This window comes from Nicotiana tabacum, chromosome 22 (assembly GCF_000715075.1).
Source record: "Nicotiana tabacum cultivar K326 chromosome 22, ASM71507v2, whole genome shotgun sequence".
NCBI classification, from domain to species: Eukaryota; Viridiplantae; Streptophyta; class Magnoliopsida; order Solanales; family Solanaceae; genus Nicotiana; species Nicotiana tabacum.
In genome coordinates this window covers 86185224-86329402 of record NC_134101.1, presented here as the reverse complement: position 1 = coordinate 86329402, position 144179 = coordinate 86185224, and the positions used below count along the sequence as shown (strand labels likewise).

The 144179-nt window shown below is 38.3% G+C and overlaps 7 protein-coding genes and 2 non-coding genes across 13 annotated transcripts; 3 read left to right on the top strand and 6 right to left on the bottom strand.

Annotated features, from left to right (window-relative positions):
- Positions 1-47308: 47308 nt before the first annotated feature.
- Positions 47309-47415, bottom strand: LOC142176875 (small nucleolar RNA R71). The gene has a single exon (XR_012705680.1). It is a non-coding gene; the product is annotated as a small nucleolar RNA R71 (small nucleolar RNA).
- A 9588-nt stretch (positions 47416-57003) lies between these two features.
- Positions 57004-57075, bottom strand: TRNAQ-UUG (transfer RNA glutamine (anticodon UUG)). Its single transcript has one exon. It is a non-coding gene; the product is annotated as a tRNA-Gln (tRNA).
- A 2646-nt stretch (positions 57076-59721) lies between these two features.
- On the bottom strand, positions 59722-65510 carry LOC107798487 (phosphatidylinositol 3,4,5-trisphosphate 3-phosphatase and protein-tyrosine-phosphatase PTEN1-like). The gene is made up of 8 exons (XM_075244458.1): positions 65245-65510; positions 63358-63679; positions 62471-62647; positions 62140-62253; positions 61476-61667; positions 60873-61109; positions 60537-60638; positions 59722-60195 (listed from the first exon to the last, which is right to left on the bottom strand). Exons 2-8 carry the CDS (start codon positions 63643-63645, stop codon positions 60049-60051), a joined length of 1257 nt encoding a protein of 418 aa, XP_075100559.1. The 5' UTR covers positions 63646-63679; positions 65245-65510; the 3' UTR covers positions 59722-60048.
- A 552-nt stretch (positions 65511-66062) lies between these two features.
- Positions 66063-75281, top strand: LOC107809781 (uncharacterized). Of its 2 annotated transcripts, none has more exons than XM_075245003.1 (6): positions 66063-66539; positions 67855-68004; positions 73430-73688; positions 73777-73995; positions 74185-74327; positions 74850-75281. In XM_075245003.1, exons 1-6 carry the CDS (start codon positions 66240-66242, stop codon positions 75147-75149), a joined length of 1371 nt encoding a protein of 456 aa, XP_075101104.1. In that variant the 5' UTR covers positions 66063-66239; the 3' UTR covers positions 75150-75281. The 2 variants fall into 2 exon arrangements, with proteins under 2 accessions (XP_075101104.1, XP_075101105.1); XM_075245004.1 differs by having other exon boundaries at positions 66218-66426; positions 67847-68004.
- On the bottom strand, positions 75228-79191 carry LOC107809783 (uncharacterized). 3 transcript variants are annotated; one of them, XM_016634474.2, is made up of 6 exons: positions 78990-79191; positions 78793-78918; positions 77506-77579; positions 77286-77365; positions 76513-76664; positions 75228-75670 (listed from the first exon to the last, which is right to left on the bottom strand). In XM_016634474.2, the coding sequence occupies exons 1-6, from the start codon at positions 79156-79158 to the stop codon at positions 75588-75590; spliced, it is 684 nt and encodes a 227-aa protein (XP_016489960.1). In that variant the 5' UTR covers positions 79159-79191; the 3' UTR covers positions 75228-75587. The 3 variants fall into 3 exon arrangements, with proteins under 3 accessions (XP_016489960.1, XP_075101106.1, XP_016489961.1); XM_075245005.1 differs by having other exon boundaries at positions 76576-76664; XM_016634475.2 differs by having other exon boundaries at positions 79011-79191.
- Positions 79192-85441: 6250 nt separating this feature from the next.
- LOC107809782 (putative galacturonosyltransferase 13) lies at positions 85442-91304 on the bottom strand. Of its 2 annotated transcripts, none has more exons than XM_016634473.2 (6): positions 90424-91304; positions 89107-89162; positions 88813-88968; positions 87827-88417; positions 86858-87160; positions 85442-86264 (listed from the first exon to the last, which is right to left on the bottom strand). In XM_016634473.2, the coding sequence occupies exons 1-6, from the start codon at positions 90641-90643 to the stop codon at positions 85983-85985; spliced, it is 1608 nt and encodes a 535-aa protein (XP_016489959.2). In that variant the 5' UTR covers positions 90644-91304; the 3' UTR covers positions 85442-85982. The 2 variants fall into 2 exon arrangements, with proteins under 2 accessions (XP_016489959.2, XP_016489958.2); XM_016634472.2 differs by having other exon boundaries at positions 88813-88971; positions 90424-91289.
- An 8290-nt stretch (positions 91305-99594) lies between these two features.
- Positions 99595-100173, bottom strand: LOC142175971 (uncharacterized). Its single transcript, XM_075242982.1, has one exon. The coding sequence runs from the start codon at positions 100171-100173 to the stop codon at positions 99595-99597; it is 579 nt and encodes a 192-aa protein (XP_075099083.1).
- A 38-nt stretch (positions 100174-100211) lies between these two features.
- Positions 100212-105280, top strand: LOC142175970 (uncharacterized). Its single transcript, XM_075242981.1, has 5 exons — positions 100212-100284; positions 102462-103291; positions 103717-104295; positions 104416-104509; positions 104571-105280. Exons 1-5 carry the CDS (start codon positions 100212-100214, stop codon positions 105278-105280), a joined length of 2286 nt encoding a protein of 761 aa, XP_075099082.1.
- A 3927-nt stretch (positions 105281-109207) lies between these two features.
- Positions 109208-110694, top strand: LOC107809780 (lichenase-like). Its single transcript, XM_075243309.1, is given in 4 exon segments — positions 109208-109496; position 109706; positions 109744-109972; positions 109975-110694. Coding segments are annotated over 4 exon segments (996 nt in total). The 5' UTR covers positions 109208-109254; the 3' UTR covers positions 110499-110694.
- The last annotated feature ends 33485 nt before the right edge of the window (positions 110695-144179 follow it).

The window sequence follows — 144179 nt, the reverse complement described above, 5'->3', positions numbered from 1 at the left end:
CTATTGCGAAGGTCAAACTGCCTCCAGCTCCAGCAATGCTTCGCAAACGCAAAGCCTTCTATGCAAACTTGCAGGTCCATCCTGCCCAGGCCTATGAAAATGCGATGTTGCCTGCACGAACACGGTGGCCAAAACCTTGCCTAACAATAAAGCTCCACGAACGCGACCACTTCATCTTGAACACGATAAATAAATCAACAAGGAGCTAAAAACACACTTTGTGATTGCAAATCTCCTACTGTTGTCACGATGCTCATCAGAATAGCACCAGAAATCAATAATGCAATGCAACCAAAATGGTCTGAAACCACCACAAATTACACCTGAGCCCCACGGGACCCTATCCAATCATTTCAACAAGTTCAAATACATTATACAAACTTATCCAAATGCTCAAAACTCCACAAATAATATCAAAACCAATAATCAAAGATCAAAATCGTTCGCTTTACTTCAATAACTTCCAACTTGTAACCAAGCGTCTGATTCCCGCCTAACCACATGGATTCTAACCAATCTTTGCACACAAGTTTAACCAACCTAATGAACCTATCCGAAGTCTCGAAATACCAATCAAGTCCCGATAATACCAAATTCAACTTCCGGCCAAACCTATAAACTCTCTAGTTCTTCAAATTGCCAACTTCCGACAAATAGAGCCCAAATTATCTAGGAACATCCAAATTCAAATCCGAACACACGCCCCAAATCCAAAATTATTATACAAACCTATTGAAACCATCAAATCTCGTTTCTCGGGTTGTTTACTCAAAAGTCAAACCTTGGTATTACAAATTAAAGCTTCCAAATTGAAAATTATTCTTCCAAATCAACTCCGAACCTCTCTGAAATTCAAATCAACCGTAAACGTAAATTTTAATGCATAATATGAAGCTACTCAAAGTATCAAACCCCAAATGAAGTGCTAGAGCTCAAAACGACCGTTCGATCATTACACTAGACCACTGCTAATGAGGATAAATTTTCCCCTTCCGGTGTGGGGGCATGATATTTTGCATGCAGTAGCACTTGTGCTCATAAGGCCAACTAGTTATCATGATTTCTCCCCATTGCAATTATGTTTTGGCCAGGAGTCCAATATTCCCATCTTAGAATTTTTGGATATGCGGTGTATGTTTCAATTGCTCCATCATAATGCACAAAGACGGACCCCCAAAAAAGTTAAGAATATATGTTGGTTTTGAGTCTCCTTCTGTTTTTAAAATATGGAGCCTATGATAGGAGATTTGTTTATAGCCAAATTTGCTGATTGTCATTTTGATTAATCTGTTTTTCCAACATTAGGGGTCGAAAATAAAAGGTTGGAAAAAGAGATAGAATGGAAACCATTATCTCCATCTCACTTATATCCTCATACAAATCAATGTAAACAATAGGTTCAAAAGATTTTACTTAAAAAATATTACAAATCAACTACCAGATGCATTTGCTAACCTCCCAAGGGTTACCAAATCGCATATTCTCATTGAAAATTCTCCAATTCGAGTTGATGTCCCAATTGGACAATATGATAATGCAAAATGAGTCTGAGCCACATGGTAGACAAATTGGTTCTATGTCACGACCCAATTTTCCCTCCGTTGGGTTACGTAATGGCACCTAGTCTTAGGGACTAGGTAAGCCTAACAGCTTCAACATAGAAATCTTTATGAAATATACATCTTCCCAAAATCGGTGGTACAAGTCATAAGCTCTACAGAGTTTTGCTACAACCTCTAAACACAACTGTATGGAAATAAGTACAACAGTGTGAGTACAAAATAGGAAGGTGACTCTGAAGCCTGCGAATGCAGCAGCAGGTTTACCTCTAGTCTCCTCGGCAAGAATCCACTCAGCTACTAATGATCAATACCTGGATCTGCACAAAATATGCAGAAGTGAAGTATGAGCACACCACAGTGGTGCCTAGTAAGTATGAATACTAACCTCGGTGGAGTAGTGACGAGGAACAGTAAAGACACCCACTGGTCTAATAAGCAGAACAAGTATAAATATAGAAACAACCGAACATGATATCTATATAAAGACTAAGCTATATTGCTAACAATACAGTAACTACAATAAGGAAAGAAAACAGCGGAACACCATAATAAAGCACATAAAATTGAACGGAAATACAACCCAAATTCGAAATCACAAATACAGTAAGGACACATCATAACTCAGCAATTATGGCAATTTTCATATTAGGTCATAGCCAACAAACTTCAATCAATTAGTTGAATTCTTCAATTGATAAAAATATTTCGTAATATACTTCCTTCAAGTAAATATTTTTCCAACATAGTTCTCTAAAAATGAATACCTTTCGAATATAACCCTTTCAAATAAATATCCTTCGAATATAAGTCACCCTTTGACACCTCATCTCATAATCATAAAATACGGGTCTCAATACCTGAACCCTAACACTTGGTATCCTGTGCCCTCATCACACCTCATAATGATACTGACAACTCACGTGCCCAAAAGAGTCATTCTCACATGGAAGGCAAATAAACAAGGGTGTGCATATATACTCAGCAATATCAAGGAGCCTCCTATCCGATAAGGGTTCTTAGCCACGTGTATGCTTGTGCAATTTTCCTAACGTAGTTTATACTAGCCAGTAAGCATAAGGATAAGAACGGACATCACATATAATGTTTACACAGGGATAAGATCAATGAAAACAACAGCTCAGAACACAGTGATAATAACAGGGGATCTCCCAAGATACCGTCTCGTAGTCCCAAATATAAATGTGCAGGGGGATCTCCTGGAATATCATTCCGTAGTCCCAAAGTAAATATGCAAAACAGGGGATCTCCCGGGATACCGTCTCGTAGTCCCAAACATAAATGTGCAGACGGATCTCTCGAAATACCGTTTCGTAGTCCCAAAGTAAATATGTAGCGCAATCAAAGAGATAACAATTACAACACGGCAGAAAACTCGTACATCACCACAACACGTACAACAACAACAATGATAATAATACAAGGTACGACAGGTTAATCAACTCAAGAACTGTAAATCATGGTAGAACCAGATCACAAGGAATAACCACAGAAAAGAATGTTGGCATAAAGGGAACAATTCAACAAAGGGAAAACTAACATGTAGCAACGATCCCATAATATACAAGTCAATAACAAGGAAAATCAACACGAGCCAAGCAGTCCTAAATAAAGGCAAGTCAACAAAGATATAGGTTTTGTAACTCTTTTTAAGGTTGGATAATTACGAGTATATTCGATAATTCAATTAAGGAAACATGATCTTAGTATCACTTAAGACTAAACAACTTCAGGAGGGATAATGATAAATTCTCAATAAGGCAAGCAGTTATAAAAAGATAGCATGACAATAGGAGAGGCGAAATTCTTCAGTTAAATCAAATAGGAGTCAATTAGGCAATAAGAGGGAATCATGAAGCAATTAAATTCCAATTAAGCATGTAGAGGTGAAACTAGTAAATAGGAAACTCAGTCATATCAAGAATAACTTCATACATAGTGAATATAAGGACCTAAGAACCCTAAAGGCCAATTTCCCACAAATAAATCCGAGTACGCACTCGTCACCTCACGTACACGAACTACAATCAACATAGAAGACTCGAACCCTAAGGGGAAGTCCCCCACACAAGGTCAGGCAAGATACTTACCTCAAAGACGACAAACTGATACTCTACAATGCACTTCTCGGGTGAAAAGACATCCGAACGGCTCAAATCTAACCAAATTAACTTCAAAGCACAAATAAAAAATACATAAGAAACTATTCCGAATCATAGAGTCACAATCTTTAACAAAATCTAAAAATCGGTCCAAAAGTCGACTTTCGGGCCCGCACCTCGGAACCCGACAAATTTTACAAAATCCGAATACCCATTCCCATATGAGTTCAACCATAAAAAAATATAAAATTCCGATACTATTTCGTCCCTCAAATCATGAATTTTCATTTTGAAAATTTTCTTCAAAAACCAACATTTTCCTCAACTCAAAACACAAATTAAATAATGAAAATGAAGCTAAAATCATGGAATATGTTAGATTCTAGGTGAAGAACACTTACCCAATCGATTTTCTTGAGAAACCCCAAAAGAAGCTCCCAAATCCGAAGTTTAAAACTCAAAATATGAAGAAATGGCCAAACCCTCGACTTATATGATTCTGCCAGGACATCTGCATCTGCGGTCAAACAACCGCATCTGTGGGACCGCATTTGCTAGAGAGAGTCCGCATCTGCGAACTTAGTTGACCAGGCCAGGGACCGCATCTACGGATGTACAGCTGCATCAGCGACACCGCAGAAGTGAAAGGGAAATTGCAGAGGCGAGATTTCATTGTAGGTGCGATAGCTGGACCGCAGAAGCGGCCAGGCTCATGCAGAAGCGGAGTTGAACCTGTGCTCCAAGGTTGCAGGTGCGAAAATACCAGAAATCAGACATGCTCAAAACTATGCAAAACATCTGAAACTCGTCCGAATCACACCCGAGGCCCCAAGGACCCCATCTAATAACACAAACAAGTTCTATAACCTAACACGGACTCGCTCGAGGTCTCAAATCATATCAAACAACACCGGAAATGCCAATCGCGCCATGAATCGAACTATGAACTTCCCAATCTTCCAACTTCAAAAACTCGTAATGAAACCAATAAAACCAATCTGGAATGATGCCAAATTTTGCAGACATGTCGAAAATCACCATACAAAGTTGTTGAGATTATCCAAAACCCATTCTGAGTCCATTTGCACAAAAGTCCAATTCCTGTCAAATTCTTACCGCTTAAACTTCCAAAACTAGAATCCTTCTTCCAATTCGATTCTGAATCATCTAGTAACTGAATTCAACCATGCATGCAAGTCGATACACATAATATGAAGTTGTTCAAGACCTTATGCCATTGTATGGAGCTTAAATTCTTAAAATGACCGACCGGGTTGTTACATTCTCCCCCTCTTAAAACAAACGTTCGTCCTCGAACGTGCCAAGATTCGCATCGAAGTCCTCAAATCATTGAATGCAGACTTCCAACATACACTCGCGGGTGATCCCACGTCACCCCAATCTACATAAGCCTGATGACACCTTCTCGACTGTAATTTTGCCTTTCTACTAATATCGATAAGCCTTATAGCCAAAATTATCATCTTCTATTCACTTCCAAAACACCCGATTTGAAAATCATATACGGTATCAGTCTCAACCAACTGTATCAACCCATGCCTACACCCAATAGAGTACAACCACACAATATGACACATCACACATAGGTCTACACTAACATTTTTTATCACAATATTCGCCCGAAATCAAATTCCAACACCTACCATAAGCCTTATATTCAATAGGAACCCGTTCCAAACCTTCACAATACTGAGGATGATTCAAGAACCACAAAAACCTCATAACTAACACCCAAATCAACAAGCCACAACTAACATCATTGGGCACACACCCCGTAAAGCTAAAATTTAAGAAGAACAAAATGAAAATGATTGGATATGTAAAGAGAATCACACAAGAGAACTACCAAACAAGCCCGACATGCACAACTCTCTATCAGTAAAAATTCTACAAATTAACACAAGGAATAAAAATTAAAATATATGAACAAATTGCAAGGATCTCATCCCGAGATAACTCTCTACTACGGCATGCAGCCTGGCTCAACACATCAAATCACATGAAATCACGAGGGTCTCGCCCTCAACTCTGAATCACAAGTAGGGTACACATCAAACCAGCTGAAAACTCTTACTAGATCAATTTCGTCACAATTTACAACAAGTGCTGGCTCCCACACTGGTGGAGCATAAAAAAAGTCACAGCTCGTAGCCAAAAATACTCATAAATCACATCAAGCCTACCGAAATGGACAACAGAAATGTACTACTAGTCTCATAACTCTCAACAATGACTAAAAACAGACGATAGACACAACTATCACTCATAGAACCTCCCAACATGGTAACACATAAATAGAGTGCAAATCATGAAATGCACCCATAAGTGGAGCAACAAATAGGGGAACTTACCCCGATAAGCAAAACTGTAATGAACTATGGATGGTGCTCCTATATAACCAACCAAAATCATTCCTGAATGGCATCATCTGGCGTAGCAGCCTTAAACCTACTATATGAAACACATCAACGGGTCGGGCCGCCCCCTCTTGGGCGCCCTCTACTCACCTAAATGCCTCGCTATGACGTATCTATCCGAAGTATGGGGCAATATCTCACCACGTGGCTAGTATCTCCACAATCAAAGCAACCTTGTTGCTGACGTGGCTGTAGGAACTGTGCGGTACGGGTACTCTGAGACCCATGAACACCTGAATCACTGTGTGAAGCCTGAAGCGCAAACTGAACTAGCTGACCCACGAAACCTCTACTAGGCCGCACCCTACCTCCAAAATAAGGACCAACAGATCCCTCCAATCTACGACGCCTCCTCACCTCCCCGTACTCTCTCTCCTGATCTCACTTGTCCTCTCGGTCCCGATCCCACATGCTCTCTAACCGGCGAGCAATCCCTACCACCTACTAAAATGAATCACCTGACTCCAACTCCCGAGTCATGCTAAGCTGAATATCATGCCTAAGCCCCCCAATGAATCTACAGACTCGCTCTCTAATTGTAGCGACCAAGGCAGGTGCATGTCTGGCCAAATCACTGAATCTGGCGGCATACTCTAACACTTACATAGTGCTCTAGAGCAGCTACTCAAACTCCATGCGCCATGAATCTCGAAGGTACCAAGGTGCAAACTCTCTCAAGAACATCTCTGAAAACTGATCCCATATAAGTGAAGTTGCATCAGTCGGGCTACCCAACTCATATGCCCGCCACCACTGATAAGTTGCTCCCTGAAGTTGGAACGTAGTAAAAGTAACTCCACTCGCCTCAATAATACCCATAGCGCAGAGAATGCGATGGTACTCCTCTATGAAACCCTGTGCACCCTCTGAATCCAAACCACTGAATGTAGGAGGGTCCTAGTCCTTAAACCTTGCAAATCTAAATTGCCCTTCCTCAAATGTTGCTAACCTGACTATGGGCTGAACTGGAACCACAGGTTGTGTTGCCATGACACCTAGAACCTGACCAACATGAACTCGCTGCTCTAGAGTGTGGGTGATAGGAGTCTGAGTCCCTCCCCCGCTCTGTGAAGTAGTTGGTGCAACCGAAATCAACCACGCCTAAGCCAATATACCAAACATGCTCAGGAACTGTGCTAAAGTCTCCTGAAGTCCTGGGGTAACAATAGGTGCCTCCGGTACCTATCCCCCTACTGGATCTACTGGCGGCTCCTCAACTGCTACTCTGGTAGGTGTTCTAACTGCGACACGTACTCCTCGTCGGCCTCTGCCTCTAGCGACACCTGCTCTTGTGAGCAGCGTCGTCGATAACTGCAGCTTGTGTCCTCACTGTCGGTGAGAGAATGGAATGATAAAAGTTCAAACTCCAAGATCAATAAGCTCGCACGGTAGGAACGAAAGAAGTGAGGTCGTCCTAATAGTTCTGTAGCCTCTCGAAGATAAGTACAGACGTCTCCGTACCGATCTGCAAGACTCTACTAACCTCGCTTATGACTCGTAGCACCTATGAACCTAGAGCTCTGATATCAACTTGTCACAACCAAATTTCCCCTCTGTTGGGTTTCATGATGGCACCTAGTCTCAGGGACTAGGTAAGCCTAACATTTACTGAATATCAACCATAATAAAGAAAGTCTAACAGCTTCAACATATAAATCTTTATGAAATATACATCTTTCCAAAACCGATGGTACAAGTCATAAGCTCTACAGAGTTTCGCTATAACCTCTAAACACAACTGTTTGGAAATAGGTAAAATAATGTGAATACAAAATAGGAAGGTGACTCCGAAGCCTGCGAACACAGCAACAGGTTTACCTTGAGTCTCTTCGGCAAGAATCCGCTCGGCTAGTAACGATCAATACCTGGATCTGCACAAAATATGTAGAAGAGTAGTATGAACACACCACAGTGGTGCTCAGTAAGTATCAAGACTAACCTCGGTGGAGTAGTGACGAGGAACAGTCAAGATACTCACTGGTCTAATAAGCAGAACAAGTATAAGTACAGAAACAACCGAACATGATATCTATATAAAGACTAAGCGATATTGCTAACAATACAGTAACTATAACAAGGAAAGAAAACAACAAGTAACAGTAGAACACCATAATAAGGCACATAAAAGTGAACGGAAATACAACCCAAATTCAAAATCACAAATACAGTAAGGACAAATCATAACTCAACAACTACGACAGTTTTCACATTAGGTCATAGCCAACAAACTTCAATCAATTAATCGAATCCTTCAGTTGATAAAAACATTTCAAAATATATCTCCTTCAAGTAAATATTTTTCCAAAATAGTTCTCTAAAAAAGAATACTTTTCGAATATAACCTTTTCAAATAAATATCCTTCGAATATAAGTCACCCTGTGACAACTCAACTCATAATCATACAATACGGGTCTCAATACCTGAACCCTAACACTAGGCATCTTGTGCCCTCATCACACCTCATAATCATACTGACAACTCACGTGCCCAAAAGAGTCATTCTCACATGGAAGGTAAATAAATAAGGGCGTGCATCTATACTCAGCAATATCAAAGAGCCTCATATCCGATAAGGGTGCTTAGCCACGTGTATGCTTGTGCAAGTATCCTAACATAGCTCATACCAGCTAGTAAGCATAAGGACAAGAACGGACAACACATATAATGTTTACACAGGGATAGGATCAATGAAAACAACAGCTCAGAACACAATGATAATAACAGGGGATCTCCTAGGATACCGTCCCGTAATCCCAAACGTAAATGTGTAGGGGGGTCTCCCGGAATACCGTTCAGTAGTCCCAAAGTAAATATGCAGAACAGGGAATCTCCCGGGAATACCGTCCCGTAGTCCCAAATGTAAATATGTAGGGGGATCTCCTGAAATACCATTTCATAGTCCCAAAGTAAATATGCAGCGCAACCAAAGAGATAACAATTACAGCACGACAGAAAACTCGTACATCACCACAACACGTACAACAACAATAATGACAATAATACAAGGTACGACAAGTAAATCAACTCAAGAACTGTAAATCACAAAGAAATGGTAGAACCAGCTCACAAGGAATAACCACAGAAAAGAATGCTGGCATAAAGGGAACAGTTCAACAAAGGGAAAACTAACATGTAGCAACGATCCCACAATATACAAGTCAATAACAAGGAAAATCTGTTACACCCCGTAAGCTTAACAATCTTGATATCATTATATATGTACATTTGATATGGCATTTTGAGTGGAACATTTTTGTAAATAAATAAATAAATGAATAAATAGTTTGAAAAATATGATTTTTATATAGTTATTAATATTACTACTTTCGAATATGTTTTAAATTATACACATAATATGAGAAAGTTTATAAAGGAGATTTACTTTATTATAAAGATAGAAATTATTTACTCACGGGAAAATAAGGTTATTTTTTTACCATTTTAAGAATTGAGCGTACGAAAAATTTGTACTCTTTATATGAGATTAGGAAAATTATAAGTTGAAAATATATATGTATTTTTATATGGGTGTTTTAATAATAGTGTACATATTTATTTTATATGGTACCACACTACCATGATAGTAGGGTATAAGGTGTATTAAAAGTTAATGGTATTTTAAGTAAATTGAGATAATTCTTAATTTTGCGGGTAATTGATTAATTACCGGATAACATAACATTACCTAGTTAACTAATAAATTATCAGATAAGACAAAAAAAAAACTCCCAAAACGTGGCAACCCCTCCTATAACTTAAGATGACTCTTACACCATTAAATAGGTGGCAACATTTAAAGAGATAAGAACCTTATCTCATTTGGTAAAAAAAAAGGTGTTATCAAGAAAGCAAAAATAACATGTCTATAACTCTCGTAGAAATACCTCACATATTCATATATTCATACATATACAAGCGTGTGTATGATCTTTTGGAGAGGAGATGAGTGATGCGAATGCTGAAACTACTTCACTTACGGATATACGAGGATTGATCATGGCAGCAGCATGAATAACCAAGCAAATATGTAATGTTTTAATACTTACTTATTGTGGAACCGCTTTACATTAATTTGGTAATGTTTGAGTTGTCATACATGATTTTGTACTACGTACTTTAGCTTGATATGTGTTTGAATCTGTGATATACATGTTTTTATGGAATTTGATTATGTTATGAGTTATTCAGTAAACCAAAAGTATTGTGGCGAAACAAATCGCACTAATTTAGTTTTTAGAATAAGATTATATTGTGGAGGTTATCAACTCCCACAAGTAATTTCCTTTTTAAAGCTTGACATTCATATTGTTGGGGTTACAAACTCCTACCAATTGTTTTTGGAACCGTCACATATTACAAATTTATTTTGTGGCATTCGTTACAAAGGTTTTGAAAAACTCCAGCAAAAATGCTCGTGGCGAATGTAACTATTGCATTTTCTAAAACCGTCACAATTTATTTTGTCAGGGTCTAGAACTGTCACAATTGAAAAAATAACTGTCACAAAAAGAGCATTTTCTTGTAGTGTAAGAAAATAAATTTAGTGCAATTGGTAGTGAATATGAATTTTCCCGATAAAATCTGAGGAAAGGTTCACGCTTTGCAGTCATTTACTAGTCAACATGTATTGAAAACAGTTTCACAGTGCTTCCGATATGGGTTAAAGATTCAAATATTTGAGTTTGGCTTAATTGTGTTTTTAATTTGTAAAACAGGGAGGTGAATCTTGTTTTTGCTTCTTTTGTTAGTTTCTTTTTTTCTTATAGTCAATCTTAAGTATGTTAAGGCTAATTCTTCCTTCTTTTTGGCATGACCTAAGTAACGATACGTAAATGTAATACTACTCCATAAGTAGTTCTACTCTTAGAAGTTAAGGATATCTACATTATTCATTCTTATAAAGTAATATTTAAGCATGTCTAAGTATGTCTTGATTCCCTATATGTCCTACAACCATATTGTCTATTCATGAGTCTCATAATATTCCAAGAGATCATATTGTCTTACTTCATTATGCATTGCATTCATTTATACATGTGCATTCAGACGACGTTATATACGCGTATATATGTATATTTATGTATATGGGATATGGGAAAAGGTTACGGCGTTATATACGCATCACCACCTGATCAGCTGGTATACGATGATGATTTTGCCCATAGTGGCCGAGATGATATGATGGGATGCCCTCAGAGGCTGATGATATTATGAAATATGTACCTATGCACGAAATGACATTCATACGCATATTATTATATACGCGTATATTATATGTATATGGGATATGGGAAAAGGTTATGGCGTTATATACGCACCACCACCTGATTAGCTGGTATACGTTGATGATTTGCCCACAGTGGCCGATATGATATGATGGGATGCCCTCAGAGGCTTGATGATGTTATGTACGTACAAACCTATACATTACATGACATTTATACGTATATGCATGACCTTATAAATATTTCATGATTTACAGAACTATCTAGAATTACAGGTATATATAATCAGTTGAGGAACCCTCATAGTAGACGAGATTGGCATTCAGCGAAGGATCGGCAAGACTCCACCTCATTCGGAGTGCAGCCGAGTCTATGAGTCATCGTGTCAGAGTTTTGCGACAGACTTATGGGTAGGCCGGTACCCTGTCCCATTTTATGTCAAATAATCTTAGAGGCTTTGTAGGCAAAGGTTCATTTTGTACAGTATGTCAGAGGCCTTTCTGGAACATATGTATTAATGTTTTAAGAAAAATTGTTCAGTAATATAGTATTGCCCACTTACAGTTGTACATTATTAGTTGTGGGCAGGTTGACCCATGATAGTTAGAGAAACAAAATGAGTTACAGAGTAGTTCACTCGGGCCAGTTAGGCACCAGGTGCCAGCCATGCCTCCCAAGGTTTTGGGGCATGACAAAATTAACACGAGTAAAGTTGTCTCAAATAAAGGCAAGTCAACAAAGATATAGATTATCTAACTCCTTTTAAGGTTGGACAATTACGAGGATATTCGACAATTCAATTAAGGAAACATGATCTTAGATTCACTTAAGACTAAACAATTTCAGGAGGGATAATGATAAATTCTCAATAAGGCAAGCAGCTATGAAAAGATAGCATGACAATAGGAGAGGCGAAATTCTTCAGTTAAATCAAATAGGAGTTAATTATGCAATAAGAGGGAATCATGAAGCAATTAAATTCCAATTAAGCATGTAGAGGTAAAACTAGTAAATAGGAAACTTAGTCATATCAAGAATAACTTCATACATAGTGAATATAAGGACCTAAGAACCCTAAGGGCCAATTTCCCACAAATAAGTCCGAGTACGCACTCGTCACCTCGCGTACACGAACTACAATCACCATTGAAAACTTGAATCCTAAGAGGAAGTCCCCCACACAAGGTTAGGCAAGATACTTACCTTAAAGACGATAAACTGATAATCTACAATGCATTTCTCGGGTGAAAAGACCTCCGGGCGGCTCAAATCTAACCAAATTAACTTCGAAGCACAAATAAAACACATAAGAAACTATTCCGGATCAAAGAGTCTCAGTCTTTAACAAAATCTAAAAATCGGTCCAAAAGTCGACCTTCGGGCCCGCACCTAGGAACCCGACAAATTTTACAAAATCCGAATACCCATTCCCATATGAGTTCAACCATATAAAAATTAACAAACTCCGATACTATTTCGTCCCTTAAATCATTAATTTTCATTTTGAAAATTTTCTTCAAAAACCAACATTTTCCTCAACTCAAAATACAAATTAAATGATGCAAATGAAGATAAAATCATGGAATATCTAGGTGAAGAATACTTACCCAACCAATTTGGTTGAAAACCTCCAAAAGAAGCTCCCAAAACCGAGTTTAAAACTCAAAATATGAAGAAATGGCCAAACCCTCGACTTATATGATTCTGCGAGGACTTCTGCATCTACAGCCAAGAAACTGTATCTGCGGGACCGCATTTAAGAGAGAGAGAGTCTGCATCTGCGGACTCAGATGACTAGGACAGGGCCTGCATCTGCATATATACAGCCGCATCAGCGACACCACAGAAGCGAAAGGGAAATCGCATAAGCGATATTTCACCACAGGTGCTATAGCTGGACCGCAGAAGCAGCCTTCGCACCTGCGTGCCAGCCTCCACAAAAGCGAGCAAGCTCCCAAGCCTTCATGACCGTAGAAGCGGCCAGGCTCACACAGAAGTGGAGCCGCACCTGCGCTCCAAGGTCGTAGGTGCGAAAACACCAGAAATTAGACATGCTCAAAACCATGCAAAACATCTGAAACTCGTCCGAATCATACCCGAGGCCCCCGGGACCATGTCTAAGCCCATAAACAAGTTCTATAATCTAACAAAGACTCGTTTGAGGTCTCAAATCACATCAAACAACGTCATAAATGCAAATCGCGCCATGAGTCAAACTATGAACTTCCAAATTTTCCAACTTCGAAAACTCATGCCGAAACCAATCAATACAACCTGTAATGACGCCAAATTTTGCAGACATGTCCAAAATGACATAACGGAGCTTCTCCAACTCTCAAAATTCAATTCCGACCCCGGTATCACAAAAGTCAACTATGGATCAAACTTCTACATTTTCCAAACTTCAATTTTTCCTACTTTTGTCGAAATACCTCAAATTACTCTACGGACCTCCGAATTCGAAAGTGCGCCTAAGTACAAAATCACCATACAAAGCTGTTGAGATCATCCAAAACCCATTCCAGGGTCGTTTGCACAAAAGACCAATTCCGGTCAAATTCTCACCGCTTAAGCTTCCAAAACTAGAATCCTTCTTCCAATTCAATACTGAATCATCCGGTAATTGAATTCAACCATGCACACAAGTTTATACACATAATATGAAGTCGTTCAAGACCTTATGCCATTACACGGAGTTTAAATTCTCAAAACGATTGACTGGATCGTTACATTCCAAGGATAAGAATCCTCGAAAAAGGAAATGAGCAAAGATTAAATTGATCATAATGTGGTGCCAATTTCTCAAGAAGAGCATCAATATATAACAATTTATAAGATCTAAAGGGAGGTCCAGGTACCTAAAAATGATATAAATGAAGAGATCTCAATAATGTATGTCTCAACGGAAAAAAAGTGGAACCAAAATAATATTGTTGTTGACAACAACTTTGTATATAACGTGGTAGTTAAAGTAACACAACAAGATGAGGATACCGATCCAAATTCTTTTTATGAATGTAGATAGAGAAATGATTCGCCAAAATGGAACACCGCAATTCAAGCGAAATTGGCTTTACTTAGAAAATATGAAGTTTTTGGTCCAGTAGTTCGAACACCTGAAGGTGTCAAGCTAGTGGGGTACAAATGGGTTTATGTGCGAAAACAAATTGAGAAAAATAAAATCATAAGATATAAAGCATGACTTGTAGCACAAGGGTTTTCGCAAAGGCCTGGCATTGATGATATGGAGACATATTCTCCTATGGTGGATGCATTTGCCTTCAGGTATCTAATAAATCTGGCAATTTATGAAAAACTTGCTATGCGGCTGATGGACATTGTCGCTGCCTATTTATATGGCTCATTGAACAACAAAATTTTTGTGAAAATCCCTGAAGGATTCAAAGTGCCAAAAACATGAAAAAGTTCCAAGAAAACTTGTTTAATAAATCTTTAGAAATCCTCATACGACTTGAAACAATTAGGGAGGATGTGGTACAATCACCTTAGCGAGTATTTGCTAAATGAAGGGTACAAAAATAATCCTATTTGCCCTTGTATATTTATATAGAGGCGCGGATATGAATTTGTCATTATAGATGTGTATGTTCATGTATTTGATGAAAGTGTGTTCTAGTCTTATTTGGATTTCTTTGTTATTGTGTTCATTAATGATATATTGGTATATTCCCATAGTAGGGAGGAGCACGAGCAATATTTGAGGATTGTGCTTCAGATTCTGAGGGAGAAGAAGTTATATGCTAAGTTCTCCAAGTGTATGTTTTGTTTGGACTGAGTGGAATTCTTAGGCTACATAGTGTCTAGTAATGGGATCAAGGTGGATCCGAAGAAGATTGAGGTAGTTCAGAATTGGGCCAGAACTTCGACCGCTACAAAGATCAGGAGTTTCTTAGATTTGGTTGGTTACTATCATTGCTCTGTAGAAGGGTTTTCATCTATAGTAGCTTCATTGATTAACTCAGAAGGGTACTTTATTTAGATGGTCAGACGAGTGTGGGGGAGAGATTTTAGAAGCTCAAGACTGCTTTGACTATGGTTCAAGTTTTGGTATTGCCCTCAGGATCGAGGTTGTATACTATTTATGACAATGTTCTGCGTGTTGGTCTTGGTTTGTATTGTTGCAAGATGGTAGGGTGATTGTCTATGCATTGCGCCAGTTGAATCCTATTGAGAAGAATTATTCGGTGCATGATTTGGAGTTAGTAGCTATTGTGTATGCGCTCATGACTTGGAGGCATTACTTGTATGGTGTGTCTCATGAGGTATATACTAATCATTGAAGTCTTCAGTAATCGTTTAAACAAAAGGATTTGAACTTGAGGCAGCGGAGATGGTTGGAGTTGTTGAAGGACTATGATATCTCTATTTTGTATCATACGGGAAAGGCTAATATGGTAGTGGATGCCTTGAGTAGAAAGGCAGAGAGTATGAGGAGTTTGGCATTCATTCCAACTGTGGAGAGGCCTTTAGCCATGGATGTGTGGGTGTTTGCTAACAACTTCATGAGATTAGATATTTTTGAGTGCAACAGAGTTCTTGCTTGTGTTGTTGCGCAGTCATCTTTGTTTGAGCGTATCAAGGCTCGTCAATATGATGATACCCATTTTCTTGTCCTTAAGACACAGTGCAGCAAGGTGGTGCTAAGGAGATGGCTATTGGTGTTGATGGGGTGTTGCAAGGGTCGGGTTTGATTTCCTAATGTGGATAGTTTGAGGAAGTTGATTCTTAAGGAGGCTCATAGTTCATGGTATTTTATTCAGCAGGTGCTATGAATATGTATCGTGATGTGAAGCAACATTATTAGTGGAAATGGATGAAGAAGTATATCGTTGGGCATTTTTACGGCATTTGAACTGTCAACAGGTCAAGTATGAAAATCAAAAATCGTGTGGTTTGCTTCAGAAGATTAATAAATTGGAACGAAAGTGGGAGCAAATTATTATAGACTTTGTGGTAGGTTTGCCACGTACTTTGAGGAAGTTTGATGCCATTTAGGTCATTGTTGATCGGTCAATTAAGTTAGCGCATTTCATTCCGGTTATGACTTTCAATACTTTAGAGAAGTTTGCTCACATCTACATAGAGATTGTTTGCTTGTATATGTACTTGTTTCTATCATCTTGGATCACAACACTTAGTCTACTTCACACTTTTGGAGATCTGTTCAGCATTAGTTGGGCATACAAGTAGAGTTGAGTACTGCATTTACCCTTAGACGGATTAGCAATCTGAGCGGACCATTCGGATCTTGGAGGATATGTTGAGGGCCTTCGTTATTAATTTCTAAGGTCAGTGGGATCAGTTTTTAACTTTAGCATGGTTTTCGTACAACAACTATCATTCTAGTGTTCAGATAGACTCTTATGAGGCCTTATATGGGAGGCAATGTTGTTCTTTGTTGGTTGGGACTGGCGAGGCTAGGTTGTTGGGCACAGATTTGGTTCGTGATGCATTGGAGAAAGTGAAGTTGATTTAGGAGCGACTCCGTACAATGTAGGCTAGGCAAAAGAGTTATGTTGATACAAAATGTTCGTGATATGGCTTTCGTGGAGTTGAGAAGGTTCTTCTTAGAGTTTCACCTATGAAGGGCGTAGTGAGGATCGTAAAGAAGGGCAAGTTGAGCCCAAGGTTTATTGGTTCATTTGAAGTGTTGGAGAGAGTTGGCGAGGTTGCTTATAGACTTACTTCACCTCCTAGTCATTGGGGAGTTCATCCAGTGTTTCATGCATTTATGCTTTGGACGTATCATGAAGATATGTCGCATTTTTGGACTTCAACACAGTGCAACTAGATGAGAATATGGCTTATGAGGAAAAACCAATGGTCATTTTGGATAGGCAGGTTCGGAAACTCAGGTCTAGGAATCCTTTAGTGAAGGTTCAGTAGAGAGGTCAATCAGTCTAAGAAGCAACTTGGGAACCATATATCCTCACCTTTTTAGCATTCCAGGTATGATTAACATTTGTTTAAGAGGGGGATAATGTAACAATCCGACTGGTACTTTTGTGTATTTAAGCTTTGTACCCCTATTTGATGCTTCCCGTATGTTTTTCATTGTTTTGTGACATGCGAGGGTGGTTGGTTTGTCTTCGGGAAGGTTCAAGGATGAATTGAGATACTTAGTCTCATTTTGGAAGCTTAAGTTGTAAGAGTTGACCAAGGTTTGAATTCTATATAAACAACCTTGGATTGGTAATTTGATGGTTCCAATAGGTTTGTATGGTAATTTTGGATATAGGCGTATGTTCGGATTTGAATTTAGAGTTTGCTATGATGTTTTGGCTTATTTACCGAAAGTTGGCAATTTAAAGGTCCGGAGAGTTCCTAAGTCTGATCGGGAGTTGACTTTGATGATATCGGATTTTAATATTATTTTGAAACTTGGAATATGTTCGTTTTGCTATTTGTAACTTGTGTGCAAAGTTTGGATGTAATTCGGACTGGTTGGCTAGAATCGGATACTTAGTTGGAAGCTTGGAAGTTCTTGAACTTAATAGAAGTTAAACTTGTGCTTTGATCTTTGATATGTTGATGTGATGTTATTTTATGTGCTTGGAGGATTTGGATAGGTTCGAGTAGTATTTATAGACTTGTTGGTGTGAGTGAATGTGGTCTCGGTTGGCTCGGGTAAGTTTCAGAACACCCAGGCATTCTTGGTGTTGCAGATTTTTGCTGGTGGCAGGTCCTTCATCACGATCTTGAAGGAAGTATCGCGAGCACGGAATGCATTTTAGAGCTGGGGGAGATTGTTCTTCGCATTTGCAATTGGTGGGTCACATCCGTAATGGTAGGGGGAGTTGCTCTTCGCGTTCGCGCCAGGATGGTCACTTTTGCATATGAGAGCTGGGAGTTGAAGGTTAGGCCTTCACATTTGCGAAGGCTTGATCGCATTTGCGTATAGGGGGAAGACTTGGTCATTGAGTTCACGAGGGTTTATGAACTTATTGGTGTGATTGAATGAGGTCTCGAGTGGCTCGGGTGAGTTTTGGAACACCCGAGCATTTTTGGTGTTGCAGATTTTTACAGGTGGTAGGTCCTTCATCACGATCGCGAATGAAACATCGCGAGTGCGGAATGCATTTTAGAGCTGGGGGAGATTGTTCTTCGCATTTGCAACAAGGGGTTCACGTTCGCAATGGTAGGGGGACTTGCTCTTCGCGTTTGCACCAAGATGGTCACGTTCGCATATGAGAGCTGGGAGTTGGAGGTTAGGTCTTCGCATTCGCGAAGGCTTGATCACGTTTGCGTAAAGGGGGGAAGACTTGGTCATTATGTTCGCGAGGGTTATTCTGCAAACAAATAGTGTTATTTTCTAGGCAGAAGTTTTTGTGTTTCGCGAACATGCCCTGGGCAGAACATTTAAGTGTTGTATTTCGGGATTTTGGCTCATTCTCTCATATTTTGATCCCTAGACTTTGAGAGGAGCGATTTTGCTTGGATAATTTCATACAATACTTTGGAGTAAGTGACTTCTATCCATTTTTGGTATTATTTCAAGAATCCACATAGATTTCTACACCTAAAACATGGAATTTTGAGGAAACTTTAAGGATTTTTTCCTACAACTTAATAGAGTAAAAATTGAGGATTTTAGGATCGATTTGGACTTGATTGGAATCTAATCACATATTTGAACTTGTGGGGTTATGGATAATCGGGATCTGCCCATTGACTCGAGTTTTGAACATGTGGGCCCCGGCTGATTTTTGTTGACCTTTTGGAAATTGAATAAGGATTGAAGTTTTATAGTTTGGAATTGATTCCTAGAGCTTTATTTGAATTTATTGAGTTATGTTTTGCTATATTCGAGCTAGTGGGAGGCTTTTTTGAGGTAAGTATCTTGCTTAATATGGTTGTGAAAAAAATACCCCTTAGGATGTGATTTATTTGGCTAATTGGAATATGTGAAAAGCGACGATATGTGAAGTGATGAGAATATAAGTATTATGTGTGATTGACCGGAATAGACTGAGGCTTCTATTATGCATTGATTTGATATCTCGGTTGATCATGATACTTGTTGTGAGCACGTGATTTTTGCCCTATGAGAACTACTCCCAAAAATTCAAAATAAAATGGTTTTGTGTTGTTTGTGATTTATTTATATTTTGTCTTTGCATGTTTATTTCTACTTTAATTAAGAAAAATACAAAAATATGCGTTGCATGTGCATTTAGGATTTAATTTTACAATTTAGGAATTAATTAAACAATCAAGTTTGTTTTACAAAATGGAAAAATCACAAAAAATGTACTTTGCATTTTAACATTTAATGTCCAAATTGTGTGATTGTCTTTGTATTTAATTTTGGGTGATAATTATTATCAAGGGTTAATTAGTATTCTTTAAAGTTAATTTTGAGTTTTGGTAATTAAATATCAAAAAGAAAATAAAAGAAAAAGAAGGAACAAGAGAAGAAGGGTTAAAATCGGATTGGGCTGGTTTTTAAAAGGAAGTTTCAGGCCCAATGTCACCCCAAATCAGCCCAATACACGCCCCAATCCAGTCCGGCTCCAGCCTCAGCCAAAACGAGGCCGTTTCAGGCATTTCAATCTGGACCGTTGAAGTTAACTTGATCTAACAGTCCCAGGCTTCCCTCACAACCTGACCAACTTGCCCCCGGATCAAACCGCCCCAGTACTACTCCAAACGACGCCGTGCCTATTAAGTGAATTGATCCAGGCTGTTGATCGTGCTTGATCCAACGGCCAGGATTAAAACACCCCCTCCATATATAACCCTAATCCCTTACCCCACGCCCCAAAGCCATACCCCCCCCTCACCTCTTCGTCTCTGAGCTTCAGAGACCAAACAGATCCCCCGCCTCTTGCCACCGTGCACCGCCCACCGGAAATCGCCTCACGGCGGTTCCGGTGGTCCAAACGACCCCATCGTTTCACCACTGATTCCCCTCGACCTCCCCATTCCGAATCCCTAACTCTTATCCCTCGAATCTCAGCCATGTGCTTCGAATATTAGATCGAAAATTAGGCCGGAACCCTATCTCGTCCAATAGCCTCCAATTTCACACCACAGCTTCCCCAAGTGTTCCTCGTTCCAGTCCCACGCCCAGTTTTCTTCGAATCACCCCCGAGATCCTCGAATCTTAGATCTAAGGAATCAACCCAAACCCTAATCCGTTCAAATGCCACCAAACTCACACCCTGTGATCTCCTGGACCCCCTCACCATGAATCCCTGATCGACTCTTTTCAAATCATCGTGGGGTAGCTCGGATTCCAGATCGAAGTTAGGCAGGCCAGGTTCCATGAATTTTGAGCCAGAAATTGTGTCTGTTTAGTTTGTTCAAGTTCAGGTTACCAATTATGTTGTCATGGTGATCCCTTAATCAGCAATGTTAGCCTGTACAATAGACCTAATGCTTAGGAAATGGTTCGTGATTGTCTGAGCCTAGACTCGTTTTATTAATCAGGTTTCATTTCATGACACTCGCTTTGCCTCATCTCTAATTGCAGTCACATGTTGATAGTAGTTGGGTTTAGCCAAATTGTTGTGAATTAAAACTTATTCTATAGTGTGTGATTCCCTTTGCTTGCAATTCATGTTGTTGATTGCTTGTCTAGATGGTTATCAGGGAGTCTATTGGTTTTTCAAATCTGAAGTTTTGTAATCTGTCCAGTTGAGTTAGGAGTCAGTTGTTAGGAATTTGATAGTTTGGATTGGCTATAGCTGTTTGGGGTTGTTACCAATTGAAGGGATTGGGTAGGACAGCAATTTCAGGGGCTTTAGGAGGGTAATTTGGGCATTGAAAAGTTTAAAAATGGCTAGTTTAAGTGGGTTGTCAGTAAAACACTTAATAAACATTAAACTAATACTTTGTCTAGTAGTAGTGGCTTGGGAAACATAATATCATGGAGGATTAATTGAATATTATAAGCTGCCCATGCCTTTGGACACAAGACACTTGATAATGGGCTGTCAGGGAATATCATGGGCAGAAATACTTTCCTAAGTGCTCCTTAGAGCTGAAAAATGGGCTTTGGGTTTAAATATAGAGATTAGTAGAGACATTGGGGAGGTTTTTTGGATAGGAGAGAGGGGGCTGGTTTTAAGAGAGAAGATCAGTTTTCTTTAGTTTTTTTGAGTCTGGTCTGCCTGTTTCTTTTGGGCAGACTTTAAGAGGAGAACATTCTGAAATCTTGAGGGTATTTGAGGATTCTGAAAAATTAGAGGAGAGACCAGGAGGGAGGAAAAGTCAATCTGAGAGAACATTTTTGAATCTTGAATCAGTTCTAAGAGAGAGTTTAAGAGAAAGGATACTGTTCCATTGAGTTCTAGGCAGAATTTAGATTCCAAGCACTGGTTCTTGCCCCTTTTGATTGTTGAATCTATTTGGTAGTCTATTGATTCTGTTTCTGAACTTATCCGAGCTCAGTTTGTTCTGTTTTTGGGTGTCTGTATTGCTGTTGGTTGACAAACTCATTCTGGGTTGTGGTTGAGTGTTATTCTGGTTTTAAAACTGGTTTTTGGAGCTGTTCTGAATCCCATTGCTGCTGTATTGTCTGCTGCTTACCTGCTGCTGACTTCTCCTTCTTCTTGTCCTGTTTTCCAATCCAGGTACATGTTGAATCTCCACATCATGTAGAGTTTGGCTGAAATAAAATGAAATGGAAACCTAACTTCATTGGAAAACTTCAGTAGCTACTATATCTTCCTTATAATTGAATGTAATGGTTTGAATTGTAATTAGGACTGTTTGCTTAAGTAATTTGGAATGGCTGAATCTACAGCTTGTAATAAACTACCTTTGAACTGCTTCGAACCAATTCAAATTTGTGACCATCTAACTACAATTCAGTACAATGGGTGTATGTGTAGTTTAGTGTTCATTTATGTTTAAAAAGAAAAGTCGGAAACAGTTGGATTTGAAATCGAGTGTGATGTCCAATTGAGTATGTATTGTATTGAAGTAACTCATATCATGCAGATTAGTTCTTAATATATATGTGTTAACTAGTGTTGGTAGAAGTGTATGACCAATAGTCTAACCTTGAAGGCTTGATATGCAATCTTGTTGTCGAACTCAAAGCTACCTCTTAATTTGCTCCTTCACCTTTAGTAAAAATGGACCAGTAGTTAAAATAATCTAATCTTCAAACCATGTTCTGTTCATTTGAGTAAAAGGACACAGTAATTTCGATGGGTACTTGATTTGATTCAACTGAAGCTGCGTCAGTCTAGTGGTCAGCCTAATTCCAGGGCATCTGAGCTTTAGCACTTTAACGAATGGCTCGGGTTTTACCTTATTTGTATACTCGCATGGGCCTGGGCCAAAGACTATGTTGGGCCGGCTTTTGGTAGTGCCAATTCACATTTTTCGGGCATATCCTTGAGCCCTGAGACATATTTGGTTTACAATTATTGTTTTAGGCCCTTGACAAATCGTTTAGGATTTTTCCTTATTTTTAGAGACAAATTAATTAGAAAATCTTAGTTCATTTAGGATGGTCCTATAAATGAAATGATACGAGCCTCGCTAAATAGGACACATAAGTCGCGGGGCCCTCATTAAATGTATATTTGAAATACTTAGATTCCGAGGCGAGCCGTTTAGCAAATTTCACGGTCTTCCCCAAATAACCACGCGTTAGTCTCTTTAGGCGCGTACTTTAATAACATTACCTTCTTAAACGCGGGTGCACATTTATGTGACCCAAATCCAAATCTCAACAAAGTCGAAATGTGTCTCTAATCACGGGTACATTGATTGTGACGTGGTTCGCGATGCATTTCCACGACGTTGTAAATTCTTTTAAAAATAATGAGTGAGACGAGCCTCGACAAACAAAAGTATACAAGCTGTGGGGCCCTCTATACGTGTTGGTATAATTACTTAGACTTCGGGATGGGCCATATAGCAAAATTTCACGGCCTTACCCAAAATAATGATACGCTAGTCGCTTTATGCGCGCCTTTAATAATTTACTTTCTTAAACTCGGGTGCACACTTATGTGACCCAAATCCAAATCTCAATGGAGTCGAGATGTATCAACAACCACGGGTGCATTGATGTGACGTGGTTCGAGATGCGTTTTCACGACGTTGCAATTCTCGTTGAAAAATAATAATAATAATAATAATAATAATAATAATAATAATAATAATAATAATAATAATAATAATAATAATAATAATAATAATAATAATAATAAAAGCGGTAAACAGTTAAAATTTGCACATAGGTTCAATATGAATTAAAATCAGATAAATAAGCCGAATATGACAGTTGAGCGACCGTGCTAGAACCACGGAACTCGGGAATGCCTAACACCTTCTCCCGGGTTAACAGAATTCCTTACTCGGATTTCTGGTTCGCGGACTGTAATATAGAGTTAATCCTTTCCTCGATTCGGGATTCAAACGGTGACTTGGGACACCATAAATCTCCCAAGTGGCGACTCTGAATTAATTAATAAATCCCGTTTCGATTGTTCTTTAATTGGAAAAAACTCCCTTTTACGCACCTTTGCGGGGCGCAGGTGAAAAAGGAGGTGTAAAAGGAGGTGTGACAGCTCTGGCGACTCTGCTGGGGACAAGGAGCCCCGAACTTCTGGTTCAGGGTTCGAGAATTTGAGCTTGGAATAATTGCTATAATTGGCTTTGTTTATTATCTGATTTGTACATGTTTGGGCCTAATGTGCTAAATGCTGCTTTTACCGCTTTGATATTATCTGAACTGTATATAAACTGTGCCGAAACCCTTCTCTTCTTACCTCCGGGGATGTGCTTGCTGGTCAAGACTCCCTATTCTGTTAGTGTCATACCTTGGAATAAGAAAGAGGCCGGACAAGTTACAAAGCCGGACGATCCCGCGGGTCCCCGGTACGTAGCCCCCTCCTCGACTCGAGTTGTTCGCTCGGGTACACAGTCTAGAACAAATACCCAGGTTACGAACCTAGAATAACTCAGCTTCATGTCGGATCCCTAGTAGGAACGTTTGTTTGCATCATGTGCATTTGACTTTGGAGGCTCAACACAGGGGTTGGGTTTGTCTAGGACAGGTGTACCAAAATGACAAAAGACCATCCTGATGCATCCAACTTGCTACCCGTGCATTTGTTTGCTTAGGACTTGCATGCTGACCGGCTTTTGAATCGTTTGAGGAAAGAGAGATAGAGGTAGTTAATCGCCTGTTTTGAAAATATCAATGTCCAAATAGCGTCGAAACTCTGTCGAATTTTTGAGAAAATGAAAAACAAAAGAGGGTTTTGTTTATGAAAAATGATTTTATTTGCCATTGGAAAGAGTCTTGTTTTCAAAAGAAGTTTGTTTTATCTACCCGAACTGCGCCGGTTTGATTCTCACAGGGTGCGGGATACGTAGGCAATCCTCATCGGGTCCAACCTCCCCTTTTAAAAAATAGCCAAAAAATGTCAAATTTTAATTGTCAACATAAATAAGTCGGGTGATGCCGTTTTTGGCAGGAATAGCCGAATGTTCCCGAAAGGGGCGCCGGAAGGCTGACTTTGCATAATGGCCACTTTTAGTCATTTTTGGATTTTTTTTTTTGACCAGTTGACTCACCCAACTTTAAAATCTTCGTTCCCGAAGTGCTGAAAAGTTGTGTGCAGAACCGGATCTTCCTTTTAATCTGTGGAAAATTAAAAAAAATAGTCAATTTGTTGAGTCAAATAAATTTTATTTCTTAATCACCTTAATAAATGTGCAGGATGAGCACGATGCAAAATGAACCTTTTTCAATAATGACTAAAATCCCTTTCAAGTTGCGGCTATGGTGGGATGATTTAGGTGGTGAAGGGCAAGAAGAGGTCAAGAAATATCTAAAAGGTCTTACGGGTTTATTGGAAATCCAGCCTCGGGGGGATATAATAAGAGCTTTGGTCACCTGCTGGGACCCGGCACACAATGTCTTCCACTTCTCCGATTTTGAACTCACTCCGACTTTGGAGGAAATAACCGGGTACATCGGAAATGCTGAAGTTCCGTTGAGGCAAAAATACCTGGTTGCTCCGAGAGTTGTCACTGTGCATCGGTTTTTAGATTCATTAAAGATATCCAGGACGGTCCATAACCCAGATCTGGCCGCAGGTTTTTGTAATCCGCGCTTCATATACGACAGATACGGTCATGTCAGAGGATTCAACAACCCATGTAACAAGTTATGCAGCAAAAGTAACCGTCAGAAATGGGGCGAGCATAGACGAGTGGCTTTTATGATAACCTTTTTGGGCCTTTTGGTATTTCCAAGGAAAGACGGAAACATTGATCTGAAAATAGCCGGGGTCGTCAGTACCTTGCTCATTCAAGATAAAAGCACTCTTGCGCCTATGATAGTATCTGATATCTTCTGAGCTCTCACAGCCTGCAAAGCCAGAGGGAACTTTTTCGAGGGGTGTAACTTGTTACTACAAATATGGATGACTGAGCATCTCTGCCACCGTTCCCAGCTCTTGAGTTATGGCTCCTCGAAGAAAACTTGCATAGAAGAGTTCTACACAAGAATCAAGGGGTCAGTCTACCCGAGGGAGTTACGGCATGGACATCATTCTTTCGGACCCTCACCGCCAGCCAAATACAGTGGACACTAGGATGGTTGCCCGTTGACGAGGTCATCCATATGCCAGCAGCTAGGACCCACTTTCTATTGATGGGGCTCAAGAGCATTCAGCCTTACGCGCCATATCGGGTTTTGAGACAACTCGGGAGACGCCAAACAGTGCCACAGGAGGAAGATCTTAATGCTCAAGTAATTGAGATTAGCCCTGACGGACAGTTCCCTGAAGCAAGAGTCCGTCAGATCTGGAGTGAATGCCAATGTTTAAAAGCAAATACTTGTGTGCAGGATCAGGCCAAAGGCGAAGTGGTGCCAGGATATCTTGCTTGGTACATGAGAGAACTTGAGCACGAATGGCCGGCTAAAAGACCCCATCTTCAGGAGTTCGTCGAGACGTCACAAGAACAGTGGGATTGGTTGGCTAAAGAAGATAGTTACAGGGCAGAAATAGGCAAGCTGAGGCAACAGATTAGAGACCTGGAATTTGAAAATAGTCTGCAAGTTGATGCCGACCGGGGAGAAAATAGCAAATTGGCCCAAGAAAATGAGGTGTTGAAAGCCCAAATCCGACAAATGAGGAGAGATGTTGACAAACAACAAAGGATTCGGTCGGATGAGCGGTTAATAAAAGGATTGGAAAAGGAAATCGGTGAGTGCCGGGTTGATTTGAAGAAATCTGAGAATACCTTAGCACAACTCCAGGCACAATGGGCAAAGAGAACAAAAGAGCGCGCACAGTACTTACAGCAAGCAAGGAAAGATTATGAAAAGACCATTGTCAGTCTAAGAAGGAATGTGACCACCCTAGAGAGCAAGGCAGCTAAACAATCCAAGGCTTTTGAAACCGAGAGAAAACATTGTTATAATCTGATGGCTTCGATGGAAGATGAAATACAACAGTTACGGAAACAACATCTGCATGATTCTCGGGTTTTGAAGGCTAGAGGAGATCAGATAGAACGCCTACTCCTAGAGAAAGACTGAACCAGGAACAAGATTCTAACTATTGCTCATACTATTACCAGGAAATGTCGGGAGTGTGAAAACATGACCCGCACTACCTTCTTCTCGGCGGTGATGATATTTGTGAAGCAAATCATGTATGAATTGGAAAAGCTGGAAAGGAACCTTGCACCTAAACCCGCGACGAGGCCGAACGAAGCCCCGCGGGCGCCAAAATTCAAAACTCTGAAACATTCATAGTTTGAGTCTGTATTTACCTTTTCTTCAGAGTCTGTTGTCCGTCGGAGTTTGTATTTCCCTTTTGGCATAAAGTCTGTAGTCTGTATCGAGGCTGTGAATTTCCTTTCAAAAAATGTTTTGCCTTGTAATAAAATATCTTGCTAATAAAGGTTGAAAAATCCAAAAAATGGTGTCTTTATTTTCCGCACTTGTGGCAGAACTACGCCCGGTCTGATTCATGCGGGGACATGATACGTAGGCAATTCACATAGGATTCGACCACCACTAAAAAGAGAAAGAAAAAAAGGCAAAGTGAACAAAAGAAAGGAAAAGAAAGAAATAAAAAGAGAGATAAAGAAAGTTTTGGAAACACTTAAACAAGGCACAAACAAAGTAAGTTGGAATGATGCATGCGGTCGAAGCAAAGACATGTTAGAAATGGTTAAACTGCCTAGGAACATTGCATCCCCCAACGTGAAATTGCAATATGTGTTAAACTCTAACGCTAACAAGTTTGTTGTTTATTCAGAGATTTCGAACCAGTTAGTTTGTTAGAACATTCTGGCATATTACCATTACCAAACAAGATCCAAAGGGCCCATACTAAAAAGCATGACTAGTTCAGACCAAAGTGTCGAGGATGAAAGGATAGAGAATCAAATGCTGAAAGAGGAAATGGATAAGATGAGACAGGAGATGAAAGAAATGCAGCTGGCCTTAGCTAGGGTACAAAAGGTGCCTAACCATCTCGTTACTCCCTCTCTCCCACCAGGACACCCGCCGGAATACCCTCCCTCCGGCCCTTCGACAAGCTTCCCCAGTCACCAATACTATCAGGGAAGAAACGCCTATGACCCCCAAGCTTCACAACCCAATCAGAACTCTCCTCCACCAAATGTTCTTGTTTTTGTGGCACCCCCACCAGCCACGCTGCAAAGATCATCCAGCGAGCCATTGTTTCAGGATCACTATAACTAATATTACCCCCCTGAACCAACCTTCAAAGCACCCGAGCCTCATACTTATAATACTCACTTCGAGATCCCGGTAGAGACTGAAAAGTCGGCTAAAATCCCAGAGCAAGACGAAGTGCTTCGAAAGTTTAAAAGCCTGGAGCAGTCCTTCAGGAATATCCATGGGTTAGGCAACCAAGTCAGTGTGGCCTACAAAGATCTGTGCCCATTCCCCGACATTCAATTGTCGGCAGGGTTCAAGATGCCAAAGTTTGATCTGTACGAGGGGCACGGTGATCCAATGGCCCATCTGCGAGGTTTTTGTAGTAAGATGAGCGGGGCCGGGGGAAAAGACGAGATGCTGATAGCTTACTTTGGTCAGAGTCTGAGCGGTTCTGCACTGGAATGGTACACAAGACAGGATCCGAGCAGGTGGTACACCTGGGACGATTTAGCACAAGCATTTGCAGGTCACTTTTAGTACAACCTTGAGATCGTCCCTGACCGTCTCACATTGCTGAAACTTGAGAAGAAGCCTGGGGAAAGCTTCCGAGAATTTGGGTTCCGCTGGAGAGAGCAGGCAGCAAGAGTTGATCCTCCGATGATAGAGGGGGAAATGGTGGACTACTTTCTATAGACTCTAGAGCCAACTTACTTTGGTCACTTGGTGATGTCAGTTGGCAAATCTTTCAATGAAGTAGTAAAAATGGGCGGTATGATTGAATAGGGACTCAAGTCCAACAAAATCTTGAGCTATTCAGTGATTAAAGCAACCACTCAGGCCATCCAGAGTGGCACGGGAGGTGCGGTCGGAAAGAAGAAAAGGGAAGATGTCGCAACAGTCGAGGCAGGTACTTGGTCCAGATCCACAGGTCCCCTCCCTCACTACCAACCTAGACCCCATCACCCAAATTACCCACACACTCCAAATTACCCTCCACAGCCCTACTACCCACCACAAGAACCACATTTCTCCATCCATCAAGCCCAGACATATACCCAGCCTCCGGCTCGCCCGTAATGGCGTGCGCTGGCTCCCTAGAATACATATCCACCTCCACAAAACACGTATCCACCTACACAAAACACATATCCACCACCAAGGGCCTACAGGAATCCTTCGGGACCAGGTTTCCGCGGGAATCAGACTTTCAGGAATGAAAGGGTGCAGAGGCAAAGAACATTCACTCCGCTGGGAGAAACCTATACTACTATATTCCACAAATTGAGGCAGTTAGGCCTATTGAGTCCTGTGGAGCCCAAATTGCCAAATCCCCTTCCCAAAAATCTGGACCACTCGGTAAGTTGTGAATATTGTTCGGGGGCTCCCGGGCATGATACTGAGAAGTGTTGGAAGTTGAAGACTGTCGTACAAGATCTTATTGACACAAATAGGATCGAGGTCCAGGAGCCAGAGGCACCTAACATCAATCAGAACCCGTTGCCGGCACACCATGAAGCCCACATGATCGAACTAGTGCACGAAGGAGGGAAGCTCAAGAAGCCCTCGCAAGCGGTAATGATGATCTGTGCCAGTCCGAAAGAAAAGTCAATCAGTGGAGAGGCGGTAGTACAGTCGGAAAGGGAAGAAGTCAAGCCAGTGGTGGTGATGGGGAAGAGTTCGTCTGATGTTGCCAAGAATCCAGAGCCGGTCAAAGTAACGGTGCAAGGGATATTAAGTAAGCCAATAGCCGTGAAGGGGGCATGCATAGGACCAGTTGTTATCAAGCCAGTAATGCAGTTGCCGATAATCAACGAGAAAGCTGTGTCGTGGAGCTACAGTCAAGTAATGGTAATACATAAGGGGAAGGAGGTTGTGGAAGAAATATGTAAGGCACAGGAGTTAACTCGTTACGGAAGGTGTTTTGCTCCTGCAGAGTTAAGAAGGGCCAATCCAGTAGCGACAAAGAATCCAGTTACCGAGGAAGAGGCGGAAGAATTTTTAAAGAAAATGAAGGCGCAAGATTACTCCATTGTGGAGCAGTTGAGGAAGACCCCGGCACAGATCTCATTGTTATCGTTATTGATTCATTCAGATGAGCATCGCTAGGTATTGATGAAAATTCTGAACGAAGCCCATGTTCCGGATAAGATCTCTGTGAACCATCTGGAGAAAATAGCAAACAAGATTTTCGAGGTCAACATGGTCACTTTTTCCGACGACGAGTTGCCCGTGGAGGGTACAGAACATAACAGAGCCCTTTATCTGACCGTGATGTGCGAAGACTCAGTAGTTACTCGAGTACTGATTGATAATGGGTCCAGTGTCAATATCTATCCTTTGGCCACATTGAACAAACTGAATCGATGGTGATAGGATTCACAAGAATAGCATATATGTTCGAGGGTTTGACGGTGGTGGTACAGACACGGTGGGTGATATCATACTGGGATTGACCATTGGTCCAATCGAGTTCACCATGGAGTTTCAAGTGTTAGACGTGGCAGTGTCATATAATCTTCTGTTGGGGCGACCCTGGATCCACGCCGCCAAAGCAGTGCCTTCTACACTACATCAGATGGTCAAATTTCGAGTGGGATAGGCAAGAGATCGTAGTACATGGGGAAGACAATGCAAGCGCCGTAAGTAATGCCATCGTACCCTTCATAGAGACTGATGATGATAAGGGGTCGTGGGTTTACCAGGTTTTCGATACGGTTTCAGTGGACAAAGTTCCCGAAGGTGAAAGCATCCCACTTCCCAGAATAGCAGCTGCAACTGTCATGGTAGCCTCGGAGATGTTGAAGAACGGGTTTGTGCCAGGCAAAGGTTTAGGGGCTGATCTTCAGGGTATTGTTCAGCCGGTTTCTTTGCCCAAAAATCTGGATACTTTTGGGTTGGGGTTCAAGCCTACATCGGCGGATGTGAGGCGGGCCCGCAAGTTGAGGAAAAGAGTCTGGGTCCTTCCCAAGCCAATCTCGCGCCTATCCATATCATTTGTCAGAGCAGGTATCAGAAAGTTGTCGGTCCCAAAAGTTCTCGGACCACTGATTGGGCCAGATGGAGATTTGAATAAGGGCTTTGAAAGGTTGTTCGCCGATGTCAACATGATAGAAGCTGGAGAAGGGTCCAGTAGGTTAGATGTACAATTTGTGGGGCCTAGGGCAAATATCAACAATTGGATGGCTACTCCCCTTCCTACCCGGAGGGAGTTTTGGTAGTGGGCTCTGATTTTTCTTTCTTGTCTTTTGGATTATTCCAGGGTTGTAATCCAGTTTTGTTTTTTTTTTGGCAAAGTGTGAAACTCTGTTATCCCGTATTTTAATAAAGTGAAAGCTTTTTCTTCTTATTTTGTTTTAACTTTGTTTTCTTCTTTTCTCTTTCTGAATAGTTCTCTTTATATTGGTTCTAATGATATGGCATGCACAACGGATCTTCAACCCAGTCTAAAAAATCAATCTGATTCCGAACTAATCGTACAAGAGGTCGATTATGATGATGAATCAGAATACGATGAGGATGAAGCCTTCGAAGAGATAAACAGAGAGTTAAGCCAGTTTGAAGAGAAATCCAAGCCCAACTTAAATGACACAGAAGCCATCAATTTAGGGGATGCAGATGATATCAGGGAAACTAAAATAAGCATCCACATTGCACCGAATATCAGGGAAGAACTAATCAAAGCACTTATTGAGTTCAAAGACATTTTTGCATAGTCGTATGATGACATGCCGGGGTTAAGCACGGATTTAGTGGTTCACAAATTGCCCATTAACCCGGCATGCCCTCCTGTCAAGCAGTAATTGAGGAAGTTCAAAACAGACATGAGTGTGAAGATTAAAGAGGAAGTAACCAAGTAGCTACAAGCAAAGGTTATTCGGGTCACTCGATATCCTGATTGGTTGGCTAATATGGTGCCAGTGCCGAAGAAAGATGGGAAGATCAGGGTGTGTGTCGATTACCGCAATCTGAACAGGGCAAGCCCAAAGGATAACTTTCCATTACCCAACATCCATATCTTGATCGATAACTGTGCCAGACATGAGATCGGGTCTTTTGTAGATTGCTATGCTGGGTATCATCAGATTCTGATGGATGAAGAAGATGCGGAAAAGACGCTATTCATTACGTCGTGGGGGACTTATTGCTACCGGGTAATGCCTTTTGGCTTGAAGAACATTGGGGCAACGTATATGAGAGCAATGACTACTGTGTTTCATGACATGATACACAAAGAGATTGAGGTATACGTGGACGATGCGATCATAAAATCCAAGCATCAGGAGGACCACGTTGCAGACCTAAGGAAGTTTTTCCAAAGACTTCGAAGGTACGATATTAAGCTCAACCCGGCCAAATGTGCATTTGGTGTTCCATCAGGAAAGCTGTTGGGATTCATCGTCAGTCGGCGAGGCATTGAGTTGGACCCGTCAAAGATCAAATCCATCCAAGATTTTCCACCGCCGAAGAACAAGACAGAAGTGATGAGTCTATTGGGAAGGTTGAATTATATCAGCAGGTTTATTGCTCAACTCACGGCAACTTGTGAGCCCATTTTTCGTCTATTGAAGAAAGATGCTGCGGTAGAATGGACGGCAAAATGTCAGGAAGCATTTGACCAAATCAAGGGATACTTATCAAATCCACATGTGTTGGTTCCACCTGAGCCTGGAAGACCGTTAATTCTTTATCTAACGGTCCTAGAGAATTCGTTTGGCTGCGTACTGGGGCAACACGACATTACAAGAAGGAAGGAGCAAACCATCTATTATCTCAGCAAGAAGTTTACAGGCTATGAGGTTAAGTACACTCAACTCGAGAAGACATGTTGTGCCCTAACTTGGGTGGCCCAGAAATTGAAGCATTATCTGTCATCATATACTACTTATCTCATTTCACGCTTGGATACACTGAAGTATATTTTTCAGAAGCCTATGCCCACAGGGAGATTGGCGAAATGGCAGATATTACTCACAGAATTCGACATCGTCTATGTGACGAGGATGGCCATGAAGGCCCAAGTATTGGTTGATCACTTGGCCGAGAATCATGTTGATGAAGATATGAGCCCTTGAGGACGTATTTTTCGGATGAAGAAGTGATGCATGTAGATGAGTTGGAATTATCTGAGGGACCAGGTTGGAAGCTCTTCTTTGATGGAGCCGCAAATGCGAAAGGAGTTGGAGTAGGAGTAGTACTTATTTCTAAAATAGGACATCATTATCCTGTTACGGCACAGCTACGTTTCTATTGTACCAATAACATGGCTGAATATGAGGCATGCATTTTGGGCTTACGGTTAGCTGCAGACATGGATGTCCAGGACGCCTTGGTCTTGGGAGACTCGGACCTCCTGGTGCATCAGATTCAGGGTGAACGGGAAACAAGGGATTTGAAGCTCATACCATATCGACAATGCTTGCTTGATTTCAGTAAACGATTTCGATCAGTGGAGTTCAGACACATCCCAAGAGTTCATAATGAGGTTGTCGATGCTTTGGCCACTTTAGCATCGATGTTGCACCACCCAGACAAAATTCATGTTGACCCATTGCATATCCAAGTTCGTGATCAGCATGCTTATTGCAACATGATAGAGGAAGAAATGAATGGCGAACCGTTGTTTTATGATGTCAAGGAATACCTCAGGATGGGGATATACAAAGAGCAGGCCACCGGAGATCAAAAGAGAGTCATTCGGCGATTGGCAAATGGATTTTTCCTTAGTGGAGGAGTGTTATACAAAAGAACACCAGATTTGGGATTGCTGAGATGTATAGATGTTGGTCAAGCCACGACAGTGATGACAGAAGTACATGCGGGAGTTTGTGGGCCACAAATGAGCGGATATGTATTGGCGAAGAAGATTCTTCAAGTAGGGTATTATTGGCTCACTATGGAGCGTGATTGTATCAATTTCGTGCGAAAATGCCATCAGTGTCAGATACACGGAGATTTGATTCATTCTCCGCCAATAGAATTGCATACAATGTCAGCACCATGGCCATTTGTTGCATGGGGCATGGATGTCATTGGACCGATTGAGCCGGCAGCTTCCAACGGTCATAGGTTCATTCTGGTCACCATCGATTATTTCACCAAGTGGGTTGAGGCTAAAACTTTCAAGTCGGTAACCAAGAAGGCGGTGGTGGATTTCGTTCATTCCCATATCATCTGTAGATTAGGGATCCTCAAAGTGATCATCACGGACAATGGCGCTAATCTTAACAGCAGTTTGATGAAAGAAGTATGTCAATAGTTCAAGATTACACACCGTAATTCCACCCCATATCGTCCCAAGGCGAATGGAGCAGTTGAGGCAGCCAACAAAAACATAAAGAAGATACTTCGGAAGATGGTAGAAGGTTCGAGGCAATGGCATGAAAAATTACCATTTGCATTGTTGGGTTATCGCACTACTGTCCGTACTTCAGTAGGTGCAACTCCTTATTTGTTGGTATACGGAACTGAAGCAGTGATACCAGTAGAAGTTGAAATTCCATCCCTTCGGATTATCGCTGAGGCTGGGATTGATGACGATGAATGGGTCAAAGCCCAATTGGAGCAGTTGAACTTGATTGATGAAAAGAGATTGGCAGCAGTATGCCATGGCCAGTTGTATCAAAAAAGGATGGCAAGAGCATATAATAAGAAGGTGCATCCCAGAAAATTTGAAGTAGGACAACAGGTGCTGAAACGAATCTTGCCACATCAGGCCGAGGCAAAGGGCAAGTTCGCCCCGAATTGGCAAGGGCCATTCATTGTAACCAGAGTGTTGTCCAATGGCGTTTTATGTTTAACAGATATTGGGGGAAGGTGCATCGACATGGCTATCAATGATGACGTGGTCAAGAGATATTATGTGTAATTCCTTTGATTGCAATTGATGTTTTTCTGTTTGTACTTGGCATTTATCGGAGAATGAAATGACGGAGGCAATTCTTTCTTCTATCCAAACACTTTAACCTTTGCTTCATCCTTTGAGCCTTATTTATTATTTCATACCCCTCTCTTGGAATCATTAATGAAAATGAAAAACAAAAAAAACAAAAAAAAAAGAAAGAAAGAAAAGGAAGAAAAATAATGATAATAAAGACAAAAGAAAAGTCACAAGAAAAACAAAGGAATTGGGAACTACGTTTAACCTGATTCCTCAAAGAGGATACGTAAGCGCGTCACGGCTCGGTCATAGTGTAACAAAAAACAAAAAAAATCCCCCAAGCAAAAAAAAAGGGGCAAAAGTTGTGTTTATAATTTTTGGGAAAGAAAGTTGATTCCAAGAGTTGTAATATTTTACCCATCAAAATTATTTTGAACCGTTTACCCTTTTCTTTTATCCATACAAAAAAACCCATATTGATGTCCAAAAAGACCTCCCGATCAGTATCCGAGAAGTGCCAAGTCATGCAAACGGAAGTCGGGAATAACACTCTGATCCCCAGCAGAGAAGAGGATCATAAGCTGGAAATGAATTGATAGCCGAAAGAATCCCCGACGGAGAGAGTCATATTGGTAACACTTCAATCCCCAACTGAAAAATAAAATAAAATGAGAGAGAGACTTATCGGTGAAAACCTCCACAGGCACCATAAGGCAACGTAAGTTGAGAGAAATAAAATGAGAGAGTCTTATCGGTGAAAACCTTCACAGGCACCATAAGGCGGTGGGAGCTGAGAGAAATGAGAGAGTCTTATTAGTGAAAACCCCTCGAAGGGCACTATGAGGCGATAAGACAAGATTGGCGGAAAGGATCCGCATTTGGCAAAGAGTTGAGTGTTTGTTTATCCCCAGCAAGATAAGGTCGTCCTAAAGATTGATTGATACAAATAGACTGGGATGATCAATCCAGAATGCACGACATGATCGTTGGGATCGGTTATATCATTCAAATAAGTTCTTTTCTTTCTTTTTCCCCAGCATTTGTTCAGAAAGCCTTCTTCTTTTTCTATTTTTTGAAATCATCATTTTTTCATTTCTTGATCTAAAGACTTTATCTCCCCAACAGTTTGTTTTTGAAAAGGATTTTCAGAGCTTATTACCAGTTGCCAAGATGGTGCAAAAGCACAATGTGGATAGGACGGGACAAAGATAATGCAGTGGAACGAGAAAGACGTTCGTTGCAAGACTAAGTGATGGATTGGTCTAGGATTCCAGGGGAAGTTGGAGAAAAATAGAAAAACAACAGTGGAAAAGTTATGGATCAAAGTCCAAGAGGATCCCCAGCAGATTTGCGAGATGCAGGAACAACTCCGACAGATTATCGACCAAGTTCCGCGATGGTCGGACAACACAGAGCGGGGAAGGAAGAGAAAAGAAAAACCATCCCCAGCAGGAATATCATCCCCAGGAAATAATATCATCCCCAGCAAGTTTTGTAATAAAACGCAAAGTAGGGAAAGGAAAAAGAGAAAAACCATCCCCAGTAGGAGTGGCATGACCACTCACCACGTTTTAAACTAACAAATTTTTCTTTGATTTGAAGTAGGGAAAGGAAATGTTATTGACAGCGGGAAGACATGGCCACAAAGAAGATTATCAAACTGGGGCAGAAAATTTTCTCTCATTGCGAAAATTTTCTTGAAATCAGATACCCACTTGGGGAAGATGGAAGATAACACAAGTTTTGAAGGAGGTGGAATCCCCAGCAGTTTACGGGAGAAGGCAATACAAGTTTTAAAGAAAGCAATCTTGGAAGAAGCAAGATAACCCGAGTTTTAAGGGTAGTGGTCTTTGAATCAGTGCCATCCCCACCATTGTTAAAAGGAGGGAAGTAACTAGTCTTAAAGAAGGAAGATAATTCCCCAGCAGTGTTATCCCCGGCAGGTTTCAGAGAAGTGAAAACACCAGTTTGAGGGAAGTAGCTCCAGTGGAAGGAAAGCGCCAGCTTTAAAGGAAGTAGTCTTTGAATAAGGAAAATAACATATTTTTGAATAAAACACCGGTGTTATCCCCAGCTGTTTTCAGAGGAATGAAACACCAGATTTTAGGGAAGCAGTTCTGAAAAAGGATGATTCAAGTTAGAAGGAAAATGGTTCGGGAGGCAGGAAGGAACAACAGCAATAAAACGCATTGTTTAAGAAGAAGTTGAAGTCAGGAACCCGCCTGGAGAATGGAGGTATTACATTTTACAAAATAGTTGAAGTTAGGAGCCCGCCTGGAGAATGAAAGTGTTATATTTTAAAGTTTATTGAAGTCAGGAGCCCGCCTGGAGAACGGAGGTGTTATAATTTTAAGAAGTTATTGAAGTTAGGAGCCCACTTGGAGAACGGAGGTGTTATAATTTTAAGAAGCTGTTAAAGTCAGGAGCCCGCCTGAAGAACGGAGGTGTTACATTTTAAATTGTTTATTGAAGTCAGGAACCCGCCTGGAAAATAGAGTTTGTTATATTCTCAAGTTGTAGTTGAAGTCAGGAGCCCGCTTGGAGAACGGAGGTTGTTACAATTTCAAGTCGAAGTCAGGAGCCCGCCTGTAGAATGGAGGTATTATGTTTTGGGAAGTAGTGAAGTCAGGAGCCCGCCTGAAAAATGGAGGTGTTATGTCTTTAAGAAATTGTTGAAATCAGGAGCCCACCTAAAAAATAGAGGAGTTATATGTTTAAGAAATTGTTGAAATCAGGAGCCCGCCTGAAAAATAGAGGAGTTATATTTTTAAGAAGCTATTGAAATTAGGAGCCCGCCTGAAAAATAGAGGTACTATATTTTTAAGAAGTTGTTGAAGTCAGGAACCCGCCTGAAAATGGAGGTGTTATATCTTTAAGTTGAAAGAGTCAGGAGCCCGCCTGTAGAATGGAGGTGTTTATCTTAAAAGTTGTTGTTGAAGTCAGGAACCCGCCTGGAGAATGGAGGCCGTATTATCTTTTAAAGTCAAGTTGGAATTAGGAGCCCGCCTGTAGAACCGAGGAGTACATTTCAAAACGAAGTCAGGAGCCCGCCTGTAGAACAGAGGAGTAAATTTCAAGATTGAGGTCAGGAGCCCGCCTGTAGAACGGAGGTTGTTATATTTTTAAGTCATTGTTGGAGTCAGGTGCCCGCTTGGAGAATGGAGGTATTATATTTTTAAGAAGTAGTTGAAGTCAGGAGCCCGCCTGTAGAACAGAGGAATAAATTTCAAGATTGAGGTCAGGAGCCCGCCTGTAAAACGGAGGTTGTTAAATTTTAAAGTTGTTACATTCGAGATCCCACCCGTAGAACGAAGGCGTTACTTTTTAAGTTGTTAAAGTCAGGAGACCGCCTGCAGAACAGAGGAATACATTTTAAGATCGAATCAGAGGTCAGTAATGCGTAGGGTTACAACAAAATACCCCCAGCATGAATCCCATCGCAGAAATCAGAAAGAAGACTACAAGAGCAAGTTGGAAGATAGATAAGATGTTGTAATCCCTAGTTTAGTCTAGCTTCTTGTTTTTCTTTTAGCACGGTGTAATAAGGAGATCGAAAAGCAGTAGCCACAGCATGCAGTAGCAGTAACAGCAAAAAGGCAGTCCCATAGTAGTCCCAGCTACCAAAACTTCTCGAACTACATTAACCTGATTCCCTTTTAGCCAGGGATATGTAGGAAACCTTTGAAGCAAAGGTTCGGTTAAATCTTTTCAAAAACGCTTCACACGGAGTATTCCAACGGGCAAAAAATCTCTCGTATCCGCTCACTTTATCTTTGCACGAAAAACTTTTTGTGTTTTCGGACAAAGAGGGCAGCTGTGAGCACGTGATTTTTGCCCAATGAGAACTACTCCCAAAAATTCAAAATAAAATAGTTTTGTGTTGTTTGTGATTTATTTGTATTTTGTCTGTGCATGTTTATTTCTACTTTAATTCAGAAAAATACAAAAATATGTGTTGCATGTGCATTTAGGATTTAATTTTACAATTTAGGAATTAATTAAACAATCAAGTTTGTTTTACAAAATGAAAAAATCACAAAAAATATGTACTTTGCATTTTAGCATTTAATGTCCAAATTGTATGATTGTCTTTGTATTTAATTTTGGGTGATAATTATTATCAAGGGTTAATTAGTATTCTTTAAAGTTAATTTTGAGTTTTGGTAATTAAAAATCAAAAAGAAAATAAAAGAAAAAGAAGGAACAAGAGAAGAAGGGTTAAAATCGGATTGGGGTGGTTTTTAAAAGGAAGTTTCAGGCCCAATGTCACCCCAAATCAGCCCAATACCCGCCCCAATCCAGTCCGGCTCCAGCCTCAGCCAAAACGACGTCGTTTCAGGCGTTTCAATCTGGACCGTTGAAATTAACTTGATCTAACGGTCCCAGGCTTCCCTCACAACCTGACCCACTTGCCCCCGGATCAAACCGCCCCAGCACTACTCCAAAAGACGTCGTGCCTGTTAAGTGAATTGATCCAGGCCGTTGATCGTGCTTGATCCAACGGCCAGGATTAAAACACCCCCTCCATATATAACCCTAATCCCTTACCCCACGCCCCAAAACCAAACCCCCCTACCTCTTCGTCTCTGAGCTTCAGAGACCAAACAGATCCCCCGCCGCTTGCCACCGTGCACCGTCCACCGGAAATCGCCTCACGGCGGTTCCGGTGGTCCAAACGACCTCATCTTTTCACCACTGATTCCCCTCGACCTCCCCATTCCGAATCCCTAACTCTTATCCCTCGAATCCCAGCCGTGTGCTTCGAATATTAGATCGAAAATTAGGTCAGAACCCTATCTCGTTCAATAGCCTCCAATTTCACACCACAGCTTCCCCAAGACTTCCTCGTTCCAGTCTTACGCTCAGTTTTCTTCGAATCACCCCCGAGCTCCTCGAATCTTAGATCAAATGAATCAACCCAAACCCTAATCCGTTCAAATGCCACCAAACTCACACCCTGTGATCTCTTGGAACCCCTCGCCATGAATCCCTAATCGACTCTTTTCAAATTATCGTGGGGTAGCTCGGATTCCAGATCGAAGTTAGGCAGGCCAGGTTCCATGAATTTTGAGCCAGAGACTGACTTTAGCCATGCTATTTTCCTTCGAAAACACATGGTTAAAGTCCGTTTCGGCTTGAAAATGGGAAGAGCCTCGAGTTTTTTTTTATCGAGTTGTGATTCGGGTAAGTCTTTTACATCCAGTTTGATTGTTCACTCTTGCAGTTCCGTTTGTTTACTTTGTCCCTTACCCTTCTATAAATTAGCATGAATTTCCTGTTTGAATTATGATCAGTAGTCTAAGGTCCAAACTTGGGCCAGTTTGCGAGTTTGTGTCTGTTTAGTTTCATTAGTCTAAGGTCCAAACTGGTTGAATTTGTGTCTGTTTAGTTTGTTCAAGTTCATGTTACCAAGTATGTTGTCATGGTGATCCCTTAATCAGCAATGTTAGCCTGTACAATAGACCTAATGCTTAGGAAATGGTTCGTGATTGTCTGAGCCTAGACTCGTTTTATTAATCAGGTTTCATTTCATGACACTCGCTTTGCCTCATCTCTAATTGCAGTCACATATTTATAGTAGTTGGGTTTAGCCAAATTGTTGTGAATTAAAACTTATTCTATAGTGTGTGATTCCTTTTGCTTGCAATTCATGCTGTTGATTGCTTGTCTAGTTGGTTATCAGGGAGTCTATTGGTTTTTCAAATCTGAAGTTTTGTAATCTGTCCAGTTGAGTTAGGAGTCAGTTGTTAGGAATTTGATAGTTTGGATTGGCTATAGCTGTTTGGGGTTGTTACCAATTGAAGGGATTGGGTAGGACAGCAATTTCAGGGGCTTTAAGAGGGTAATTTGGGCATTGAAAAGTTTAAAAATGGCTAGTTTAAGTGGGCTGTCAGTAAAACACTTAATAAACATTAAACTAATACTTTGTCTAGTAGTAGTGGCTTGGGAAACATAATAGCATGGGGGATTAATTGAATATTATAAGTTGTCCATGCCTTTGGACACAAGACACTTGATAATGGGCTGTCAGGGAATATCATGGGCAGAAATACTTTCCTAAGTGCTCCTTAGAGCTGAAAAATGGGCTGGGGTTTTGGGTTTAAATATAGAGATTAGTAGAGACATTGGGGAGGTTTTTTTGGATAGGAGAGAGGGGGCTGGTTTTAAGAGAGAAGATCCGTTTTCTTTAGGTTTTTTTGAGTCTGGTCGGCCTGTTTCTTTTGGGCAGACTTTAAGAGGAGAACATTCTGAAATCTTGAGGGTATTTGAGGATTCTGAAAAATTAGAGGAGAGACCCGGAGGGAGGAAAAGTCAATCTGAGAGAACATTTTTGAATCTTGAATCAGTTCTAAGAGAGAGTTTAAGAGAAAGGATACTGTTCCATTGAGTTCTAGGCAGAATTTAGATTCCAAGCATTGGTTCTTGTCCCTTTTGATTGTTGAATCTATTTGGCAGTCTATTGATTCTGTTTCTAAACTTATCCGAGCTCAGTTTGTTCTGTTTTTGGGTGTCTGTATTGCTGTTGGTTGACAAACTCATTCTGGGTTGTGGTTGAGTGTTATTCTGGTTTTAAAACTGGTTTTTGGAGCTGTTCTGAATCCCATTGCTGTTGTATTGTCTGTTGCTTACCTGCTGCTGACTTCTCCTTCTTCTTGTCCTGTTTTCCAATCCAGGTACATGTTGAATCTCCATATCATGTAGAGTTTGGCTAAAATAAAATGAAATGGAAACCTAACTTCATTGGAAAACTTCAGTAGCTACTATATCTTCCTTATAATTGAATGTAATGGTTTGAATTGTAATTAGGACTGTTTGCTTAAGTAATTTGGAATGGTTGAATCTACAGCTTGTAATAAACTACCTTTGAACTGCTTCGAACCAATTCAAATTTGTGACCATCTAACTACAATTCAGTACAATGGGTGTATGTGTAGTTTAGTGTTCATTTATGTTTAAAAAGATAAGTCGGAAACAGTTGGATTTGAAATCGAGTTTGATGTTCAGTTGAGTATGTATTGTATTGCAGTAACTTATATCATGCAGACTAGTTCTTAATATATAGGTGTTAACTAGCGTTGGTAGAAGTGTATGACCAATAGTCTAATCCTTGAAGGCTTGATATGCAATCTTGTTGTCGAACTCAAAGCTACCTCTTAATTTGCTCCTTCACCTTTAGTAAAAACGGACCAGTAGTTAAAATAATCTAATCTTCAAACCATGTTCTGTTCATTTGAGTAAAAGGACGCAGTAATTTCGATGGGTACTTGATTTGATTCAACTGAAGCTGCGTCGGTCTAGTGGTCAGCCTAATTCTAGGCCATCTGAGTTTTAGCGCTTTAACGAATGGCCCGGGTTTTACCTTATTTGTATACTCGCATGGGCCTGGGCCAAAGACTACATTGGGTCGGCTTTTGGTTGTGCCAATTCACATTTTTTGGGCTTATCCTTGAGCCTTGAGACATATTTGGTTTACAATTATTGTTTTAGGCCCTTGACAAATCGATTAGGATTTTTCCTTATTTTTAGAGACAAATTAATGAGAAAATCTTAGTTCATTTTAGGATGGGCCTATAAATGAAATGAGACGAGCCTCGCTAAATAGGACACATAAGTCACTAGGCCCTCATCAAATGTATATTTGAAATACTTAGATTCTGAGGCGAGCCGTTTAGCGAATTTCACGGTCTTCCCCAAATAACCACGCGTTAGTCTCTTTAGGCACGTACTTTAATAACATTACCTTCTTAAACCCGGGTGCACATTTATGTGACCCAAATCCAAATCTCAACAAGTCGAAATGTGTCTCTAATCACGGGTACATTGATTGTGACATGGTTCGCGATGTATTTCCACGACGTTGTAAATTCTTTTAAAAATAATGAGTGAGACGAGCCTCGACAAACAAAAGTATACAAGCTGCGGGGCCCTCTATACGTGTTGGTAAAATTACTTAGACTTCGAGATGGGCCGTATAGCAAAATTTCACGGCCTTACCCAAAATAATGATACGCTAGTCGCTTTAGGCGCGCCTTTAATAATTTACTTTCTTAAACTCGGGTGCACACTTATGTGACCCAAATCCAAATCTCAACGGAGTCGAGATGTGTCAACAATCACGGGTGCATTGATGTGACGTGGCTTGAGATGCATTTTCACGATGTTGCAATTCTCGTTGAAAAAATAATAATAATAAAAGCGGTAAACAGTTAAAATTTGCACATAGGTTCAATATGAATTAAAATCAGATAAATAAGCCGAATATGATAGTTGAGCGACCGTGCTAGAACCACGGAACTCGTGAATGCCTAACACCTTCTCCCGGGTTAACAGAATTCCTTACTCGGATTTCTGGTTCGCGGACTGTAATACAGAGTTAATCCTTTCCTCGATTCGGGATTCAACCGGTGACTTGGGACACCATAAATCTCCCAAGTGGCGACTCTGAATTAATTAATAAATCCCGTTTCGATTGTCCTTTAATTGAAAAAAACTCCCTTTTATGCCCCTTTGCGGGGCGCAGGTGAAAAACGAGGTGTAAAAGGAGGTGTGACACTTGTTATTGGATGGCGTACTGCCTAATTGGAGTTGTGGTTGTACACTTAGCACATGCATACACCTTAACATGTTATTAGCCATAGTCCATGAGTATGTGATTTGATATCCATTGTTTATATACATGTATTCTTGTATATGTCTTTCTGAGATATGGACTGGTTTGACACCACGTGAGTTGTTCCTATGATTGCTATGATTATGGCATGTGAGTTGCATGTGCAGCACGTGAGTTGTCCATCTAGTTATTATTGTTATTTGCAAATGAATTGTATGGTAGGCTATGAACCCATGTTTTAGCTACATTTTTCACTTTAATTACTACACTTTATTCGTATTTGAGCTTAATTATCAATACTTTATAATTATTACGTGTGTTATACTGTGTAAAATGTGATTTCAAGTTAAGAAGAAAGTTTAAGCTAAAATGGATGAATTAGAGCTTTGAAGTCTAAGTAGAAGCCCAAGTAATTAAGTCGGGATCATGTTCGGGGTTCGAGGACCAAGTATGGATATCAAAAATTGAAGAAAAATTCCTACTCTGAGAAACATACACTACCGCATAGCATGACGTCCAGAGTTCCTGCAGAGTAAAAGAATTAGCTCTCTGATAAATCCTACATGTGTGGCGCATGGGGCGGCTCATAGCGCACCGCGCCTGTGTATTTTTGCTTTCCAGTTTTCCCACTTCGGCTTGGAAAGGTAGTTCAGTCATGTCTATTCCTACATGCTATAAATATAACAAATAGATGTTTTTAGGGAACTTTTCACCTAGGGAGCTTTGGGAGAGCATTGGAGGCTTCAATACACAAGATTTCATCATCTTTCCGCCAGTTCAATACGGGAGTTTAGATTGTAGTGTTGGATTGATGCTTTCTTATTCTTTAACTCTAATTGTGATAACTTCCTCCATGATTATGGAGTAGTTTACCTTAGGGTTTGACATGATTTGGTGACTTGATTGTTATCTATGGATTTGATTGCTTGAATTTGTTGAAGGAGCTTTAACTCTAGTTCTAATTTTATTAATTATCGTGTTTAATTAGAAGAGGAGCATATTGAATATTATTGCAACCATGCCTTAATTTATTTTGGTACCTCTTTAAAGTAATCGAAAGAGCTTTGTGATTTACCGTTTGAATTAAGAGTGAGAAATATTTGCGAGAAGTTTCTCTTAAATCATTCCTATCAATAGATTCTTGCAAGTTTCACCGCACTCCACATTAGCATATTTGTATGGTTAAGGTTTAATCGAGAGAGGAAACTGAATAAGAATAATAGGATAATAACCTGTTGAATTAATGAGAATCAATAGAACACTAAGAGTGAAATTTAATAGTGTCAATTCTAGGATAACAATCTTGCACCTATCATGTCATGACCCTTATTTCTCATACTGATAACAAACTGATTTTGCAAATCTCTAGTTCTCCGTGATCATCCGTTATTTGCTTTACTTTTAATAGTTAATTGTAGTTCATAATTGTTCTAAATCAAAGTGTTAAGTCATCTTGAAGAGCGTTTAACTAGAAATTACTTGAACATTATTTAAATCTAATCCCTGTGGAGACGATAATTAAACTATACTATTTTTGGCTAGCAAGTATTAATTTTCTTATTGTGTTTTGCGCTCGTCAAATTTTGGCGTTGTTGTCGGGGATTCAGGGGCTATTTTTATTTTCCTTGTACTTGTGATTTCTCACTAGTATGCAGGTAACGGATTCATTTGTTGCATGACTAGATCTTCTTCCAAGGAAGTGATTCCATACGATCCAGAGTTGGAAAACCTCCTGAGATAGTTAAGGAAAGAGAAAAACTAACCAAAAATTCTTGGGTCAATCTTCAACCCAAGAAAACATGGCAAACAACGGTGATAATGCAGTTGATTTAGTTGTATGGGTAGCAGCCCAACAGGAAGCAGCCGGGCAGTTGCTGAAGCAGCTTTAAGAGCTGATGAAATGGTTGATGGGTACCTGAACCGACCTCTGGTTGAAGATGAATTTGAGAATAGTATGCCTAGACCTGGACGATCACTAGGAGACTACACCAGACCAGTCTACACTCTACAGCCAAGGATTATCTAGTGTGAGACCTCTTCCAATTATAGCCAAAAGTTTTAAAATCAAGCAAGGGATACTTCAAACCATTCAGAACAATTGTTTCTTCCGAGTCAAACCCAAAGAAGTTCCAAGTACTCAATTGATGGATTTTGATGAGTAATCGGGTCCAACCCTACAACACTACAGAGTGGCGAGAGCGGTCGATGCAGCTTTTACCCGAGAAGGTCGGGATCAAATCCACAGGGAGCTAGAATGTCTGGGAATTGGATTCCTATCTAAACTAGCAGTGTGCAGTGCTCTTGATTACACTTCCAATCATACTTGTTTGTTACTTCTAATTTTATACTAATGATGTGCAAAATTAAGCTAAGTATAAATGTTTGTAAGGTTTTCTAAATAGTTAAAGAGGCACTAGGGAAGTGACTTTCCCCTATGTGAATACTATATGAGTTCTAAAGCCTAAAGCAAAGTTGTTACGGTTGGGATCGCGATATAGCCAATGCACGAAACTACTCACTCTATACTTCTCGGTAGCTTGAGTGACTATGACATAATTGACTTTTTGAAGACCAATTGGGTGTCAAAATTATGCAAGCAATATAGTCTCAAGTCGAGTATTACTATCTCTAAGTTTAACCCTTTAATTGGGGCTATCAATCTCTTGAATACTCCCCAATTCCTTGTTGGTCTGATTTTCCTAGAATCAAGCTCTCTTTCTGAAGAAGATCCCAAGTCAAAAAGGCATAAATTAGTATTTGCAACCACTAATTCAACATGAAAAACACAAATCAGGCCAAATATCAACCACCCATAAACATCTAAGCCCTAAAACAAGAGACCCATCAAATACCCACACTAGAGTTGAGCCACAACCCTAGATAATGGGTATAGCTACTCATAATAATAGAAGAAATCAGATATTGAGATGAAGAATAACCCATAAAATATAATTACAAGCTAAGATTCGAAGATTCAATGTTAAATTAGCTACACAATTACTCAAAATAGCTAAAAACCGGCGTTCACGTGCTCAACTACAGATAAGATGACCTAAAAATCTGAAAAAGAAGTATTTATACAAGACCGAATTTTTTGGACAAAAATGCCCCTGAAGGAGGTACCACGGACCGCGAAAAATGGACTGTGGTCGTGGTGAGGCTTTTTGGCTTCAATTCTTATTCTCTGAAACTGGCCACCGCGGCTACGATGGCCTCACCGTGGACCGCAATAAATGGACCGCGGACCGCGGTGTCTTGAAATTTTTGAACTTAATATTCTCTGAATCTCTTCTTCGCGGACCGTAACAAATGGACTGCGGCCAAGATGAGGCTACCGCGGGTCGCGTTGCTTGAAATTCCAGAAATGCATCCTTTCTGAACTTTGCCACCGCGGACCGCAATAAAAGAACCGCGGTCGCGGTGGGTCTATTGCAGCTGCGGTGGATTTACTGTTGTAGCGGTGCTTTGACTTGTTCTTAGCACTTGTGCAGGTTTCACTCCTTTTTGATCCGGTTTTGACTTCTTGTCACTTTTTGATCAAACACTGCAAACAAGCACAACATGTAAGCTTTCGGGATTACTTGTATACATTTTTAATCCAAAACTCAAGCAAAAATGAGTATAAAATAGACTAGAATCCCTAGTTATCAATGAGATTATGAATACCTTCCAGTATAATGGGGTATCTAAAGATTCTATATAGTTAAGGACATTTCCTTTTTCACTGAGAGATGATGCTAAGTACTGGTTGCAGAGATTGCTAACTAGTTCAATTCAAACTTGAAATGATATGACGAAGAATTTCCTTGACAAATATTTTTCCACTGCAAAAATAAGAAAATTTTGAACGGACATCCACAACTTCGAGCACAAAGATACAGAAATGGTATTTGAAGCATGGGAAAGGTTAAAGGATATTGTAAGAATATGTCTGCATCAATAAGTCGACTTGTGGTTGCAACTCCTAGATTTTTGGGATAGACTAACACCCTCTGCTAGGAGGACTCTAAATAAAGAAGTTGGAGGTCCACTTATAAAGAAAACTCTTGAGAAGATTGTCGCAAATTATCTGAATATGCAAATAAATGGCATACAGATAACAACGAAAGAAGAAAAAAGTTTGGGGGTACATCAAGTGGATTCTAACACTTTTGTCCAAGCCCAGCTAGACTTCATAGCAACAGAGATCAAAAAGTTGACTTTAGCAAAAGTCTAGAGACAACCACAATCAATTTGTTAACTTTATGGAATGGGCCATCAAAACCATGAGTGTCAGGCTCAGCGACATATGAAGTGGTAAAAGTTGTGACAAGCTTTGACAGAGGCAACTATCAAGGTGGTAATAATTTTAACTCCATGGGTCAGGGTACCTAGGTTTTTCTGGAGTTCACCAAGTGTAGTCTGACCTCGTGGTAGCAGAATAATCCGAGACCCCAATGACAAGGAGCTATAGGTTTTCAAGATCACCAACGATAGCTAAACCAGCCTCAACAGTCCAATCAGTCTAATATAGAAAATCTTATGAAGGTTTTCATTATTAAGACAAATGAGAGACTTGAAACTTACGGTACAGTGATTCGAAACTTAGAAAGGCAAGTGGGACAAATTTCTAATTTGATGTCTGAGAGGGCTCAAGGAACCCTTCAGCTGACACCGAGAAAAATCCAAAAAAAATAATTAATGCGGTATTTTTAGAGGAGTGGACAAGTATTGAAAGACCCTGTTGCAAAAAAAAGGTGAGTTTATTAAAATACAAGTGGAGACTGCAAAGAGCAGAAAAATAATGAAAATCAAGAGGGTGAAGTAAGGGTAGACACAAAGAATGGTCTAAAGAAGAAGAGAAAGACTGGGGCTTTGACAAGGAAGAATAAGAAAAATCAATAAATGAGGAGACCGAGGAATGCAAATATATGCATGCTCTACCTTTCCCATAGAAGCAGAGAATAGAGAAGTTGGATAAAAAATTTGGATGTTTTCTTGAAATGCTCAAGCATGTGCATGTTAATCTACCTTTCACAGAGGTACTCTCGCAAAATGTCAGCATATTTTAAGTTCCTGAAGGATATATTGTCCAACAAGCAGAAAGGTAGTGCATGTTAATCTACCTTTCACAGAGCATTGTAGTACTATTCCGCACTATAAGCTCCCTCAAAAGTGTGGAGATCCAGGGTACTTCACTATACCTTATTCTTTAGGAAGTACTAAATTTGGAAATTCTTTGTGTGATTCAGGTACTTCTATTAATCTTATGCCTTTGTCTATTTTCAAGAAACTTGAGAGAGAAATTGGAGTAATCATATCTATACATGTGTCCTTGCAGCTGGAAGATCAGACCATAATAATACCCGAAGAAACATTGAAATATGTACAAGTTCAGGTAGATAAATTTGCGTTCCCTGTGGACTTCATTGTGGTAAATATGGAGGAGAATAAGGAGGTCCCTCTGATTTTAAGGAGACCCTTTTTTGGCTACTGGCAGAGCTAAACTAAATATTCAAGAAAGGCAACTCATGCTAAGAGGTGAGAAAGAAAGAGCGGTGTTCAAGATGAAGGAAGCAATAGTGGCACCTAGAGAGGATTCAGCTGCTTACTTTGATTTTAAAGCGGGTGCCCTAAAGAAGCTAGATTAAAAGGTAAAACATGATAAGTGTGGGGGTGCTCTAGAAGAAGTCAGAGAAGAAAATCTCGACATAATTGTATGCACTAGGTCGGGCATGCAAAGTAGACCCTGACATCGTTTTGGACCATGATTAGACAATTTAGGGAGTTTCTTTTACCTTTTGCTTTTTGCTTGTATGTTATGGGGACATGTCACAATTTAAAGTATAGCGTGGGATGTATATATGTATATGTGTGTTTTTTTCTTATCTATGTATGTGTATATTTTCGTTATTCTTTAAAATTAAAAATTAAAACATTTTGATGGACTTTTTCCAACGATGAATTTTTTTGACCGTGTTCTTGAGGAATTAAAGTTGAACAAAAATGCAAAAAAAATATCTTTTAATTTATTTTTTTCTAGGTAGCGCAACAAGTCCCCTTTGATTTTTTTTTGTGCAGCGGTACTTTTTCAAGGATTTTGCTTGAACTGGACGTAGTTAGTTTTTGTTATAGGAGTAACAAATCTTGTGTGATAGTGCGAATTGGAGGCAATATTTCTTGGCTTTGTTGTGCTTTGAGTATAATGAGCGCCTTAGTTGTGACACCTAGGCTCATCTTTGGACTCATATTTTGTAGTGCCTTAAAATGCTTGATTTTGTTAAACTGATTTGATTAGAGAGTCGGGATAGATCCGGACCTGATAAAGTTGTGTGTCAATGTGCGTGTGAGGTTATTGTTGATATTTGGTACATGTCATTTGATGTCTAGAACTTTCCCCACGTATTTAAAAATCAAAATGGTAGTCTTGTTCAGTTTAGAAAGTCATAGAGGCGTTTCTTTGTTGAGCTAAACATGTACTTAATACCCACCTAATTGTAGGTATCCTAGTCATCCCATTTGAGACTTTAATCCTATTTTATTTGGTAACCATATTACAAGTCTGACCTCTTCGGTTGAATTGATTATCTATTTAAACATTTTACCTCTCTTGGACACTTGAAATTGCTATGAATCTGTTAAAAGCTAAGTGAAGGTTTTTGAGTGGAATTAACAAAAATAGAGAAAGATGCACTATTTGAAAAGAATCGTGAGAGTCACTTATAGGAAATTTAAAAAAAAAAAGGGAATTGCTTGAAGAAGAAGAAGAAGAAGAAGAAGAAAGAGTTTGTGTATGTATTAGAAAAGAAAAAAAATTAATTTCTTTGCTAATGGTAGTTCTCATCTTGTTTGTGCTTAAAGATATTGTGAGCTTGGTGTTATTATTTTGTAAAGGTTAGGGTATAGTTCAACACAGTGTAGGGTTTGAAATTTTAATATATATGTATTAAAGTACTTAGGGAGGTATAGTCACTATATCAAAATGTATCTTACCCATCCCGCAACCTACATTACAACCAAAATAAAGTGTTATTTGATCAGTGACTGAGCGAGCTCAAATTAGTAGAGTATTACACCACGGACAAGCCTATGGCAAATCTTCTGTGGCACATGAATTTTGTTTCTAAGAGTGAGAGAATTCTTTCTATCTTGAGTTCCTAATTGTTCTTGAACTTTTTTGAGTATGGAAATACTCTCTATTGTTTGTGTGAGGATACATGACTTGTGAAAGAAATATAATATCTTTGGCTTCTGTACTAGAGTAAGTGAGTGGGTTTGAAAAATAATTAGTGTTTTTGAGTCGAGTCTTGAGGCTAGGTTGTTATGGTATGGTGCTTTGTCTGTTTTAAATATTCTTGGCATGATGAGTAGGAGAGTTGCATGAAAAAAGTCGTCTCTATTTGAAGTGTATAGTTTGATTGCTCGGGGAAGAGTAATTATTTAAGTGGTGGGTGTTGAAGGTAGGCTAGGAACCCATATTTTAGCCATATTTTCACTCTAATTATTACACTTTATTTATATTTGAGCTTAATTGTCAATACTTTGTACTTATTACATGTGTTATGTTGTGTAGGATATAATTTCGAGTTGAGAAACAAGTTTGGAGCTAAAATGGATGAATTGAAGCTTTGAAGACTGAGTAGAAGCCCAAAGAATTAAGTCCGGATCGTGTGTGGAGTTCGAAGACCAAATCTGGATATCAAAAATTGAAGAAAATATTCTCCTACTCTGAGTAAAATACAATACCCTCCGCGCTAGTTCAAAATACCTACAGAGTGAAAAAATTAGCTCTCAAATAAATCTCACGTCTGTGGTGCATGGGGTGGCGCATGCAGCTCCGCGACGGTATATTTTCGCCGTCTAATTTTTTCACTTCAACTTGGAAAGGGTAGTTCCATTAGGGCCCGTTCCTACATGGTATAAATACAATAAAAATACATTTTTAGGGGACTTTTGACCTATGGAGCTTTTGGAGAGCATTGGAAGGTTTAAGACACAAGATTTCATCATCTTTCCACCAATTGAATAGGAGAGTTTGGATTGTAATATTAGATTGATGTTTTCTTATTCTTTAACTCTAATTGCAATGACTCCCTCCATGACTATGGAGTAGTTTACCTTAGGGTTTGATATGATTTAGTGAATTGATTATTATCTATGGATTTGATTATTGTTTGATTGCTTGAATTTATTGAAAGAGCTTTAATTCTAGTTATAATTTTATTCATTGTCGTGTTTAATCGAAAGAGGAGTATAATATTAAATATTGTTGCAAAAAATGCCTTAATTTATTTTAGTACCTCTTTAAAATAATCAAAAAAAAAATTTGTGATCTACCGTTTGAATTAAGAGTGAGAAATATTCACGAGAAGTTTCTCTTATATCATTCCTACCAATAAATTCTTGCAAGATTCACCGCACTTGATATTAGCTTATTTAAATGGTTTAGGTTTAATCGACAGAGAAACTTGAATAATAATAGGATAATAACATGTTGAATTCGTGAGAATCAATAGAACACTAATGGTAAATTTTAATAGTGTCAATTCTAGGATAATAATTTTGCACCTATCATGTCATGACACTTATTTCTCATACTAATAACAAACTGATTTTGCTAATCTCTAGTTCTCCGTGATCAATTGTTATTTGTTTTACTTTTTTTTAGTTAATTACTGTTCATCATATTTCAAATCAAAGTATTAATCATACTGGATAGTGTTTAACTAGAAATTACTTAGACATTATTTAAATCCAATCCATGTGGAGACAATAATTAAAATGTACCATCTTTGGCGAGCAAGCATTAATTTTCTGGTTGTGTTTTGCACTAGCCATCGGTGCAGCACGTGAGTTGTGCATGCGTTTGTTATGATTATTAGCATGTGAGTGGTCCGCAGCGTGTGGATAAGGACCTGTTCCCTAAGTCACGCTCTCATATTTCTCTCTTGATAGCGTACACGTGGATTATGGAAACGGATTGTGTTTGTCTGGTTCGTTACCTTTTAAATATGTATTAAATATTGGTACTCGTTCTTTAGTCTGCTTGTTATTGTATATTAATTTTAGGCATATCTTAAAATTTAGAACTTATATACTTCAAATTTTATAAGAACAAAGATGATATCTAGAGTTGTAACAATTATAGGGGTATCAAATTACTGAGTCATACCATGAAAGTGTGGGAGAGGGTGGCTGAAGTGAGGGTGCAGATGACAGTGTCTATATCCGACAACCAGTTTGGGTTCATGCTGGGTCGTTCAACTATAGAAGCTATAGACCTTGTTAGGAAGGTGGTGGAACTGTGCAGAGAGAGGAAGAAAGATCTGCATATGGTGTTTGTTGACCTTGAGAAAGCGTATGATAAGGTTCCTAGAGAAGTTCTCTGGAGATGCTTGGAGGCAAAAGGTGTGTTAGTTCCCTACATTATGGCAATTAAGGACATGTATGATGGGGCTAAGACTCGGGTTAAGACAGTAGGAGGCGACTCTGAGCATTTTCCGGTTGTAATGGGGTTACACCAAGGTTCTGCGCTCAGTCCGTTCTTATTTGCCCTGGTGATGGACGCGCTAACACACCATATTCAAGGGGAGGTGCCATGGTGCATGTTATTTGTTGATGATATAGTTCTTATTGATGAGTCGCGAGCCAGTGTCAACAATAGGCTGGAGGTTTGGAGACAGACTCTTGAGTCTAAGGGTTTTAAGCTGAGCAGGGCGAAGACGGAATACCTGGAGTGTAAGTTCAGCGTTGAGCCAGTAGAAGTTGGCATGGATGTGAGGCTTGAATCACATGTTATCCCAAGTAGAGGCAGCTTCAAGTACCTTGGGTCGATTATCCAGGAGGGAGGGGAGATCGACGAGGATGTCACACACCGTATTGGGATAGGATGGATGAAGTGGGGGTTAGCATCTGGAGTCTTGTGTGATAAGAGAGTCCCACTGATACTCAAGACAAGTTCTACAAAGCGATGGTTAGACCGACCATGATGTATGAAGCTGAGTGTTGGTCTGTTAAAAACTCACATATCCAGAAGATGAAAGTAGAAGAAATAAGGATGTTGAGGTAGATGTGTGGGCATACTAGGATGGATAAGATTAGGAATGATGTTATTCGGGAGAAGGTGCACGTAGCTCCTATTGATGCCAAGATACGGGAATCAAGGCTAAGATGGTTCGGGTATGTTAAGAGGAGAAGCCCAGATGCTCCGGTAAGGAGTTGTGAACGGCTGGTTGTGGAGGGCACGAGAAGAGGTAGATGGTGACCTAAGAAATATTGGGGGTGAGGTGATCAGGCAGGATATGGCGAGGCTTCGAATTTTCAAGGATATGACACTTGATAGGAAGACGTGGAGGTCGAGTATTAGGGTTGTAGGTTAGGAGGTAGTTGAGTCTTTCCTTACTTCACACCTTTGTAAGACTAGTGTTAGAGTTTTTTGTCTAAGATAGTTAGCGGCAATGTTGTGTCTTACTATTTCGCTTTTCAATGCAGGACCTTTTGATTAGCTTTCGCTTTTGTTTTGCATCTTTTTTTTAGATTTCATATTGTTCCTATTTTTTCTACGATTTCTGTAGTGATACTAATATTGTCTCATTTTTGTCTTTTTATTTTCTTGAGCTGAGGGTCTTCCAGAACAAGCTTCTCTACTCTTTTGGGTAGGGGTAATGTCTGCGTACACACTACCCTCCCCAAACCCTACTAGTAGATTTTACTAGATTGTTATTGTTGTTGTTGTTGTATACTTCAAATCTTAGTTTCGTCTCTGGTCTTTAATAAAACTTTTCATTTGCAAACGTTTTCATTTTGGCATATATATCATTACATTGTACATTAAAGAAACACTTTCAACTCAAAAGAATTGCGTAAGTTTTCTTTTTTGGTATTAAAGTATTGTAGGAGTAGATGTTTAAGTGAATGATACAACGGTCTTTTAGTTTTTAATGGATATTTCAGTAATTTAATTTTGCACTTTGGTTTCCCACTTATAACATAGTATTATGATACTATGATATATGATGATTAGGTAGATAATTGTTAAATTCAAACTTGTCAATTCAACACATTGACTTACGAGTTTATTAGATGGTTAGATTAGTTTAGCGTTATGCCTCCTTCTCAAGTTGTCAATCATTTCTCAATAATTGAATTAGCTTGTGAAGCTCGAGATTAGGGGTGACAAATGGACGGGTTGAGCTGAATTTGGGCGAGCCAAGATGAGTTAGGTCAATAAATGGGTCATTGTTCAACCCAGCCCAAAGTGTATTTGGGTTAAGATGGACTGAGTCAAGATGGGCTAAACAATGAGTCATAACCCAACCCGCCCAATTTGACCCATGTTTTCGAACCATGCTCATCTTGCATAAAAAACCTTTTTACTTTAAAATATGTAAGTTGACAAATATTTTTTGGGTGGGGGTTGGGGTGGGGAGGGGGTTGGGGTGGGTGGATGGTGCAGAAAAACGAAAAAAATATAAAACAGAAAATTGAAATTATAAAAAAAAGTAAAAAAAAAATTGAGGGGTTTTGGCGGGGGTTGTGGGTGGGTGGTGCAGAAAAATAAAAAAAATAAAAATTAAAAATACAAAAAAAAAGTAAAAAAAATTTTTTGAGGGGTTTTGCGCCGAGGGGTGGGAGGGTAGGGTGGGTGGGTGGTGCAGAACAATAAAAAACAGAAAATTGAAAATACAAAAAAAAAGTGAAATTTTTTTAGGGGTTTTGCGGGGAGTTGGGGGAGGGTAGGTGGCGCAGAAAAACAAAAAAACAGAAAATTAAAAATACAAAAAAAGGTAATTTTTTTGGGGGGGTTTTGAGGGGGTAGGGAGGGTGGGTGGTGTAGAAAAACAAAAGAACAGAAAATTAAAAATACAAAATAAAATAAAATTGGGACAACTAAGTAAATTTCTAGATAAGTTGGGTTGAGATCCTTTGTTTTGAGTGAGTTTCATGGGTTGTATTTAGGCTGTTAAATGGGTCAGAATGAGCTATAAAAAATTATGGGTTAACTTGGGCTCAACCCAAATTAACCCATGAGCTAAAATGTTTGTAGCTCAACCCATTAATCTCTGGGCTAGTTGGGCGAGTTAGATGGGCTTGAACTCAAATTGTCACCCCTACTCGAGATCTAAAAAGGTCCAATATTAGTTGAGAGGATTTATCTCATAATTGCTTATAATGTAAATAATACTTTTACCTAATCAGTGCAATTCAACTTGCGTAAATATTTATTTATCTTATGTTTAAGCTATTAATGTCAGAAACCATGAGTGACTGTCTTTAATTACCTTTAAAGTAAATTGATAATGTATTTTTTAAAACTATATATGGAAGTTAAAGTATCTACAGACATAGAGTAGACTTTATTGAGTAGGATAGCACTCTCCCTATGAAGTGATCAATCAAAAGCATTAGATTTCCACCTTTCAAGTCCCCTCCAACCCCAACCACCAAAAAGAAAGGAAATGAAAAAGGAAAAATCAATGCGAAACAGAGAATGCATTAAATAAAAATTATCCGAGGATTAAAATTAGTATCGGGGTCGTTTGGTATGAGATGTAAGAAGGTATAGTGCTGGTATAAAAATTTAATACCACCTTAATCTTTTGTTTCATTAGCAAATCTTGTATAAGTTACCTTGGGATTAAAATTAGTACCGAAATAACTTATACCTTGTAGAGGGTGGAGTAATTAGTGTCGGGATAACTTATACCTTCTTCTTAAAAATTATGCAATTATCATTTTAATAAACATACCAAATAGTGAATAAAAAATAATGCCAAGATAACTAATTTCAACATAACTATCCCAGTATAACTTATCCCGGCATAAGCCATATTCAAACCAAACGAGAGTAGAACTTTTTAAATGTTCCAAGTTGACTCAAGTGCAAACTATCATGTTTTGGTGTTCCAAATTTAGACCCTTGAAAAAAGCAGTTTTTTTCTTTCTTCTTTCCATTTCAATAAGACAGAGGTCTTTGACCTACTTATAAATGCAAGAACATGTGTTTGCTTTTCTATAACTTGCCAACTTGGATAATCATTTAATTTAGCCAATTTGCTTTATACATCTGGAATCGAACACTTCCATTGACCTACAAATTCAATTTCAGTGCTACGTACATTCACTAAAGAGATTAAGCGCTTTCTATTAAGAACTTTGTTTCAAGACCTCGGACTCGAAAGCTCTTATTAAGGTGAAAGAATATCCATTTCCAAAACTCTCTTTGGCTTCAGCAAATTTGAATTAGCGTTAGGTAGATCCATTATTGAGGTAAAGTGCTTCCTATCAAGAAATGTCTTATTCTAAAATCTTGAAGTTCGGACCTCTAATTAAATAAAAAAATCTCATCAACCAACTATACTAATTGGTGGTAACAAACACCATTTTGCATCTCAAATCTGGTTAAGGTATCATTTTTGTTGTCCTAAAGAAAGTCAAAATGGAAATTATTCCCTTGATCAGATATATTACAGCTACGTTAAAAAGGAACTCACCAGAAAATATGTCCACTTTCCCATTGAAATTTTCAAATTCCATTATGAATTGATGCAAAAAAGGTCCTACCGGGAGTCGAACCCAGGTCGCTGGATTCAAAGTCCAGAGTGCTAACCACTACACCATAGAACCCTGCTCTCTGCTATGGTGAGTCTCTTTATTTAATGATATCAACTGATTTTTTTTTTGGTTTATGTACAAAATGGTACTTCATTCGTCTCAATTTATGCGGCGATACGGATTTAGAGAATCAAATAAATTAATTTTCATCATGAATTGAGATACATACTCTTAAGTTTTTTTGAAATAAAATTTGCATATTTGAAAACTATATAAAAAGCAATATAAGACACAATAATTACTAATTACAAATTTTTTAAAAGAATGAAGAAAAACTTTTTAAACTCTGAAAAAAGCGAACACGATACAAAAATTGGGACGAGGGAGTAGCGGTAATAAGATATTTATTCGAACTTCTTCCCATGAGTGAGAAAGACACCTCTAGGTTATCTCAAATTTAGCGTCATAAGACCATCTCCAACCCTAACACTAAATTTCACACCAAAATGTTGTAACACCAAATTTACTCCAACCATTACACCATCTTTTACACCAAAAAAGAATATTTCTTTTTATATTCTTTCCTCTCTTCTTTATTATCTTATTATCTTCTATTTAAATTTTATTTTTTATTTCCTTCAAACAAATTCTATCTTTTTTATTTTTTTCATATTCATCACATATAATTCACATTCACCACTTATATAATCATTTATTACAAAATTATTTTAAAGGATAAATCAACTAAAAGTGAAATCATTGATAAAAAATAATTACATAAATATTACATCATAGTTAAATTTAATTTAAGTACCACATAAATATTCAACTTTCGCCTCTATTTTCCCATAAATGCTCGATTAATGCATTACGAAATGCGAAATGCGCATCTTTATCTTTAAATTTTTTGTGTAGAGCTAAAAATTGTTCAAATCAGTGATCTTCATCTACTGTCATTTCTACCGCAGGAGCTGGACATTAACGTGCATCTTGAATTGGTGCATTAAGATCACGCTCGTCCTCAATTATCATGTTGTGCAGTATATTACATGCGGTTATATTTCTTTTTATACAATTATAATAATAATAAAATTAACTTATAATTTTATATAAATATAATATATATAAAAATTAATATATCAAAAAATAGGATATAAAATTAAAATTATAAAGATCTTAATATAAAAATTAATTATATACACAATATATGATAAATTAAAAGTTCAAAAAAATAAAAAGATGAATAAAATAATAATAAATCAAATTTGGTGTGATGAATAGTGTTGCACCAAATTTGGTGTGACACTATTCACACACTAAAATGGTGTAAAATTTGGTGTTCCATTGGAGCCAAAAAAAACATCAAATTTTATACCAAATTTAGATTTAGTGCAAAAAATAGTGCACCATTGGAGATGGCCTTAGTTACCATGAACAATGATTGAGTTGTCACAATACTCTCATTATTTTCGTAATTACTTCCATTATGATGTTAAGATTGCCATCACCAAATCCATGTCCAGCAATCCATTCAACTAGCTAGTATTATATGATCTAAACAAATTCAACGGGCAAATTAAACTTTTTCTCTCCCAAAAACCCCTCTATATTTCAAAGCCCTTTTACTAGTCGGGTTGAGTAAACTATGATGGCCCTACATGCTTTCAAGAAATAGGTAGTCGGGATATAGAACTATATATTGCTCGAGAAGTAAGTTAATTAATTGATTCTTTGGTCATAAAGATTAGTATAATTCTTCCTATCGATCTCAAGGCGACTAAACGAAGGTTATCCGCTATCAGTATTGACACAAGAGGAGTGGGTGAAACAAGATTGTGTTATGTCCACCTTATCACTACTACGCAGTCAGGGATCATTTGGTACGCGGGATAAGGTGGGATAAGATGCGATAAGATATAAGATTAAATTATATTGTGTTTGGTTAACCAAGGATAAATTTATACTGTCAATCAAATAAAATAAATTTAATCTCAGACTTAATCCTGAATACCCCACCTTATCCTTTCAAGTTTCAAATTTGGGATTATTTTATTCTACCTCACAGGTGAAATAAATTAATTTAGAAATTATAATTTTGGGATTATGGATAATTTAATCCGCGTATCAAACGACCCCGAATATATCTTTTCTTCTGAAAAGTGAATTTAAGGAGCAGACCTCTTACAGAGTTTTTCCAAAGAACTAGAACAAAAGGAGTGGGATTTCTATGCAATCTTCTCAAGAATGCTCTATTCCAAGAACTCTCTGCCATAAAACCTTAAATCCAAATGGCACCACCAGCCACAATCAATCATCACCTTATAACCTACTATATTTTGTGGTTATAAAATTAAATCATCTGATTTGAAATTTATATTATTAATTTTTAAGGAAAACGGAATTATGAATATTCAGATGTTGAAAAAACAAATAGTCCTGATCATTTAGCTTTTACATTTAAATACATCTTAATAATTATATGTATTCAAATTCAGATATCTAAGTGATCTTAAAAAACAACCGCTCTCTAAAAAGAATAAGGATTTGGCATTGACTTTAACTTAGATACACTAACTATGTAAAAAAAAAATTACACTATAAGAAGTGGGATTAGAAACTTGGAAAATAAGGCAAACTACCTTCTTCTATAACATGTTAAAATACGATGACGTGCATATAAGTAAATTATTAGGGATTTGGGATTAGAGGAATTAGAACTAAACTATAATGTTGAAGTTTATTGTAAGGACTAAACAGAGAATACAATTTAGCCCTCAAAGTCTAATACTAAATGCAACCAAAAAACCTAGATCCTTTTCAAATTCTGAGAATTTTGTTTCCATTAGACTCTAGGATAGGCATGCAAGTTTTAAGATGAAACATTTGTTCTTATAACTACTCCCTCAAGTTCTACTTAACAAAACTATTGAAATCTTCCTAGTCTTCCATCCCCTGAAAAATAGATGGCAAGACAATTGAAATGTAAAATGTACAACACTATAAATTGTACTATATTTAAGGGGTTTTGATAATATATGGAGTAGTTTAATAATCACTAAGATTATCTTCAAGTAAAGGAGGTGTTGGCAAACAATTTCCATTTGCTGGACCAAAGAACAACTCCAAGCAGAATGAAGAACCAGTCATGGACCTACCCTTTTTTCCAACTTTATCTAGCTCTCGTAACGAAAACTGCAAATTTTCAGAATTTAAAACAGAATTAGTAGCACGTCATTGTACAAATTTGACATATAATGCACAAATAGTAATGCAATGATTTGGCTCCTAACGTGAATGCTTTATCTAGATCATACTAAGTTTCTGTTTTTCTTTTATGGCTTTTTGGAGCCGGACAAAATCCTTCAATGGCACGAAGTCAAATGTTAAAAGTTCATTTCTAATCAATATTCTTTTGGAGCTTTTGATCAGCATCCATGATACATGACTTGTGCCATTCCATATGTGTTACTTTCACAGTTTTGGTAACATATGCAATATTTTTCAGTTGTAAGTTTGTATAATTTGAAAAATACCTGCAGTAGATCATTCCTAATAAAAGCAGTATTGAAGCAAGCATAAAAGAGACGTCCTCCTATGAGCTTTTCGTAGAATATGATACGTACATCTCCACAGACCTGTTAAGAAATAATCCAACTTATAATTAATAGAGAGCAAAGGAAGAAAAAGATATTCCCTGCGTCCCATTTTATGTGATAGTGTTAACTCAAAATGAAATCTAAAGGGTTAATTTGATGTATATATTACTATACTAGTGATGGAGGAAGAAAATATTAATGTGACGATCAAAAGCTAGTTAGATAGAGAAAACATCATATCATAATTTTATAGAATAGGCTAAAGATTCGTACTTGCACTGGTTTGTCATAAAAATGATCCAGACAGGTTTTCTGATAGAGCATTGAACTTTCAGTGTCCATTTGGACAACCAAACGAGGTTCCTTCTTTTCTTGTTTCATCTCATCTTCATTTTCCTCAACAAAGGAATAAAAATATCGAGGACTATAAGTTCGCTGAATACCATTCTTAATTCGTCTGCAGCAACTTTTTGAGACTTCTGCAGGTGGACAATACTTCTCTCCTGGAACCTGTTTGAATTGCACAAAGTGAAAATTTACCTATTGCAATGAAGAAGCGGACAATGGAACCAAAATGACGATCAACAACTGGAAAAAGTTCAGAAATCTTGTGATTTGAGTTTTCTTTCAACTTTATTCTTTCCTCTGTCAACTTATCAAGATAAATTTCTATGTGCTTGGCTTGAAAAGGGATTAAGTCTGCACGTGAAGGGCATGTAAAACACATAACTAAAGTAAATAAAAGTGTGCTCTTTCTAAGAGTTTAAGCTTTCAGACTTGATGGTCATACAAACTGATCAGTAGTCATCTTAGAATAAGTTTATATAACTCATCATTGATGCTGCAAAAGAATCTTATATGAGTAAGATGGCTTACTCTTTGCAACTCGGATACCACGAAGAAGATGGATTCAACGTTTATAGTGTCATATAATCTAATGCGACGCAGCTCTCTCTTACATGACTTAGGCAATTTGACAGTTGGAGGAGGACCACGAGGAACACCCTTTGAGAAGGAAAGTATGTGCTCCCAATATCTGACATACCTACGTTGGCTTGGAATCGATACCTGTATATGGAAACAATCTCAGGGTTGTAATCACTTCAAGAAGAACAACTTGAAGATTTGCAATGAAAAGGAACTATCCTTACTATATGAAGTATGTCTCCCTTCACAACTTCAAGAAACAAACTAACATCTCATATATCCCCTCCTCTCTTTCTTCGTGAGGTAAAAACAGGCATGCCTCAATATGTTTTATTGCCTATTCTACTGTATTAATTATTAGCACTAAAAACACATTTCACGACAGAAGATTCTCTGTTCCTTTTACATACTTTAGAGTTCTAAATCAGTCATACATCACTTTCTTAGGTTTGTGTTTGGCTAAATGTCTGCCTAACATAATGGAAATCAGTCTTGCTGAAATATGGATATGAATGTGGTAGTCCATTTTGAATGAAAAGCCTCCATGTTATATATTTCAGGTTCCCTCCTTTCCATTGTCAACAGTTCTAATTAGAGGATTGGTATAACTTACTTCTTCATTGTTAGTTGTTCGTTTCTCAGCATACAACCGAAGAGCCTCCTCAGCTGACATGCCAGTGTAAACTAGGTACGAACAAACCATTAAACCAGTTCGGCCTTTACCTGCCTACAGATGTCAAAAAAGAAAAGTTAATTACACTATATTTCAATATAGGATAAACTAAATTCTATCTTCACATCTCCTAAAAGAAACAAAATAGCAGATCCACTTAAATGTCAGAGATGTTCTGAAATTCACAACACCATGATCCATATCCCTCAACATAGCAATATTTAAATACTTCATTAGAAAAGAAAAGTAATGAAAAGGATGCTAGGGGTACCATGCAGTGTATAACAGCAATATTCTTAGGGTCATTTGAAAGCCATGAGTACACATCTTCACAGAATTCTTTGATCATTTGGAGAGGAGGGACATGATTGTCATCCATCGGATACCTCTCCACACGGCCATGAAAATGTGAGGCATCATAAGCTTGCTCTACACATAAGTTATAGACCTACCAGCAACAACATGTGACTGAGAGAGCAAATGTGTTTAGTGCATAAGTTAATAAACAAGCTACTATCAATGTATACATTTTTGAAAATATGAGATTCACATTTAGGTGCAAGGTAAACATGTAATCTAAACTCAGGCTGTCACCTGTTAATCTTAGTGTCTGATATGTTCTCTTCGATGCAGTTATTCAGTAAACTATTTAGGTTCCAAATAAAAATTTCTTCGGTGATTAGAGTTTAGAAAACATTTAAGATGACGGATAGAAGAAGTATCAGTGTTTTTAAGAGCAAAAGGCGAGGTTCGTTGGCTTGAAGCATAAAGCATGGTGTGAAACACATGCTTCATTAAAGTGCACATAGTCTACGGACACTTCCAAAAAAAAAAACATATGAATTTAGTACTATAGTAATTGAATGGCAATTATTATAACTAATTTCAGCATCCAATATAAAACAACGTGGATATTAATCCAAATCCTCAAAATTGAGATTCAAAGAACCAAACCACTTCTTGTTTGGATCACTTTGCGCATTATTGTTTGAAGCGTGCACAATTCTCTCAAGTGCATGTCTTCGCTGATGAAGGAATAACCCCTCGGTTTGCATCACCCAATCGCTTTAAGCGATGAAACTATGACTTTTAATAATGCTAAGCACAGAAGGGAAAGAAAGTAGGTTTAATGGTAAAGTGAGCTATATATGTACTAACCTTATAATGTCCTGCATGTCTCATATCCAGTACAGACTTAACCTGCCACAAAGGGTTGCGAAACATTGCTCGCACGTGTTCTGCAGGAAATGACATTGCTAAAATTCGATCTGATATATAAGTCATGTCAAGATCATACCCGCCAACAAGCATTCGCCTTCTTTGTTTCGACACCAAGTTACGTATGTACAAACTTTTTGACAGATAGTTTATCAGATTATGGTGGAGATCCGTGATACTCAGATTAACAGGCTTCTTGAAACCCTGTTTGGACAATCTTGGCCCCATTTCTTTGTTCTAATCTTAAATCCCAACGCAATACCTGCATAAGATGTAAACCATTAGGTTAAGTAGGGGTAAATATAGAGCACCGGCGCCGGGTTACTTTCAAGGCGGAGCATAAACTTATGTTTGAAAACACTAAAATTGCCATAAATGGTAGGTCTAAACCCATAAGTTTAAAGATACAGTGGGTTGAATGCTAAAAACATTAAATATTGAACTCATAGAGTTTAAATCCTGGATACGCGTTTAAGATATATACCTTTTCGTTGATTGAGGCATGGAATTATACAATGTTTTTAAAAGGCTTGAAGAGAAAAGCTAGAAATGAACTTCACACTTCTAATTTCAACGTCCAATTTCAAATTGTGGACCATGTCTCGTTGGGATCAATTTGGGAGTCATTGAAGTTTACTGAATTGCATGGCTTCGCCCATGAAGCAATAATTCCTTGTTTTACATCACTTTATAGCTTTAAGCGACATCTTTTAATTACACTGAAACTGAATGCCATGAAGCTACAATTTACAGCTAGTCAAAGCATTAAAAAATAGGAAGTAATTACAAGAAAAATGTTCAGAACATGTCAAATGATTAATTCGCAATCTCAACATTGATTTTTCTAAGCACCGAGCATGCAAAACTTGTCCAGTAAAACAAAATCTAGAGAGTGAGCACCAAAGTGGTGGTTATACCCATAGTTTGCAGCTAAAACAGTGATTATTATGTCTACTATATGAGAAATTATGGCCACCCCATGAATTTGAATATAATCAAGTTATAATTTTCCATTAGTAATTTTACTTATTAAGCTACAAGCTGTAGGATTTCAAACAACTTGATTAACTCTAATTAGAAGATATAAGGTGTATTGAATTAAAAAGATAAACAGATATGACCAAAATAATCACTTTCTGCTTATTACAAACTATGAGAGTAAATACGATTTGACAAGGGGAATAACATATCAACTATCCACACAAAAATTCGCCATAGATGTTGCTTGTCCACTTTAGAATATGATGCGAACAAAATTTTTTAATTGTTGTAGTGTTCCAGCATGAGCTTGCAAACAGATAAATAAAAAACCCAAAGTCTTATCCACGCACTTCTGCACAAGAAATTTTAATTGTTTATAGTGTAGTTATGTAACAAAACATAATATTATTATTTATATTGGTGTAATAAGATGTTAGTCACGTATTTACAATGTGTTACCTTGCATCTTTGTGTAAAAAATAGTTTTTAATTACTAATATGAAGATTTGAATAGCTTAATTCAAAGTTCTAAAAAATTTCTATTGTTAAAATATAGACAGCTTTCTACATTTATAAGGAGCCTTTACTTTTTTTTCCTTATATAAGCTTGGCTAAGCGAAAATAAGATAAAAAATTCATAACTAAAAATATTTTTTGGGTGGCTTTACTAGACTTTCCCTTGAGCCATCGCTGTCCATGCACATAACATGAAATACCAACACCATATTAGCAAATGCAAGACAATCTTGATTCCATTTCAACATGGATTTTTGTAACCAAATAGAGACCTAACATCAAAACAATGATAAGGAAAAGCCACAAGGTTAAAATTGAGGAAGGAAGTACCATTCAAATTGAACATAAAGATCCAAATCAACTTGCTATTGATTGGAAAGCAGACCATAAATTTCAGAAATGGTAATAGGTATGCCTCCCTTTTGGTCACTTTTCGTTAAAAATTGGTCCAAGAAACTAGTACAGCTTGTACATAAATTTGGTTCTTGGACCAACACAAGGGAATGGATGGTTTTCTTTTTTCTTTTTTGATTTTATGGGGCCAAGAAGAGGAGTAAATGGAGTCCATGTCTGGTTCAGAAAGAGAGAGAGATGGAGAATTGGGAAGATTCTTAGTATAACTATCATAATGATGAATTAGGAATGAGTTTTGGACAACCCCAAATTGGAGGAAAATGAGCCGCAATACATGCCTGCATGGTTGCTCCTGTGACCATATGTATAGTTTTCCCTATAATAATCTTCTCTTTTTTCCTCACAGCTTGTCCAATACTTATTTTGGGGTCCGACTAATTAAAATTAGTATCAAGAAATCTGATTTTGGGGTAAAGTATTCCCTCCCAAAGATGACTATACTATACGGGTAATTATCTTAAAAGTACATAATTGAATAACAAATTTAACTATCCGCAAATTTATGCGGATTTCAGTACTGAAAAATAAACATTATTTAGTTATATTACTTATGAAGAATTTTATACCACAAAACGAAATTGTATGAGTAATGCGTAGATTAAAATTTACTTCATTATACATCAAACCAAACGACCCCTAAGCCGTATTAAGTATAATTCGCCGAGGTAGCTTTAATTAATAATATAGTTGCATTATCTGGTTGAAATTCAAGGTAGGAGGTGAGATTTTTGGAAAGTTCGTTAAATTTCCCTGTTATTTGTAATTTATTATTGTCCACAGAAAATTATTTAAAATTCCAAGTAGGACAATCTAAAATGGATCGTCCACGTGTCAAAAATGCGACCATCAAGATAATAACAGGACCTCTATTAACTCTTTTTACTCTATTGCCAAGTTTAATTTGAGAAATAATGGTAGCATCATCTATGGCTGTGGCATCAACAAAATCTACATTTTTCCACTGCGCGTCATCTTCTAGAGAATTTGGATCCAATTTCAGTAGTGGGGTTCCCATAAAGAGTCTTAATTTTCAGTTAAAAAGCAGAAGAACTAAAGCTAGAAATGATATTTGTTTGGTAGTATCTGCTACTGGTACAGGTAAAATTTCTGAAGAGAGTAATGATGTTAGTGGGGGGAGATTTTACCTCAATTTCACTGGATTTCCTTTTCCTCTTGGTCCTTTTCTTAATAGACGCACCATTAGAACTGAGGTAACCATTAGTTTTTTCTTGCAATTATGCTGCTGTTTAGTGTTTATGTGCCAAAAATGGAATCACCTGATTGATCATATTTCATGAATTTAATGATAATTTAAAGGATTCTTTTTGGACTATAGTAGTATTATTTTGCTGGTCACTATTCCCACTTTTTATAGGCACTACCTATAATTATTTTTTATGGTGTAAAATTTCTCTTATGCTGTCAGTTTATAGAAGTTAATCTGATTGTCTTTTTTCTCTTTGGATTCTTTTGAATTTGTTGAGTCCCACATCGATGGGCGTGGGAGGCCATCTGTCCTAGCTTTTGGGTTGAGTTAGGTCCAAGGTCCATTTATCAGAAGATTAACTTAAACTATGAGCTATAGCTTAAAGGAAAATGAATCTAAAAGTGAATGTTATATCATGTGATCACTTCATCTAAAAGGAAGGGTGACATTTATTTACTGTTAGGTCTGCAATATTCCCTTCATGTTTGGGGTTGACTCTTTCTCCTAGATCAATTATGTGGAAATTCATTTGGATATTGAATGGCAGTGAGACATGGACGTCTCTCTGATATCTAACTATGTAGTAGTGTTTCGTGGCTCTACATCATTCTTTTTGTTATATTTCAGATCAATTCACCACATTATAGGATGTCTACTATTAAGAGTAACTACTAGACTTTACCGCCAACACCAACATCAACTGTTACTTAGGAATTATGTTGTTCTTTAAACACGGCATAATATGACAAACATATATAAGAAGACATTACAAAACCTAGATACTGAAAAACAATCTTCGACCTGAGGTTCTGTGATGGCTATTAGCTTGGATACTCCAAGCCATACCTGTGCTGGATCCTCCAAAAATAGTGCATTTGAGGATCCGATATGGGTGCAGCCGAAATTGTGGAGGATCCGAGCAACACTGAGTGATGGAATGAAGTGACGTGAGAAACATACTCATGTCTGCTAGTTCTTTTGGCTCTGTAAAGGCTTAACAGTTAAGCAAAACTCAAAATCTTTTGGAGAAGCAACTTTCATGTTTAACTAAAACGGATATCTGGGAGAAATAACAAGTTTCGCTAATAAAATTCCTGGCAGGTGTATGATCATAATGAAATATACTGCATTTAAGACTCCGGAATTGGACTAACTAGAACAGTCTTAATTTACCTGTCTTTTTTGAATTGTTATATTAGGTGATTGATAGATATAGCTCGGCATCGTAATCTGTAGAGAGGATCTTCAGAAAAACTGTATGTATTCAGACAGAGTACCCGTATTGTGCCACTAACACTTTTTCATCATTAGTATCTCAGGTTGTCAAAGACAGCATATGGTTATTTGAGCAAGAGCAAGCATTGGGATTCAGCAGTGTTTCAACAAACATCAGAATGACTGTCATCAAACTTAAATCTGGTGAATTGTGGGTTCATGCTCCTATTGCTCCAACCAAAGAGTGTATTCAGGTAACTCTAAAGCCAACATCGTCAACTATCAATGATTTTTCAGTAGATTGGATTGAGGATGATATTTTCTCAGTATTTCAAGTATTGAAATGACTAGAAATTATAGGGGTTGTTTCCCATCTTTATTTTTGATGAAGTTGATAGGGGTTCTTGTTTACTGATGGTGTTGATCTACGATTGGCTGTAAACATGCTATATTGTTAGAAGTGTTTAAGATTTGTGCACTAACAGTTGATAGATATTTAGGTTATCATGTTAAGTTGGATCTACTATAACATGTAACTTTTCATAATAAGCCTATGTTTAACTTGACAAATAGAGTAATCACTCTCCGTAACCAGTTAAAATGAGTTGATCAGTGTATATTGTTGAATTTGGCAAAACTTTTTGTCCCACATCGGTGGGAAGAGAAGGGTTGGGGGGATTTCCCCCCTATAAAAGAAGGCTTAATGTTTAGGATTTTAACACACCTCTCATTTGTCTTCTCATCTGTTTAAGACATTTGTATCTTCTCTCTTTAGTATTATTTCACTTGTATTTTTGGAGTGAAATAAAATATTGGTTGTGTCCGAGGAGTAGGCAAAATTAGCCGAACCTCGTAAATTCTGGTGTTCCTTTATTGTTGCTTTATTGTCTTATTTATTATTTGGTGGCTGTCATAATTTTTGGTATAGTAGTTGTGACTTATTCACACTATATACATTTGGCTTCCGCAACAATTGGTATCAGAGCCAAGGTACTGTCTTAGTATGCTCTGTGGTTGCAGCATAGTCTGATCTTCCACATCAGAAAAGATTTATCTTGGTAACTGTGTCAAGATTCTGTCTTAGTATGCTCTGTGGTTGCAGCTTAGTCTGATCTTCCACACCAGAAAGGAAATAATCTTGATTTGTGTCGTCAGCTATTAAATAATATTTGTGTCAAAGATGGGAGACAATAAACAAGAAGAATCTACATCAAGTGTCAACAATACGTCATCATTGGCATCTTCGCTTATGACAAGAATTGTGTCAAATGCAAAATTTGCGGTAGAAATATTTGACGGGTCCGGACATTTTGGGATGTGGCAAAGGCGAGGTTCTAGATGTCCTTTTTCAACAAGGGCTAGATCTTGCTATTGAAGAAAAGAGACCAGATGCTATTGGAGAAGAAGATTGGAGAATTATCAATCGTGTTGCTTGTGGTACCATTCGATCCTACCTTGCTAGAGAGCAGAAATATCCATACACAAAGGAAACTTCTGCAAGTAGATTATGGAAAGCACTGGAGGATAAATTTTTGAAGAAAAACAGTCAAAATAAATTGTACATGAATAAGAGACTGTTTCACTTCACCTATGTTCCTGGTACCACGATGAATGAACATATCACCAGTTTCAATAAGTTGGTCACGGATTTGCAAAATATGGATACAACTTATGATGATGGTGACTTGGCCTTGATGTTGTTGGCGTCACTTCCTGATGAGTACGAGCATCTTGAAACTACTCTACTCCATGGAAATGACGAAGTTTCTCTCAGAGAAGTTTGTTCGGTTTTGTACAGCTATGAACAAAGAAAGCGAGAAAAACAGAAGGGCGGAGAAGGAGAAGCACTATTTGTGAGGGGTCGTCCTCAAAGTCAAACGAGGACAAAGAAGGGAAGATCCAAGTCAAGATCCAGACCCAGCAAAGATGAATGTGCCTTTTGTCGAGAAAAAGGGCACTGGAAGAAAGACTGTCCGAAGTTGAAGAATAAGGCCAAACATAACAATGGAAAGGCCATTATGGATTCAAATGTAGTTGATTGTGATGATTCAGACTTCTCATTAGTTACAACAGAGTCATCAACATCATCAGACATATGGTTGATGGACTCGGCTTGTAGCTATCATATGTGTCCCAACAGGGACTGGTTCGTGGAATTTCAAGAAGGAGAATATGGAGTCGTCCACACAGCGGATAACAGCCCTCTTACCTCATATGGCATTGGTTCAATACGATTAAGGAACCATGATGGAATGATCAGAACATTAACAGATGTTCGATATGTACCGGATTTGAAGAAGAATCTCATCTCTGTGGGAGCCCTAGAATCAAAAGGGTTCAAAATCATTGCAGAAAATGGAGTGATGAGAGTATGCTCCGGTGCACTAGTGGTAATGAAGGCTAATCGGAATAATAATAATATGTACCGCTATCGTGGACAGTACAGTTATTGGGACAGCGACAGTGACATCCAGTGACGACAAAGAGGCAGAAGCAACCAAGCTATGACACATGCGCTTGGGACATGCTGGAGGAAAATCCTTGAAAACTCTATCAGATCAAGGATTGTTAAAAGGAGTAAAGGCTTGCAACTTGGAGTTTTGTGAGCATTGTGTCAAAGGGAAACAGACAAGGGTTAAATTTGGTACAACGATCCATAATACTAAAGGCATTTTGGATTATGTACACTCTGATGTTTGGGGTCCTTCCAAAACACCTTCATTGGGTGGGAAGCACTATTTTGTAACCTTTGTTGATGATTTTTCTCGAAGAGTGTGGGTGTATACAATGAAAAACAAAGATGAAGTGCTGGGAATTTTTCTCAAATGGAAGACGATGGTGGAGAATCAAACAGGCAGGAGGATCAAGTGTATTCGCACAGACAATAGAGGTGAATACAAAAATGATCATTTCAATAAGGTCTGTGAAAATGATGGCATCGTCCGACACTTCGCTGTTAGACATACACCACAACAGAATGGAGTGGCAGAACGTATGAACCGGACCTTGCTGGAGAAGGTACGGTGTATGTTGTCCAATGCTGGCTTGGGCAAAGAATTTTGGGCTGAGGCAATTACATATGCATGCCACCTCATTAATCGTCTACCATCTGCTGCTATTGATGGCAAGACACCATTTGAAAAATGGTATGGAAAACCTGCTGTAGATTATAACTCTTTGCACGTGTTTGGCTCAACTGCATATTATCATGTGACGGAGTCAAAATTGGATCCAAGGGCAAAAAAGGCTATTTTTATGGGAATTACTTCTGGAGTCAAAGGATATCGCTTATGGTGTCCTATGACAAAGAAAGTAATATTCAGTAGGGATGTTACCTTTGATGAATCTGCTATGGTAAATAAGGTAACAGAAGATACCAAACAAAATAAAGGTGCTTCTAAGCAGGTGGAGTTTGAGGGAAAATTTATTTTTCCTACACAAGAAGCAGAGGAGGAAACAAATGAAGATTACCCTCTGGAAGGAGAGCCAGTAGAGGAGATTCCAACTCAGGAACCTCAACAACAACTTGAATCAATAGCAACCAGCAGGCCAAAAAGAACAATAACGAAACATGTTCGTCTCATAGAGACGGTTGCTTGTGCAACCTCAATTGTAGCTGATGATGTTCCTACTACTTATAAAGACGCTGTCCAAAGTTCAGAAGAAGATAAGTGGAGGATTGCCATGAATGATGAAATACAGTCCCTTCATCAGAATCATACATGGAGATTGGCCAATCTCCCGAAGGGAAAGAAAGCAATTGGGTGCAAATGGGTATTTGCAAAGAAAGAAGGATTTCCTAACCAATTAGATGTTCGCTACAAAGCAAGATTGGTGGCCAAAGGATATGCTCAAAAGGAGGGAATTGATTACAATGAAGTGTTTTCTCCAGTTGTAAAACATTCCTCCATTAGAATTATGTTGGCTTTGGTAGCACAATTGGATTTGGAACTAGTTCAGATGGATGTAAAAACTGCGTTTTTACATGGAAACTTGGAGGAGGAAATCTACATGACTCAGCCAGAAGGATTCAAAGTTGCTGGAAAAGAAAATATGGTGTGCAAACTTGAAAAATCGTTGTACGGATTGAAACAATCTTCTAGACAATGGTACAAGCGATTTGACGAGTTTATATTGCGGCAAGGGTACAAGAGAAGCAAATACGATCATTGTGTGTATCTGCACAAGCTTAAAGATGGTTCCTTTGTATATCTTCTCCTAGATGTTGATGATATGTTGATAGCTTCCAAGAATTCGAAAGAAATTGATAAGTTGAAGATTCAACTGAAGAAGGAGTTCGAGATGAAGGATTTGGGTGAGGCAAAGAAAATTCTTGGCATGGAGATAATTAGAGATAGACGTTCAAAGAAACTTTGTTTATCTCAAAAGGAATATTTGAAGAGAGTACTTCAACGTTTTGGCATAGATGACAAGACTAAGCCAGTTAGTACTCCACTTGCTTCCCATTTTAAGCTAAGTACTATTATGTCGTCAATGGATGAAGCTGAACGAGAGTATATGTCAAAGGTACCATACGCAAATGTTGTTGGTAGCTTGATGTATGCAATGGTTTGCACAAGGCCTGACATTTCACAAGCTGTTGGAGTTATTAGCAGATATATGCACAATCCAGGGAAGGAGCATTGGCAAGCTGTGAAGTGGATTCTACGGTATATTCATAATACTGTAGATGTCGGGTTAGTTTTTGAGCAGGAAGACAATCTGTCTGTAGTTGGATATTGTGACTCAGATTTTGCGGGTGATCTGGACAAACGAAGATCAACTACTGGTTATGTGTTTACTTTTGCAAAGGCACCAGTTAGTTGGAAGTCTACTTTGCAGTCAACAGTTGCTTTGTCTACAACAGAGGCAGAGTACATGGCTATTACAGAGGCTGTGAAAGAGGCAGTTTGGCTTCAAGGATTGCTAAAGGAGCTTGGTGTTGAACAAAAAGGTATCACAATTTTTTGTGATAGTCAAAGTGCTATTCAATTAGCGAAGAACCAAGTTTATCATGCAAGGACGAAGCACATTGATGTTCGGTATCATTTCGTACGAGAAATCATAGAAGAAGGTGGAGTCACAGTGAAGAAAATTCATACTATGGAGAATCCTGCTGATATGCTGACAAAGGTGGTGACTGCGGTCAAGTTTCAACATTGTTTGGATTTGATCAACATTGTTGAAAACTGAAGATTGAAGATGAAGACACAATCAAAATTTGTTATTGAGAGAAAATTGAAGATGTGGAATTTTGCCAAGGTGGAGATTTGTTGAATTTGGCAAAACTTTTTGTCCCACATCGGTGGGAAGAGAAGGGTTGGGGGGATTTCCCCCCTATAAAAGAAGGCTTAATGTTTAGGATTTAAACACACCTCTCATTTGTCTTCTCATCTGTTTAAGACATTTGTATCTTCTCTCTTTAGTATTATTTCACTTGTATTTTTGGAGTGAAATAAAATATTGGTTGTGTCCGAGGAGTAGGCAAAATTAGCCGAACCTCGTAAATTCTGGTGTTCCTTTATTGTTGCTTTATTGTCTTATTTATTATTTGGTGGCTGTCATAATTTTTGGTATAGTAGTTGTGACTTATTCACACTATATACATTTGGCTTCCGCAACATATATAAATTAAAACCACAAAATGTTGATGTTTACAAGTGTGTTTTCCTTTTTCAGCTCGTGAAAGAGTTAGGTTATCCAGTGAAATATATCGTCCTTCCTACATTTGCATATGAGCACAAAATATTTGTTGGCCCCTTTTCCAGAAAGTTCCCAAAGGCTGAGGTATGGGTAGCACCAAGGCAATGGAGTTGGCCTTTAAATTTGCCTCTTGAGTTTTTTGGGATTTTCCGTGCAAAAACACTAAAAGATGAGGATATGTCGACACCATGGGCTGATGATATTAAGCAGAAGGTTTTGAGCTCTCCAGAAGTTGGTAACAGACCCAACACTCATATAATTCCGAATTATGCTGTTGTACCTTGTATCTCAAATCTAATAAACTTTTGCCTATTGGTTTTTAGGAATTGGACCATATGTTGAGGTGGCTTTCTATCATAAACGGTCAAGGACACTGCTGGTGACAGATGCTGTGATATTTGTCCCGAAGACTCCACCTGAATGTATTAGCAAAGAATCCTTGTTAGCATCTGCAGAGAATGGTTTGGCTGTTAAACTACTTAGTAAAGGAAAAGAAGTTTCTGATGAACCTGTTGTTGACAACAAAATCAATCGACAGAAAGGTTAGTCCTCTACTGGTAACCAAGAAGTTGATGAACACCTGAATTGTGTGACAATCTCATCTAAAAGCATATTAAGTTGCCTGCTCGGATATTAGAGAGGCTACACTTTCATATACTTAAATATCAACATGGCAGATCCAAGAAATTGCACAGTAATTTGCTTTATCTGTATTTTCTGCATTTTTTCAGGATGGGAGAGGATGGTTCTTCAGATTTTGTTTCTAGGTCCATCAAATCTACTGGAGCCAAATGCTAGCTTTGCTCAGATGTCACAAAAGCTAATTGTTTCACCAATTGTTAAAACATTGGTTTTCAGCAAAGTTCCTGAAAAGGCAAGTCATGCTTTCTCGCATTTACATAATAAAATATATCTTGGCTCATCGAACAATCAATGTGCAAATCTTTGGCACAGCCTAACACTCAATAAACCCCTCACTGTTTTTCATTCTTGCAAAACTGTTGCCTAAAACTTTATTGACTTCCACTAAAGACGAGAATAATATTGGATCAAAACGAGTTTAAATGGAGTGACATGGACAATGAGGATTCATATAGTCAATCCCAACTTGCTTGGGACTGAGGCGGCGTTGCAATTTTTTTGTATCTGATAAGATAACCTTGTCCCAACACATAGTAACATAAATCTAGGATCCTATGTTTAATGATGCCTGCATGCACAAGCAATGGTGTTACCCCTCATCTTTAGAGTCGCCTACAACAGTTTGGGCCATATATCATCCCGGGAGAAGCAACTAATATCCTTTTCCTGTCAGGACAAAGTGTAGGAGTGCGTTCTTTTGATTGCCTTCTTCCGCTATTCTTCTGATAATATGGTGTATTCCTTACAACTTCAGGTTAGAGATTGGATTGACAGCATAGTTCGAGACTGGAGATTCACAAGAATTATCCCTGCTCATTTTGCAGCTCCGATAAATGCAAGCAGGTCAGATTTGCTAGCAGCATTTGCATTTCTTGATGATCTCTTGGGCGAGCGCTATGTCACTCGGCCTTCTCTCTCGCTTCTCTTCTCTTCACTATTAGGAAAGGCTGCTAGCTATTTCCCTCCAGATGACATGAGGACCCTATCATCCCTGGATCAATTCTTAGTGTCTGTTGGAGCAGTGAAGAAAACCGTCTCAGGTCGTAAAAGATGACAGAAAATATACAAATGTACACTAATTGTTAGTACTGGAAATGCTTTCAACGATGAAAGCAAAGCATTCTATACTTGATGAGTAAAGAAATTGTAATCATAGCGTAATAGTAATCACGAGAGTTTAGCTTGACTTTGTGCACCATATATTTACAATTGAGCTCTGAGCTCGAATCCCCCAGTATAACATTGTCAACACTTGGAAATACATCTTAATCTAAAGTGAAAATTAGCAAAACCTATAGCAGCTTTTTAAGTTACTATAATTACAAGAAGCGGCACAACACCAAGATAATAAGCCTGAAACTACATGACTAACAAGATAAATACATCCCGGCCTAACTTCTGAAATAGTTTTCAAGTCAAAGTGCTCGAGTGACTCAAAGGCAGCAGATGAGAGCTGCAGCTCAAAAAGATGGTACTACAGGAATTGGACGCGTCAAATATGCTGCTGGTTATCATCTCCATCTCCAGTTTCATCTTCGAAGTCTAAGCCTACGATGCTCATCTTGCCAACGTTAACTGCAAGTTCTAGCTGTTAGAAATGTGGCAGAGAAGATACGAAGGGTAGAGATAAATCACTTCCATGCAACAATAAAATAAGCTTAACATTGGATTTGCAAATAAAACACCAACCAGACAGTTAAATTTGTTTCTGTACCTTTCCATCGAGGAAAGATGGCTTAAGTAGGTTCCGGATGTAATCTGGTCAAATTAACAGAGAGAGTTGTTCGGCTGATTCTTAAATCAAAACCAACTCCATAAAAGCTTCATATCTAATTAAGTAGTCGCAGAGATTTATGCAGAAGGTCTTCATTTAGCCAGTATTCAGGAGGCAAAAAAAAAAAAAAAAAAAAGGACGCATTAACAGGTAAATATCTCAAAAGATACCCAGGATCACCAAGAGTTGCAGGAAAGAAGGAAATATGAGTCAAGCACAGTACTATTTCATCCATTCTTAGCATGCTGCAGATCATAACAGGGTCCACACTTTCAAAACATAATACTACAAATTGGTGCAAATGATGGTGAATTTTCCAGGTTGGATGTTTAATTGAGGTAAAGATTTGAAAAGCCTCCTTCCCTTCTTTGTGTTTTCCTTTGTTAGAATAAGAAGGTGCAGGAGAGGGACAGTAAATGGTGAACTGCCACGAGGAGCAGCAACACAGAAAGTATACCCAAGTCATGAAACCCGTCAGTCTAAAACTGTTGTTTGATTTACATATAAGAAAAACAGTTTGACATAAAATTGCTGGGCCATAACTAAAATTATTAGAGAAAGGCAAACACTGTTTCAGGTTCATATTACGATCAGAAAGAGAAATCTTGCAAAGTGTAAAATGATAGGAATATGGTAACTTTACCAACAGCATCAATCCCGGCTAATTTGGGCATGAACTTGTTGATATGGTCCTCAGCTGCTTTACCTGCTTTCAGTGTCTCACACTCGAAAGAAACAAGAATCTTGTGCTTCTGATCCTTCTGGTCGACCATATTCACAACATCGTCCTCCCATCTAGTGATAAAGAAATACAACACAATTAGGAAAGTACAATGGAGAGAAGCCTTTAACTTATATAGCCAGCCTTAGCCATATGTGTGATGATCATTTCTGCTACATGAATATGCTTCTTTATTCCCTTGAACCTATCGTACTCTTTCGAATATTCTTTTTCATGGTCCTCAAAAGTTTTATCTTTCTAAAATAACAATTTTTAAAAGATAAAGAAACTAAGGTTTAGAGTTCTAAAGTACAGCTAATATGTTTGGAAGATGACTCCAGTCCATACACTATCAAATCCTAGATAAAATTTACACCCGAGTCGCAGCCCTCTACCCACTCCTTATGCCTCAAGTCAAAATCGCAATTGACCTCAGCAAAAGCATTATAGGGTGTGTACAGGTTTGCCGATAACAAAAAATTAAATGGATTCAAGTAGAGTTTTCTCGGATGCAAGAAATTGCTTCCAGTTCCATCCTACTCCAAGAGCGAGGACTAGAATAAACACTGGAAGAACTCTGAAAGGTTTCACACAAAAGAAGTTATATACATTTTTTGCTAAAGAGAGACGCTTCGGATTAAAGCAAGAACTTTCCTTTCTAAAACACTCTTCAAAGTAATTTTCAGGCTACTCACCCATGAGCATGGTCAACATTGTGAATCCTTGCAGCATCATGTCCTCTGCACTCCACTACGACATCCCTTTCTCTCTTTTTCTATGATACACCACAATTAAGGAAATAAGAAAGATCAAGCTTTGCTGATCACACCCTGGTAAAATCGCTAAGCTAACAAGTTAATTACAAAGAAATAATGGTAATATGATTGGAAGAGAACCATAGGTAATAGCTCTTACATTGTAGTCAATTATTGTGAGCTTGACCAAGCGGTAGTCCTCGCCCCTGCTGCATTCCCTTTCGCAAACCATCTCTTTCAGGGAGAAACAGAATTAGTTCAAAATCCAATTGAACACCGCAATATTTGATATATAGATACACTAGAAGTGATCTCAACCTATGTCAACCACGATAAAGGAGGGTCGCACTAGGTTGACGACCAATATAAAAATAGGTTAACCATGACAAATCCTACGAATACAGAATTTGTCAAGAGACTAAGAACATGCTCATCTAGACACACGTTACATATAGCGGGAATAGTTGCAAAAGATTTGAATGACCTAAGGCTTAGTTTGGAATTGAGTTATAGTAGATATTTATAAGCGACCTCAATTCACTGAACCTAATTTAGTTACTTCTATTGTATCTCAATTAGTAGATTGATCAGAGATGTAGTAAAAGTAACTAAATTAGGTTCTCGAAAAAAGGTGAAATAGAAGGGAGAGTTGAAACACAATATAACTTAAATGTTTCACTTTAGTCCATAGAGAAGTTCACAAGTAGGATATAAGAAGATTTCAAAGTTAATGACGTGTTATAAACCCAAACACTATTTCATTTTCTCATAACAGTGATATCTGGCCAGCTTGTAGGCATCTCGACTATACCATCAGGTACCTACTACTTGACTCTGCCCAGCAAAGCTTAGCATATCGACAATTTTACTGGGTACTTGCTACTTCCTACCCGTACAGGGACGGGATAACTTTGCGCAACAAGACTTAGGCAAGACTTAGATAGAAATAAAATCACCTAGCATAGTTATAACCCAATACTTAAAAGACCCAAATGCACTTTTATTTTTATTTTATGATGGTTTCCGAACCAATGCGTACACCTCGACTATTCCATAACAAATCTGCTACCTCTCACCAACTTAGGTACCAAATAACTTTGTCCACCATAACTTAGGCGGAATGAAAGAAATCAACCTAGTATTATTTGCCTCAAGTGGAGTCCGAACATAAGACCCCATAATTTCTAATCCACTTTATTGACTAATAGGCACCCTTGGGTGCAGAAGAACCAAATGTACTTAACCAAAAACACTAACCCTCATTAGTGGACAGAGCTACTCATTTCATTTTACCTGCAACTCGTGAGAGGTAAGAAGTATCAAGTAGAGTAACAAGTATCCAATAGATTAGTCGAAGTGTTATTTCGAACAAAAAAAAAATAACAACCTATGCATTCCAAATGAGGAAAAGTAGATATATGATTTGTGACAAATTGAGTAATTATACCAGTGCCATGGAGACCATAACAGATAGAATGGGGAAGATGAACGAAATGACCCGAAATTGACCCGTTTTCTAGAAGTGCTATTGATGCTACCCCTTCCATAACTTTTCCTTCCATTTCTTCTTCACCTGAAAGTATTAAAAAGTTGTTTATATAAATAATAGTATTAACTTTACAAGAGCAAATCTTATGCACATACAAAGTTGATTAAACTTTGTACCCATTACTGCTTGCTGGTGTGTGTGAGAGAGCGGGGGTGGGTAGCCAGAGCGGTGGCAGAGGGCTCTTGGTGGGCCTGTAGAGAAAGGAATGGATCTAAAAGCAAGATCCACTAGTGAAAGCCCATTATGGCCCACCAGAAAATTCATTCGGACTCAGCAGAAAAGAAGAAAAAAAATTGGCATCCTATAACAACACATAATAGAAATTGGTAAGTTTTTAGCCTTATATTAGTTTTGGCAAAGATAGCCCCAAACAATTGGTATTATATAACCAAATCTTAAAAAAACTACTTTCTTTTATATTTTTTCTCAAAAAGAACTACACGCTTATTTTGGTTTCCCTCCCCCTTTCTCTCTTTGTATTTCTTCTTCTATATCATCTCTTTTGCTCTCATAGTTTAGCACAAATTCTTGCAAATTATGCAAAAAAAAATTAGTGGGATGAAAAGGTAAGGTTGATCTCACATCATAAAAATCAGAAGCAACAACTAAGAGCGAAAAAATATATTTCAACTTTGTTTTTCTTTTCTCTTCTTTTTCTTTTGTTGGATTGAATGAGTGGGTGTAATTGAAATTGGTTGAAAATACCTAAACGATACTATATATAAAATTTGAGCAAGATTAGCAAAAACTAACAGGGAGAAAATATATTTCAACTTTGTTTTTCTTCTCTCTTCTTTTTTTTGATTGGATTGAATGAGTGGGTGTGATTGAAACTGGTTGAAAATACCTAAACGAGGCTATATACAAAATTTGAGCAAGATTAGAAGTGATTTAGATTGATTTCAGGTAAAAAACCAGACCTAAAATCCAACTGCGACATGTGTATATCACGTTGTATATCGTGTACATCAGTGTATATCACACACAGGTTTTTAAGGACGTCTGTGTATATCACTTTGTATATCGTGTCTACAACATAATTTTTTTATGGGTGCCCATGTATATTACATTGTATATTGTATATATAACACAAATTTTTATGGATATACACAGATACATATAATATACATGAGATATCACTAATGTACATAGAGATATACATGGGTTACAATAGGGGATATACATGTGAAGTCGTCTTGAACTTGAGTTTTCAATCTGAAATGTGTTATACAAAGAAGGAAAATAAAATTTTATTAAATTTTTTGATACACACATTATTATTATTATTATTATGTTATACATTGTGATATACAAATAATATAATTATTAATTATTGAGCAAAAAAGGAAAATAAATTTTTGATATAGCATGTTTAAGAAAGTTCTAAAATATAAAATAATAAATATAATAGTGGGAGTAAATAATATTTTGGTATACAAAGAAAATTAATTTTTGATATACATAAAGAAGAAAAATAAACTTATGATATCTATTTTGGTATACACATGTCCAATGTGTTATACACTGTAATATACAAATAATACAATATTTTTATTGTGATATACATTGATATAAAGGCAGCAATAACTATATATATATAATTTTATATTATTGATATACAAAGAATAATATTATTTATATACAAAGAATAAAAATAAAATTTTAATATACATGGTGATATAGACAAAGAAGAAGAAAAAAATTGTGATATACATATTATTATTGTGATATATATTTATTGGCTATTTGATGTCAATATCTATAATTAGGGCTATTTTCTGCCAATTATATGGGTATGTTATACTATGCCAAAACCCTTTTTTTGTGGTCCACAATATTTGATTTTTTCAAATATCAAGAAGGAATTAACTTCTTCTTTCCAAAGTTGCCCTTGGAGTAAAGAGTCTAGGAATAATTTGTTATATTTTAGAGTAAATACCTTAGAACTATCACCTTTTTGTCAGTTTCCTACCTAAGTTATCGCATGTCCCCAAAATCCCTCAGAACTATATCTTCCTTCATATTAAAATAATCCTGTCGCATTTTTAATGGTGTAGATGATACACTCTCGTAAATTTGTAAGAAATGTGCCATGGCACTCCACATGAATATTAATTAGCCTAATAAAAAATAACTTAATTACGTATTTTAAATATTTATCCCAATCTATTAAATAGGTACATATTATTCACCCGATTAAAATATATAGGAGGTGTAGGGCAAAAAATATTAAGTACTAAAATCCCCCTCTCTCTCCAATCTTTCGATAATGGCTTCTCTTTCTCTTACTAGCAATCTTCTCCATTTAGCTTTGTTCTGACTTTCATTTGTTCCTAATAACCCTTGATTTGGGTTATTGGGTTATTTCCGTTAAGACAGTGATTGTCTTCTTTCTGCAAAGTATTTAATTTGGGTTGTTTAATATAAAATCGGTTCACTATTGTTTGCCATTTGTTCTCTCTTATTGTTGGTATTTCCTGTCAGTTCTAAGTCTTCCGCATCCTACCGAAATAAATTACAGTCACCAACTTCATCCACTCTTTTCCACTTGAGTACAGAAGAAAGAGTTGCACGAAGGAAATAGGCGAATGTACTTTTTAAATATATAATAGAATTTTTATGTGGGTTATCTCTCTTGCATACTGAAAACTCTATTGTTCTCATATATCTTGTTCTGCAAATATTTTTTAAAAGCTTGAAGAGAATTCAATAACGAGAGAGGAAGAATTTCAGATTAAACCAGATGGAGAAATGGAGGAGAAAGGTGAAAAAATAGAGAAGAAAGGTGAAAGAATGAAGAAGAAGAAGAAGAAGAAGAAGAAGAAGAAGAAGAAGAAGAAGAAGAAGAAGAAGAAGAATGAAATATAAAAAAATGAGAAAAATAAAAATACAACATACAAAATTTTAGAAAAAATAAAGGCTAATTAGCAGTTAGACACTGCTATGTGAGCCATTTTGATGGATTTTTCTAGCCTTCACGCTCTCTTTCACGAGTTGTTACACACAATACGTCACATAAGCAGCAAAGGGGTTTTAATACGAAGAAGGATATAGTTCGAGGGGGTTTTGGGGGCAGACGATAGTTTAAGTAGGAAACTTACAAAAAGGTGATAGTTTAGGCAGATTTTAGGATATTTACTCTATTTTCAATGAGCAAATTAAGGTTAATATGGTCAATTTCATTATTAATTAATGATGAACGGTGAATTCCTTAATATGTGTGAAAAGAGCCAAAAAGCACTTAAAATAGACCGGAGGGAGTACCATTTTATTAATGTTCGTCATTAGGAGTGTACATGGACTGGGTCGGTTCGATTTTTATTAAAACTAAACCAAACCAACTATATCGATATGGATCGGTTCGATTTTGTCGGTTTTTTTCAGATTTTTGTTACATGAATATTATTTCAATATTACTTTGTTAATTATTTTTATAAGTAAATATATGTTTTGTAAAAATTGACAAACATATGATCTATTAAAATAATTTTACGAGAGAATTTTGTTAATAACACATGATAGTTACTTTTTTAGTAGTCTTACAATAATTTTTTTTTATGTATACTTTCAAGGTTAAATGAATTTACTAATTAAACATATAAACCAATATGATACCTAATTAATGATATGTTATATTTAATTTTAGATTGTCGAAATACCACTTCAAATTCGAAAAATATATAAGAATTTAATAAATATTGACATATGAAGATGGAAGAAAAAAAAAAGATTAACGCATTTCAGTAGCACTTGATAAGAAAGCGATCATATAACTCATTACTTAAGGTTAATAAAAATGGAATACTTCATATTCTATTAAGGCTTCATTTGTTTTCTTTAAGATTAAGACGTCTGAATCTGAATACACATCTGAATATCAAGATGTGTATTAAGAATAAGACATCTGAATCTGAATACACATCTGAATATATTAAAATGTGTATTAAGATCTGAATACTAAAAATTAAGATTGTTTGATTTTTAACATCTGAATGCATAAAATTTATCTTTATTTAAAAAATAATAAACATAAAATTCAAATGAAATACTAACTAATCTAATATTCTATCAATAAAATATATAGTTTTTTAAAATATGATAGTTATTGTTGGTGATGGCTAACGGGTGAATACCGACTAGAGGCGGTGGTTGGTGGTAGTTTTGGTTGATGATGGTGGTTCATGCTAGTAGCTAGTAATGTTTGGTAGTGGTGGCGATTATGATTGAGGATGGTGGTGGTGGGTGGTGTTAGTTAATCATGGCGGGTGGTGGTTTGTGATTGAGGAAGGTGGTGGTAGGTTATAATGATGGGTGGTGTCCGCTGTGGTTGTTAATAGTGGTGGAGTGGTTGGTTGTGATAGTTGAGGTGGATAAGTATTGACTGTAGGTGAGAATGATGATGGTCGGAGTGGTGAGGATGGTGGATGGTGATGGTCGATAATGATGGCGACTATGATTGAGTATGATGGTGGTGGTGGTTGAGTATGGTGGTGGTGGTAATAGTGGTGGTGGTGGTTGAGTATGGTGGTGGTGGTGGCGTGGCGGTAGTTGATAATGGTAGGCAGTGGCGGTAGTTAATAATGAATATGTGATAGCATCTTAATGAAATTAAGTCTCTGTAATAGATCTTAATCATACAGACCTATTCAGACTCATTAAGTAGTTATGAAGTAAAAAAAACAAACACACTTAATGATTAAGATTTGAATAATTAAGATTCAGACTTTAAACAAACACACTTAATGTGTGAGATCTGAATGATTAAGATTCAGATCTCCATTAAGTGCAAACAAATGAGGCCTAAATATTACATCCATAAGAAAATCCCAAATATTTCTAGAATTTTTGTAAGGAAAATTCTATATAAAGTCTTAAAAATATATAAAAAATTATATATTTATATGTCGGTTTACTTTGGTTTTTTTTATTCAATACCAAACCAAACCTAGTCGGATTTTTTAATCAGTTTAGTTTGACTTTTCGGTTTGGTGCGGTTTTTCGGTTTAGTTTGTACTACTTGTCATAGAATTTTTCTCGTAATTGCCTTGTAATTTCACATGATTGCATACACATTTTTTACAGTGAGAACTTAAACTCAAGCACTTGAATACAGGTAAAGGTATGTAAGTGGAAAACTTGGTACATAAAAGAATTTCTGCATATAGCAATTGCATCTCATGAACGGGGAAGTGCACGGTTAGCCACTAATAACACATGTATTTACTTTTAAGCCACTATTTAAAATGTCTTTAATCTTTAGCCACTACTTTAATAAACTTTAACTGCCCGGACGAAAATACCCTTCTGCTCATGTCCTTAACTTTTGAACTTAACTTTAGGACTTTAGGACTAATGTCCTTAACTTTTGAACTTGTAACTCTAAGTTCAGGACTACATGTCCTTAACTTTTGAACTTGGAACTCTAAGTTCAGGACTTCAGGACTACATGTCCTTAACTTTTGAACTTAACTTCAGGACTTCAAGACTACATGTCCTTAACTTTTGAACTTGTAATTGTAAGTTCAGGACCGAGTGTCCTTAACTTTTGAGCTTGTTAGTCTAAGTTCAGGACTTCAAGACCTATTGTCCTTAACTTTTGGGCTTCTAGCCTAAGTTCATGACCTATTGTCCTTAACTTTTGAGCTTATTAATCTAAGTTCAGGACTTCAGGACCTATTGTCCTTAACTTTTGAACTTGTAACTGTAAGTTCAGGACCTATTGTCCTTAACTTTTGGGCTTCTTAGCCTATGTTCAGGACCTATTGTCCTTAACTTTTGAACTTGTAACTGTAAGTTCAGGATCAAGTGTCCTTAACTTTTGAACTTGGAACTCGAAGTTCAGGACCAATTGTCCTTAACTTCTGAACTTGTAACTATAAGTTCAGGATCCATAACGTAGCAGAAAACCAAACGTTAATTGTATCTTTTCACAAAAATAATAATAATAATAATAATAATAATAATAATAATAATAATAATAATAATAATTGCAATTTACATATAAGATTGATGTCAAATGAAGTGCACAAAATTCTTCCAGAATCATCGTAGTTTGCTATTGAATGTTCCAATAAATAAAATTGAAAGAATTACAAATCTAAAGAAAATAAGAGTACAATTTCAGAGAGTAACAACCAAATCATCCTACAATTTCTTGTTTGGTACGTTGACGAGTTAACAAAAATTAAATTAATGATAAAAGAACAATGATAAGGACATCCGAAAAGAACAAAGAAAGAAATTATGAATTTTTATTAATGCTTTTGCGCTTCTAAGTTCTGTCCGACGTTTATCATCATTTTCACAAACTTACGAATGATAAATGTTTCTGCATCGAATTTGAGAGAAAGAAGCGAGAGTTTGAGAAGAAAAACAATGGAAGAAAGGATAAAAATATTTTTTCATATTAATTTTAATAGAGCAGTGACTATTTTTTCTCAACATTAGAATTGCTGGATAAAAAATAAATATCACCTTCAATAGTGGCTACCACACGCCATTTTTACTCATACAAGTACAAAGTAGTTCCCCACTATGTGGGACATTATGACAAAAATCTCCATAAAGTCTAATATGATAGAGATAATTAAATCAAGTAATAGAAGTTGAAATGTGGGTGATGACAACAATATAAAGAAAAAGATTCAATATTTTAAGATAAAAGAATTAACTCTAAATCTAAGGGGGCCAAAGTAGGAGCTTTTCAACATGGCCTGCATCCTAGTTTTTCTTCTCATATCAGCTCCTATCACCAATGGCAAATGAGTAGCATTTTCTGCCCCCTAAACAATAGTGACAATAAGCTACACCCCAGCTAAGAGGCCAAAAAGAATGTCCTTTTTCTCCGCTCAACGAAAATAGATGAACTTCTTACAGACTGAAAGAATGAATCTTATACCAATGCTAGAAATGCAGGTTCTCTTCATAGAAGTGAGCCAAAGCAGCAAATCCGATAACCTGAATATTATACCTGACCAAATTCAGTCAGTCTAAGAATCTCCTTATCAATTGGATCTTGAAGTTTCCTAGCCAAAAAGGTTCATTCGGATTCCTGCTTTGTGTTTTGTCCTTGAAGTATAATCCATTGATTACTCCAATATGTGGCAATTCTTAATAAAATCGTTCGAGTAGTCTACATACTTGGTCCAAAAAGGACGGAGATGCTCAAAGCCTAACTCCAGCCAAGGTTTGGACTGGCCATTGTAATGAATTACAGCAGCCTTCTTTACGTTCTCAATGTTGGACTTATTCTGATAGCCCAAGCCAAGCATGTGCCATGAAGGGTCAATGGGGTGAACGTGACCTTTGAATGCGATCAAAGCAGGAGGTAGTGTTCCAAGCTTCCACATTGTCAATTTTGATTTTAGATTCTACAAAAGATAAAGAGGTCAAGAATGTCAATTTATAGCACATGCTTACTATTCTTTACAAGAATTAAGATATTTATAATACAAGATAGTCCAATCACCCAAATCTAAGTATACACCAACCCCGTTAGGGGGGTGATATGCAATGCGAAGATTCCATGTCCTGCTTTCATGCAGCTTGTATCTTCAATAGTTAAAGACAGCGACAATTACAAACAACAAAGAACTCTTGAACATAAAAATTACAGCTTTTAAACCTATTAATTTAAAAAAAAAAGTTCTAACGTAAAACAGGAAAGTAGAATAGTAAATTTAAAAGCATACAAACCAAGAAGTGAATGCTGAATTAGCACGTGCTAGTGTTATCGAGAAGAAAATTTCAGGAGGAAAAGCTGAATAAGTCACAAATTAGACAAGATACATAAGCAAGAAGCATACAAGAAATGAAAAAAGTCAATTCATTGAATGCTAAATAACTACATCTATTGCATGATTAGAAAACTAATCCAAAGACGTTCATTAAGCATTCACTTATTGGTTTGTATGTCAAATTGGAAAATTAGTTAAATATCATTAAGCATGCGGGATCGGACTACCTCTTTAAGCCATGAATGGTAAGTGTCTCTTATATTTGTCTTTCTCCATGCATGTAAGTCAAAGACGTTCATCCCATAAGCCCATGCACACTCTTCAGGGTTCAAATGTTTTGCTATGAGAGGATGAGAAAAGTTAAAGTAGTTTCTGAATCTCTTTGACATCACCCACTCATCTTCTCCTTTACAAGTCTCAATAGCTCCATTCACCTTTCCCTTAAGGTCAATGTCCCACAATGGAGACAAGTCGCGCTGAATTACAACATCATCATCCAAGAAAACCACTTTATCAAGGTTTGGGAAGAGCTGCATATAGAATCTCAGATTAGTATTGGGAAAAAGAACCGTATATCTACACAAACTAGAGGTGGGAATTACGTGAAAGAATTAAATAATAAAACTTGCTAACAGCAAGGAGAAAAAGGCAAAAAGAAAAGTGTCACTGGCTGCAGCATTTGTAGTATTAGGGGGCATTTCAAAATAGCATTTCACAACATAAAATTAAGATATTGGCTCAACAACAAATTCAGATCTGGGGCTGATATTGTTTGTCCATACTGCTTCGGGATCGAATCTGGAATAAGCCTTGAAATTGCTAGGTTACATGTGTAATGTAGTTCTATACAAAACTTAGAAAATCCAATCCTATTAGCTGCATACTGCACATGAAATGTGAATGATTTGTGGAGCACAAAAATCTGTACCCTTTAGCACTATAATTTGGATAAGCATTAAACTGAAGTTCTACAAGCTCCAGTCATGTGTCTATAACAGATAAACAAAAATAAAATAAAAGGTTAATTAAGCCTCAAATGTCGTGGGTGGATTAGACCAAAACCAGGGGTCACCCAATAGAGTACATATGTACATATGCCAGTGAGAGGAAAGGATGTAAGGCTTTTGGACTTCACTATTTCATCCTTCAAATTCCATCGCAAAAATAGAAGGCAATAATGTCAGACAAAGTGTTACCTCTGGCAAATATATTCGAATATGATTGAGCAAGGAAATATATTTTGGACTTCTAGCCTGTAGTTTTGAGGCAAAAGATCGTGGACTAGTATCACTGAGATTGGCCCCTAGTACATGATTTCCATGGTAGTATTTCCGAATACCATAATGGCCCTCAACTGCTTCAAGCACTGGAATATTTTCTCTGGTTAACCAGTCAAACTGATGAATACCTCTAACTTCCACAATAGCGGGAGAGACAGGATTCAGAGCAAACCAGGAGTGCATCCCTGCATATGTTTTCTTGTCAGTGATGACGTGGAAAACAATTTTTTCAGGCTTTAGAGATGACCGCACAGCAGAATTGACCACAACTGAAGCAGCTAGGATATTATCAGTTGACAATACAAAATGGTGCAACAACTTCTCAGAAAGCAGAGGGAGTAGTTCTGGCGAAGGCAACTGTCTGCGTGCATGAGCATTAGATGAGTACTCATCAGTCAACCGCAGCGAAAGACAGTGAATGCCTTTTGGAACTGCACTTGCAGCAAAGTGTTTATTCATGAGCTCCGCAAATTTTGATTCCCTGATCTCCCTTTCAGATCTATCCATCTGCAAAATAGTAAATTATTAGATGAAGCAAAAATGAGCTATGAGGTACATACACTTCATCACAATGCATACAAAAGCATTAAAGGAAACAATACTAAACATCAACCTAAAAGTGATTCACAAGCTCATTGAACAAAGGGAGATAACAACACGAATCATCACGAAGCATGAAAATGAAGATAACAATATGAATCATTTTGCTCAATCACAAGAACAACAAACCCATGCCTAACAAGAAGAAGGGATTCTCCGCAAATATTGTGCCACTCAAAAACAAAGTGGGGACTGGAGGCAAGTGTGTCATAAAGCCAAATGAACAGGCCAAGTTAATAAATCAATTGAACATGAAGTCACGAACAATTGAAAAATGGAGAAGAACAGTTATTTGCACATACCATTCCCTTCAGCATCAAAGCAAATTCTTTTGCACTGTACTTGTTATTTTTCATTTCAGAAACAAGTTGACTATAAGACTCTGGGAGCTTCAGGCCAGCTGGCACTTCTTCAGAATTCACTTGATTGAGGATCTTAACAAAATCCTTAACCAACCTCTGCTGAAATAGCAATGAACGATAAAGGCTTGGATTAAGGAAATGTATTCTGCAGTACTAGATAAATGCTTAATACAGGATTGAAAATCATTGGCACTACAAACCAGCAACAAATGATACAGAGGGAAGTTTATTTACCTTAGAATCATCAGTACGTCCAAGAAGCTTTGGTCCCAATCGTCTGCCTAAACAATCTGAATATATCAATGAATAAAGAATGAAGTTAAGGTTTGTCACGATGTTAGTTAAATTGTAACAGTGAAAGGTGGCGCTGTGATTTAACTATACAGAAGTAAAATTGAGCAACCAAAAGAAGCAGCAAGAACAAGCATCATAACTAAATCCAACAACACAGACCAAACAGGATTCTTACACACACTGGTACTTTAATGTGGGTCCCAAACCCCAAAAGAATCTGACCAGGAAAAGCTTCTTCTTTTTCTTCACTACAGAACAGAAAAAATAGCATTCAAAGACATCCAAGAGAAACTGAAAGACAAGATCAGTCGATGCAATGAGCAGATACTTAGGCTACATGTGCCAGAAACCACCTTTTTCTAGACTCTAAGAAATACCACAAACCAAAAAAAAAAAATAACAACCCTCAGTCCTCTTGCACGCATAGACATCCATGATTTGAACCCAATCAAGTCTTTGCCACCAAAAGAACAAAAGTACATACATAATCCTTTTGAAATGGTAAACATTTGTAAAATGACACAAAAAGAAATGTCAAGGACTGCAATAAGTTTTTATTATGAGTATCTCCATCCTTTCCTTTTAAGGGTGCATTTGCCATCAAGCTGAAGACTTGACTAAGCTAGGGAAAGAAAGAACTCAACTTTCCCCATACTTTACACAATCCAAATGTCAAAGTAATCAACACGACTTCAATATCATCCAAAACGATCCAAACTAAAAAATAAAAATGACTTTACTGCGTCATTGATGAACAATAACAACAAGAAGTGTGCCTCAATCCCAAACTAGATGAGGTCGGCTACATTGCTGATGAAATTAGTCAACAAAAAAAAGGAATCCCAATTCAGCTCTACAAACAACAATGGCTCAGCCTCAAACAAGTTGGGGTCGGTTATATGAATCTTCACTGACCACGTTACTCCATTTAAATCATCTCATTCTAAACGTAGAGGTCTCCGAAGGTTAAACCACTCCTAGAAAGCATAATTGCAATTCAACTCTAATAAATTTTAAGCTAATCAACAATCAGAAAAGGACATGAAATCCAATCAAAAGGAATCAGGAACGGCGCAAAAAACATCAGGATCAGCAAGCTAATTGCAAGGTCAATGGATGATCTAGCTCACATTAACATAATGGAAATAACATCATCATCATCATCATCATCAACAACAACAACAACAACAACAACTAAAACAACTATACCTCAATCCAAAAATTATCATAATGGGAAAGAGAGTAGTTTTAAAGTACCAAATGAGGAGCACTTGTTGACACCTTCAAGGGTAACAACAGCAGTGAGAATGAAGACAAATGGCAACAAGAAAGCTAAGATAAGTATTGTATGAAATAGTGTTCTGTAGGAGAAGTGGCGAGCTGCTACTTTGATCTTCATCAATTCACCAAACCCTCCATTGCTATTGCTGCTCGATATTGTTATACTTCTCATGCTAGGTGAGAAGTGCAGCTGCATCTCTTCTTCCTCCCTGCTTCTCCACTTTAACTTTCCCTATTCCTCTCACCAGTCACCACCCAATCCAACCACCTCAATCCTTAAACAATCCAAATATAATGACGCTATTTTTGTCAACATCAGATCAAACAATATAGCAAATTTAACAATCTTTATAATATTTCAGACACCCTTTATTCCCCTTTGCCTAAAAATCAAAACTTGCTAAACCCCATAAAAATGGAAGATAAAATAAGGATTCTTGAATCATACAACGGTGTTGTTGTCACTATTAGATCCAAAAATACAGCAAATTTAAATATCTTGATAATATTTTCAGAGACCCTTTTTTCTCCTTTTCCTCAAAAACAAAACTTGCTGAACCCCATATTAAATGGAAAACAAAAAAGGGATTCTTGAACCAGTCTCAAGGCAAAAACACACACACTTTTGTATGTGAAATGAATCTGTATAGCTATATTCTATGTATGTAATGAATGAATTAATGAATGAAAATTTTGAAATCTGATGAATTGCTAGTCTCTCCCATTCCCTGATATTGAAGGATTGAAGAGAAAGAGAGAGGGAGGAGAAGGTAATTGGAATTTTCCTATTTCTGTGTGCTTTGTGTGTTCTTTCTAATTTTGATTTGGTCAATGGTAGTACTATTTCCTCTCCATGTTAGGAAATATTTTTTTTAAATGAAAAAAAAGGGAGAGAAGAAGAAGAAGGAGAGGAAAAAAGAATTATATATGCTAATAAGTTGTTTAATGTGAATTTTCATTGCATAAATTTACTTAAAAAATGTGAAGTTCTTCCAATAAATTCATTTCAAAAAGGAAAAGGTCTAAATTTGTTATTCAATTTTATTTTTTATTTCATTTTTGTCTACTATAACTTTATAATTAGCAAATTATCTCGTATTTATTCTTATCACTGCAACGGATAGGCTCCATGTGTCTATATACTTCGAGAAAGACACGTTAAAGTTCTGTTAGTGGGTGAAGGGCAAAAAGAGATTTTCCTAATGGCAAGAATAATATAACAATAGAAATCAAACAAAGGGCAAATATGATAAATTTCAAGTACTACATGAACAAATTTGATTCTTTTCTCTTTAAATATTCAAACTTCTTATGAAAAATGAAAATTTAAATTACCTCTATTATATTTTAAGATTACTCGTATATGCGCCCTTTTGACTATAATTTAAAACTATCATGTTGGTGCTCTATAAAAATTAAAAATGATATATATTAACACTAAAATAGAATGATTTTAAAGTATGATGGAGGTATGATGGAGTATAAAATTAAGATATTTTGTATAGTAAAGAAGAAAAAAAAGTAATAAAGCTAAAAAGTGAGAAGAAAAAAGAGATACTAAACACAACCGCAGAGATATAGAGAGAAGTAAGGGAGGAGTATTCATTCACTCGCCGATTAATGGAGGAAAGGTGTTGAGTTGGAACGAGAAAGGACACTAAAGGGGGTAAATTGAGGTTGCACTAAGGGGTCATTTTTATGCTGGTATTAGTAATGCATAAGTTAGTTATGCAAGAATAAGTAATATAGAGATTAGGTATGTCAGGTTTAATTATTTTCGAGTTTAATTATTTCATCTTCTACTCCACATAAGTAACACATAAATTAACTCATAATCTGTGTTTATTATGTCACAAAATTGCACCAGGTGTCTCCCTAAGGGTTTGTCTTTAAATATTGTTTTCCATTTTGTAATTTTATCGCAAAATAGGCTTCTTCTTCACCAAAAATATCATAGTTCTTCAATATTGAAAGCTTAAAATTATTATTTGGAGGGTAAAAACTAGAAGATAATGATACTATTAAAATCATTTGAATATTGATAATTCATACTTAAATGTTTAGTTCATATACACTTTAGTCTTTAAATATCTCAAAACATCATTATTGGTCATCAGAAAATGTTGAAGAAGACAAAATAGATATTCTTGATTTGGTATTATTTGATTAAATTGGTAACTGCATAGTTTATGTTGATATTTCGAGACTTTGTTTTTAATTTGAGATTATTTTGAGCAGACCTGAGGTGGTTTGATAGAAATTGAAATTGCAAATTCCAAAAACCCTTTGTTGAATGACACAAATAAATCATTTCAATCGGATAGATTTTGATGAATAATTTTTTTTATAGGTCAATTGCAGATAACACAAGGTCACGCCAATCTGGTAGAATTGAGTGAACGGTTGAATATGCACAAAATTATGACAGCCGAATAGTATTTGTGAATAATTTAATAAATGCGTCGAATGTAGGTAATACAAAGTCATGCCAATATAGTGAAGTTTGGTGAATAATTTAAAAATCGCAATGTCATGCCAACATGATAGAATATATGAATAATTAATAATATAGGTAGAATAAATATAGCATAAAATCTAATAATTCAGTCAATGAATTTAATTTTTTACTAACTCATATGAATATAGTATAATATTTATGATTTGTTTGATTGTTTAAATTGCAAAAGTATAAACATGAATTTAGAAGGTATTATTTTTTAATAATTATTTATACTGATGAGCAAAAATAAAGTTAGTAAAATATGAATTGTATTTAACAAATAAAAAATAAATAAAAATTGTAAAAGAAAGAAATAAAATATGAAAAGTCGCAAAATTATATCAAAATACATTGGAAGGTCAAAAAATATGAATAAGAGAAATGGCGTAAAAGAATAATACTAAATATATTTAAAAATGAAAAAGAAAAAATTATATTACCTTGTAATTGCATAGTGTAATTACCATCAATTCTCACCTTTCCCTTGAGAATTGAGGAGTGTAATTACCCCCGTTTAATTACATCCAATATCATGATGACCAGGCAATTACTTTTTGAGACAAATATGTCAAATTGTATAATTACATCCAATTACATTCAAATCCAATTCATGTGTGGTTTTTCAAACAGGCTCTAAAAGTGCTTTTTTAAAAAATACTTTTGAGAAAAATATTTTTCTTAAGTTGATTTTAGAAATTTGGCTAAACGGGTTATTAATATCTTTTGATAAAAGTGAACTAGAATTTTAAATTAATAAAGTATGATTATATTAATTTTTAGTTTTATTTTATTTTTATTATTGTGTCAATTGAAGCATACTTTGGTATAATGACTCACTTGTTTTTTGGTAAAATGGATATTATATTTATACTAGTTAACAGAAGGAACTACACTTGGACATTACTGGGGTATCTCAAAGATCCCATAGTTGAAATGTTTTGCATAATTGTATTTAGGTTACAATCCACAAAAGACCTAACTAGCTCAGTTCCTAGGATGTCTGCCCAAAATACATCATTAGCAAATATCGGAGGAACTGATAATGTCAAAGATTTGTTCAAAAATATCTCCTTTGTTGCTTCCTTAGCCAACGCATCAACTACTCTGTTCCCGGTAAATATGCCCCACCACTACTCTGCCCATCCTTTGGATGATTGATCTGCATTCACAAATTAGAGGGTCAAAAATCAGATTGTCATTCAATAGCATATTAATTGTTTCTGTTGAATCAGTGTTTATTTCCAGTGGAACTAGATTGTTTTGCTCTGCTAGCTGTAGACCCCGAATGAGGCCTGGACTTCTGCCCTTGTATTTGTTGCTTGGGGTATATTGGCCATGTAGCCCAATATCCATTCTCCATTGTGGTTTCTGAATATTCCCCCTGAACCTCCTATTCTTAGGTTTCCCTTTGCTGCTCTATCTGTATTCAGTTTGTAGGAACTTCTGGGTGGGGGTTACCTTTGTTGAGTCATTCTTTGTAAGCATCATGTACTCTGTTGCTTTTGAGATTGTGTTATTGTCATTGATGTATTCTTTCCTATTGTTGAAAACATTGTTGTTTCTTGTTAGCCAGATGTGCCATAGACAAAAGGGAAAGATGTTGTCCCAACAGATGCATTTGTTGTAAGGGACAATTTTGAGAGAGTTCCATGTGGATTGCCACAGATGTCTATTGAAGACAGGGTGATTTGAAGTATTTCCTATGGATTTGGATAGGATGTCATTCCAAAAATGGACAACATTGGGACATTCAAAGAAAATGTGGGCAATGTCTTCCTAATCATTGTTACAGTAGTGACATTGGGGGACACAGATGATTCCAATAGAGTGGAGGAAGCTCCTAGTTGGGAGTCTTTTATGGATCAGGAGCCAGATGAAGTATTTAATTTTGTTGGGTGCTTGAAGCTTCCAGATCCATTTGAAGGGTGCTTCTTCCCCAACAGGGAGGTTGGTTGTAGTCCTGCTTAGGAAGGAGTAAGCAGAGCTGTTTGAGAATTGGTCATTAGGAGTCAAATCCCATATAAGATTATCCTCCTTGGTTGTAGCATTTGGGATGAATACAGAGTTCAGGAGGCTCAGAATACTTAGGGGGATATTAATGGACAAGGCTAAGGTATCCCAATTGCCCAGGTTGTGAATTGAGTTAACCTTGGCTTGAAGGTTGTTTTGTGTTAAAAGGCCTTCTATCATGTGCCTGATTGCAGGCTAATTTGGGATCCAAGTGTCATTCAAAAAACTAACTCTATTCCCCTTGTTGACTACCCATCTGCTTGCTTTGTTGCATATCTCCCATCCCTGTAGAATGCTCTTCCAGGTTGGGGATTTTGGATGTTTAGGGTGTCTAAATGCATTAACAGGTCTAGACATGTTGCAATATTTGTGAATAAGCACTCTAGCCCATAGACTATTGGTATTTTTATAAGCTCTCCATGCTAGGTTTGTGAGAGAAGCTTTGTTCTTGATACTAGCCTTTTGGAGCCCTAGCCCTCCCTCTGCCTTGGTCTTAGTGACTACCTCCCACTTAATCAGATGCATCTTTTTTCTTTCAGGGGTGGTGCCCCAAAGGAAATTCCTCTGAATTCTATCAATCTGATTGGTGACTTTGATGGGTAGACTTATGTATTGCATAATATGACTTGGGATGCCATGTAAAGAGGTCTTGGCCAGTATTGTTCTTCCAGCCATGTTAAGGCATTTGGTTTTCCAACCATCCAACTTGGATTGCATGTTGTCAATGATAAATTAGAAGTCTGCAGCTGATTGCTTTTTATGGAAAATGGGAAATCCCAGATATTTTCCAAAGGATATTGTATGCCTAATGGATAGATGATTGGTGCGATGTTGAAGGGTATCTTGAGTGGTGTTGGAAGAAAATAGGACTCTTGATTTGGTGAGATTTATTTTTTGTCCTGATTGTTTATTGAAGTTCTGCAATATTGAAAGAATGGTATTGCAGTTCCTGTCATTTGCTTTGGCAAAGAGGGTAAGGTCATCCGCAAAGAATAAGTGTGATATTTTTGGTCCAGACCTACTTATACTTATGGGGTGCCATTGGTTATGTAGTACTGCCTTATCAATGGATCTAGAAAGTCTTTCCATGAACATGATGAATAGGTAGGGAGACATATGGTCACCATGCCTGATGCTTCTTGAGGGTTTGAAAGACACTGATTTCCCCCATTGACAAGAATGGAAATAGAGGATGTACTGATGCATGAAATGATGAGTTTGGATAAGACCTTGGGGAAGTTGAAGGCATCCAGAGTGTCTTTAATAAAAGACCATTCCAGCCTATCAAAGGCCTTTTCTAGGTCTATTTTTAGGATCATGTTGCCACTCTTTCCCTTCATTTTCCTGAAGTGAGTGATATACTCCTGGACAATGCTAGCATTGTCACAAGCCCTCCTATTGGATAGAAAGCTTGCTTGGCTTGGCCTAATGATGTAGGGGAGGATAGACTTTATCATGTTCACAATAATTTTTGTGACTGACTTGTAGATGGTGTTACAGAGGCCAATGGGTCTGAAGTTTTTTAGCATTGAAGCTTGGGGGCATTTAGGGATTGGACACAGAAGAGTTTGGTTCATGGTGCTATCCATGGATCTTGTGGAGAAACATTTTTAGCAGAAGTTTGTGACAGAGTCCCCTACTATATCCTAATATTTTTGGTAGAAGAAAAGGTGGAGGCCATCTGGGCCAGGAGATTTGAAAGGTTTATTGGAAAAGACTGCCCTTTTAATCTCACTCACTTGAATGGGTCTGTCCATAAAAGCTTTTTGGCTTTGGGATATGATTGGTTCCATGGTAGAGTGATTAGTGGTTTCCCAGAGGGGCTTCAGTGTAGGAAGTTGTGTATAGATCAGTGAAGAAGCCCACAATAGCTGAATGGATGTCTGTTTGGTTATGAAGCTAATATCCATTCTCTTCTTTAAGGGAGAGGATTATGTTCCTCCTTCTTCTATTGAGGGTGTATGTGTGAAAGAATCTAGTGTTAGCATCACCCTCATTTAGCCAGTTGATCCTAGCCTTAAGTTTCCAAAAGTCTTCTTCACTTTTGAGGATTAGGTTGAGTTCAATATTTAGCTCAGTTTCAAGGTTTAACAGGTAACTACTGAATTGGTAGCTAGGGGATTTTTGGATTCCAGAGATTCTAGCTAGGAGTCTCTTCTTTTGATGGAAGATGTTTCCAAAGACCTCCTGGTTCCACTTGGTTACTAGAGTCTTGAAACTTTCAGTAGATTGAAGAAGGGTGGAGTGGTCAGTGAATGCCCTATTGATGATGTTGGGGAAAGAAGGGTGGCTAGCCCACATTGATTCAAACCTGAAGGGCCTTGAAGATTTATTGATTGGAGGCCCTACTAGGTTAATTTGCAAAAGGCAGTGGTCTGAGTGGGTCCTAGGGAGGTGAAATACAATAGCTTTAGAGTACTGCTCAATCTAACCTTCATTAGCGAAACACATATCTATTCTTTCCAGAATTAGAGATGTTTTGTTACTGTACCTTTTATTAGTCCAAGTGTATTTGCTTCCCTTTTAGCCTAGGTCTATTAGGTTACACTTATTTATACATTTCCAAAATAGGTTGCTGCGGCTCAGGTTTATAGGGTTACCCCCAAATTTGTCCCTGGCCTTTAAGACTTCGTTGAAGTCTCTTCCTATAAACCAATTTGTTCTTATGCTATTTGATATTGTAATTAGTTGCTCCCATAGGAGTTTCCTATTTACTAAGAGATTGCTAGCATAAATAGCAAAAAATAGCCATGGAGGGTGGTCTGGACTTACCTTCACCATTGCATGGATACCTTGGGGGTAGTTGCCACCTCTTCAATATTGACAAACTCTTCTTTCCATATAAAGACGATACCCCCAGATCGGCCTACTGCTGGAGACTGGATGATCATATCGAATTGGAGTTGCTGGGCTAAAGACTGATGGTCAGCCATCTTTGTTTCAAGCAATACCAACATTGCAGGCTTGTGCATTTTCATCATTTCTAGACAGTGCCGTTTGAACTCGGCATTGTTTCCACCCCGAACATTCCATATGATGTAGTTCATCATTGGAGCTGTGGGTGATTGGTGAGTACCCTCGTGAGGGCTCTTCGGACCTTGCAGACCCAGCATTTGTAGTGGGGGGACTTCCTCTTTAGACTCAGGATTGGAGTTAGGTTTAGGAGGGGTTTCACTGGACCTTATGTTTGGCCTGAGACTAGGCTCATTCCACACTTGGTCATTATTCTGGGGCACAACACCACTACTATCTCGCTTGTTTCCGTGCTGAACTCTATCGATCTCACTGAGTCCAAGAGAAGTGAGTCCGTCCTTGGTGTGGCATAAAACATTTCTGGTTCTTCTGAGGCATTCTTCTTCTTGTGTATCTCCAGAGCTTTGGAGATTCCTTTCTGGATATTCTGAAGAGGTGATGAGTTGCTCTTCCTTTTTGGAGTAGAAGATGATGGGTTGTTTTGGGTTAGCTGATCGATCGTGACAAAGACCGGCTCCGCTGCTGGGCCCTCTTTCATCAGATCTGGGAAGAAGGGTAAGGATTGTAAGCTCTGTAGAATATGGTTATTGAGGGCTTGGGGGTCCGTTAACGGGGAGTTGCTGTCGTTGTGGACCATAGATTGCCATAGGAGAGGTCCGAAGGCTGCTAGTGCCTTGTTCAATGCTTCCACCGTCACCCTAGCTAGGTGGGTTGGGTTTTGCACTATCAGTGTCACCCTATGGTTGCCCAGGGTGAAATCGTAGGAGAGTCCCTGCCCCTACAAGGCAACCTTCAACCAGGAGGCCAGTTGGTGGTCCGGTGGTGGTGGTAGGGTGGTGATGGTGGTCGGTGGTGTTTCTTTTGACATTTTTGTTTTTCTTGTCTTGCTACTTTTGGTAACAAGAGGGGTGAAGTTAAGGGACTATCGTCCCATCAATAAACCCTTTGGTGTCACATATTGGACAGTGGAAGGGTTTCTGGTCATCGGAACTTGGGGGTTGGGTGTTCATTAATTGGGGATCTAATGGAGGTGACAGTTGTGGTCTTTTCATCTGGAAATAGGGGGTACCAGATAGGGCACTCGATTGTTGTTGGTAACTATTGGTATTTCTCCATTAGAGGTCGTTTCAGGAGATTTGGTAGGGAAAGCATAGGTTTGGGTATTTGGGTGGGGAAATGGGCTGTCAGTGGTGCCCTTAGTGGAGCGCCCGTTTGGGGTAAAGGGGGCAGCCCTATTGGGTGTTTCACCAGGCGTGGTGATTGTGGTTTTGGGAGATGGTCTAGAGGCCCCTTGAAAGCTGGGCTCATGATTGGGGTTAGTGGGGTCGTCAGTTGTTGGCCCCGCTTTTCGTTTGACACCTATATTGGGCTGTGTCCTTGGGCCTAATTTTTGACCCTTTTTGGGTAGCTCTTATATGCTAGTGTGGTTTTTGTTTGGGCCATTTGGACTCTTTTGGGTTTTTTCGGTGCTGAATATTGTTTTTGAATTATAACGAAGAGTTTGAGTTTGGAGAAATTTAACTGAATCGGCATTGAACATATTTACCTGTATCTCCTCCGTCTGTGAAGCATGTTGTGGCTTGTTCGTTTTACCATCATTTTTTTATCGCTTTTGGTTGTCCATGCTTACGTCTTCTTGGGAAGGTGATAGTTTTTCATTCACTTTACTCCGAAATGACTACTTTCCTTTGATAATCCTCATGTGGTTCGTGGGTTGTTGTGGGTGTTGGTGCCCTATAGTTGCAAACATGTGCAATGTGTCCTATTCTGCCACAAATGGTGCATAGAGTCCCCTCTCCTTCATAGATCACAGCCTGCTTATGGTCTCTTATTATTACTGATGTTTCTACTAGGGTTTCCAGAGGAAGTTGGATACAAATACGGGTATATCTTCCCCTTAGGGTAGAGGATGTACATTGGTCTATCTTGAGGAGTTTGCCCAACTTCCTACCAACTTTCTCCAAGATATCCTGGTCATAGAACTCTGTTGGTAATTGAGGTAGCCGGATCCAAATAGCAGTAGAAGTAAGAGTGGCTTCTTGGGGAACAAACTTTGGTTCCCATTTACGTACGGATAGGAAATTTCCAGAAATGAACCAAGGTCCTAGGTGTAGAGCTTTAACCATACTTTCTTCTAGGCTAAATTTTACTATGTAGAAGTCCCACCCTAGGTCAATCAAGATTAACTGTTCGGATGGTTTCCATAGGTCATTTAGCTTAGATCGAAGGAGGTGGTGAGGCATCTTTCGCTTAAACACTTTGATAATCACCGAGTAGCGCCATGGGAGGTAAAGACATTCTTTGTCATCTTGTGAGAGAGGAATTTATCCCTCAATGCGTTTTCCTTTGTCCAGGTCTGTGATTGGTTGGTGATCTATTTCATAGTAGTTTGTTTGGTTGCTCGCTGGTTTGTCCAGGAGCATTTCCTTATAGGATTGATGAGGCATTTCTATCTCCATTTGGCTATGTTTATCCGGGGGTCTTGGTGGGAGTGTTGGCTTAATCGGAGGGGGATCCATGGTGTAGAAAGGTACTGCCAAGCTGAAGTTGGTAGAGAGCATTTTTTGGCGTATGTGGGACTTCTAATAAGAATGTTTTATAATGGCTCACTTATGCATCTGCCTATGTCGACTAGAGTCTTTATTCTATTTGCCTTTTGTTTTAGCAAGTACAAATTAGCTTCATTACATGACAGGATTATGGCCTCGCTTTTTTGCTTCCCCCCCCTCAAATCCCCCTATTTGGCTGATGTGAACAACATGAAACAATAAACGACTGATATAATTAGCCTGTATGCATAGAATATATGACAACATGTTAAAATTATGGGTTCAACCTTTAAGTTTTTTAATATTGAACTCATTATATTCTTAAAGTTATTGGTTCATATCTACAATTTGTTGCAATTTTAGTAAACTTTTGTATATAAATTTGTGCTCCATTGATATATGGCTACATTCGCCCCTACAAGACAATATGTAACTTTGTATGTAGTGTTGGAATTTGGACTTACGTTAATTGGTTATAGCTTGAAAGGGTAGTGACGTGGCCCAAGTGATGGATAAATAAAAGTCCTAATATTAAATATTATGTGTGTGGATAAGTGAGGCCCAATAACTATTGGCCTGTGATGGGTAGACACTCTTTATAAATAGAGGTCAACCCCCCTTTCCCTAGCTATTAGAAAAAACCCTAGCGTATTCTGCCTCTTGAATACGTGGTAACAGTAGACGTCCCATCAGTCAAGTTCTCGGGGCTGTGAGAGTGCGTAGCTAGTGGATCATGGAAGTTGGTCTCAGGCTTAATCGTCGTTTGCCGTCGCTGCTGAATCTATGGAGTTTAATGGTATGCTTCCTTAGACTCTAACTCTAGATTGATTGTGTAATTGTGTCTTAATCTCTGCTATGACTACAATTTAATTATCTTACAGTTGGTACCAGAGCCACCATAGTCAGAGATTAAGATCAAGAATTAATCTTGGGTTTAAAACGAAAAGGATTGTTGTTAATTCTAGATGAAGGCACGATGTTCTCTTTTTAAAAAAACCCAATTTTTTTTGTTATATCAGTAAACGTCGGCGATCGTTTTGGATAATGAATTAGAGGCGGCGTCGAAAATAAGATGGCTGAAGGACTTTTATTTGTTAAAAAGCATCTGGTTTTATGTGTGGCCTTTCACATTAGTATTAATTGAAATAATAATATCACATAAATTGTAGCGAGTGAAACCCTCGATGACGACAAAAGGCAACATGATGTTCTTGTCTTGTCCAAACTTTTACCTTTGACATATTTTTTATTATTTTAATGTAACACCATCGATTTGAAGTTTGATAATTATGATCAAGCCTTTTGGTATTAGTCATAGAAAGAGTATGTCCTCAATCAAAATTCTCTTTTAATCTGCTACTTCGATCGTTCTTTCTACCTATAGATCGATTTCCTTTTCATCAAAATTTTATAGGTGTTTTATAGCATGTATTAACATGTATAACTAAGAAACTGTGATTAATAAATAGTTTCACCAAAGTGGTCTATTTATTTGGAGTCACTAAAAAGTTCTTAATATTATATACATGTGAGATCATTTAATACATGGATTGAGAATTATGATTAATAGATAGTTTCCACCTAAGTGGTCTGTTTATTTAAGTCATTGAAATATTCTAAATGCATATATCATGTCCAAATTATCCTTTATAAGTGTACACTAGTGTTAGAGATTTTCCCTTTGATACTAGTGACGCTAAATTAATGCTAAGGATAAGTTATTGTAAGAGGAGGTTTTGTGTCTCTTACCTAAAGGAAGGGCACAATGTATGCCTTGTACTTTGGATAATAAGGGGAGTAGGTTTTGTATCTCTTGCCTAAAGGTAAGGTTGCAATGAATGTCTTGGACTCCTTGATTTTTAAAAGGGCAGACAGTTGCATCTTTTACCCAAAGGAGGGGTTTGATGGATGTCTTTGACTCTTTTGATCTATATATTCTAGCCCATAATTTTATCTAATTTTTGTGTTGTTTGCTTATACAGCTGTTAGCAACATGACTAATCAGTTGAATTCCATTGAAACTTTGACTAGTAGCAACTACAAGAAATGGAAACAAGATGTTGAAATAGTGTTAGGTCTGATGGACCTGGACTTTGCATTGACTGAACAGAAACCTATTGAACCTACAACTACTAGCACTGCTGATGAAAAGGCTAAGTATAAAAAATGGATGAAGGCTAACAAATTGAGTCTTATGATCATGAAGAGATCCATTTCTGATCACATAAGAGGTGAAATTAAGGATAATGAAAATGCAAAAGATTTCTTGAGTGCCATTGGACAGAAATTCCTAGAATCTGATAAAGCTGAGATAGGAAGCCTAATTGATTCCTTGTCTACCATAAAGTATGACCTTATAGATAGTGTCTGTGATCATATTATGAAATTGGTTAATATTGCTACCAAACTGAACAATTTAGGTGTAACCATTAGCGATGATTTTCTTATTCACCAATCTCTAAGGTCCCTTCCTAAACAGTTTAACCAACTTAAGACAACCTATAATGCACAAAAGAATAAGTGGAGTGTTGATGAGCTTATTACTGTTTGTGTGATAGAGGAAGGGAGGATCCAAAAGGAGAAAGTTGAGGGTGTAGTGAACTTTGTTAGTTCGTCTAGATCAGCTGATTATCCCTCTTATAAAAGAAAAGGTGGACCCAAATTTCACAAAAAGAAACATGGTCATTCTCATCATCCAGATGGTAATAGTGGTCATACTAATAAGCCTGGTGTTAATCAAGGTCAGTCTCATAATCCTCTTGGTCCTCAACCTGTAATTAAGAAAGAAATCAAGTGTTGGGATTGCAAACAAGTACTCCCTCCATTTCATATTATATGAGGTAGTTTGACTCGGCACGGAGTTTAAGAAAAAAGAAGAAGACTTTTGAAACTTGTGGTCTTAAAAGCTTAAGGGGTAAAAAGTTTGTGGGGCCATAACATTTGTGTGGCTATAAAAGTTTCTCATTTAGGATAATTGGGTAAAATGAAAGAATTTAAAGTTGAATTATTTCCAAATTTAGAAATGTGTCATTTGTTTTGGAATAGACTAAAAAGGAAAGTACCTCATTTAATATAAAATAGAGGGAGTAGGTCATAAGAAAGTTGGCTGTCCTCTAAAAAAGAAATCAGGTAATTTTTTTGGGTTTTGTCTGCTTTGAAACTAGTCTTGTTCATGTTTCTTTAAATTCTCGGTGGTTGGATAGTGGTACAACTGTTCCTGTAACCAATGACTTGCAGGATCTAGTAAGTAGACGGAAGCCAAAAGAGGATGAAGCCAGTGTTGTTGTGGGCAATGGACTCAAAGCAAAAGTAGAGTTTATAGGGACATCTATTTTACCTTTTAAAAATAATTCTAGTATTCTTTTAGAAAATACTATTTTTGTACCGTCTATGAGACGAAAATTAGTTTCGATTTCCTTTTTGGACAAAGATGGTTATTCATTTCAACAAAATAATGGTATTATTAAAATTCTCAATGATTCACATGTTGTTGCTGATGCTTTTTTAAGTGATGGTCTATATCGCTTGAATGTATTGAATGAAACTTTTTCTGCAATGTATGTTGAAAATATTGCCCACAAAAGGCCTGTTAAGAGTAAACCGTCTTACCTATTATGGCATAGGCGTCTTGGTCATATTTCTAAAGAAAGAATTGAACGATTGGTAAAGGAAAATATTTTACATGTTCTTGATCCAAAAGATTTTGAAACTTGTGTGGACTATGTTAAGGGTAAAATGACCAAGATTAAGAGAAATGGTTCAACTAGGAGCTCTGGACTCTTAGAAATTATTCATACCAATATTAGTGAACCTTATGTACCTACTTTCACCAATCATAGGTATTTTATTACTTTTATTGATGACTTTTCAAGATATTGTTATATATATCTTTTAAAAGAAAAATATGAAGCACTTGATAAGTTTAAAATTTACAAGACTGAAGTTGAAAAACAGCTTGGGAAGTCCATTAAGATAGTGAGGTCTGACCGTGGTGGTGAGTACTATGGAAAATATGATGAGTCTGGTCAATGTATGAGGCCTTTTGCTTTATTTTTGCAAGAATGTAGGATAGTAGCACTATACCATGCCAGGTACTCCTGAGCAGAATGGTGTGGCTGAAAGACGGAATCATACTCTAATAGAAATGGTGAGAAGTATGATGTCAAGGACTAGGCTACCTGAGTATCTTTGGGGTGAAGCCTTAAAAACAGTTAGCTATATCCTGAATAGAGTTCCTACAAAATCTGTCTTGAAAACTCCCTTTGAACTATGGACAACCCGAAAACCTAGCTTGAATCATTTTCACATTTGGGGATGTCCAGCTGAAATTCGTATTTATTCGCCCACAGAAAAGAAAACTGATCCTAAAACTACCAGTTGTTTCTTTATAGGCTATCCTGATTACTCTAAAGGTTTTAGGTTTTTCTGTCCTTGGCGTGGCATTAGAATCGTTGAGTCTATTAATGCAAAATTTCTTGAGCATGATGTTTGTGATTGTGATTGTTCATGTGGTAAGGAAATTGTATTGAAAGAGAAGGAAGTCTTTGTCCCTGTTGTACATGAAAAGGTGGTAAACCAACCTATTCATGAGGGGGAGAATCAAGGGAACAACGACGTAGATCCCATAGTTCCTGAGCAAAATGTTCAAAATGAACCATTTCGTAGGTCACAAAGAGAAAGAAGGTCTGCCATCTCCGATGATTTTATCGTGTATGTGACTGAAAATCTCAATGATACTGGAGAGCTGACTGATCCTTTATCATATGCTCAAGCTATTTCCTCTCTATTTGTTGATAAATAGCGTGAAGTAATGAAATATGAAGCTCTATGGAGCACAATGGAGTGTGGGAATTAGTTGAATTGTCTGTAGGTTTTAGGCCTATTGGTTGCAAATGGGTGTTTAAAATTAAAAGAGACTCCAAGGGAAACATAGACCGTTATAAAGCAAGGTTGGTTGCTAAGGGTTATACTCAAAAAGAAGGTATTGATTATAAAGAAACTTTTTCTCCTGTTTCATCCAAGGATGCATTTAAAGTTGTGATGACTCTTGTGACTCATTTTGATTAGAGTTGCACCAGATGGATGTTAAAACTGCTTTCTTGAATGATAGTCTGCTTGAAGAAGTTTACATGGTTCAACCTGAAGGGTTTAAAGAAGCTGGTAAAGAACATCTAGTATGTAAGCTTAACAAATCCATATATGGGCTTAAACAAGCTTCCAGGCAGTGGTACTTGAAATTTGATAAAATCATTACAAAATTTGAATTTGTGGAAAATAAGCTTGATGAATGTGTTTATCTCAAAATAGCTAATGACAATTTTATTATTATGGTTCTCTATGTTGATGACATTTTGTTTGCCACAAATGATTTGGGCTTGATGAATGAGACCAAACAATTTATGTCTAGGTCTTTTGATATGAAAGATCTTGGTGAAGCCTCTTTTGTTCTTGGGATAGAAATTAAAAGAGATAGGTCACGTGGTTTATTGGGTTTATCACAACGTTCCTACATTAAGAGTGTTCTTAAAACTTTCAATATGCATGACTGTAGACCTGGTATTGCACCTGTTGTAAAAGAAGACAAACTTAGCAAGAATCAATGTCCGAAAAATGAAATTGAAATGAGAACCATGAAAGATGTGCCATATGCAAGTGTTATTGGTTGTTTGATGTACATACAGGTTTGTACAAGGCCTGATATTGCATTTGTTGTTAACATGTTGGGGAGGATTTTCTTCTAATCCTGGGTGGGCACATTGGGAGGCTGCAAAGAAAGTGATGAGATATCTACAATGCACCAAAGACTTCATGCTTGTATACAAAAAGGTTGATGATCTGGATCTTCTTGTATATTCAGATTCTGATTTTGCAGGTTGTCAAGACAATGTGAAATCAACTTTTGGGTATATTTTTATGTTGGGTGGAGGTGCTATTTCTTGAAAAAGTGAGAAACAAAGCATCACTGCTACATCTACAATGGAAGTTGAGTTTATTGCTTGTTTTGAGACTGCTTCACATGCTGTCTGGATGAAGAATTTTCTTACTAAATTGCAAATTGTGGATTTTATATCTAAGCCAGTGACTATTTTTTGTGACAACAGTGCAGCTATGTTCTTCTCTAAGAATAACAAGAGAACAAGAGGCTCTAAGCATGTTAGCCTTAAGTTTCTTAAGGTTAGAGATATGGTAAAAGAAGGTAATGTACGTATTGAGCATATTAGCACAAAATCTATGTTGGCTGATCCTTTGACTAAAGGTCTTAGGCCTGTAGTGTTTAATGAACATGCTAAAAATATGGGCATTTTAGAGTCTTTTGATGTACTTTAGTCAGTGGGAGTCATTTTATAGCTGTGACTGAGATATTACTTTTAATAAATTCTAATTTTATGCAAGCTTGTGTTATTTAATATTTGTTATGCTTATTGACTACATGATAATTTATTTATTTTTATTTCCAATTGAACATTGCATAAACTCATGATATCTTTGAGTTTTGTTATTTGTTGCCTTGATTATCCCGGGTAAGGCACAAGGAAAACCTCCTAAGGTGATATGATTTTAATATCATTTGATTTGGAGGCTCCTGATGTGATATAGTTATAATATCACTTGGAGGATTATTTCTTTCTAAGAGGTGTGAATCTATTCACCTTGATTAGAAAGATAATATGCTTATCACACATGTTTGATCCATGTTGATGGAAATTCTAGCATATGTGGTCGTAGATAGAATTCATACCTTAAAATGGTGTGATGCCTGCTACGATTCATTGTTAGTCTTCTCTATTGAGGCTGAATGAATTGTTATATGGGTCATTCTATCCTTGGCTATGTGAGTAGTGTGGCCACTGTAGAGTCTAAAATCTTTTTTCAAAATGATTTTCTTAAAACTCAAATATTTTAAAATTGTTTTCTTGTCCTCAATTAACGTTGGCGTCCAATTGGGAGAATGTTGGAATTTGGACTTACGTTAATTGGTTATAGCCTGAAAGGATAGTGATGTGGCCCAAATGGTGGATAAATAAAAGGCCTAATATCAAATATTATGTGTGTGGATAAGTGAGGCCCAATAACTATTGGCCTGTGATGGGTAGACACTCTTTATAAATAGAGGCCAACCCCCTTTCCCTAGCTATTAGGAAAAAAAACCTAGCGTATTTTGCCTCTTGAATACGTGGTAACGGTAGACGTCCCATCAGTCAAGTTCTCCGGGCTGTGAGAGCGCGTAGCTAGTGGATCGTGGAAGTTGGCCTCAGGCTTAATCGCCGTTTGTCGTCACTGCTGAATTCATAGAGTTTAATGGTACGATTCCTTAGACTCTAACTCTAGATTGATTGTGTAATTGTGTCTTAATCTCTGCTATGACTACGATTTAATTATCTTACATGTAGACCAAAACTAGGTATTTGCCCTCTAATCCCAAGTTCATTTTAGTATCATAAATCACTTTAAAGAGAAACCTTTTTAGTTGTAAACTTTTAATGCTAATTAAGTACTAGCAATTCATCTATGGTATGGGTGTGGAGGATGAAAGAATTTAACTAGCTATATCTTATATTAAAGTCAATGCAACATTTGGCAAGCCACCTTAATTTAGAGAAAATACTAATCTTCTACCTCAACAAATCATTTTTTTTTCTACAAAAAATGAAGTTGACCAAGAAATTAAGTTAGTACTCTATGGACATTATATTCAAACAAAACACGTCAACCTGGCGGCTCTTAACTTACAAAATAAGAGTAATAACAATAACGAAAAGTTGCACGTTATTCTTGACATCGTAAATGTGCCATCTAATGATTAGCTTAAAATTAATGATCTTTGAAAAATGAGAACAAGCAATATATATAAAAATATATATTTTTTTAAATGAAATTCTTGGCGTCTCAATTTAATTCACCACTTGAATATTTTTACAAAGGCTTAAGGCTATCTCTATATAAATGAGATGTTATGTGAAAGCTTCATCTTAATTAGTTTCTAACAAAAGCCTTTTCTTCATGATTACCTTACATAAACATATTACTCTAGGATTACTTGTTGCCAGCGCTGAGATAGCGGTTATGCCACTCCCTATCAACAAAAATTGCAAAAGAAAGTCTAAACTTTTGAATTTCAGAGTCAATAGTAGTCTTATATTTTGTGTGTGCAAAATATGCATTAGCCATTTTCGTGATAGCTATTTCCTTATTTTTCATCTTGAATTTGTATATTTTTTCTAAATTAACTTGCAAAGTACTTATTTTAGTGTGGTTATTTGCTATTTTCGGGTAAAACTCATATGGTTTTCCAATTTGAGGAGGGACTTACCAAGTCTTTTTTAAAGAAATATCCAGAACTATTTTAATTTTATCTTCTACTATACTTTGGTTCATTCATACATTACTCATTAACAAATCATCTTGTATTTGTACTTAGATTTAATTGAGCTCGAGTATGGACCAAGTGGATTTCACGTGTTAAAATATTAACAGAAAAAAGTTCAAATTGACATCTCTAATTTTGACTAGTGTTTAGAGTTATCCTTTATTATTCTTATGCTAGAGATTCGTTAATCTCTAGGATAAATACAAGACGATTTGCTAATGAAAAAAATATGAATAACCCCAAGTACATTGGAGGGTAAAATTAAGATATTTCGTAAAACAGAAAGGTATTTTGATCTTTCCCGGCTATTTTAACTTTGCAAGAATTACATAACTAATTATAATACGTAACACAACTTTTTATTCTCATATGGAGAAGGGGCTCAATCAGTAGGTGTTTACTATGGAATGCTGGGCAACAACTTTCCACCAGCATCACAAGTTGTACAACTCTACAAGTCAAAAAACATAAGAAGAATGAGGCTTTATGATCCAAATCAAGCAGCTTTACAGGCTTTAAGAGGCTCCAACATCCAAGTTATGTTAGGAGTTCCCAATTCAGATCTCCAAAACATTGCTGCTAACCCTTCAAATGCAAATAATTGGGTACAAAGGAATGTCAGAAATTTCTGGCCAGCCGTTAAATTTAGGTACTGTTCAATGTGTGGCTATATCAAAGATTATATTTTATTTATTTAATTATGTCTTCAACATGCGACTTAACTCTTTTTCATTGGTCAAACACATGGAGTTCTTTTCGAAAATAGGTGTGGGTAAGACTCATATAAAGAAAATGTGACTGCTTTAATACCATGTTGAACTGCATAACCATTTTATTTAAAAGTTTAAATTATTAGAGAGTGTACGTTTTATTTATTTAATTATATCTTCAACAAGTACATTGCCGTTGGAAATGAAGTCAGCCCTGTAACAGGCACATCTTCACTTACCCGATATCTTCTTCCGGCCATGAGGAACATTCAGAATGCAATTTCTTCAGCTGGTTTGCAAAACAATATCAAAGTCTCAACTTCTGTAGATATGACCTTGATTGGGAACTCTTTTCCACCATCACAGGGTTCGTTTAGGAACGACGTTAGGTCGTTCATTGATCCGATTATTGGGTTTTAAGGGGCATAAATTCGCCTTTACTCGTTAATGTTTATCCTTATTTTAGCTATGCTGGTAATCCGCGCGATATTTCTCTCCCCTATGCTCTTTTCATTGCACCTAATGTGGTGGTACAAGATGGTTCACTTGGATATATGAACTTATTTGATGCAATGTTGGATGCTGTGTATGCTGCCCTGTCTCGAGCCGGAGGGGGCTCGATAGAGATTGTTGTGTCCGAGAGTGGCTGGCCGTCTGCTGGCGCATTTGCAGCGACAACAAACAATGCAGCAACTTACTACAAGAACTTAATTCAGCATGTTAAAAGGGGTAGTCCAAGAAGGCCTAATAAAGTCATTGAGACGTATTTGTTTGCTATGTTTGATGAGAATAACAAGAACCCTGAACTGGAGAAACATTTTGGACTGTTTTCCCCCAACAAGCAGCCCAAATATCCACTCAACTTTGGGTTTTCAGATAGATTTTGGGACATTTCTGCTGAAAATAATACTATTGCAGCTTCTCTCATAAGTGAGATGTGATAAGAGAGTACTCTTAAATTCTCTTTAAATAAGTAATACATGGATGGAAAACTTAGTACCAATAACAAGATAGTTTGTTCTCTATGCAATTTTCTTGTAATGAGACACTAGTACTTGCTCTCTAGTGGTCCTCATGGATTGTTAAATAGAGACAAATTAAGCAAATAACATAAACAATTGAGTGCTGATTCTGCAATGATAAATGGAAATTAATAGTGGTGTTTTTTACTTCCTGTTCTTGAGATGTTGTCAAGCAGCCTTTTGTAAGTTTATTAATTGCAAAGAAGAATGCCTCATCTTTTCCAATTAAGATTCCCATTTATCAGTTTGTTGCACCAACTGCTACAGTTTTAGCCAAATGAATCGGTATTTGATTGTCTAGAATTTGAAATCATCTGCCAAAGTACTGAAAAAAAGATGAAAGCAATAATTAACATGAAAAACATATATACATGAAATAAACATATTGCGAAAAGTAGAAAACCATGTACTCAATCGGGCATCAATGCTGAATTGTTTTAGGCCTCTTCTTGCCAAGCCATGACTTGAACTAGTATACGCGTGTTCCGTTATTGACAAATAATAAGACCAAAAAGTTAGGGTTAGAGAGTGTGTTTACCCTTAAAATGAGTAACAATTGATTTTTACACTATTAAAGAATATGTGATTTAATTTAACATGAATGAACTATGAACAATAGATAATTGAACTAAAGGAAATCAGAGCAATCAAACCAAATGCAATGGATAAATAAGTCTAGCTTTGAAATGGATGTTTGGCAATCGGTTCCGATTCGGCCCTCGGAATGAGCTCTGTTACAACTTAATAAGCAGGCAACTGAAGAACACTTTGAACAGTAGCTAAAGAACAATTAACTTTATTTCTTTGATATACGTGCCAACAATGGTTGTTAAAATATAAAAGTTCCCCCTTTATATAGTAAGGGAGTTTCAATCCAAGTACAAGTCTAAATAAGGTAAAAAAATCTTTGGCTTCTAGTAAACGTTATTACACAGTTGATACCGGTCGAGACTTGTGCCATAATATCTGGTGGTGGGAGGATATTTCGGCCCCTCGTTTATTTTGTCTAACCGCCTTTCTCTTAGCCCCAGTTCTTCACTTTGCTTGAGCTCAACGCTTGGCAGTATCCGGTCTCGGACGCACCATTCGTCCTCCCCGGGTTCTTGTCTGTGGATACTCTCGAACTACCCGAGGTCATATCGGGTCGCACTATCCTCTCGTTTCTTTACCGGGGAATCGGGGATAACTTTTATCCTCGATTTTACCCGTATACAGATAGTCCCTTTACTTTTCGGAGAGCAGATTAACAGAAACGACGAGAATTGATTAATTGACCCCGTTTCCTTCATCTGTACGCTACAATCGGATCGACGAGTCAGTGAAATGTCCCATCAGTCACGTCGTTCTGACTTCAGATACGTGTTATCCGCTGGTTGACCATCCTCGAATGCAAAATGTCACGTATTAATTATCTCCCTCCTACTAAAGCTTCGGTTCCCGTTTTTCACCTTTTTACTTTTCGATTTTAAACCTTCTTAAGTTAACCCTGAACTTTTTACTTGCTCATAATTCCTTGAAATCTTCACACATTGTTCTTCATATCTTCATTCCTTCATCTCCAATCATCAAATCTTCATATTTCTTCTTTGAATCTTCAAGTTTGACCTTCAAATCTTCATACCTATCTTCAAACCTTCATATCCACCTTCAAACCTTCATATTCCCAAATATTGATGGCGAAAACCTCGAAACTCGTGCCTCAAAATACCGCTCATTCAACCGCTACCCCGACCGATGACATCAAAAAGACCCTGCCCAGCAGTCCCGAAACCTCCTTTTAAGGATTTTATTCCCGGAGGCTCTTCCATAGACAACAACTGTAATGTCAAGAAGGTCTCCAAATAAGGGGATCGCGGTAAGGAGGTGTGGAGGTATATTTGCTCCATAACCTAAGACACGCTCCCGAAAGTCCAGTAGGATTGCAAGTGGGAGGGCAAGGAAATAGTCATCCATGGTCCTGACGAGGACATTACAACTCACGTTTATATGTACCCCTTAACGCTTGGCCCGGTGGTCCTCAATTTTTGCAAAAGGTACGAGGTCTGCCTCGGGCAGATCCACCCATCTTTTTGGAGGATCGTGATCATCCTTCCTCACTTTGTTAATAACACGGAGTGCCCCATTCACTATTGACCACATTCTCTACATCTACGGCCCCCGAATCTTCCAAGGCGGGTTAATCAAGCTCGCCCAACGGGCAAAGAAGGCTCCCTTCTCGAGAATCGACGAGGACTGTGATGACCCGATAGGTCATTTCCAATTTTAACCTTCATTTTATGTTCTGAGACCTTGAATAGATCCGTTTAGCCTTCATCGATTTGCATGCACAATCCGTGTCCTTTTTTCCGAAAAGTTTTTTTTTGAGAAAATTGATGAAAATGTGAAATTATGTCTTAAAACTTATTTGAGTTGACTATGGTCAACGTCTTGTATAAATGGACCCAGATTAGTGTTTTGACGATCCCGATGGGTCTATATCGTGATTCGAGACTTGGGCGTATGCCCGAAATCGAATTCGGAAGTCCCTAGCTTGATCTAACGTAATTTTTTGAAAACTAGAAGTTTAAAGGTTTAAAGAATTCCTATATTTGACCGTAGGTTGAATTTGTTGCTACCAGGTTCAGATTTGGTTCCAGAACCTAGAATAGGTTTATTTCATTATTTATGACTTGTCTGCCAAATTTGGTGCAAAACGGAGTTGATTTGACATGATTCGGACCCCCAGTTGAAAAATTGAAAGTTCTTAAATTTCTTTGAAAATTTCGCTTGTTTTGGTATCCGATTCATAGTTCTAGGTATTATTTTTGGTATTTTGATCGCACGGGAGAGTTCGTATGATGTTATTACACTTGTGTGCATATTTGGTTTGGTGCCCCGAGAGCTCGGGTAAGTTTCAGTCGCTTTTCGTAGAGTTCATGGGAGAACGGATTTTTGCTGATGCTCAGATCTCACATTTGCGACACTTGCAATTGCGAGCTTCATGCTCGCATTTGCGAAGAGCACAATGTCCTGAAGAGTTCACATTTGCAAACTCCTTATCGTATTTGTGATGATGGCCTGGCATGGGTGTTGGTCGCAATTGCAGTCACTGGGTCGCTTTTGTAACATTTTCAAGTTCGCATTTGCGAACAATTCATCGCAAATGCGATGACAACATAGATGGGAGTTCTTCGCAATTTCGGTACCAAAAAAAAAAAAAGAGAAAGAAAAAAGCCTAATCATTGCCTTTAAGTCAAAACTCCCCGGGGGAAACTTTATGATCATTAGGAATTCGGGGAAACATCAATTGCGATGGTTTTCTCGCATTTTTGGGGTTCACAATTACGAACCCCAGGTCCCAATGGCGACATCTACGCCTGGACAAAAGAGGGAAAAACGAGATTTGGCTCATTTCTTTTAAACTCTCAACCCCAAACACCTTAGAGACGGTTTTTCCAAGAGGTTTTCTTTCTAAATTCATTGGTAAGAAAATTGTTACATCTCGCATTTTCGTACGTTAAAATTTCGTTTTCAGTTAACCGACGTAGACTCGGGGATGAGATCATCTTAACGTTAACGTACTTACGTTATTTATAACAAGAGATAAATAAGTGTTATGAAGGATAAAGAGGTACACAGATTAAAAGAAAACGAGTTTCGTTGAAAGTGGCTAACTTGGAATAAAATACGGGTCGAGCGATAATACCCGATAATTATGAACTAGTACTGTGCAAGGTACCATATGACCACGGTAGTATAATATATAAAGTATATATGAAGTATTTTAAAAATAAATAAAATTTTAAGTAATTCGTGGTAATTTTTAAATTATGCAGTTAATTGATTAATTTTCCTTATAATAGGACATTACCCAGTTAACTAATAAGTGGATAAAAAAAAAATTAATATCCCACCCCAACCCACGTGGCAAGAAGCCACAAAATTGGAAATGACTAAGTAGCCACTTGGCCAGATGGCTAATGTGTAATAATCAAGTAATAATTTAAGTCTTGATAAGATTTCTAAATCTTATCCATAACCTTTAGTAAGAATGCCTTATAAAGGCTTCAAAAAAAAAAAACCAAGATCTGCCTTTGGCATTAAAAGCCAAGGAAGTTGAAGTAGAAACGTTCCATTTTCAAAACCAAAAGTTTAGGAGCAATTTCGTCCAATACTTCAACAAATCAAAGCAGATTTTGTTCCTCAATTACAAAGCGCAGAAGCTTAATCCGATTTTTAGGTTCTAAGTTCAATCAACGAAGATTTCCAACTGAATATTATACGGAATTTTTCCAACTCCAGGTATGTTTAGGTCATCCCTTCTTTCTTTTGGCATGATCCAAATTATACTGAAGAAACGAGCAAAACACACAGTCTCCATAAATTACTCTATTCATAGAAATAGTAGGGGTGTCTATATTCTTGATTCCCCATGAAAAATATTATTATCTTCTGTTCATGGGTCTCAGAATAATACACAGTTGAAAAAGTTTATCCGGAAGGAATATTGAGATTATTACGTATTTTTCATGTATTTTCGCTCATTTATACATATGCATTGACTCATGAACGAATGTCGTTATATACACGTATATATGTAAATATATGTATATGGGATATGGGAAAAGGTTACGACGTTATATACGCACCACCACCTCATCAGCTGGTATATGTTGAGGATATTGCCCACAGTGGCCGAGATGATATGATGGGATGCCCTCAGTGGCTTGATGATATTATGTACACCCATACCTATGCATGGAACGATATTTATACGCACGTGCATGATATTATAAATGTTTCAGAATTTACAAAGTTATTCTTATTTAAAGATGTGTTTCTATATTCCATGTTTCATCTATGTCTTTTACGTACTAATTTTCATGCCTTACATACTCAGTACATTTTTTGTATTGACGCCCTATTTCACGGGGCCTGCGTTTCATGCCCGCAGGTGCAGGTAGGCAAGCTGACGGTCCCCCTTCTTAGGATACCTGATTAGCGAGAATTTGCGTGCTCCACTTGATCCGGAGCTACTTTGATTTTGGTACGATTTGGTTTTGGTACGATACGTTTGTGTGTGTGTGTGTATATATATAGGGGTATGACGTGGCTCAGTCATGTCTTTGTACAATTATGTTTTTATTAGAGGTCTGTAGACAGTATGACTAGTTGGGTTGTATGTGGCCTTGTCGGCTTTCAGTTTTGGACGTATAGTTGTCTATAGCAGCCTTGTCGGCTCGCCCACTGTATTCTGTATGTATACGTACATATGCCTTGATGGCATGTTTCCTTCATGTAAGTTATTTTCGTAATGCAGCAGATGTTATTTAGATTTTTATCTTAGGCACATGCTTAGGGGTGTTTGACAGGTAGGACTCAGGCACTCATCGCGGCCCATCGGTTTGGGTCATGACAAAAGTGGTATCAGAGCAGTTCTGTCCTAGGGTTATCTACAGACCGTGTCTAGTAGAGTCTTGTTTATGGGTGTGTTGTGCACCACGCTTATAGACAGGAAGCTACAGGACATACATGATGTTATCCTCTCTTTTTATCTCAGATCGTGCGATGCAAGAATTCATGTTCCTAACGATATGTTATATTTTCAGCGATGCCTCCAAAGAGTACGACCACCTAGAAGGGAAAGTCTATGGCTGGTGAGACTACTAGTCGAGCGCCACGAGTTACTAGGGCTCAAGGAGATTCTCATGGTGAGGTTCCATCTCAAACTTCACATACCCCGCCTATTCCAGAAGAGCTCCGAGGGGCACCAGCTCCAGCTCCAGCGCCCGCCCTTGTTCATTCAGCACCTCAGCCAAATGCGCCGGGTCAGGAGATGAGAGATGCTATTCAGTTATTGACCCGATTAGTAGCCGCACAGTCTCGGCATCAGGAAGTAGGTATTGGTCACGCAGATAGGTCCGTAAGTGCGAGGGTTCATGACTTTATTAATTTAGACCCTCCGGTATTCACTGGAGCAGATCCAAACGAGGACCCTCAGTTATTTATTAATAGAATTCAGAGGACGTTACGGGTAATGAAGGCCACTGCGACTGAGTTAGTTGAGCTAGCTTCCTATAGACTCCGAGATGTTGCAGTTAATTGGTACGAGTCTTGGGAATTGTCTAGAGGTGAGGATGCCCCTCCAGCAGTATGTCAGGAGTTTACAGAAGCTTTTCTTCGTCATTATCTACCCCCAGAGCTTAGACAGGTCAGAGTTGATAGGTTCTTGACCCTTCGACAGGGTAACCTGAGTGTTCAGGAGTACAATCTTCAGTTTGATTTATTGGCTAGGTATACTCCCACTATTGTATCTAAGATAGAGGATCTGGTTCACCGGTTCATGATGGAATTAGAGCCTCACTTGCTTAACGATTGTATGTCGGTCTCACTTCAGCCAGACATGGATATTTCTCGTATTCAGGTATACTCTCAGGGTGTAGAGGAGCATAAACAGAAACAGAGGGCCGATCGTGAGCATGATAGGCCCAAAATAAGAGAGCGAGGTCTTCGGGGTCCTTCTGGTGAGTTTCGATGTGGTCAAAGGCAGCAGTACTCAAGGTATCCATCCCAGCCCTTAGCTAGCACGCCCCCTCAGTTTGGCAATAAGAGATTTGATCGTTCTACATATTCAGGGTCTGGTTAGAATTTCAGGGCCTCAGGTTTTCAATATACGGGTGAGTCAAATCAAATGAGGCCACCCTTGTCACGATGTACTCAATGTGGTAAGCAACATACGGGGCAGTGTCGTATGGGGTTAGGTATTTGTTATACTTGTGGTTATCCAGACCACGTTATGAGGGATTGTCCGATGAGAGGTGATGCAAGCATAGCTCAGCCGTCGGGATCTGCAGCTGGTTCGTCATCATTAGTACGCCCCCCTGGGAAAGGTCCACAAGCACCAATGAGTCGTGGTAGAGGCAGAAGCGGAGCATCTAGCTCGCGCAGCCCTCAGAACCGCATTTATGCGTTGGCAGGACGACAGGACCAGGAGTCATCGCCTGATGTTGTTACAGGTATATTATCAGTCTCCTCCTATGATGTATATGCACTGATTGACCCAGGTTCCACCTTATCATATGTTACTCCGTTGGTTGCTAGTAAGTTTGGAATAAAACCTGAACTGGTTAAACTTTTTGAGGTATCTACACCTGTTGGGGACTCGGTGATAGCTAAGCAAGTATATAGGGGTTGTATAATAGTAGTTCATGGTCGACCTACCGTAGCAGACTTAATCGAGTTAGTTATGGTAGAATTTGATGTTATAATGGGTATGGATTAGTTGGCTTCTTGTCATGCCAACGTTGATTGTAGATCAAAGATAGTCCGATTTCAATTTCCATGGGAGCCTGTTTTGGAGTGGAAAGGTAACACGGCATCGCCGAGAGGTAGATTTATTTCCTATCTCAAGGCAAGGAAGATGATCAGAAAAGGTTGTATTTATCACTTAGTTTGGGTTCAGGATATGGAAGTGGAGTCACCAACCATTCAGTCTATCCCTGTGGTGAATGAGTTTCCAGATAAACTTCTGGGTCTCCTGCCAGAGCAAGAAATTGAGTTTTCTATTGACCTACTACCAGATACTCACCCAATATCTATTCATCCCTATAGAATGGCCCCTGCAGAGCTGAAAGAATTGAAAGAACAATTAAAGGACTTGCTTGAAAAAGGCTTTATCAGTCCTAGTACATCACCGTGGGAGCACCGGTGTTATTTGTGATAAAGAAAGATGGTTCCTTACGGATGTGTATTGATTATAGGCAGCTGAATAAAGTGACGATCAAGAATAAGTACCCGCTCTCGAGAATTGATGATTTATTTGATCAGTTGCAAGGTGCCAAATGTTTTTCAAAGATATACTTGAGGTTTGGGTACCATCAGGTAAGGGTTAAGGATGATGATATTCCGAAGATAGCATTCAGGACTAGATATGGGCACTTTGAGTTTCGGGTTATGTTGTTCGGTCTGGCCAATGCCCCAGCAGTATTCATGGATTTGATGAACCGTGTGTTTAGGCCTTTTTTTAGATCTGTTCGTAATTGTATTTATTGACGATATATTGGTGTATTCTCTTTCAGAGGATGAGCATGTTGGTCATCTGTATACTGTGCTCAAAGTTCTACAAGAAGGGAGGTTGTATGCAGAATTTTCTAAATGTGAATTCTGGTTGAACTCTGTAACTTTCCTTGGGCATATAATTTCGGGTGAAGGCATCCGGGTGGATGCACAAAAGATTGAGGTAGTAAAGACTTGGCCTAGGCCCACAACACCGACGGAGGTTCGTAGCTTTCTTGGTTTGGTAGGTTATTATAGGAGATTTGTAGAGGGATTTTCTTCCCTTTCAGCACCTTTAACAAAGTTGACTCAGAAGGGAGCAAAGTTTCAATGGACTGATGCTTGCGAATGGAGTTTCTAGGCATTAAAGGACAGATTAACTTTAGCACCGGTTCTAACGCTCCCAGAAGGGACCGATGGTTATGTTATCGATTGTGATGCTTCAGGCATTGGATTAGGTTGTGTGCTGATGTATTATGGTAAGGTTGTGGCTTATGCTTCTAGACAACTAAGAAAGCATGATAAGAACTACCCGACCCACGATTTAGAGTTAGTTGCGGTGATTCATGTACTAAAGATGTGGAGGAACTACTTGTATGACATTTAGGTTGATATCTATACGGATCATAAGAGCCTCCAGTACATCTTCAAGCAAAAGGAATAGAATCTACGTCAAAGGAGATGGTTGGAGATACTTAAAGACTATGACATTGACATTTTATACCATCCGGGGAAGGCGAACGTAGTAGCCGACACCCTTAGCCGTAGATCTATGGGTAGCCTGTCGTATTTGCAGGCAGAAAAGAGGGGAATAGCCCATGAGGTTCATCATCTAGCTAGCCTTGGAGTTCGGTTACTAGACTCAGGTGACGTTGGAATTACCCTTCAGGATACGACAACATCCTCTTTAGCAACTGAAGTAAAGGAACGCTAGTACGAGGATCATATGTTAGTTCATTATAGGGATACCACCCTTCAGAAGGAGAAGACGCCATTTGAAATTACAAAAGATGGGGTCCTCAGATATCGAGGACGATTATGTGTACCTAATATTGCAGGGCTGCGTCGGCAGGTTATGGGAAAAACTCACTATTCTCGTTATTCTATCCATCCAGGAGCGACAAAGATGTATCATGATATCAGGGAAATGTATTGGTGGGACGGAATGGAAAAGGATATAGCAGAGTTAGTTGCTCAGTGTCCTAACTGTTAGCAAGTTAAAATTGAGCATTAGAAACCCGGTGGGTTATTGCAAGCTATAGAGATTCCGACTTGGAAATGGGAAGTAACCAATATGGACTTCATTGTAGGCTTACCTCGTACCCAGTGTAAGTTCGATTCGATATGGGTGATTGTTGATAGGCTTACAAAGTTAGCCTATTTTTTGCCCGTTAGAACTACATATTCCTCAGAGAATTATGCAAGGCTTTATATTAAGGAGATAGTATGACTGCATGGTGTCCATGTATCTATTATCTTGGATAGAGGAGCTCAATTTACAGCTAACTTCTAGAGGTCCTTCCAAAAAGTATTGGGGACTCAAGTAAGTCTTTGTACAACATTTCATCCCCAGACAGACGGACAGGCTGAGCGTACTATTCAAACACTAGAGGATATGTTACGAGCTTGTGTAGTAGACTTCAAAGGTAGCTGGGATGATCATCTGCCGCTTATTGAGTTCGCATATAATAATAGTTACCATTCCAGTATTCAGATGGCTCTATACGAAGCTCTTTACGGACGGAAGTGCAAGTCACCTATTGAGTGGTTTGATGTTGGAGAATCTAGATTATACAGACCAGACCTGGTTCAGCAAGCCATAGAAAAAGTAAAATTGATTCGGGATCGACTATTGACAGCTCAGAGTCGTCAAAAGTCATATTCTGACGTGCGGCGTCGAGATTTAGAGTTTGGGGTTGATGACTGAGTATTCTTAAAGGTGTCACCAATGAAGGGTATAATAAGGTTTGGAAAGAAAGGCAAACTTAGCTCACAGTATATTGGGCCTTATTGGATCATTCGGGGAGTGAGCCAAGTAGCTTATGAGTTAGAATTGCCCTCGAAGTTAGAATCTATTCATCCGATTTTTCACGTATCTATGTTACGAAAGTGCATTGGCGATCCTACCCGAGTGGTGCCCATGAATGATGTACAAATTACAGAAGACTTATCATACGAGGAAGTTCCGGTTGCCATCCTAGACCGACAAATCCACAAGCTACAAAATAAGGAGGTAGCCTCCGTGAAAGTACTTTGGAGAAACAACAATGTGTAAGAAATGACTTGGGAGGCCGAGGAAAACATGAAGTCTAGATATCCCTACTTATTTCCTCCTCCAGAGAAGGGTCCGACTGATACATCATAATCATAAGGTACGTGTATAAATTCTTATGTTGGTTATTGTCATTGGTCATATGAGGCCATTATCGTTATTGATAATTGTGGTCCGGTATGGCGTTGGATTATTAAGTTTCTACAGGGAGAGTTGGTAGTAGTGTTGTTACAAAGGCGACCCTGCCAAAGTTATTGGATCACGGGGAGTTGAACATTCGAGGACGAATGTTTCTAAGGGGGAATGATGTTACACCTCGCGTTTTCGTACGTTAAAATTTTGTTTTCAGTTAACTGACGTAGACTCGGGGATGAGATCATCTTGACGTTAACATACTTACGCTATTTATAACAAGCGATAAATAAGTGTTATGAAGGATAAAGAAGTACACGGATTAAACGAAAAGGAGTTTCGTTGAAAGCGGCCAATTTGAAATAAAATACGGGTCGAGCGATAATACCCGATAATTATGAACTAGTACCATGCAAGATACCATATGACCACGATAGTATAATATATAAAGTATATATGAAGTATTTTAAAAATAAATAGAATTTTAAGTAATTTGTGGTAATTTTTAAATTATGCAGATAATTGATTAATTACCGGGTAACAGGACATTACCCAGTTAACTAATAAGTGGATAAAAAAAATTAATTAATATCCCAGCCCCCACCCCATGTGGCAAGAAGACAAAAAGTTGGAAATGACTAAGTAGTCACTTTGCCAGATGGCTAATGTGTAATAATGAAGTAATAATTTAAGTCTTGATAAGATTTCTAAATCTTATCCATAACCTTTAGTAAGAATGTCTTGTAAAGGCTTAAAAAAAACCAAGATCTGCCTATGGCATTAAAAGTCAAGGAAGTTGAAGCAAAAACGTTCCATTTTCAAAACCAAAAGCTTAGGAGCAATTTCGTCCAATACTTCAACAAATCAAAGCAGATTTCATTTCTCAATTACAAAGTGCAGAATCTTAATCTAATTTTTAGGTTCTAAGTTCAATCCACGAAGGTTTCCAACAGAATATTATACGGAGTTTTTCCTACTCCAGGTATGTTTAGGCCATCCCTTCTTTCTTTTGGCATGGTCCAAATTATACTGAAGAAACGAGCAAAATACACAGTCTTCATAAATTACTCTATTCATAAAAATAGTAGGGATGTCTATATTCATGATTCCTCATGAAAAATATTATTATCTTCTGTTCATGGGTCTCAGAATTAAACATCGTTGAAAAAATTTATCCGGAAGGAATATTGAGATTATTACGTATTTTTCATGCATTTCACTCATTTATACATATGCATTGACCCATGAACATATGTCGTTATATACGTGTATATATGTAAATATATGTATATGGGATATGGGAAAAGGTTACGGCGTTGTATACGCACCACCACCTGATCAGCTGGTACATGTTGAGGATATTGCCCACAGTGGCCGAGATGATATGATGGGATGCCCTCAGTGGCTTGATGATATTATGTACACCCATACCTATGCATGACACGACATTTATATGCACGTGCATGACATTATAAACGTTTCAAAATTTACAAAGTTATTCAGATTTAAAGATGTGTTTCTATATTCCATGTTTCATCTATGTCTTTTACGTACTAATTTTCATGCCTTACATACTCAGTACATTTTTCGTACTGACGCCTTATTTCACGGGGCCTGCATTTCATGCCCGCAGGTGCAGGTAGGCAAGATGACGGTCCCCCTTCTTAGGATCCCTGATTAGCGAGAGTTGGCGTGCTCCACTTGATCTAGAGCTGCTTTGGTTTTGGTACGATACGTTTGTGTGTGTGTGTGTATATATATAGGGGTATGACGTGGCTCAGTCATGTCTTTGTACAATTATGTTTTTATTAGAGGTCTGTAGACAGTATGACTAGTTGGGTTGTATGTGGCCTTGTCGGCTTTCAGTTTTGGACGTATAGTTGTCTATAGCAGCCTTGTCGGCTCGCCCACTGTATTCTGTATGTATACGTACATATGCCTTGATGGCATGTTTCCTTCATGTATGTTATTTTCATAATTCAGCAGATGTTATTCAGATTCATATCTTAGACGCATGCTAAGGGGTGTTTGACAGGTAGGACTCAGGCACTCGTGGCGGCCCATCAGTTTGGGTCGTGACAACTTCAATCTATTTCTTTTCAATTATCAATTACTTTTCAAGTGTTTTCAACATTAAATCTAGGATTTTCATGGTAGAAATTAGGAATTTGGGTATAATTATGGATTTTTTTAAAATTGGGAATTAGACCTCAAATTGGGGTCGAATTTCAAAACTAATCACATACTCAGGCTCGGGGGTGAATGGGTAATCGGGTTTTGGTCCGAATCTCAAATTTTTTACAAGCGATTCTGGGGTTGACTTTGTTGACTTTTTGAAAAAAGTGTAAAGATCTTAACTTTATGTATGGTAATTGATTTTCCTAGCATTTATTTATGTCATTGAGTTGATTTTTGTTTGATTCGATTGGTTTGGAGGCGGATTTTAGAGGAAAAGCCCCGATTGAGCTTTGATACTCTTGCAGAGCGGGGTAAGTGTTAGGTCTAACCTTGATTTGAGGGAATTAGGAGCCCTTGGACTATGTGTTATGTGGCCTATATGTGTAATGGCATATATGCGAGTTGACAAGTGTATATGCGCCGCCAAAATAATTGTTTCCATGCTTTCTCGTATTTTATTAATTATTTTATTCCATATCTTAACTTTTACATGTATTAAATTGCTTCATGTGCCTTAACTTGGTACTTGCCACTTATTATTCTCGTATTAAAATATTTGTTTCTCTGCTTCCATGCTTAACTGCTACTCACTTTAATTGTCTTGTACACTTTAATTGTCTTGTATTTGGCTTATCTTGTTGCTTTGTAATAATTGTAGCATTCCTTGATTTGGTACGAGTTTCCTTCATGGCTTTGCTTTTATATTCTTTAATCTTAGAGATTCTTGTTAATTGAGTTGTTAAGTTGATTTCAGTCATTGATTTTATTTATGAATCGGGTTGCACGGCGCAACGAGTGGAATAAGGGAGGATTAATGGTGGGATCGGGTTGCACGCCGCAATGGATTTTATATGTGATATTGATATTGTAAAATAATGGAGGATTATGATATTGATTATGATTATATGATGGGATGGGTTGCGCGCCGCAACGGATTTTACTTTTATTATTCTTGATATTGATATGGTGGAATAAGGAAGGATTGTGTTTGTATGGTCGGATCGGGTTGCGCGCCGCAACTGATTGTGTGTTTTGTATTCCTTATTACATTGTGTTAGCTTTTAGTGTTTTCATATGAGATTCTGAGGACTGATGTTTCTGGTTTTACTGATTTCGAGGATTAAGTTTATTTACATAAGTTAACTGCTTTACTTTTCCTGCGATTCTTTCATGTTATTATCATTATACTGCATACATGTTGTTATAAGTGTTTCGCCTTAGCCTCGTCACTACTTCATCGAGATTAGGCTCGACACTTACATTATACATGGAGTCGGTTGTACTCATACTACACTCTGCACTTCTTGTGCAGATTTTGGAGTTGGTCCTATCGACGGTCAGTAGATTGCTAGGATTGATTCCCGATTCAGAGACTTGAGGTACAGTTGCACGACATTAACAACCCTAAAGTCCCCTTCCACCTTATCCTAGCTATTTATTCCATTTCAGACAGTTTTACTTTCATTCAGACTATTATTTGTATATTTCTAGTCGCTCGTGCACTTGTGACACCAGTTCTGGGATGATATTTGGACATCGTTGTTATCTTGGTTTATTCACTCTATTTCGGATTTATTTTAGCTATTTCGATTTCTTGATTATCTTTTAATTTGAACTGTTAAAAATGGATAATTATTTAAACGTTGGCTTGCTTGGAAAGTGAAGTGTTAGGCACCATCACGGTCCCCAGGGTGGGAATTCCGAATTGTGACAAGGACAAGGATTGGGGATGGCAGGGGAAATTTGTTCGGGTAAAGATCGAGGATCTCATTCCCTCTGATTTCCTTCCGTTCCCTGAGAAAGGGAACTCAACACGTAAGTTCATCTCCTCTTAGGTAGCTAAAATGATTCTTTGATTTTATTCTTCTTTCTTATTGCCCGGCTTTCCCGTTGTGCAGCGGTTGCCTGAGTCCCTAATGTGGTCCCCATTTCAAGGAGTGGGTCGAGGGGAACTGCAAATAATTGACATACTCCGAGTGCGAATGGCGCAAACTTTCAAAAGTCAAATGAGAGGCCCGTTCCCATGGTGAGTGTTTTTCTACTAATTGAATTTTCTTTCCATTCCACTGTCAATGTGGATAAATCCCTTTCTTCCTTCCACAGTTTTGCCCAAGACCACCGAGCTTCAGGCGATGGACGAGGACGAGGCCTCGTTCTTATCTGCAAAACCCTATGCTTTTGGATAGCCTTCCGCCATGGACACTGTGAAAAAAGGAGGAGAAAAAGAGAAGAAAAAAAGGGTCTTCTGGTTCCTCGGACGCTCCCGCTGCGGCCAAGAAAAAGAGGGTTACAGTTAGGGTCCGAAATAGTACCAAAAAGGGTAATTGGTCCAAGGTATCGTACCTTGATTCTCTTTTCCGGGTCAGGGACTACCCTGAAGATGACGACATAGAGTTTGTCCCCCATGAGTCGGCCGTCATTTAAGAAGAGCGCACAACAGTGGAGGGAGGCAATGGTAAAGCCAAACCCTCTTTAGTTTGGGAGCCCCAGGAAAAGCCTGTAGCTATTGCATCTCGAGAAGCTACTCTAGTTCCCCGGAAGTCGCCAACATCATCGATGTTCTGGAGTAGCCGTCTCATACGAAGTCTATTTTTTCTGAGGCCTGGGTCGTTAGAGAAAAGCCGAATGAGGCATCACGGGCTGCAGATGAGGCCCTCAACCTATTTTTTGAAGGCATGGATGTTGGTGTACTGGAGGACTACTCCGGTTTTGGCCACCTAGAGATCCCATGAAACAACATGCTACCGGGATCAGATGGACCCAAATCAATACTGAAGTTTGTCAAGTAATTCCTCTCCCTAAGAGCGGACTCTGGCTGATGCTATCCAGGCCAGTTGGCATGGCTAGATATCTTCGTTCCTTGGTGACCGATGAGGACCAAGCGAAGATGAACGAGGTGGACGCGCAGGACCTTTTTTAACGAGGCACTTAAGGCATTGAGCAGGGTATGTTTTTTTCCCTTCACATCTTTAAAGAATCCGTTTTGCTTTAGCGTATTTTAATAATTTTGACATTTATCATGCCTCAAGCTTTGGTGCTTCACCATGATCACTTCTATCAGACTCGGATGGAGGTCAGCCATCATAAGTTTGAGCTCAAGGAGCAGGTCCGACAAAAAGAAACATACAAAGCTCTTTTAGAGAAAAATGACGTGGTACTCAAGGACCACTCCGTCCTCCAAGCCGAGCTAGAAAGAGCTCAAAAAGAGGCCTTGAAGGTAAAACGGGAACATGCCCTGCTGGCTGAAAAGGTAAAGTGTTTGGGGTTAATAACGAAAGGCTAAGCGCAACTGCTAACGCCACAACCTCGCATGTCTAATAGAATATAGACATGATCGACCAACTTAGGGCCGAAATGAACAAGCTCAAAACCTCAGCCGAGGAGCTGAGGAGCAAAATGGATCTCCTAGCCTCGGAGCGGGATGCCACTAAAGAGGATTTGGTATCGACCAAGGATCAGCTCCAGGTGATAAAGGATAAAGCTGACAAATGGTCTCGGCTAAATGACGAGCTCCGAGAACAACTAGACTCGGTTGTCACGGAATGGGATGCTCTCGACTAGGAACACACTGCGCTGAAGTCCAAGTTGGAGGTAGCTTCGAATGAGGCCTCCGAAGTTCGGGACATGTTGGCCCAGTATAAGAACGATGTGGAGGTGACCGAGACCCGTGTAATAACAAAGACCGAGTATGTGAAGTGGTTGTTCCTGGGGGAGACCTTTGAGGAGATTCATGCCTCAGGGTTTGATCTAGCGTCCGAGATCAAAGAGGCGAAGAAGCTTGAGGACAAGGCAAAAGAGATATACCAGCCCGAGGGTTCGGGTAACAAGTCAGGCTCCGGAGAAGACTAGGCGGGAAATGCCTTAGTTTATTTTTTGTTTTCCCTTGTGTGTGTGTGTGTGTATATATATTGTTTTGGGGCCGCTTCACGTGCATCTGTAAATACCTTTTGGTACATATATAAAAAAATTCTCTTCAGTTATATTGTGTCCTTTACTTTTCAGTATTGCTTATGCTCAAGAATTAAAACTTGTGTTTCTGTTTTCAAAAGATGCCATCGATGCCTTAGCATAGAATTTGACATAACTTAGACTATTTGTTCCCCCAAAGCTCGGATGAGGCCTAAGTTAAGTAACAACTCTGAGTTGCTTTGACTTTGGAGAATCCGATACAAATGAAGTCTTTATTCAAATATTTATTTGGACATGATTATTCTTTGCCGAAGGTGGCCCTTTTCATGGCCGAGTCTGAAATAATCTTTCATAGACAAAAAAAAGTATAAGGACCGTACTTTTAATGTACGGACTCGAACGTCTCCAAGCCGTTTAAGTTGGTTGTAGCCTTTTATTTTCGGGCCCTGCCTAGTCGGCTTGGTGCCCCCGGGATTGAGTAGCTCGAATTGTCCTATTTTATTATCGAGTAGCAGTCCCTGGTTCGAGGAGGCCCGTAGGCTTAAGGATTTTGAACCCTATATTTATTCTAAGCAACTTAACGATAATATCGTTGGTGCAAATGTGAATTGATGAAACATAGAAGGCAAACTTCCTTTATTACTTTGAACGTAGTGTAATATCTACTATGGCGAGAATGATCTACACGGGCGCGGTTCGTTTGACCTTTTGACCCTTATAATTAATTCTAATATTCAAGTCGTGGCTTTTAACATCTAATAAAAATGCCTTCTAAAATTTCGAATTCAGGATCTTGACTTAGGGCCTGGTGCCTGATAAGTGAGGATTTTGACTACTTATTAGTACCTTTTAGCTTTTGTTTAGTCCAAAAGTGTTTAATTGTATTCTTGAAAACTAATGAAATATGCTTAATTACAGAAGTATTGGAAAATGAGCCACTAAGATGAAATCCAACTCAAAAAGGATTGATTTGAACTCAAGGACAAAATTTAGGCACAAAAGCTCAAGTGCGGACTGCAGATTTCCATATTTTTGTCCGAAAATTCTAGCCTTGTATAAATAGAATAGTTTCACGAAAATAGGCCAAGTTTTGAATATTCAACCTGTTGTAGCCGTTTTTCCTTGCTTCTTTAGGCAACTTTAGCTTACTTTGGTGATATAACATTGGATTTTATCTTTTAATCTTTTAATATGAGTTTTATCATCTTTTCTTCTTTATTTTCTTCTATGCCCATTATGAGTAGCTAGATTTTTAACTAGGGTTGGGTCACAACCCTAGTGTATAAACCAAATGGGTGTTTGATTTATGGCTTGTTTATGGTTGGGTGTTTATTATTTAGCCTTGTTCTTGCTTTTAATTGTAGAATTAATGGTTGCAAACATTACTTCATGCCTATTTGACTTGGTCTTTACTTGAGAAAGAGAGATAGTCTAGAAAAACTTGGCTAACATAAAATTGGACAAAATAAAGAGATTGATAGTCCCAATTAAAGAGTTGAACCTAGAGATAGTAAAACCCTACTTGAGCATTCTATCAACTGTTTTGTTCAATACCCATATGGACTTGAGAAAGCCAAATTGGACAAAATCCCTTACTTATCTAGAGATATTGAGTGAGTACTTAAGTGTTGATAGCTATAATACACTCCGACCAATAAAATAAGCTTTAAAGTTTACAACCTGTTAGGCTAACACCTAGGTGAAGGTCATAGACCTAGGCCTTTTTATATATTTGAATAACATCCAAAAATATTATTCTCTAGCTTTATATCTTTAGAATTGCAATCCTTAGCATAATTTCAGAAGTAAAAACAAAAACATATTTGTGAAAGTGCAATCTTGATACTTTACGTGCTCAATCCAAATATATACTACTAATTCCCATCTCAGCTCCATGTGGATTCGATCCTGACTCCTTGTTGGGAATTATTAATGCAATCCACCGTTTCATAACCTCAAATAGAGGTGTGACTTGGATGAGATTAATTTTTGGCGTCGTTTCTGGGGAACTTACTTTTCGGGGTGGTGATGAAAAAGTGATTTTCCATGTGTGTAAGTCTATGCGGAAACCCAAAAGCAATGAGGTGTATTCTTTCGTAGATTTGGTGACCGATGTGATTGTGGATGAAGCAAGTGCCGTGATGAATGTTGATGATACATTGGAGGCCGTCTCGCTCAATTGTGAGGATGAAGAAATTGAGGGCTAAGTGGAATGTGTGAACTCTTTGCAAGGGATAAAGTCATACACTTATGAGCCCCACAAATTGTCCTTGGATCTTGAGAATAGAACCACTCCTCCAACAAAGCCTTCAATTGAGGAGCCTCCCATCTTGGAGTTAAAACCATTGCCCCCACATCTTCGGTATTAATTTCATGGCCCTTCTTCTACTTTACCGGTTATTCTTTCCTCTTGTTTCACTAACGTGCAGGTAGATTCCACATTGTTCGTGCTACAAAAAAGGAAGAAGGCTATTGGTTGGACATTTGTAGATATTCAGGGAATAAGCCCCCATTTTGCATGCACAAGATTAACTTGGAGGAAGGTGCCAAGCCATCTATTAAACATCAAAGGAGACTTAATGAAGCCATGCAAGATGTTGTCAAAGAGGAGATCATCAAGTGGTTAGATGCCGGGGTTGTTTGCCCCATTTCCGATAGTTTATGGACTTCTCTGGTTCAATGTGTCCGAAATAAAGAGGGCACGACGGTGGTCACCAATGACAAGCATGGGTTGATTCCTACAAGAACGGTGACCGGGTGGAGAGTGTGTATGGACTATCACAAGTTCAACAAAGTCACAAAGAAGTTTCATTTCCCACTTCCCTTCCTAGATCAAATGCTTAATAGATTGGCCGGCCGTGCTTTCTATTGTTTCCTTGATGGTTATTCGGCTACAATCAAATTCTTATTGCTTCGGAGGGTCAAGAGAAAACTACTTTCATATGTCCTTATAGTACTTTCGCATTCTTACGGATGCCATTTGGATTATGCAATGCACCGACTGCTTTTCAAAGGTGTATGATGGCTATCTTCATGGACATGGTGGAGGACTACCTTGAAGTCTTCATGGATGACTTTTTGATGGTCGGGATTTTGATTATTGTTTAGCAAACTTGGACAAAGTGTTGGCAAGATGTGAAGAAACAAACTTGGTGCTCAATTGGGAGAAATGTCATTTCATGGTTGAGGAAGGCAATATCCTTGGCCATAAGATCTCAAAGAATGGCATTGAAGTTGACAAGACAAAGATTGAGGTGATTTCTAAACTTTCACCTCCAACTTCAGTCAAAGGCGTGCAGAGTTTCTTAGGTCACGCGGGATTTTACCAGCATTTCATCACAGACTTCTCTAAAGTGGTGAACTCGTTGTGAAAGCTTTTGGAGAAAGATGCCAAGTTCCATTTCAATGATGAGCGCATGAGAGCCTTTTAATTGCTAAAGCTCAAGTTGACTACTACTCCCATCATCACCGCTCCAAATTGGAGTGTTCCCTTTGAGCTCATGTGTGATTCAAGTGATGTAGCAGTAAGGGATGTTTTTGGGCAACGCATCAACAAGATCTTTCATCTGGTATATTATGCAAGCAAGACCATGAATAGTGCCTAAGTCAACAACACCGTTACAGAGAAAGAGCTTCTTGCCATTATGTTTGCTATTGAGAAGTTTCGCCCGTACATGACGGGTGAAAAATTGATTATTCATACGGATCATGTGGCACTTTGCTATCTTATGAGCAAGAAATATTCCAAAGCCCGATTGATGAGACAGGTACTTTTGTTGCAAGAGTTTGATATAGACATCCAAGATCAAAAAGGAAGTGAAAACCAAGTGGCAGACCACTTGTCTCGTTTGGAGGAGGAGGGAAGTCTGCATGATGGCCTTGAAATCAATGACTTTTTCCCCAATGAGCAACTCTTGGTTATTTCAATGAAAGGGGTGCCATGGTTCGCGAATCTAGCAAATTTTCTTGTGAGTAGTATCATTCCAGTTGAGTTCTCTTCAAACCAAATGAAGAAGTTCAAACGGGATTGTCCAGACTACTATTGGGATAGACCGTACCTTTTCCATATTTATACGGATGGAGTGATTAGAAGATATGTACCGGAGGAAGAACAAGTTAAAATTCTTGGGGCTTGTTATTTTTCGCCTTATGGTGGTCACCATGGTGGATACGTACCTTTTCTTGGCTTCATGGGTCATTTTATGAGTTCTTGTGGAAACACCTACATCTTGGTCGCGGTTTATTATGTATCCAAATGAGTTGAGGCCGTTGCTTTGCCCAACAATGAAGCGAGAAGTGGTGTCGTTTTTGAAGAAGAACATTTTTATAAGACTTGGTACTCCAAGGGCTATCATAAGTGATGGGGGGTCGCATTTTTGCAACAAAGCTTTCGATATCTTACTCACCAAGTATGGTGTCACTCATAAAGTCACGACCCCCTATCATCCTCAAGAAAGTGGTCAAGTGTGTAAGGCCCCGTGAAATTTCTACTCAAAAACCTGAGTCTTGCGGTGCCAAGTTAGGATCATGTGTTAGAAATTCATAAAGCTTGTCGTGGTTCGGACCCTTTGGATTGATCTGTGCATTAAAAAGTTAAAGAATAGTGTTTTCCAGAAAAGTGCAATTCTGCGGTCAACTCTGCGGTCGCATAATAGCTATGCGGACCGCATAATCACCGCAGAGTCAGGCAGTGTGAAGGTTAATTTTGAGGTCAACTATGCAGCCAAATATGCGACCGTATAATCGATAAGCGGGCCGCATAGTCGTCACATAATCCCCTTGGAACTTTTGCGAGGAGCAGTTCTGCGGTGCATTTTACGACCGCAGAATGGGTATGCGGACTGCATTTTTGTCACATACCTAGGCAGATTGTTCAGGTTTTTGGGAGCATTTTTGCGGTCCATTCTGCGGGCCGCATGTCAATTTTGCGATCGCATATATAATCGCAGATTTGAGTCGGGGCTCCAGATTTCTAAACTTTAAACCCGACCCCTGTCGCGCAACTTTTCCTCGCAAAATCGGGTTTATGACATTTGGGAGGACAACTCATTCCTTTTGGGAATTGAGTTTGCATTTTAAGAGTCGCCACCTAATGATTAGGGATTGAAATTATTCCAAGGGGAAGGTGTTAGGCACCCCTCAGAATCCACTAGTGTGGTTCCCGGCCAAACTATTATTGTGAATTTGGATGCAAATAACATATAGACAAATAAGGCTCAAATAAGAATGGATTTCACATATAAAATTTTGAAAATAAACAAAGTTTGGAAGAGCACTTAAGAAGGCTGATTTTAGAAAATAAGGAGTAAACAAATGCTAAGAAAATAAGAATAAAGGGAGGGGGGTCCTAGGTTTATTAAAAATATGGATCACATCAATGCAATACCCTGTAATCACTCCTCAAAAGAGGGGTTACACATGGTATTAGCGCACCGGTCATCATATCCATATCTACCCTTCCCACCCCGTTAAGGTATTTAAAGAGCGGATTAGTCTCGTTTACTTATTGCATGCTATTACCCATCCCAATCCTATCAGTCCCGGAGGCATTTAGGACTACTTATCCTAAAAGGGAGGGATATTACGCTTATTTGTAGTTCCAAAGGTAAAAACTCTAAAGTGACATACAAAACACGTATTGCAAATTGGGGGAAAGCACATAACAATAGAGGCTCAGATATACCTCCTTAAACAAAGAAAAACGTAATTAACATGACTTACACATACTGTTTAGGTCTGATTATAAGTATTATATACGAAGAAGGACGGTTTCTGAGGCAGTTTTAGTTTATTGCATAGCTCAGATAAGAAATCCAAATCAGGCCTGCCTGTTGGTTGTAGCAACTAACAGAAGCAGATTCAGTTTATAATTATACTCTAAGGCTTGCCTAAGTGTTAAACAAGGATCCCATAGGCATGACATCTACTGGATTCAGAAAAAAAAAACAATGAAATAGTAAGGCTCGAAATGAACTGTTTAAATGCATGCTCGTTAAACTTGCTAAATAATAGAATCAGATTATTAAAAGAGAGGCAGGATTTAAGCGAATTGATTAAAAGCTCTACAACTGACACCAATTATACTGATTTTAGATTTATGCTTAAGTGAAGTGGATTAGATTCAATTAGGAATTCTAATAGGCATGCTTTCTATGCGTTGCTGATTTTAAACCTTGTAGACATGGTGTAAAAAATGCAGAAGCCTTATAGACATAGTATCTAAATGCATAAGACTGGTTTTAAACCTAGAAACATGGTATCTAGCTTGCAGAATTTGTTTAAGAACTATGCGCATGGTATCTAGATGTAATTGAATAGGCAGAATTGACAATCTTATAGGCATGATTTCTATATGAAGTTGAGTATGCAGAATTCAGAATGGACCTATAGGCATGATTTCTATATGCATTTTGAATATGCAGAATTCAGAACACCTATAGACATGGTTTCTATATGAAAGTTGGATATGCAGGAATAAAGTAATCCTATAATCATGATTTCTACCCTTTGCATAAATAGTTACCCACCCTTTTTCACTAACCATCCTCAAGTGTTTATTACAAATTATTACAACCCAGAATAAATAAAAATACATCAAAAACAAAAAAATACAACCAGAGGAAGCCTGATTGTTGACTTCCTCTCTGAGTTATGACTTCCTCTCCCAAATGTATTATCAGAATGGGGACAAGTGCTGTGTGGAAGGGCCAGCCCTCAAGTGTCCAAGTTCAGAGGGAGCTCAAAGGGGTCCCAAGGCAAGGCTCACAAGAGGGGGGCAGAACTTAAGGACTAAGAAAGTGTGCAAGTGAAGAACAGAATTCTAAAAAGGGGAAAGGAGAGGGAAGCAACTACAAATAAGTACACAAAACGGGGTTTAGGGGGAATAGGGAGATTGTAAAGAGTCTATTGCTTAGGCAAGGGCAGGCTTTAGGCATGTCAGAACACACACTATTGATTCATGGACAATAATTTGCAGTATTGCCATGCCTCAAACCATAGCATGAACATATAGGGGTAGGGGTTTGGGATTCATAGTAGAATAGGCAGAAAGAAATTTCAGCATGCTAGAGTAAGTGCATTGAACTATACCTAAGTAGTAGGCAGACATGCAAGAAAAGGTAGTAAATAAATATGTTGTTGTGATTGCTGAAAATCTTAATTAGAACATACCAGTTTAAAGAAGCAAATAGAGAAAAAGCAGGCAGCAGGACTTGCAAACATGCCACATTATGAGTAATAAGAGAGAATACTTTTGAGTGTAAGTGTAAGTTTAGAAAAAGCTGCGAGTGTTGGTGTCCTTGTGTCAATGAAAGAGTCAGGTATTTATAGTGTGAAAACAAGCAGAAAATAAGGTAAGGATTATAGTTCAGAAATAATTAAGGAAATTTGTTTCAATTAAAATCAAATCAGTATCAAAGACTTCCTTTAATTAAGGAATTAAATCAAACGGTAGCATGCAAGTGCTAAATAAGGGAAAAAATCATATAGGGCTGAATATGACCAATAAGGAAATATTTCCAACATAGTACAAGTACACAGTAGGTTAAGAGGCTAGGTTTATCAGACTCTACTCAAGGAAAGGCCTGTAAGAATCCCATACCAATGTAATCAAGGTAAGGGGATCAAATCGACTTAAGTAGAAAAGGTAGGGGTCGAAGGTTTGAAGGAAAGTATTCTAATAAATCCAAGAAGCAGGGAAGTCAGAAAGAATAAATTACAAGAGTGCAATCAGAATTACACAAAGAGATTTAAAATTAGTTCACAATCAAAGGTTATTTTGAGAGGGAAATTTAGCATATAAAGTAGTGCATAACATTAGGCATGCAAGGCTGAACTCATGGCAAAGAATAATCATAAGACAGTCACATAGGTCAAATTCACCATCTTAATAATAGAGAAGGCGAGAGTATCAGAAGCATGCGAAAGGGTCGAGTAGAAAGCTTTTCTGAAAACTGTAATCCAGTTCCAATGAGAACAGGAAATCGAAATCACATAAAGCACAGAAGTTGAGGTAGAGATTTTGAAACTTAGTCGAGCAACAGATGAAGCAACTTCAGAAACCTAAATAGGTCCAAAGAGATTAGGGTTTTGAAGCCAAACAAGTTTAGAGATGAGGAACCAACAAATCACGTAGCAAATAGCCTCAAAACTTGGATGAACCCCCAAATTCTAGGGTTTTTACCATTATTCGAGTAGAGAGACAAAAACAAGTAAATCACGTAGAAATGCTAATGAAATAAGTTCAGAAATCCCAAAAGGGAGCTAAGACTCTTAGCATGCATTTTCCAGTAGAAGAAACTCATGAGAAACATAGTAAAAGAATAACATAATAAACACAGTAGAAGAACACATAAAGAGACACAATAGAAGAAACTCATAAGAAACATAGTTGAAGAACCACATAAGAAATATAGTAGAAGGAGCACATAAGGAAACCAGTAGAAGAAACTCATGAGAACCACAGTAGAACATGTTAAAGATCAGAAAAACCCTAAATCGGAAAAGATGAATGTTTTGAAAGCAGAGTTTTGAAAGAAACTTTTGAGAAAACATTTACAAGTTTAGGGTAAGCACTGATCTACAACGGATCTAAAAGAATCAGAAGAACCTCGAAAGTTAGGGTTTCAAAAGAAACCAAGAGAGTGAGAAAGGCTTTGGAAAACATCGATCTAAGCAAGAGAAGTCAATATCAGGCTCGAACAACCATGGCTGCCGGAGCAAGGTCAGAGACAGCCATGGAACTCGAATCGAACAACATCTGGACCCCGCTTTTTTCATGGTTAGGCCTTTAAACTTCAGTAACCAGGCGTGTAGGAGTTATAGGAGGCCGGTATAGGACTTCAATGGCCTTGGAAGCCATGGATTCCGGTGATTTTATGGTGGAAGTGGAGGGAGGCGGCTAGGGTTCGAGAAGCTTTAAGAGAGAATTGAGAGAAGGAGGGGGGGATTCAAGGGCGGCTATAGAAGCAAATGACATAGGGTTTGGGGGGTAGGTCAGGTTAAAAAAGGAAGGGGTGAATATTAGTCGTTGATCACTTCCAGGCGGGTTATTAAAACGGGTTGTGGGTTGGGTAGATTTAGGATTTGGGATGGGTAATTAGGTTATTAGGTTGGGTTTAATTGGGGTGCCAAATATGGCTAAAATTGAAATGCAAATGGGCTAACATTTATATAGCCATTTTCCCTTATTTGCTTTATAAAAAATAGTAAAATGATTTCTGGACATAAATTAAAAGCACTAAAATGATTAATAATACATAATTATCAAATTAAAAATACTGGAGTCAATTTTATAAACATAAATATGATTTATATTTTAAAAGAGGCCAATATTGCAATTATATACAATTTAGCTTTAAAAATGCCAAATAAATTTGTAAAAATACGCAAAAATTATGTTAGCTATATTTAGTACAAATATGAGAATCTAATAAATTAATTACCAAAAAGATAATTTTGGGAATAATTATTGGGTTTTCTTGATAAAATAGGGCAATAAATTGGTTTAAAAATTCTTAAAAGTTAAGGAAAAATAAGAAAACCTTTGGACATACTTATATATGCATATATATACTATTTTGAAAGTATTTTTCATATTAAAAAATATACAGGGAAAAATTGGGTATCAACAACTGCCCCTCTTTGTCTAGAAAGGATGAAAGAGTTGTCGGGTAAAGATATGATGGCCAATTTTGACTGAACGAAATGGTTTGAAAAGGTTTGGCCGTGCTCTAGCTCCTGAGCTGCCTACATGTCACAGGAATCAGATCATATGTAGTTTAGGATCCGCCGGGAGTATGCCGATGGAGACTTTTCAAAGACGGACGCGATATTGAGGACGGGGTGAATGGTCAAAGTCTAACAGGGCTGTGGGAACTGGAGCGGGATCGCTCCTACTGAGATGGATATTGCTTTCCGGTTTACCTGCAAATAAGAAACACAAGCATATCTTGTGCATAAATTTAAACATGATGCAAATTCCCGTCGGACCATGAATGTTTGTCCTCGGACGATTAGGATGACGTCCTTAGACCATGATGTCCTGGGCCATGAGGCGTATAAAGGAATCGTAGGCCATGAAATGATGCTCTCGGGCTATGATGATGATGCCTCCGAACCATGATGCCTTTGAATAATGATATGCAAAAAGATTAAAAGGGGTCCTCAGGCCATGATATGGTGTTCTCGGGCTATGAAAATAGTGCCTCCGAACAATGACGCCTAGGATGATTTGGCGATCTTTCAGCCCATGCGATGCAGTAGGTGGCGATCTTTCAGCCGATGAGATGCAGTAGGTGGCGATCTTTTAGCCGATGAGATGCAATGAGTGGCGATCTTTCAGCCATGCAAATGTAGAGGAGGCGATCTTTCAGCCATGCAAATGTAAATAAGGTGGCGATCTTTCAGCCAATGCAAATGTAAATAAGGCGGAGATCTTTCAGCCATGCAAATGCGGATATAGTGGCGATCTTTCAGCCAATGCAAATGTAAATAAGGCAGCGATCTTTCAGCCAATGCAAATATAAATAACGCGATCTTTCAGCCATATAAATAAGGTGGCGATCTTTCAGCCGATGCAAAAGTAAATTGGCGATCTTTCAGCTATGCAAATGTAAATAAGGTGACGATCTTTCAGCCGATGCAAAAATAAAGTGGCGATCTTTCAGCCAATTCAAATGTAAACAAGGTGGAAATCTTTCAGCCATACAGATGGAGGTAGAGCTTAACCTCGGAAGGCAAAATGGTAGCCTTATGCAGTGCAGAAATATAGATGGAGACAACACTTAGTCTCGGAAGGTAGAATGGCAGCCTTATGCAATGCAAGAATGCAGATGGAGACAAAGCTTAGACTCGGAAGGTAGAATGATAGCCTTATGCAATGCGTAATGCAGATGGAGACAAAGCTTAGTCTCGGAAGTCAGAATGGTAGCCTTATGCAAAAAATAGGATAGCAAATGGTAATAGAGCTTTCTTAGTTGATAGAGGATTGCGATATTGTGACTGTTGGGGATACTGTGTCTGCTGGGGACACTGCGTGCGGATAGTAGTTATGAGTAAGTGAAATGGTTCTGAGAGTTGTATTTTTAAGCAATGTGAGTCTCGTGAGTGTATAGTATATTTGATGATTTTGCAACTCAAGTGTCTGCATCCAAAGAAAAATCGTGAGTTTTGTAAAAAAAAAGGGAGGTTAGTTCGTATTCCCGCTAGCTCTACTTGACTTTGATCTGGTGATACTGCATGTATCATCGGGGTAGCGTTGCCAAACAAGGCAATGCATGATTTAGAAAGGCATATATAAATACATAATTAAGAATAGTTTTCTTTTGACGAACCAACGACTGTGACATGGTTCAAGACATTGCAACCCTTCTTGTTACGGAATTGTAAGGGTCCTCCTCAAAATTCTACCCCAGTTTAATGGATTGATGCTTTCGAATGCTTCTAGCGATGATTGGCTGAAATTAACTTCAGAATTTTGAGGGTCCTCCTCAAAATTCTGCCCCAGTTTCCAATTGCGAGGGGAAGTAAAAGTTTTATTGAATTGTGACCGAACCCATAGGGCTGCCTACGTATTCCCTCTTAAATAGGAATTAGGTCAGGTGTAGTTCAATTACATCATATGAGAAAAGCATAAAGATTACATATAGTAACGCTTGACTGTATCTGAATTGATCGGCTTTGGCCAGACTTTTCCGTCCATTTTTGCGAGTTTGAGGGATCCTCCTGTCAGAACCCAGTAAACCATGTATGGACCCTGCCAGTTGGGAGAGAATTTCCCCTTGGCTTCATCTTGATGCGAAAAAATTTTCTTTAACACTAGCTGCCCCGATGTGAACTGTCTCAGCTTGACTCTTTTGTTGAAGGCTCGGGACATTCTGTTCTGATAAAGTTGACCATGGCAAACTGCATTCATTCTTTTTCCATCGATAAGATCCAGCTGCTCGTAACGACTCTTTACCCACTCTGCATTGTCGAGCTCAGCTTCCTATATGATCCTTAGGGAGGGAATTTCTACCTCAGCGGGAATGATGGCCTCTGTACCATAAACTAGCATATATGGGGTTGCCCCGGTTGATGTGCGGACTGTGGTGCGATATCCCAGTAAAGCAAACGATAACTTCTCGTGCCACTATTTATGCTTTTCTATCATTTTCCTTAATATCTTCTTGATATTCTTATTGGCGGCTTCTACTGCTCTGTTTATCTGAGGTCTGTATGCTGTGGAATTCTTGTGTCAGATCTTTAAGGTTTCATACATGGATTTCATCAAGTCACTGTTAAGGTTGGAGCCATTATTAGTGATGATTGATTATGGAATCCCGAATTGACAAATGATGTGGTCGCGGACAAAGTCTGCCACGACTTTCTTAGTTACTGCTCTGTAGGATGCTGCTTCGACCCATTTGGTGAAATAGTTGATTGCTACTAGGATAAACATGTGCCCATTGGAGGCGGCGAACTCGATTGGTCCAATAACATCCATTCCTCAAGCGGCGAACGGCCATGATGAGCTTGTTGCATTAAGCTCGCTTGGAGGTGTCTTTATCATGTCTGCATGTATCTGACAGTGGTGGCATTTTCGGACATACTAGATGCAGTCCGTCTCCGTAGTCATCCAAAAGTAACCAGCACGAAATATCTTCTTTGCTAAGACAAAACAGTTCATATGTGGACCGCAGGTCCCAACTTGAATTTCCTCGAGTAGCCTGGATGCTTCTTTTGCGTCCGCACACTTTACCAATCCCAAATCAGGAGTCCTCATATACAGGATTCCTCTGCTGTGAAAGAAATTGTTGGATAACCTCCGAAGTGTGCGCTTTTTGAGTAGTATTTGCGAGCTCCGGGTATTCTCCTTTCGTCAAATATTCCTTGATATCATGAAACCAAAGTTTTCTGTCTGCTTCTTCCTCAACATGAGCACAATAAGTTGGCTGATCATGGATCTTTACCGGAATAGGGTCAATGAAGTTCTTGTCTAGATGTTGTATCATGGATGATAGGGTAGCCAATGCATCGGCGAACTTATTCTGGATTCTAGGAACATGTTGGAATCCTGTCTTTGTGAACCTCTTTCTTAATTCCTGTACATGATGCAGATACATGAGTATCTTGGAGTTTTTTGTTGCCCATTCTTCTCGGACCTAATGTATAAGTAGGTCTGAATCTCTGATCACTAGCAACTCTTGAATGTTTATGTCAATAGACATTTTGAGCCCTAAGAGGCAGGCGTCGTACTCGGCCATGTTGTTGGTGCACGGGAACCTGAGTTTGGCAGACACCGGATAATGCTGACCAGTTTCTGATACTAGGACTGCTCCTATGCCAACTCCTTTGAAATTTGCTGCTCCATCGAAAAACATTCTCCAACCATCATAGGATTCTGCAATGTCCTCTCTTATGAATGATACCTCTTCGTCAGGAAAATATGTTTTCAGGGGTTACTCTTCATCCACGGGATTTTCAGCAAGGTGATCTACGAATGTCTATCCCTTGATCGCTTTCTGAGTTATGTAAACAATGTCGAACTCACTTAACAGGATTTGCCACTTGGCTAACTTGCCAGTGGGCATGAGCTTCTGAAAGATGTACTTCAAGGGATCCATCCTCGATATGAGGTATGTAGTATAGGCACAGAAGTAATGCCTCAACTTCTGAGCTACCCAAGTCAAAGCATAGCAGGTGCGCTCTAACAGAGAATACCGGGCCTCGTACAGTGTGAACTTCTTACTGAGGTAATAAATGGCCTGCTCCTTCCTCCCCGTTTCATCATGCTGCCCTAGAACACAACCGAATGCTCCATCCAATATTGCAAGGTAGAGTAATAAGGGTCTACCTGGCTTAGGTGGAACTAAGACTAGTGGTGTTGACAGGTATTCCTTGATTCTGTCGAAAGCTCTTTGGCAAGCATCAATCCATTTGGTAGTGGCGTCCTTCTTCAGCATCTTAAAGATCAACTCACAGATACTGTAGATTGTGTTATGAACCAGCTGATGTAGTTAATTCTCCCCAAGAAACTCATCACGTCTTTCTTGTTCTTTGGCGGTGGCAATTCTTGAATAGCTTTGACCTTTGATGTATCCAGTTCTATTCCTCGGCGACTCACGATAAACCCAAGTAGTTTTCCAGTAGGAACCCCAAATGCACACTTCGTGGGATTTAGTTTCAGGTTGTACCTCCGTAATCTGTTGAAGAACTTCCTTAAATCTTCCATGTGGTCAGTGGCTTTCTTGGACTTGATAATAACATCATCTACGTACACCTCTATCTCCTTGTGTATCATATCATGGAAGATGGTAGTCATGGCCCTCATGTAGGTGGCTTCTGCATTCTTCAGGCCGAACGACATCATCTTGTAACAGTACATTCCCCACGGCATAATGAAAGTCATTTTCTCAGCATCTTCTTCATCCATCGAGATCTGATGATACCTAGCGAAACAATCCACAAATGACTGCAATTCATGCTTGGCGCAATTGACGATCAGGATATGTATGTTTGGCAAGGGGAAGTCATCTTTCAGACTGGCCCAGTTGAGATCCCGGTAGTCGACACAGACTCTGACCTTCCTGTCCTTCTTTGGTACTGGCACAATGTTGGCTAACCATGTTGGGTATTCTACTACCCTGAGAACCTTGGCTTTGACTTGCTTAGTGACTTCTTCTTTGATTTTTAGACTCATGTCAGGCTTAAACTTTCTGAGCTTTTGCTTTACCGGCAGACACGTTGGATTGGTTGGCAGTTTGTGAGCCACAATAGATGTACTCAGACCAGTCATGTCATCATACGACCAAGCAAATATGTCTTCATATTCCCTTAGAAATTTTGTGTATTCCTTCTTTTCTGATGGCGATAAGTGGACACTGATTCTCGTTTCTTTGACGTTCTCTGCATCTCCTAGGTTAACAATCTCAGTCTCGTCCAGGTTGGACTTAGGTTTGTTCTTAAAATTCTCAACTTCCTTAACAACCTCTACTGATATTTCATCTTCCTCTGAATCTGTGTCCGTTTCTTGTGTTGTCTCGTTGCACGTCACAGTCATCGGTTCATCAAGATAGGTAATAGTAATGCTGTATAGGAAAAGTAATGAGAGAAAATAATAGTAATAAGTGTTGATTCATAAGGAAAGTTAAAAAATTCTTTGATAAATTGCATAATCATTTTGAACATTGGAGATCTTATTGCGGGAATTAAAATGCAAAAGGAAAATCAATTAGTAAATAAAAACAGTGCACGATGCTTGTTTTAGCCTTGCTACCCCGAGGCTCGTCGGGCTTTGGTTGTCCTGATGGTCTAGTTATTAAGGCGTGCCCCTCTTCTTACGGCATGTATGGAAGGGCCTTCCTCCCCCTTCTCCTCGAGAACAACATAACAGTCCATGTCATTGTCTTCTAGGAATAAATTCCTCATCGCTGCAAGTGCTTCTCCTTCTTCTTCTGACCTATAGATAACACCGGCTGGTTGGAAAGTCTGCTCCAAGTGTGGTATTGGCTGCTCCAGTGGGTAGTAAGGACTGCGCCATGGTGGCGACCAGTGGTTGAATTCCTCCTAGGTGTACTCATATTCCAGACCGAAAGTAGTGCCATGCTTCTTGAGCTTTATAGGCTTTGCAATTCCTTGGAGATTCTTACCGAGCCTTTTACCAGATTCGTACCCACACCAATTCAGTATACTCTCGATCTTGTTATCCCACCATTTGTCTTTGTCAACGGCATTCACCCGTTCGATGTGATGGTAAGTCTCTCCTCCCAGCTTCCTTCTCCCCTCGATTGATGGAATGGTCTGGCGACTGTATATAGGGTTGCTACCGTCGTCATGAATGATCGCTTCCTAGTGATTCCACTCAAACTTCTTCGCCTGATGTAGTTTTGATACTACGGTCCCAGCAACATGGATCCATGGTCGTCCCAATAGCAGATTGTAAGATACTGGCACGTCTATCACTTGGAAATCAACGTCGAACCAAGTTGGTCCTATTTGTAAGCACAGACTAATTTCCCCAATGGTGGACCTTTGGGAACCGTCGAAAGCTTTCATGTTGATGGCTCCATCATTTATCTCGTGCAGTCCCCTACCCAACTTATTGAATGTTACCAATGGACAAATGTTGAGACTGTAACCCCCGTCGATTAGGATCCTAGTGATGAAGTATTCCTCGCATTGCACAGTGATGTGTAGTGCTTTGTTGTGTCCCAACCCTTCAGGTGGCAACTCATCCTTATGAAAAGTGATCTTGTGGCTCTCCAACAGCTGTCCGGCCATGTTGGCCATTTCGCCGCCAGTAATGTTGCTTGGCACGTATGCTTCACTCAACACCTTCAACAGAGTATTCTTGTGTGCCTCAGAGTTTTGTAGCAGCGCAAGGATAGAGTTTTGCGACAGTGTTTTGTTCAACTGGTCAATGACCGAGTATTTCTTAGCCTGTATCTTTCTCCAAAGATCGTCTGGACCTGTATTAATGATGGGTGATCAATTGGAGGCCTGCTTGCTTGACTCAGCTAGGTGTGTGGGGGTATAGACCCTACCAATTCTCGCCATACCCTATGCGGCAATAGTTTCTTCGAACCTAACCTTGCCTTTCCTCCTTGCCTCGGTTGTATAGTCCAATGGTATAGCCTTGGTATGGAATGGTGTTACGGCCGACATTGCCACTGGGATTGGCGTGGGTATCTTTACTTCGAATGGAGCATGGGCCTTGGATGGCAAAACTGCAACTTCGAATGGCGGGGGTGTATTTGCTGAAGTCACGAACTCGACCTCAATTGGCGTTGGTGTCTTTGCAGATAACATTGTTTCAAACTCAAGTGGCATAGACATATTTACCTCAGCGTCTCCGGACGGCTGAATCTAGACTATAATTGGATTAAGAGTGACAATCGGCTTCTTTGGGTCATCGCCTTCTGTGATCAACCCGATTGACCCCTCGGGGTTCCAATCATCCTCTACTTCAATCATATGAACGCCTCCACCTTTGTGATCTGGCAAAGGGTTATTGCGGACATTCGAAGCGGTATCTTTTGCCATAATAATCTTGTTCTCTATCAAATCCTGGATCTTGTCCTTTAAAGAATGACATT

Coding starts and splice junctions, on each gene's coding strand:
- LOC107798487 (XM_075244458.1), bottom strand. CDS start 63,645: ATGGGGCCAAGATTGTCCAAACAGGGTTTCAAGAAGCCTGTTAATCTG. Junction 62,254..62,470: donor TTGCTGTTATACACTGCATG/GTACCCCTAGCA, acceptor TGACATCTGTAG/GCAGGTAAAGGCCGAACTGG. Junction 60,639..60,872: donor TTTATGACAAACCAGTGCAA/GTACGAATCTTT, acceptor ATTTCTTAACAG/GTCTGTGGAGATGTACGTAT.
- LOC107809781 (XM_075245003.1), top strand. CDS start 66,240: ATGGTAGCATCATCTATGGCTGTGGCATCAACAAAATCTACATTTTTC. Junction 68,005..73,429: donor CAACCAAAGAGTGTATTCAG/GTAACTCTAAAG, acceptor TTCCTTTTTCAG/CTCGTGAAAGAGTTAGGTTA. Junction 73,996..74,184: donor CAAAATCAATCGACAGAAAG/GTTAGTCCTCTA, acceptor GCATTTTTTCAG/GATGGGAGAGGATGGTTCTT.
- LOC107809783 (XM_016634474.2), bottom strand. CDS start 79,158: ATGAATTTTCTGGTGGGCCATAATGGGCTTTCACTAGTGGATCTTGCT. Junction 77,580..78,792: donor TTATGGTCTCCATGGCACTG/GTATAATTACTC, acceptor TCTCCCTGAAAG/AGATGGTTTGCGAAAGGGAA. Junction 76,665..77,285: donor AATGTTGACCATGCTCATGG/GTGAGTAGCCTG, acceptor CTTTATCACTAG/ATGGGAGGACGATGTTGTGA.
- LOC107809782 (XM_016634472.2), bottom strand. CDS start 90,643: ATGCAGCTGCACTTCTCACCTAGCATGAGAAGTATAACAATATCGAGC. Junction 89,163..90,423: donor CAACAAGTGCTCCTCATTTG/GTACTTTAAAAC, acceptor TGATATATTCAG/ATTGTTTAGGCAGACGATTG. Junction 87,161..87,826: donor TTCGAATATATTTGCCAGAG/GTAACACTTTGT, acceptor TTCTATATGCAG/CTCTTCCCAAACCTTGATAA.
- LOC142175971 (XM_075242982.1), bottom strand. CDS start 100,173: ATGCCTCACCACCTCCTTCGATCTAAGCTAAATGACCTATGGAAACCA.
- LOC142175970 (XM_075242981.1), top strand. CDS start 100,212: ATGGGAGGTAAAGACATTCTTTGTCATCTTGTGAGAGAGGAATTTATC. Junction 100,285..102,461: donor ATGCGTTTTCCTTTGTCCAG/GTCTGTGATTGG, acceptor TTGCTTATACAG/CTGTTAGCAACATGACTAAT. Junction 104,296..104,415: donor CCAATATTAGTGAACCTTAT/GTACCTACTTTC, acceptor AAAATTTACAAG/ACTGAAGTTGAAAAACAGCT.